The 109,856-nt window shown below is 57.5% G+C and overlaps 4 protein-coding genes and 1 non-coding gene across 8 annotated transcripts; 2 read left to right on the top strand and 3 right to left on the bottom strand.

Annotated features, from left to right (window-relative positions):
* Positions 1-15,412: 15,412 nt before the first annotated feature.
* Positions 15,413-27,506, top strand: ALAS1 (5'-aminolevulinate synthase 1). The gene is made up of 11 exons (XM_036333382.1): positions 15,413-15,569; positions 16,360-16,586; positions 19,272-19,478; positions 20,173-20,322; positions 20,683-20,902; positions 22,070-22,254; positions 23,272-23,451; positions 23,780-23,944; positions 25,571-25,839; positions 26,231-26,393; positions 27,210-27,506. Exons 2-11 carry the CDS (start codon positions 16,385-16,387, stop codon positions 27,368-27,370), a joined length of 1,902 nt encoding a protein of 633 aa, XP_036189275.1. The 5' UTR covers positions 15,413-15,569; positions 16,360-16,384; the 3' UTR covers positions 27,371-27,506.
* A 5,093-nt stretch (positions 27,507-32,599) lies between these two features.
* LOC118668723 lies at positions 32,600-32,706 on the top strand. Its single transcript, XR_004971730.1, has one exon. It is a non-coding gene; the product is annotated as a U6 spliceosomal RNA (small nuclear RNA).
* Positions 32,707-32,780: 74 nt separating this feature from the next.
* LOC118668416 (twinfilin-2) lies at positions 32,781-47,824 on the bottom strand. Of its 3 annotated transcripts, none has more exons than XM_036333381.1 (9): positions 47,602-47,824; positions 44,127-44,204; positions 42,364-42,542; positions 41,914-42,009; positions 41,636-41,740; positions 41,404-41,529; positions 40,588-40,738; positions 40,372-40,493; positions 32,781-36,050 (listed from the first exon to the last, which is right to left on the bottom strand). In XM_036333381.1, exons 1-9 carry the CDS (start codon positions 47,624-47,626, stop codon positions 32,958-32,960), a joined length of 3,975 nt encoding a protein of 1,324 aa, XP_036189274.1. In that variant the 5' UTR covers positions 47,627-47,824; the 3' UTR covers positions 32,781-32,957. The 3 variants fall into 3 exon arrangements, with proteins under 3 accessions (XP_036189274.1, XP_036189272.1, XP_036189273.1); XM_036333380.1 differs by lacking the exon at positions 32,781-36,050 and adding an exon at positions 39,417-39,989 and having other exon boundaries at positions 47,602-47,760; XM_036333379.1 differs by lacking the exons at positions 40,372-40,493; positions 40,588-40,738; positions 41,404-41,529; ... (3 more) ...; positions 44,127-44,204; positions 47,602-47,824 and adding an exon at positions 36,845-37,015.
* Positions 47,825-54,177: 6,353 nt separating this feature from the next.
* Positions 54,178-76,749, bottom strand: EDEM1 (ER degradation enhancing alpha-mannosidase like protein 1). The gene is made up of 12 exons (XM_036333378.1): positions 76,092-76,749; positions 70,997-71,069; positions 67,530-67,633; positions 66,141-66,312; positions 64,897-65,080; positions 63,887-64,061; positions 62,248-62,368; positions 61,680-61,850; positions 60,736-60,809; positions 59,872-59,968; positions 59,217-59,417; positions 54,178-57,490 (listed from the first exon to the last, which is right to left on the bottom strand). Exons 1-12 carry the CDS (start codon positions 76,601-76,603, stop codon positions 57,401-57,403), a joined length of 1,974 nt encoding a protein of 657 aa, XP_036189271.1. The 5' UTR covers positions 76,604-76,749; the 3' UTR covers positions 54,178-57,400.
* A 7,640-nt stretch (positions 76,750-84,389) lies between these two features.
* On the bottom strand, positions 84,390-109,051 carry ARL8B (ADP ribosylation factor like GTPase 8B). Of its 2 annotated transcripts, none has more exons than XM_036333375.1 (7): positions 108,797-109,051; positions 90,830-90,910; positions 89,128-89,201; positions 88,552-88,645; positions 86,677-86,744; positions 86,357-86,427; positions 84,390-85,242 (listed from the first exon to the last, which is right to left on the bottom strand). In XM_036333375.1, the coding sequence occupies exons 1-7, from the start codon at positions 108,917-108,919 to the stop codon at positions 85,172-85,174; spliced, it is 582 nt and encodes a 193-aa protein (XP_036189268.1). In that variant the 5' UTR covers positions 108,920-109,051; the 3' UTR covers positions 84,390-85,171. The 2 variants fall into 2 exon arrangements, with proteins under 2 accessions (XP_036189268.1, XP_036189270.1); XM_036333377.1 differs by having other exon boundaries at positions 84,390-85,221; positions 108,797-109,048.
* Between the last annotated feature and the right edge of the window lie 805 nt (positions 109,052-109,856).

Raw genomic sequence — 109,856 nt, 5'->3', positions numbered from 1 at the left:
CCTGGAACTGACCTGGACGGGATGTTCTGCAAGATTCAGGAAACCTCTACAGACGAAACAATGCCCCGCCTACAGAAAAGTTTTTTTTTTTTTTTAAATTTATTTTATTGATTTTTTACAGAGAGGAAGGGAGAGAGATAGAGAGCCAGAAACATCGATGAGAGAGAAACATCGATCAGCTGCCTCCTGCACATCTCCCACTGGGGATGTGCCCGCAACCCAGGTACATGCCCTCGACCGGAATCGAACCTGGGACCCTTCAGTCCGCAAGCCGACGCTCCATCCACTGAGCCAAACCGGTTTCGGCCTACAGAAAAGTTTTATGAGTTTATTTGAGCCACCAAGTTCCAGGACATGCCTGGAAGCACAATCTCAGCGGATGGAGGAAATGCTCGGAGAATGGCAGTACTGCGGCTGGATTAGCTTATACATCAGCGTCAAAGAAGACGTTACCTGAACTCCATTGGAGGTAGATGAAAGAAGCGGGAGAAAGCAAAGTGGGGAAATCTCTGGGATTGGGTAAAAAGGAAAATGCAGAAGCACACACTTCTTTGACGTTGGTGGGTACAGGACAGGTAATTCACTTTCCCAGTAAATGGGGACGGTGTGCAGGCCACGAGATGGCAGGGCGGGTGGGCCCGTGCTCCGGTACCTGCAGTTGTGCCTTCCAGAGATCTGGAAAAGAAAATTACTCTGAAGCCCTGGCCAGGTGGTTCAGTAGGTTGGAGCGGCATCCTGTGCACCAAAAGGTTGCTGGTGCCATTGCCCCAGGGCACATGTCCGGGTTGTGGGCTCAATCTCCTGTAGGGGGCGTGCAGGAGGCAGCTGATGGATGTTCCGCTCTCACGTGGATGCTTCTCTTCCCCTCTCTCTAAAATTCAATAAAAATATTTATATGTAAAAAAGAAGCAACCAATGAATGCATAAATAAGTCAACAACAAATTGGTGTTTCCCTTTCTCTCTAAAATCAATAAATAAAATTTTAAAAAAATAATTTCAAAGGTCTATTATTCTAGATGCATAAGAACAAGGGAAAGGCTCACTTAAGGCCAAGATTGACATTTGCTCAGGAAGCTATAGGCTTGGGACGTGACTACCTGCCCTGGCCTGCCCGGGTGGGAATTTATGATCAGACCATCCTGTGTGGTTCGTTCCGTCGCTGAAGTTGTCGGGACTTCCATGTTGCCGTTCCTCCCCCATAGCTTGTCAGGCTCATGACTTAGCCCCTTTGTTCACACTTCCATCACTTCCCCTGGGCAGGCCGGCGTGGCCAGATCCCAACACTGATGAGGACCTAGCCAGGCCCTGATAGTTTCTGACCACGTCCGAGGCCGAAGATGGTGTCTACTGGGCCTGCAAACCAGAGCCCAATGCAATACATTCAGAAACTGGCAGGTGCACGGAGCTGCACTGTGGGGGAATAGATCTCCTTTGGACCTGGAAGATCGAGGGCCAGACACAAGAAACAGAGCCACATGGGGTCCAGTCTTCACTGTGATGCGGCACGGAATTGGTGCCTGGATGCTGGAAATGTTCAGGCTCATTTTACTGAGATGCGATGGCATTCTTCTTAAAACAAGTTGCGTATCACTCACACCCTGAAGTTATTCACTGTTCAAAGGATGACGTCCACGCCCTGGAGCACCCTCATCTACAGGAACTTGTAACCTGCAAAGCTGAATTTCGGGGAACCCTTCTTGAAGATGCTTTCCAAACAGGCCTGCTCAGAGGAGAGGCACCGGGAGATTTTCCTCATCCTCCCTCGTCTTTCCGCATCCCACTACCTTCTGTCCTTGCTCATCAGGGTGGAGGAGCAGGGCCGCCCCACCCTCTCTTGCTCATTTATTCTCCAAAAAATGCAGAGGTTGACTCTGCCAACATCACACAGACAACGCAGGATCCACCACTGGCACAGCCTGCATTGGCCAGGATTGGTGCCTCTGCTTTTTTTTTATATATATAAAAGAATTAGCCATTTACATGCAATAAACATTAATATTTCAAGAAAAATGATTTTAAATATAATAATGTTAGATCCAATAAACATTAATATTTCAAGAAAAACTATTTTAAATATAGTAATATCACATGCAGTAAACATTAATATTTCAAGAAAAAAGATTTTAAATATTACCAAAACTATACTAACAGTATATCATCACAAAAGTTGTAGGAAATATTAAAAATCTGCAAATAACAGGATTATTTCTACTATATTCTAAAATATTTTTTCCCTCTGGCTCTATTTTTGTTCATCAATCTATGTTGTTCACTATATTCCACAAATGAGTGAGATCATGTGATATTTATCTTTCTCTGACTGGCTTATTTCACTTAGCATTATGCTTTCCAGGTCCATCCATGCTGTTGCAAATGGTAAGAATTCCTTCTTTTTTACAGCAGCATAGCATTCCATTGTGTAGATGTACCACAGTTTTCTAATCCACTCATCTGCTGATGGGCACTTAGGCTGTTTCCAGATCTTCGCTATGGTGAATTGTGCTGCTATGAACATAGGGGTGCACATATCCTTTCTGATTGGTGTTTCTGATTTCTTGGTCTATATTCCTAGAAGTGGCATTACTGGGTCAAATGGGAGTTCCATTTTTAGTTTTTTGAGGAGGTGCCTCCACTTTTTGACTGAGCACCACCCCATGCCTCCTCCATCAGACTGGACTCCATTTCTGACTAAGGCCTCCACGTTGGGGGGGGCTCCATGTTGGAGGAACCTCAATGTGGAGGGACCTCCATGGGGAGGGGGGCCTGGAAGACAGCTTCTTTTCAAGCGCCCTTGTGGCAGGGAGGTCTCTGACCTGGTACAAAACCCACAGTCAGTCTCCAGTAGGAGAGCCTCCTTCCCTGTCATTATTCCTAGAGCCCCTGCCCAAGGGCCAAGGCAACCAGGGGGTGGGGCCCAGAAAGCAGGAGGAAAGCCAGGGATGACACCGCCCACGTGGCCCAGCCCACCCCCGCCCCTCCCGTGTCTGTGCTCTCAGGCCTCACCACCTGCAGGGGGCAGGGCAGCGCAGGCCTGGGCCAGGCTCCGGCAGACCTAAGGGTGAGTCCAGGCCCTGCCTCCTCCAGGCTGGGTGATCTAGCAGGAGTCACCCCACCCTTCCCAGCCTCCAGCCCAGCGGTTCTCAACCTGTGGGTCGCGACCCCTTTGGCGGTCGAATGACCCTTTCACAGGGGTCGCCTAAGACCATCCTGCATAGCAGATATTTACGTGACGATTCATCACAGTAGCAACATTACAGTTAGGAAGTAGCCACGAAAATAATTTTATGGTTGGGTCACAACATGAGGAACTGTATTTAAAGGGCCAGAAGGTTGAGAACCACTGCTCCAGCTTCCGCGTCCTCAATTGTAAATCAGTCACAACAACCCTCCACAGCGGGGGAAGGAGGATCCCATTCGCTGCTACGTCAGCCAGAGCTGATGATCGGCGGCCCGGAATCCAGGTGACTCCTGACGGGCCCTCAGCCGCCTCACACACCTCCGCTCTGAAGACCTGGCCCACGCCCTCTGCCTCCGCCCCCCACCCCCACCCCGCGGTGTCCTCACCGTCCCCTGGACAGAAGGTGCCCGCACACTCCCATCTCAGGCCTCTTGCACTGGCCATTGTCCCAGCGTCCACTCAGCTCAACCCATCGCTTCCAGCGGGACTGTGTTCGAACATCACCTCCTCAGTGCAGCCTTCCCCGACCTCCTTCCTGAAAATGCCACCGCCTTCCCCTGTCCCTGCTTTATTTTGCACCAGCGACAGATCGCCACCGGACGCACTGGGCTGTCAGTTCGCTGACTTCTCCCCTGAATACGGCAGCTCTGGGGAACAGATGCGAGCACACGGTTGCGCCCAGGACAGGGCCTGGACAGAGCAGGGCGCAGGACATATTTGCCAAGTAAATGAATGAGTCATGACAGGATTGTCCATAGATTGCAGCGGGGCCTGTGATGGGCAGGACTCGCTCCCCGCTGGAGGGAAGGGGGAGAGGTGAAGGTCACAGAAAGCTTTTTTGAGGGAGCAGAGGTCTGACCTCAGCACACAAGGCGCATAGGTGTAGGTTGACGGAGAGAGGCAGCTCCCATGCAGGGAGCAGCCCAGGCAAAGGCCTGGCGACAGGACTAACGTATTGTGTCTGGGGAGCAGGGTCCAGGCAGGTGGGCTCAGGAGGAAGGCTGGATGGTAAGGCCCAAGGTAGACAACATGCATGCAGACCAGTCTCAAAGGGCAGGGGCCACCTGTCCCCTCCGAGGACGGAGGTGAGCCATGGAGACCCCTCCCAGATGGAGCGGTGGGACCACGTCTGCTGGTGTGGGGAGTGACCCACATCAACAAAATGAAGGTAAAAACCACATGATCCTATCAATGGATGCAGAAGAAGCATCGGACAAAATCCAACCTCTGTTTAGGATAAAAACTCTCAGCAAGGTGGAGATCCACACCTCAGCGTAAGAAAGGCCATATATGGCCCTGGCCGGTTTGCTCAGTGGATAGAGCGTCGGCCTGCAGACTGAAGGGCCCCTGATTTGATTCCAGTCGAGGGCATATGCCGGGGTTGTGGGCTCGATCTCCAGTAGGGGGTGTGCAGGAGGCAGCCAATCAATAATTCTCTCTCACCATTGATGTTTCTCTCCCCCTCTCCCTTCCTCTCTGGAATCAATAAAAATATATTTAAAAAAAGAAGAAGACGAAGAAGAAGGGCAGGTGGGGGTAGGTTGCGGAGCTCAGGGTGGCGGACTTTCCCTGCAGGTGCCCACATACACGTGCACACATGTGTAGATAGGAGTTCACAGGAAGTCAAACCCCACTCAAGGAGTTATACCTGGGGACCCTCTGAACTGACGCAAACACAGAGGTCATGGTGGTGCAGGGGGCCCAGGGGCCCAGGCTGCAGCCCCCCTGCCAGGCAGAGCTGTCAGTGCAGGGCCCAGGGCTCCCGGGCAGCGCCCCGGGCAGGAGGACCCCAACGTCAAAGCTGTGCGCGTCAGAAAATTCCTTGGGAATCCTGAACAAGGTCACCACTGACATCATGGCCATTCGCCGATAGGCCCCACCTCCAAGGCTGCTCAAACCCACGACCTTGGCCTGATGGCGGGGGGTGGGGGGGCGGAGTACAGCCATCACAGCCATGATGGGGGGAAGCAGGACCCAGAATCAGGCCTGGGGACCCCAGTACAGATTCTGGCCAGCCACCCCCACCTCTCAGAGGAGGACATCAGAGAGCGTCTGCCACTCTCTCACCCTCCCCAGAACTCCTGTGCCCCTGACAGTCAGACATGCCTGGGATAACCCTCCTTCCCCGGGTTGCCCAGTGGGGTCACCCCTAGGCCAGGCCCTGCCACGAGACACCCTCTGAGCTCATTGGGGTCACGCGGGCAGCTGGCTGAGCCAAGCTCACCTGCACCACCATGACCTCTGGGTTTGCGTCAGCAACACCGAGTGCTCCCAGGACAGGGTACAGGTTGGCACTGATAAGCCTCATGGAGCCAGGGCCAGAGCCCCGCTGCTCACGGGGCTCCGCCTGGGCACCTTCCCCCCTCCACACCCTCACCCAGGCACCAGACCTGGCATCGGGCCAGAGAGCCCCATTCTGTGCCCCCCTGTGAGGGTCCCCAGCTGCTCAGGCCTGGCTGGTTGGGAGGCCCAAGCTCCAGGCCCGCTGGAGGCCCCTGGGCGGCTCCAGGCTCCTTTCATTTAAGGGCACCCCTAAATCTCCCTCTCCCACCTTTGCCAAGCACTGCAAAAAAGATGGCATGGCCCTGGCCTCAGAGGTCTGGATGCAGGGCCTCCGGGAGGGCAGGGCTGGCAGGGCGGGTTGGGAAGAGAAGGGAGGGTGTAGGAGGGCGGGCTTGCCCACAGACCTGGGGCAGAAGCATCACAGGGTAGAGGGGACAGCAACCACAAGGACTGAGCTGGCGATCTGCTGGGTGGGTGTACGGAACAGAAGAAGCGAGTGTTGGGTGTCCTCTGGGTGGGTGGGCCTTGCAGACTCCCGTGGCTCCTACCCAGCGAGAGGGAGCAGCGGGAGGGCTTTGAGCAGAGGAACGCCAGGCAGGTTTTGCTTTAAAAGCTCGCTCTGGCCCAGCCCCAGCCAGCGTGGCTTAGTGATTGAGCATCGACCTACAGACCAGGTCAGTTTGATTCCCAGTCAGGGCACATGCCCAGGTTGCGGGCTCAATCCCTAGTGGGGGGCGTGTAGGAGGCAGTCGATCAATGTTTTTCTCTCATCATTGAGGTTTCTATCTCTCTCTCCCTCTCCCTTCCTCTCTGAAACAATAAATAAATAAATAGTGGACGAAAGGGGCCACATGCTGACCTGACAAGCTCAGGGGAGGCCTGCATGGCGGTCTTACAAACTCAGAGACCTAAAGTTGTTGTAACGTACCCCGCGAATCACAGAAGGACGCCTCAAGAAGTCGAATTAAAGAGTCACATTTATTGCAATCCGGGACTATGAGGGGTCATTCCCAAATCTCACAGTAACAAGATGGTTGAAAAACTAGGGTTATATAGGCAAAAATCACAAAGGTATTGATTACATCCCAGGGTTTGGAATGAGGAACCTGGTTCGCAAAAAAGCAGTTTACAGAAGCAGAATTAAGCATGTTAATTACAGTTTTGGGTCTCCGGATCACTGAGTTGATAGAAACACATTATCTGGGACCGCTGGGTTGACAGGAACACATTATCTAGAGCCATCGAGGCATTTAGAGTAACTGCGCTGTCCTGGTCTTGGGACCACTGAGTCAACTAGAACGCATTATCTGTGTCCACTAAGACAATTTAGGATAATTGTGCTGTCCTGTTTCCCAGGTACAGAAGAATGTGCTTTCTAAAACCAGTGAGATCACAATCAATGGGACAGTCATTCAATCGGATGGGATGATGTAAACAATTCAGAAAATCAAAATAACTTTTCTATTGTTAAGCCAAACAGCCGGGTTAGAGTCAAATTACAGTTTCTACCTGAGATGGTTGCTACCATACTTCAAAGTCACCACAAAGGATGGTCTGAAATTAAACTTTAACTAAAAGCAGTGATGGTGGGCAGTTACATCCTAGGCCGGTATCTGCACTGACAAGGTCAACCTTTACCGTAACTGAGCCTGTCTGTCTTTTTGCATCTATGATAACATCCCTGTGAAATGTCTGGGTAGCTTGTAACTTCCCTTTTTCTACACCCCTTGGGGCGCAACCTAATGTGCTGGGGGCCAGACAGCTACCACAGATTCTTTCACTATTATGTTAATTGTTCCTGCACCCACCTAAGTATGTGTCCATCATTTTACTTTTGAATGCAGGTTCTTGGGGCCCTGCTGAGTCTGGAACCTTGGGGTGGGGCTCAGAGCTGGGGGGAGGGGGTCGCTGGCACCACCTGGGGCAGGGAGGAGAGAGCTGGGTGGGGGGTGGGAAATGAGCTCATATCCTTGGCCCTCCCCTCCCCCTGCACCCCTAAGGCCCTGGTATCACAGGGCCTATGAAAGGCTCTGCCCGATTTGCCAACCAGACAGGTTCACCGCTGCTCGCCAGCTGATTATATAATCCGCTCCCCTTGCCCAACGCAGAGCATTTATTTTCAGAGATCACCTGTTAACACCCTGCACGACAAAGGCCACTCGGTCACACTTTGGCTGGTTTCCTCTTCCCCCATCCCGTCCCTCCCCCGTCCCAAACTCCCGCCTGGCAGGAAGCCACCATTCCACTGCCCTACGGGGAGTGCACGGAGCTCCAGTGCACTGACTGGACTGGGGTGATATGTAAACCCGTTGGCCTTTCCCGAGGTCTGGGGGACAGACTCGCTCCTGAACTGCCCTGGGACCCCAGGAGTCTGGGGGGATCAGGAACAAGAAGGGGAGAGGGGGGCCCCCTGAGCTGGCCTCCGGCAGTTACTGGCTGTTTCTCCAGAAGGCTCTTTTGGCTAATGTGTTGCTTGGAGGCATGGGTGGGTCCCTGGCGGCCAGTCCTGCGGGCCTGGTCTCCAAGCTGGACAGCCCCTCCTCTGACCCTGACGACAGCCAGGCATCAGGCCCGGCTCAGGGCCCCTGGAGGCCTCAAGCATCGCTGGGTTGGGCTTCGCTCCCAGGAAACCTTGCTGGGGGCCCAGTCAGCAGCAAGGGGCATCCAGCCAGAAGGCGGAGTAGAGACTCAGGGGCCAGATGGCCCTGCTCCCAGGAGCCCGGGGCCCAGGAAGTACCAGAGAGGCCACAGGAGTGTAGCTATCTGTCCCCATCCTAAGTGCCAGAAAAACACTTGGAGCCACAGGTCTGCACCCCCATTAGACAGGCGGGGAAACTGAGGCCCTGAGAGAAGAAGGGACTGTATAGTCACACAGCTCGACTGTAATGCCCAGGGAACTCTCTGGACTCACACTGGTCAGTGGGTAGTTCAGCGGGCACCTGGAGCAGGATGGCTGCAGACCAGGAGGCGAAGGGCGGGACCGTCAGGGCTCAGAACAGCCCCGACCTCGGCAGGGAGGCCCCATCCCAGGAAGCTAGTGAGCACTTGGTTGGGGGGTTGGCAGTAGGATGAGGGGTGACCCTGCACACGGGTGTGACACCGTGTATGACCGTCCTTGTGGCCCGCCTGCAGCCCTGTGACATTGCAGCTACAGGCGGCTGTGAGTGTGAGTGTTGCTGAGTTGCTGGGCATGGGCTGTGCACAAGGAGGTGTTAGTGACTCCGGCACCTGTGGGCCTGCGGCCAGGGGTGAATGAGGAGCATCCAGTGTGTGCACCCAGGACTGTGAGCAGAAACTTGGCCGAAGGAACTCCTAAACCTGGGAGTCACATCAGAGCTGTCAGCAGCTCTCTCTCTGTGAGGCAGGTGGGCAGGGGACAATGTTCCACATGTGTTACCCAGACAGAGCACATCCCTGTCATCTTCCCATGGCTGACCACTGGAGGCAGCGGAGGACGGGGGGTCTGGGGGGAGTTTGGGGGGGACGTGCCACATGCCCTGTGGTCTGTCCCGAAGCCCCCACCCCAGCGCAGCTGCACGGGCCTCCGTGGGGTGCTGACACACGCCCCCACTCCCCGTCCACAGACCAGGCCCGGGATCAGAGACGGCAGCCCCGGGGTGAGCACGGACGGAGGCGTGGAGGAGGCTGCGCAGACCCCGGGGCGGCCCACGAGAGCCTGGACACGGAGGAGGAGCGGTGGCGGGGTGCCCGGATGTGGGCGCTCCCCGACCTCCCTGGGGCAGGCTCCCACCGGTGCCCAAGCAGCCGGCGCCGGAAGTGACTTCGCTCGGATTCCTGCCCATCTGTGGGCTGTGTGCTGACCAGCCCTCTGCTTCCCGCTTTCCACACCTGCCTCTTTGCTGATAACCTGCCCACAGCCGGCTCATCTCATCGCTGGGCCTGAGACATCGCCCCCGCCCTCCCGCATATGCATTCACGGTGCAGGTAGCCTGTGTGCAGTCACCCCAGCGCACGTTCGTTCACGGGTGCCCGCACCTGTGCATCTGTCCACTCGCCCCTTCCTTCCTCAAACGCTCAGGGCACCTCCCGTGAGCCAGCAGCGCTGCTGACCCCCGCCAGCCCCCCAGGTCAGAGTGATGAAGGCAAAGTCCCAACGGACCCCGACATGGGTGGCTCAGAAAAGAGGAACCCGGTGCTGGCGGGGGCTGTCGGCCGTTAGCTGGAGGGAAGCTCTGAGCTGGTGTCACAACCAGGCCGCTGCAGGGAGCCAGAAGGTTGGGTAAATGTCGAGGCTGTGCTCCCCCGCCCCCACCCCAGGCCCCCATGGCTGGGCCTGGCAGTCACCCTGCCTGAAGCCTGGGGTCTGCCTCGGCTGGGGGGAGCCCCAAGGCTTCAGAGCTGTCCCCCAATCCCAAACCCGCAGAACAGGGTCCCTCTCTCGGCTGGCTCTCAGGGCTCCTCTGCTGGCCCAGCTGCCTGTGCTGCCCTTCACGGTCCCCCACCAGCTACACCAGCCTCTGCGGCTCCCATGGGGGTTTGCAGGGCTTCAGCTCCCCCCACCAAGGGAATGAGTGAGATCTTTCTGGAAGGGCCTGGAGAACTGCCGGCAGGGTTGTCTTGGGAAAGACCCAGATGAGGGGAACTTCTTTGTTTACCCTGCCATACATACGATTTGCGTTTTTATCATGTACAAATATTATCTATTCAAATATGCTTTCCTTATTAAAAAAAACAAACACAGTCAGAATGCAAAGTGCTCACATAAGAACCAGGATGCGAGGCTTGCCTTGAAAAGTGGGAAGAAGGCCTGGCCCCTGTGGCTGCCCCTCAGCCCAGGGGCCCCCAGGTCACCCACTGCCCGGGCCCAGTGCTGCAGGGATCGGCCTGCGGGTGTGCAGGGCGGGGTGGGGGCGGGTGGGGAAAGCTCCCCCAGGTGTGGGTGGCTATTTGGCCATCGGTCCGGCTGATTTCACTCACAAGGGTTCTCCAGACCGCAGCGGCGCGGAGGCTGGGAACGTTGGCGTGTCACAAGCCCGCGAGTCTTGCACAAGAAACTGTTAACTCAGTCCAGCGGGGCCCCAGCGCAGCTCTGGCCTCACCTCCCCCACCCCGGCTGCAGGGCTTTAGGCCCAGAGGGAACCCTGGAGAGAGGGAGCGCCAGGGGCCCCTTGGCTACCTGGACCCGAGGGTCTGGGCAAGGACAAGGGCAAGGGCAAGGGCAAGGGCAAGGGGGTGGGTGGCCAGGCAAGGAGACACTGAGAGAGAAGGGCGGGCGAGCAGCTCTAATGCCGACTCCAGCTCTGCCTCAATGTGGACGCGTCACTTCCAAGCCCCAGCTCCCGCATCCATCCTCCATCCACTGGTGCCACTGTTAGCACCACCTGCCTGCGCTTCCGGTGCTGGTCCCACCCAGCCCAGAGCCAGGTCTCAGGGTCCCCACCTCCCACCTCCAGCATAGAAAGTGCATCAGCCAGAGTTCTGCAGAGAAAGAGAACTGATTTTTTAAAAAATATATTTTTTTTATTGATTTCAGAGAGGAAGGGAGAGAGAGATAGAAACATCAATGATGAGAGAGAATCATGGATCGGCTGCCTCCTGCAAGTCCCCAACTGGGGATGGAGCCCACAACCCGGGCATGTGCCCTGCCTGGGAATCGAACTGTGACCTCCTGATTCATAGGTCGATGCTCAACCCCTGAGCCATGCCGGTCGGGCCAGAACCGATTTTAAGGGTTATTTTAGGAATGGGCTCACATGATTGTGGAGGCTGGAAGGGCCGGGAGGCTGGAGCCTTGGTCGGGTGAGTCCTTTCCTGGAGGCGGTTTGGCTTGAGGCCTTCAGCTGAATGCATGTCGCCCACCACATCCTCAAGGAAAATCTCCTTTGCTGGTTGTAGGTGTTAATCACGCATGGACACAAGCCTGCCTCCACTTGCAGAACCTCCGGAGCTACTCACAGGGCAGTGAGAGCTAGAGAAGATCCGCATTCAGGCCTGGCCGGTGTGGTTCAGTGGTGAGTGTCAACCAATGAACTAGGAGGTCATGGTTCAATTCCTGGTCAGGGCACATGCCCGGGTTTTGGGTTCGATCCCCAGTAGGGGGTGTGCAGGAGGCAGCCGATCCATGATTCTCTCTCATCATTAATGTTTCTACCTCTCTCTCCCTTCCTCTCTAAAATCAATAAAAATATATTAAAAAAAAGAAAAGAAATGAAGGCTTGGCCTTGGTTGATGATCACATTGTTGGTAGCAGGTGGGGCTCTGGGCTAGCCCGAGGCCAAAGCCATACGGAGCATCAGCAGCATGGGAGGGAGGTGTGTCCGGCTTGGAGACATCCCATGTCCACCCAGGCCTCCCTGAGGGGAAGGCTGCAGGGTGAGGCCCAGAGGAAAGCAGTGAGCTTGCCCAAGGCCCCCCGGCTGCTTGACCCTCACAGCGGGGCCTGCTAAAAATAACCCCTGGTCCCAGAGGGGGCGGAATGGAATCCGGGCTGGGGTTGACGTCTGCGGTCCTCCTTGACTGCTGGGGGGGTGCTGTGCGCAACAGCCCGGACGGACGGACGGTGCAGATGACGCAGACTGGAGGGGGCAGAGGGGGAGGCCAGGCCCAGTGTCATCCCCAGATGGGGCCTGGCCTTGCCTGGGTCCAGCAGCGTGGCCTTCCCTGCCCAGCGCAGGGTGATAAGATGAGTTTGCACTGCAGCTCTGAGGAGGCGGCGGCCAGTGAAGGGGAGGAAAGGGAGGGAGGGCTGGAGGGAAGGAAGGGAAAAGGGAGGAGGGAGAGGGTGGGAGAAGCCTGAATGAAGCCCGTAGAGCAGTGGTTCTCAACCTTCCTAATGCCACGACCCTTTAATACAGTTCCTCATGTTGTGGTGACCCCCAATTTCATTGTTACAAATTAAACATAATTAAAGCATAGTGATTAATCACAAAACAATACGTAATTATATCTGTGTTTTCCAATGGTCTTAGGCGACCCCTGTGAAAGGGTCGTTCGACCCCCAAAGGGGTCGCGACCCACAGGTTGAGAACCACTGCCGTAGAGGGATCACAACTCTGCCAGAATGGGGCCCACCCTGACTCAGGGCGTTTGTAAAAACCGAAGCTTAGGGCGCGGGGTGATTTGCCCGCAATCCCAGAGGCAGAAGGCGGCCTCGCCAGGACTAACTCACAACTGCCTCTCCTGCTCTCCAAGTGGACACCACTTTCCTAAATGTGACCCCAAGGTACCCGCCCCCCATTAGCAGGAGAGAAGCCTGCTTAAAGCGCAGCATCCGCCAGGCCGGCGGGGCTCAGGGGTTGAGCATCGACCTATGAATCAGGAGGTAACGGTTCTATTCACGGTCAGGGCACATGCCGAGGTTGTGGCCTCCATCCCTAGTGGGGGGCATGCAGGAGGCAGCCGATCAATGATTCTCTCTCATCATTGATGCTTCTATCTCTCTCTCCCTCTCCCTTCCTCTCTGAAAATAAAAAAATTATTTTTAAAAAACCACCCAAAACCAAAAACGCAGATTCCTGGGTCAGAACCGAAGGGGTGTGGCCCGTGAGTGTGCATGTCCACCCGTGCCCTGGGGAGGGGGGAAGCTCTGTGGCTCTGTCAGGACCTCCTAGTCTGACCTCCGGGCCCCAAGGCGCCTGCAGCCAGCTGTGGGGCTGAGTCACACCACCCCGGGACAGGGACGGGACGCCGGGGCCTTTCCCACTCCGGGCCTCACCCACCCGCTCCCCAACCCCATGCAGCCCCCCTTCCGGGCAGCACACCCCTCTGGAAACTTCCTGGCAGCCGGGATGCCCCTCCTTCAGAGTCACTGAAGAAATAGCCTCCTCCTCCACCTGGACTTGTTTCCAACATCCTAGTTCTTTGTTTCCCAACCTTTCTCTCCATCAAACAGGAAACTCCCAGAGGGCTGGAGACCTGTTGGTGTAAACAATAAGCCTGTGAAATCCATGACTTCACCTGACCCTCCTGCCAACCACAAGTGCCAGGGCTGGGAGAGCCTGACAAAGAGGAAGCCGAGCTGAGAGGGGTGGTGGCGGCCCGAGGCCGAGCCAGAGCCAGAGTCGGGTCCAGCCCCCCCTCCCCCCGCCCAGCTCTCTCTGCTCAGCGTTGCCTCCGATCTCTCAGAACAGGGATTATGATCCCACAGCCCAGATGAGGAAAGTGAGGCCCAGAGGTGGGCAAAGCATTCAGCACCATCTTTATCCTGCATTCACTTCTAGCTGTACTTGGATCTGAGTCCAAATGTGTGTGTGTTTTTTTAATTGTTTTTTTAAAAATATATTTTTATTGACCTCAGAGAGCAAGGGAGAGGGAGAAAGAGAAACATCAGTGATGCACACCCCATACTGGGAATCGAGTTTACAACTCTGTATGTGCCCTGACTGGGAATTGAACCCTGACTTCCTGTCCATAGGTTGACGCTCAACCACTGAGCCACACCGGCTGGGCCTGAGTCCAAATGCTGACCTTTTTCCTTGACTCGCTCCAGCGGATGGGCACTGCCCAGGGCCCCACAGCAGGATGGGTCAGAGCGGGGCCTTGAACTCCCAGGCCAAAGCCTTCATCCTGGGCCCCTGCATTGGTCCCAGTGTCACTCGGGACCCAGAGGCCTTCACTGCGACTCAGGGAGCGGGAATGAGTGCCTGGTCACAGCTTGGCCACTGTCACGCTGGGCTCTATCCCTCTCGTTAATGCCCCACTGAGCACTGAGTAAGCTGGAGAGTCCTTTTCCCGCGCGTGGAGGAGAGCCCCTCTGAGCCTGGCGCAGGCCCAGACCAACGCAGCCTCAGTGAAGCTGGGAAGGGTGTGGAGCAAGGTGGCTAGACTGGCATTCCTGAGAGAGGCTTGCCAAGCTCTACCCTGCAGGTGTGGCCTGCGGGACACTCCAAGGAGGCACAGCCAACTTTGGGCTGGAGTCTGAGCCACCCAGCCGGTGCCCAGGGTAGCCAGCAAGGGACTTTGGACAGCCCACAGTGAAAAATAAAAATCACTAATATGTGTCAAACCCTAATTATGTGTCAGGCACTGTGCTTCCACCCCGACCCCGCGCCCCCACCCCAGGTCTCAGGGCTGAGGAGTGTGCAGGTTCCATCCAGCTCTGTTCCTTCTGCGTATCAGGTTAAGTCCCTTCATCTCGGACTAGAAAGTGCCACAGTTGGGCCTCCTTCCGCTTCTGCTCCTCCCTCTGCGAGACCCCCCATCCGGTCCCCTGCACATCACCCCAAGGACCACTCCATCCTGGAGCAATCCAGCCCCGCCTCCTCCAGGAAGCCCTCCGTCAATCTTGAAAGCAAGCTGGGTGGGGTGGATGCTGCTCCAGACTCTGGCCCTGAACCCCACGTTTCCCCTCCCTCCTCTGTCCAAGTTGGCCGATTTACAACCCCAGTGACCCTTGTCCCCCCCTCCCCCCACTCTGCCCTTGCACGGACCCCGCTGGGGGATTCTGCAGCCCCGATTGGTCAGTGGGGAAGCAGCACCGGGTAGGCTGCAGTGGTTCTCAACCTTCCTAATGCCGCGACCCTTTAATACAGTTCCTCACGTTGTGGTGACCCCCAACCATAAAATTATTTTCGTTGCTACTTCATAACTGTAATTTTGCTACTGTTATGAATCGTCATGTAAATACCTGACATGCAGGATGTATTTTCATTGTTACAAATTGAACATAATGAAAGCATAATGATTAATCACAAAAACAATATGTAATTATATATGTGTTTGCCGATGGCCTTAGGCGACCCCTGTGAAAAGGTCGTTCGACCACCAAAGGGGTCGCGACCCACAGGTTGAGAACCGCTGGTGGGGTGGCGGTGTGTGCGCCGGATGAAGTCATCCTCCTCCCGCAGAGCCCTTCCTCCCCCGCCCCCCGCCCCCGATCCTGGAAGTCCGGCACCCCCGCCGGACCCACGGGTCCCACGTAGGCCGCGGGCTCCCGGGCGCGACGCAGTGCGCCTGCGCGGAGGAGCCGGCGCCACGGCGCATGCGCGGCGCCCCTTCCAGCCGTATATTAGGACGACGGCGGCCGCGGCCGGCGACTTCTCGGGGACAAGGGCACCACTTCCTTTGGCCTCATCCGCTCGGTTCTCGCCGCCGCCTCCTCCGCCCCCTCCTCCGCCTCCGCCTCCGCCTCCGCAGTTACCGGCGCAGGTGAGGGTTCGCGATCGGGGCCCGCGTGGCCGCCAGCCCGCGCCAGCCCCGCTCCCCCGCGCCGGGACCCCCTCCCCCACCGCCGCTCACCTGCCGCCCCGGGCCCGTGACCTCCCTCCGGACCTTCGGCTTCTGCGATCGCCTTCCGACCTTCCCGGTGGAGCTGGCCGCCTCGGAATCCCCTTCTCCTCCCCGCTGTTCCCGAGCCCCCGACCCCGGGTGACCTCTGGCCGCCGCCTGCCGGCCAGCACCGCGCGCCAGACCCCGCGCCCGCCGACGGCGCCTGCCCTCTGCCCGCCTCGCCCGCCGCGCGCCCTCCTGTCTGTCGGCTGCGCCCAGTTCCCGGGACATCCTGCTTCGGGGCCCCGCTGGGCGCCGCCTCGGGTTGGGGGACCGGGAGGAGCCCTTTCTGCCGGGTGGGTGACAGAGGCTTCTCCCCGGCCTCGCTCTTGCACCTGGGTGTGTGCTCTGCATCCTCCGGGAGCGCCGACCTCCCAAACCTGTTCCCCACTCGGCCCCGGGTCCCACTCCGTGTCCCACCCCTGGGCATGAGTCAGTGTTCGCTCCTCTCGGTGGACCTGGGACCTGGGCTGCTCTTGGGGACGTGGGTGGAGGTGGCCGCCCGTCCGCAGTGAGCTCCGAATCCCTGCTGTTCGTGGACATAGTCGAGTGGGACTTCTTAGCACCCCCGTCCCCTGGCGCGAAGTACAGGCGACACCGGAACCGGTGACCTCGCCGGGGTATGTGCCCGCTGATTATTAACAAGTGTCGGTGTCACTCAACCCCGCAGGATCAGTGCACCTCCCGGACGCGACATGGAGACCGTGGTCCGCCGCTGCCCCTTCCTGTCCCGGGTGCCGCAGGCCTTTCTGCAGAAGGCGGGCAAGTCTCTGCTGTTTTACGCCCAAAACTGCCCCAAGATGATGATGGAAGTGGGGGCCCGGCCAGCTCCCCGGGCTCTGTCGGCGTCTGCAGCGCACTGCCAGCAGGTCAAGGAAACCCCTCCGGCCCCCGAGAGTGAGTGTCCGTAGCCACCAGTGGGTTCAGGCCACAGTGGGGTGGGGGTCACGCCAGCGGAGGCGCTCAGTTCGCCGCAGGGGTGAGCTCACGTCAGTGTCGCCCTCGCCGCCCAGGTGGGCGCTTGGGGTTCTCCGTCTCTAAAGGGGGGCGGCGGCCAGCGGTCACTTTGGGTTCTGGTCGCAGGACTCGGGCCTTTCAGTGGCGGCAGTGCCTTGTCCGTGGAAGTGGAAAGTGGGCATGTTCTGTCCCAGCCGTCCCGTCATTAAATATTGGCCCTTTGGCTTCTTTTCTCTTCTCTTCTCTTCTCTTTTCTTTTCTTTTCTTTTCTTTTCTTTTCTTTTCTTTTCTCTTCTTTTCTTTTCTTTTCTTTTCTTTTTCTCTTCTCTTCTCTTTTTTCTTTCTTTCTTTCATTCATTCATTCATTCATTCTTTCTTTCTATAGACTACTTTTAGAGCTGTTTTAGGTTCAAAGCAAAATTGAGGGGAAGCTTTTTTTGGCTTTTAAAGTTATTTTTTTTCCTAATTTGCTTTTATATAATATTTTTTTTTTTATTGTGGTAAAATGTACATTACAAAATGTACCATCTCAATACTTTTTTAGGTTATTTTTTAAATAATGATTATTTTTAGGTTTTAAATTTTTTTATCATCAATCATTCTTAAATGTCCAGTTCCGTGGCATTGAGTACATTCCTGTTGTTGTGCAATCACCACCATCTCCAGAGCCCTTTCCATCTTGCAAAACTGAAACTCTGTCCCCATTAAACGCTAACTCCCCCTTCGCCTCCTCCTCCCCGCCCTCCCCCCTCCCAGTCCCTGGCCAGCGCTGGTCTCCTTTCTGCCTATGGTTTGCTCTAGGAACCACCTGCCAGGGGAATCACACAGAATTTGTTAAAGCAGGATTGTTTAACACATGTATCTTTCTTTTGTACACAACTTAAACATTTCTGTTTTTCGTAAAGAGATGAGAGGTGCTTCAGGTGTGGTCCGGCCGTGCCAGGAGCGGGTGAGCGTTTCAGATGCCCCTTAACCTTAGAGACTGGTTTCCTCCCAGGCTCTGTCGGGAGTTCTCGGGGTGGACGTGTGGGAGAGGCGTGTCTTTTCTTTAAGCAGAAAGGACTCCGTCCTTTGCAGGACTGCTCTTCCTCTTGACCTTTTCTCTGAGCAGTCAGAGCCCTCTCGTGCCATTGTGTCCCTAGCAGGGGGGAACGGTCGAGTGCTATGTGGCTAGTCCACTTGATAGGCTACCCTGAACCATCACAAATGACGCTCACAAACTACTAGCTTAGGCAGATCTTTGTAGTGAAAAGAGCAGAATAAACGAGCATCTACTGAAGGAGAAAAACATTTTTTAAACCTGTGCATAGGGGAAAAAAAGATTACACCCAAATGTCTACAATGGCTATGTCTTGCTTTTTTTTTATAATCAATTTCTTAAATTGGCTTCAGAGAGATGAAGGGAGGGAGGGAGGGAGGGAAAGAGAGAGAGGGAGAGAGAGAGATCGATTGGTTGCCTCCCGCACATGCCCCGACCAAGGATCAAACCTGCAACCTGGGTGTGTGCCCTGACTGGGAATCGAGCCGCCTACACCTTTTAGTGCACCTTTTAGTGACGCGCTCACCAGCTGAGCCACGCCAGCCAGGCTACAAAGGTTATGTTTTGAATGATAGAACTCTTTTCATTTTCCTAGACTTCCTGCATTGACTATGTGTAATGAATGAAGTGAATCTCAAAGCAGTTTTGTAAACTTCCCTTTACAGAAGATTTTAATAAAAAGTGTATTGTGACACATTACTCAGGTTGTAAGAGGCTGGCCTGTGACTCACAGGGATATTCCAGAATGATGAAGAAAGACTTTTCTAGAAGAAAGGTGAATGAATTTGCTCAAGGGGAGAGGGAAGTCGCTGTCACTCGGAGCCCCCTGTGTGACGTCGGTGAGCCGTGATGAGAAAGTAGCTGGGGTGTGTGCCTGTGGCATAGCAGTGACTTGAGCTCTAGCCGGCAGTAGCCTAAAGGCCTTGCTCTGTAATGACCTGACTTCCGTTGTTAAGAAGGAAACCAACAGTGCATCTGTCAAGAAACGGCAGGCTTCTTTGTCAGGAATCTGTTTAGAAAAAATTAGCAAAGCCCCGCCAGCGTGGCTCAGTGGTTGAGCCTCAATCTATGAACCAGACAGGAGGTCAGGGTTCAGTTCCTGGTCAGGGCATGTGTCTTGGTTGCGGGCTTGATCCCCAGTAGGGGGCACGCAGGAGGCAGCCAATCAATGATTCTCTCATCATTGATGTTCCTTTCTCTCCCTCCCTCTCCTTTCCTCTCTGAAATCAATAAATAAAAATACTTTTTTGAAGAAAATATTAGTAGAGCAGAAATTGTATGAGCACTTCCAGTGACCTTTGAGAGTGTGACCTCAAGAAACACACTGAATTATTTGGGGTGGATTTACAAAACAATCCAGCTCGAGAGCCCTGGCAGCCTGAGACCAGGACACACCGTGTGTGAGGAATTGTCTCCTGTGAGGCAGCGGAGCCGGCTGCTATAGATCCCGCTGACTATAGATTTGTGTGTGGATGGTGGTGGGAAGAGTAAGTACCAAGTTTGGGGCCGTAAGAGAAAGAAACAGGAGGTTTTCTGTGAGGTGTGCAACCAAGCCTGGGGCTTCAGTTTTTCCTTCCCCCCCACAGAGGACAAAACTGCCAAAGCTGAGGCGCTGCCGGCTGGAGATGGCACGCAGCTTCCCCCTGGACACCCGGCCCCCGCCCCGAGCCAGGGCGCTGCAAGCAAATGCCCCTTCCTGGCAGCCCAGATGAGCCAGCAGGGCAGCAGCGTGTTCTGCAAGGCCAGCCTGGAGCTGCAGGAGGACGTGCAGGAGATGCGCGCCGTGAGGACAGGTAACCCCGCGCGCCCCGCACGGCTCTCTCGGACTCGGGTTCATTTACAAGCTGCCGTTGGGAGAACTTGTGTAAACACCTTCCCCTGCAGAGCCCAGGAGGAAGCTATGGAAAGAGGGGTGCATTGCGCAACGGGGCTTTGTGTCGGGGTGGGATGTCCAGCTTTTACAGGAACTGCCTGGTTTCTGAGCACACCCTGCAGGCATAGCTGTTCCCACTCCCCTTTGTGTCTCCCCATCGTCCGATGGGATGAAAGGTAAAAACAGTGTCACTGCAGTACGTGATGGTCTTGGGACTCCCACGCTGTGTGTCTCACCGATGGTGAGTGAGTGGCAGCCTTCATCCCAGTGTGGCTTCCCCATGGAGCACCCACGGTCCCCGAAAAACGTCCCCAGCAGAAATGCTGCCCTTGGCTGGAATTGTTTTCTGCAGTGAAAACTGAGAGTAGGGTTGGGGTGTGGTGGCTGGGGAAGACCTGTCGGCCAGCTAGCGAGCCTTGGCTGAGGCCCAAACATTCGCTGAGGCTGGCTGGTGGCTCTGACTCTAGCCAATCAGTAGCCGACGGGGAGCGAAGCTTCACACCCCCCGTGCGGTCACCATGGGCTTTGCCAGCCGTGGGAGACAACGTGTCCGGAAGGAATTGTGACTCGGAATTCAATGGGGGTCCCCTTTGCCTCTGTTGCTTTCGTTACAGAGGTTGCCCAGGCCTCTGTGAACCCCAGTGTGATCAGCATGAAGACGCACGGAGGGGAGCCGAGTGGTTTGCTGAAGAACTTCCAGGACATGATGCGAAAGCAAAGGCCGGAAAGGGTGTCCCACCTGCTCCAGGATAACTTGCCGAAGTGTAAGTCTCACGCTCTTGCCTGACGCAAGGGAGTTTAGAACTTAAGCACGTATCACACTCAACCCCAAATCGCACGTGAGGTGGGGACTACAGCCGTGTCCCTGCTTGATGCCATAGTGAGTACAAGCCCTGCTGGCACCTGCCTTCTCTCAGCACCTGCATCCACACTGGCGCAGGGGCAAGCACTGGCCAGGCACAGTCTCCAGACGAGGACGTGCATCACTGGCCCATATGAACACATCACTCATTTGCCTAGCACCCCCCTTAGTGGCTGAGCCGGGATGGGAACCCAGGTCCTTCAGCCAAGCCCAGATGTGCTTCCTAACCACCAGGCTTTGCTGTCTCTCGTTGGGTCTTTAGCTGTTTCCACTTTCCAGTACGATCGTTTCTTTGAGAAGAAAATTGATGAGAAAAAAAACGACCACACCTATCGTGTGTTCAAAACCGTGAACCGGAGGGCACAGCTCTTCCCCATGGCGGACGACTACTCGGACTCCGTCAGCAAGAAGCAGGTGTCGGTCTGGTGCAGCAACGACTACCTGGGCATGAGCCGCCACCCCCGGGTGTGCGGGGCGGTCATGTGAGTAGCCCTGGGCGTCCGGTCCCGCGGGCGGCGTTCGGTAGGACGCTGATGATTTATGGGGACTGGCTCTCCTGTGGGGCCGCAGCTGAAAGTGAAGTCCACAGCGAAGGATTGTCCTTAACCTTTATTTATTTATTTTTAAAAATATATTTTATTGATTTTTTACAGAGAGGAAGGGAAAGGGAAAGAGAGTTAGAAACATCGATGAGAGAGAAACATCGACCAGCTACCTCCTGTACACCCCCTACTGGGGATGTGCCTGCAACCAAGGTACATGCCCTTGACCGGAATCGAACCCGGGACCCTGCAGTCCGCAGGCCGATGCTCTATCTACTGAGCCAAAACGGTTAGGGCTGTCCTTAGCCTTTAAACGGCTACAGGGGACTCTTAAACCGGATGTGCAGGCAGTTGTTGGGGTCCCTTGGTGTGCTAAGTTCAAGTTTATGGGTTCGGTGTCCACCTGTGTCCACTTCCTGCCACTTCAGTAAGACATTCAAAAGGCGTTGGCCCTGACCAGTTTGGCTCAGTGGCTAGAGCATCAGCCTGTGGACTCAAGGGTCCCGGGTTCGGTTCCGGTCAAGGGCATGTACCTTGATTGGGGGCACATCCCCAGTAGGGGGTGTGCGGGAGGCAGCTGATCGATGTTTCTCTCTCATCGATGTTTCTAACTCTCTATCCCTTTCCCTTCCTCTCTGTAAAAATCAATAAAATATATTAAAAACAAACAAACAAAAAACCAAAACAAAACAAAAAAGGCGTCGACTCGGTCCTTTGGGAGGGTTGCCGTGGCCAGTGGCCAGGGAGAGCTGCTCGCTGCAGGGAGCCCCTCTGAGGTTAGTGACGGTCCGTCCTGACGTCGCACGGCTGGTCTGCAGAGGCTGAGGGAGCCACGTCCAGGGCCCCTCTGCAGCCTGATGCCAAGGCACAGCCAAGAAACCAGCCGATGCCGCATGCTCAGGTGACAGACAAACGCTGTGACCCCTGGAGGCATCCTCACCTTTGGGACCTTCTCCCTCCGCATCTAGAGACGACGCTGGTAGAGAGTTCTGGGCCCAGGTTCATAGCGAGGGTTCCCAGAACAGGAGTGTGTCTCCGAGGCCCGGAGGGGACCGGTCGCGTCGTGCTCACAGGCAGGGCTCACATGCTGTCCGCCTGCTCTCGCAGGGACACCTTGAAGCAGCACGGCGCCGGTGCCGGGGGCACGAGGAACATCTCCGGAACCAGCAAGTTCCATGTGGACCTGGAGCAGGAACTGGCCGACCTCCACGGGAAGGACGCGGCCCTCCTGTTTTCCTCCTGCTTCGTGGCCAACGACTCGACCCTCTTCACCCTGGCGAAGATGATGCCCGGTAGGGGAGCCTGGTCCCCGCTTTCTGTGGTTTCCATTTCCTGTGGTCAGCTGCAGTCCAAAACTATTACATGGAAAGTTCCAGAAACAAGTGATTCACAGGTTTTCCCCTGGGTGTAACTCTGAGTTGTGTGATGCAATCTCCGGAGTCCTGCTCCGTCTCACCTGGGCCCTGACTCATCCCTCTGGCCAGGTCTCCCGCTGCACGCACTGCCCGCCGCTAGTCACTCAGCCGCGTCTCAGTCATCAGACTCGCTGCCATGACAGGTGGTGCTTGTGTTGAGGTCTCCCTCACCTACTAATAACGGCTCCCTTAAGTGACGAGGGGCAAGTTCTTAAGACTAAAAGTTGTATGGTGAGGTGGCTAAGGTCTGTAAGAAAGAATTCTGCCCCTGAGATTGCACAGTGTGTGAATTGAACTTGAGCGGAGGTGTGTACGTCTAGGAGAAGCAGTACTGTGTGGCTCAGTGCTGCCGGTGGTTCCGGCTCCCCCTGGGGGTCTTGGACCGTGGCCCCTTTGGGCGGCCAGCTTAGTGTGAGGAATGTTGACAACAAAGAGGCTTAGCACCAGTTACGAGGAGTGGCGCATCTGGGGCATTTGTTCTTGATTTGGGCGTGAGTGTTGGCGCGCATTCTGAGTTCCAGCCGAACGTGACCCCAGCGAAGGGTCGGATTGCAAAGGCTTGTCTGTAAGCTCATTGCTCCAGATGCACTGTATGTTATACGAAAATTCCGTGGGAAATTCTCATTGTTTGTAGCTCTCTTTTGACGGAGTTTGGAGCGAGGCAGCCAGATTTAAAAGCAGGTTAATCGCCTGCTGCAGGGCGACCTGCACCTGTGGGCCTTCTCGAAGGAGAAGCCCTAGTCAGGAATTTTGCAGGAAGAAACAGGCTCGAGGTGGCTTTCTCTTACAGGGCGGAAGCAGCGTTTTCTGTGCAGTTGGTTGTCCCTGACTGTCTAGGAAATAACTTGTCTTCGGTGCAGATGGCAATAAATAAACATTTTTTGTCTGTGTCAGGCTGTGAGATTTACTCTGATTCTGGGAACCACGCCTCCATGATCCAAGGGATTCGGAACAGCCGGGTGCCAAAATACGTCTTCCGCCACAACGACGTCGGCCACCTCAGGGAGCTGCTGCAGAGGTCCGACCCCCAGGTCCCCAAGATCGTGGCGTTCGAAACCGTCCACTCCATGGACGGTGAGTCTGCGCACGGCCAGTCTGCAGCCTGAACCGAAGAACTGGCTTGAACTTGTTTTCTTTTTTTGAACTCTTTAAAAGTGTCTTTATTTTGGCTTTGCAATTTCTTTCCTTTGACCTGTCTGCTAGGGCTTGTGATTGGTGGGCACTGGATGGATTCGGGTAAAGGTAGAGTTCCTACTCTGGCTTTTACTCGGCTCTAAGACCCAAGTCCAGCTGGAGACAGGGAAGTGTTAATGATAATCCCTGGGACGTGTCGTTTAGTCCCGGCTGAGTCCCCAGGCAGAAGGCTGAGGCGCGAGCCCTCAGCGTGTCTGTGTCCCCCCAGGCGCAGTGTGCCCGCTGGAAGAGCTGTGTGACGTGGCCCACGAGTTCGGGGCGATCACCTTCGTGGACGAGGTCCACGCGGTGGGGCTGTACGGGGCCCAAGGCGGAGGGATCGGCGACCGGGACGGAGTGATGCCGAAGATGGACATCATTTCTGGAACACTCGGTATGTGCTCTGCTCGCCCTGCAATCTGCACTGAGCACCACCGTCCCAGCGGGCCCTCGGCTGGCTGGCCTGACGGGGCCAGGCGGGGAGCGTAGGAAGCCTGGGCCACTTTTGGGGTGAGGTTTTGTTTTCTCAGTGAGGGGCTGGCGCAGCCTAGCAGAACCCCTCCGAGCTGGAGGCCTGGCTTCCAGGATCAAAGTAAATCTCACGGCCAGAACGACAGAAGTGTCCGAGCCCATCCAGACAGCCATGGCTCTCGCCACCCCGTCCGCAACCTGCACTGTGCGCCTCCGACTGTCCCTGGGTCGGAGAACTAGAATTCCAGTGCTGGTGTCCGAGCGGCTGTAGGACCAGAGGTTCGGTGTCCTGGTGCTCAGCTCTGAGCCACATGCCTGCCACGTGGGGACCAGCCACCTCACAGCTCCCCCTCCTCGAGAGGCAGGGTCTCCTGGGGCCGGACTCGGTGTGTGACCCCGGGTGCAGTTAGCCGTCCGCGCCTCAGCGTCCGCAGTGGGACAGTGAGAGCCCCTCCCTCTGGTTCTGTGGAGAAGGTAAAGCAACCGTGTGGAAGCAGTTATGTGGACATTCTCTTTGCCGATGAGGCGCTGAAGAGATGGAAATGTAACTCATAAATTTGAGGATTTCAAGTTAGTAAGGCACTTGGAGGCCCAAGTAGCAGTCGTGGAGGAGCAAGGACCCCAGGCGACCCAGGCAGACCCTGGGCAGGTCGACCGGCGAGCAGGCCCCCCTCCCAGAGAAAGCCCTGGTTCACGTCCTAACCCGCAGCTCTTCCTTCAGCGGGAAGATGGGAAGGCGAGAGAAGGAATTTCCCAGAAGAGCTTAAGCCGCCAGCCCTGCAGGGGGTCCCAGCAAGAATGTTAATTACAGAGCAGAGTGAATGGTGAGGGCTGGGAGGAGCTGGGGATCCTGAAACCTGAGAACAGGTTACATAAAGGGACTTAGGGGATGAAAGATGAGGCTGGCCCCAGATCACCCCCACCCCCCCCACGGGTTCTGAGTTTTCATGTTTATCTGGTAAATAAATGCTGATTGTCAGTCTTGTGTTTACTTAAGTAGGAAATAATCCAGGTCCCACCAAAACAATGACGCCTTCGCTGGGTGACATCCCCACCTCCAGGGTGATGCTCACAGGGAGAGGTCGTCCCGTCCCCGTCCCCGAGCGAGCGCACGCGCAGGGGAGGGCAGGGAGCTGGCGAGCCAGGCTGCCGTGTGTTGTGCGGGCCCTGGGACCCGGTGCCACTGTGGGGTTCAGGCCCTGGGACCCGGCGCCACTGTGGGGTTCAGGCCCTGGGACCCGGCGCCACTGTGGGGTTCAGGCCCTGGGACCCGGCGCCACTGTGGGGTTCAGGCCCTGGGACCCGGCGCCACTGTGGGGTTCAGGCCCTGGGACCCGGCGCCACTGTGGGGTTCAGGCCCTGGGACCCGGCGCCAGGGTGGCCCGGACTGTGCGCAGGACCTTTCCCGGTTTCCTCCGTTCCTCCCTTTGGGAGGTGGGTGGACGTCCTCTCCTTCAGTCTGAGGTCCAATGAAGGAGGTGGAAGCAGGCGCCGCGGCCCCAGCGCCGCTCCTAATGGACTGACAGCCTGTGTCTCCATCTCTTCGCAGGCAAGGCCTTCGGCTGCGTGGGCGGGTACATCGCCAGCACCAGCGCCTTGATCGACACCGTGCGCTCCTACGCGGCCGGCTTCATCTTCACCACCTCCCTGCCGCCCATGCTGCTGGCCGGGGCCCTGGAGTCCGTGCGCGTCCTCAAGAGCGCCGAGGGGCGGGCGCTGCGCCGCCAGCACCAGCGCAACGTCAAGCTGCTGCGGCAGATGCTCATGGACGCCGGGCTGCCCGTGGTGCACTGCCCCAGCCACATCATCCCCGTCCGGGTAATGGCGGCGGCTGGGCCGGGACAGGCAGTGGGCCCTTCTCCGAGCACTGGCCCTGACCCCGGGAGCCAGAGCTCGCGAGCTTTGACAGGCGGCTTCCTGTTCAGTGACGCTGCTGGTGTCACAGCGAGTAGTGTAGTGAACACAGGGGCGTGCCCCGCACTGCCTCCACCCCAGGTGTGCACATCTGCTGTGGGCCAGCTGGCGACACCCGTGGTAGACGCTGCCCCACCCACCTGGGGAGACCACTGAGAGCACCCCTCATGGTGCCACAGCACTGCCTCCCCGCTGGCCGTGCTGCTCGAACCTGTGCCCCACGGTGCAGGCTCATTAGACGCTCCACTAAGAGGGAGTCCATCTGCTCTGACCTCACCTCCTGTCATCAACGCAGGTGGCAGATGCTGCTAAAAACACCAAGGTCTGTGACGAGCTCATGAGCAGACACAACATCTACGTGCAAGCCATCAACTACCCCACGGTGCCCCGGGGGGAGGAGCTGCTGCGGATCGCACCCACCCCGCACCACACCCCCCAGATGATGGACTACTTCCTGGGTGAGTGCGGACAGCCCCCCGCGGAGCTCACCGAGTCCCAGCGCGCTCAGGTAGCCCAAAACGGAGCGGCACTGGGTGTCTGAGTCACTCAGAGGCTGCAGTCGTTTCGGAAGCTCTGAGGGAGCCTGCTGGTCCCCCAGGGGGTCCACTGCCCCCTTGGCGGTGGTGTCCCGGGAGGGGAGAGGCCTCAAAGGCGGGGCCTGTCCTGGCTCCTGAGTCCGGCTTCGCTCGCTCTCCTCCCCGAGGGTGTGTGGTCCCAGAGCCAGCTGCACACCTGGCCACCCCACACCCACCCCCTCTGATAAGAGTGGGGATTGCAGCACGCTACTCAGAGGGTGTGCAGCTTAAAACGTATGAATTGCTTATTTCTGGGATTTCCCGTGTGATATTCTCAGGCCACGGTTGACCACAGGTAACAATCTGGAAAGTGAAACTGAGGGTCAGGGAGGGTACTGTGCGCCGTCACCGCTGTCTGATTCCAGAACGTTCACCACCCCAGAGAGAAACCCACAGCCACTAGCGGCCACTCCCCCCTTCTCTGTGACCCCGTCCGCTGCCTGTGTCTGGACTCCCTGTGCTGGAGTCACTGGGCCATGGCCTGGCTTCCTCAGTGTTTGCAGGCCCTTCCAGGTGCAGCGGAGCCGTCTCCCTTGCGCGATGGACACATTAGCCTGTCAGTTGATGGGCATTTAGGTCCCACTCTCTGACTCCTAAGAAAAGAAGGCTGCTGTGGACGTCCGTGTCCGGGTTTTGGATGGAGCTCTTTCCCTTTCCCTGGGGTATAGATTCCTCCTAATCCTCACTGTCTGCCCACAGAGTGTCTGCTGGCCACGTGGAAGCGCGTGGGGCTGGACCTGAAGCCACATTCCTCGGCCGAGTGCAACTTCTGCAGGCGGCCGCTGCACTTCGAGGTGATGAGCGAGCGCGAGCGGTCCTACTTCTCCGGCCTGAGCAAGCTGGTCTCCGCGCAGGCCTGAGCGTCCCGAGCCCGGCCCGCGGCCGCCGTCCCTCCCACAGAGCCTCCCGTGTCTGTCTGCGTGGACTAAATTATTAAATTTTAATCTATAGTGAAGGCACAGTCCTGAAAATAAATCCTTGTTTACGTGCTGGGTCCTCCTGTGTTTGGCTGCAGATTCAAAAAGTCATTTTCTTTTCCTTGAAGTTTGGTGTGTGTGGCTGAGATTTATAAAATGTATGAAAACACGTTCTCTGGTAACGGCTTCAAACCTGCGCCAACAGCAGGGCCTCCCGTCGGCTCGAGCCCAGCTGCCTCTGAAAGCCACTGCGTGGTGACTCATGCCCCGCAGCCCACGGCTGACAGTCGCCGCAGTGACTTTCACTTGCAGTTTCTCATCTCCAATCTTAACCGGGGGCAGCGCCCCCCCGCAGCCGCCTGCTTCCCCTTTCCCTTCCAGCCGCTGCCTCCACTCACTTCCCTGGGAAAGGGGGGCTGGAGGCCACGCTGTGCTCCGCACCCTGACCCCTTCCCTCCTGTCCTGGGCCCACTGCTGCTTGCACATTCCTGGGACCAGCTCTGTCTTCTCCATGAATTGCTCCCCATCCTGCTCAGCCCCGTCGCGTGCATCAGACTTGGTCACTGCCTTTGAGCAACCAAACTCCTGACCGGAGGAGTGAGTGGGTGAAGGTGGACATACGGACAGCGGGCTATTACGCAGCCATAAAACATAAAACACGGCACTGCCGCGTGCTACTCCCCGCGTCATGAGAGTTTCATGCTAATCAAGTCGGACGGAAAGGACGAGAACCACATGGTTCCACTTACCTGAGGGACGTAAAGCAACGAGGAGAAATGCAGCAGCCCAGTGGTTACCAGGGTGGGGGCAGAACGAGGGAGGTTGGATCCAGGTGACGAGGAGCCGGGACTGGGGGTGGTGAATGTGCACCAGGCTTCACAGAGGCACAGTGCGCACCCGAAAGTTAATGCCAACCAACGTCACCCTGACAATTAAGATGGGTCCCTTCCAGCTGCGGCCCTGCCCTTTACTGCTGTCCCCCCTTGGTCTTTGGTCCCTGTCCCCATGGCGCCGCTCCCTGTGGCCGGTCCGTTGGCCTGCCGTGGGCTCTCCCAGTGGTACTGGAGGTGGCTGTCCTCAGCCTTTCTCTCCCCTGGGCTTCCAGGCCACTGATTCCTATTCTCCTCCTCTACCTGCACTTAACCCTGCCCGCCCCCCAACATGGTCTCCCCCAGCCGTCCAACACCTGCGGCCACCAGGTCAGAGGGCACCTGCGTCTGCCGCTCCTCCCCCCTCTGTCATCTGCCCATCACTCTGACCTTGTGTGAAGTGGGCCCCTCATGTGAGGCCCTTAGCCAGTTCCACCTCCCATATACGTCTGGGGCCAGGCCACTTCCCGTCACCCCCACGGCTACCACGGCTCACGCCGCCATCATCCTGACCCCACAGAGCTGCCTGAGAGCTTCTCTGGTGGTGGTGGTGGTTTTCTTGTTAATCCTCACCCAAGGGTATTTTCCCATTGATTTTTAGAGAGAGTGGACGAGAACGGGGAAAGACAGAGCGAAACGTTGGTGTGAGAGAAACACATTGATTGGTTGCCTCCTTACACGAGCCCTGACCAGGACCTGGCCTGGGAGGAGCCTGCAACTGAGGGACGTGCCCTTGACCGGAATCGAACCCAGGACCTTTGGGTCTGTAGGCCGACGCTCTATCCACTGAGCCAAACCAGCTGGGGCCCGAGAGCTTTGCGTGTGAATCACGTTACATCCCTCCCTGCAGAGCACCGTCCTGGGTCCCGGCTGCCCTTACTGACACGCTTCCTCACGCAGCTGACGGTAATCTGGGGTCCCAGCCGCATCGCCCCCCCACCTCATTTCTTCCTCTGCATCACCGGTGGGTGGGCACCCTGAGCCTCAAAAACCCCAGGAGGGTCTCTGGCGCCCGGACTGGGGGTAGCCACTGTTTCTCTGCCCGGGTTTCCTACCCCGGGTCATGGTGGGGCTGCCTCTTCACACACGACAAGGGGCCTGAGGACACTGGCCCGGCCCCCGTCCTCAGCTGGGACCCCCGAAGCCTCGTGGGTTCTGCCATCACCTGGCCTCCAGCCACCCACGCGCCCTTCCAGGCACAGTCACCACCTAGGAACCCTCCCCGTGGCCGGCACGGCACTGCACGGAGGAGGCACTGAGCCAGCGTGTGCGAGTGAATGGAGGGGGCGGCCTCGGCCCACGTGCTGCGACAGAACACAGACCCAACACAGACACGGATTCCTCACCGTTCTGGAGGCTGGGGGTCCCAGGCCCAGGGGCGGCCCACTCGGCTCCTGGTGAGCTCCCCTGGCTTGTCCGCGGCCGCCTTCTCGCTGCGGATTGAATTCACGCGGCCTCTCCTCCGCACGTGGGCGGCGGGGAGAGCTCTGCCTCTTCTCGCGAGGCCACTGGTCCCTCGTGAGGGTCCCGCTCCATGCCCTCGTCTAACTCTCCCTCCAAAGGCCTCACCGCAAACGCCATCACACTGGGGGTAGGGCTTCGACATACGAATTTGGGGGGACCGGCTAGGACCCGAGAGCTTTGAGTCTGAGTCCCTCCCTGCAGAGCACGGCCCTGGGGCCCCAGCTGCCCTCAGTTACACGCTTCCTCACGCAGCTGACTCCATAGCCACCTGAGGAAGGGGCCAGGTGATGCCAAAGGGCCTCTCGGCTGGGCTCCGCTCTTGGCTCCAGAAAGGGGCGCTGTGCTGGCGCGCCCCCCGAGGGCTGGGCGGGGACACACGCACCTCACAGCCCCGCTCTGGTCCCTCAGATGGAGCCGCACCCCCGGCCGGCCACCCGCATAGCGACTCCCCAGGCATTTCTCTCTGCTCGGGAAGCCACCCCACGGAGCTCTGTGTTCCCAGGGTCTCGCGTCCCACGCCCGCCACTCCGTCGGGCCAGTTCCTTCCCGTAGGACTCGTCCTCTGGCGTGGCCCCAGGTCTCCGAAGGCTTAGCAAGACCCGCCGTCCTCCTCACAAGACTCAGAGCCCGCGGGGCCCTCGGCCGCCAGCTGGACTCTGCTCCTCGCTGCTGCTGGGGCTACAGAGGCTGAGGGAACGGCCCAGCCAGGGGTGGGATTTGTGACCCGCGTGACAACGAGAAGCTCGGCTCCTGAGAACTCCTGTGGCCCTCACCGGAGGCTCAGTAGTTAGAGCTCGGGCTCTCGGACTGAGGGTCCCAGATTCAATTCCCAGGCAACCAATGGATGTGTCTCTCTCACATGGATGTTTCGCTCTCTCCGTCTCTCCCCCTCCCTTCCACTCTCTCTAAAAATCAACGGGAAAATATCCGCAGGTGAGGATTAAGCAATGAAAAAAGAGCTCATGTGAACACGAATGACATCATGGAAGTTTTCCAAGAACCTTTAGAAGCCTTCGGCATTTCCCCTGAAGGGGAAGGGTGGGGTGCAGTTTCAAATCTTAGCAGGTGGCATTTCCTCTCAGGGTTCCTGTCTCCTGCCCACACCTCTGCAAGTCTAGTGCTCCCTGCTCCCCAGTTGCAAAACCTAGGAGGCCACGCCTGTGTCTGCAGGTGCCCGGCCCTGCTCCCGGCTCCCCTTGCCTCTGAGTCAACCGTCTGTCTCTGATCCCTGTTCAGTGCTGGGGGGGGGGGGGTGGGGTGGGGTGGTCCCTGGCTCGGGAGACTCAATCTCTGGGTGGAGTGAGGAAATAGCAAAGCCACTGAGCCCCTTACCTAGTAATGACGACCCAGGAGGGCCTGCTAGGTTTATCAGACCTTCACACACGTCACCACGAATCCTGATCACGCTGTGGCCAGCCCCATTTACAGATGAGCAAACTGAGGCTCCACATGGGAGTTCAGACCCGCCCAAGATCACCCACCTGGCAGAGCTGGTCACTGGGAGCCTGGGTGGGGGGAGGTTCCACCTGGGATGGCCCAGGGCAGACTCAGCTGTTCGGAGAGGCAGGCAAATTGTGCTTCCCGCAGGCAGGGCCTGCTTCCTGCCCAGATCCCGGAGCCGCTCAGCAGGGGCCTCCCCAGCTGCCCGCCCGCCCTGGGGCAGGACAGTTCTTGTTTCCTCTTCCCCGCGCCGGCCCAGACCAGAGCCCAGGGAGTGCGGCCGCTGGCCTTCACCTGCTCCTCCCTGCTCCTCCGGGAGCTGAGGTGTCAGCCGCCGGACAGGGCAGGGCCCACGTGGGGCTCCTGGGGGTGGGTCAGGGCCTCCTTTCTCCGTCAGCAAGTGGAGAACAGGCACCCGCCCAGGCGGCAGCCCCTGCGCCCAGGTCAGAGAGAGGAGGGTGGCCTCCACCCCTCCCAGCTGTGAGGGCAGAGCCGCCCGCCCACCCCAGGGCTGCCCACAGTCAGTCAGGCTGTCCACAGTCAGGCTGCAAGGTTAGCCAAGGCTGCGGCCAGCTCAGCCTTCCCGTGGGGCCCTAAGCAGCTGTGCAGACCCACGCTGGCCGGGGCCAGTCAAGCTGGTTCCACTCTGCCGCCCGGGCCCGGCTCCCAGCTGGGCAGCCTGCGTCTCTGCGCCCGAAGCGCAGGTTTGGTTGTGGGGACGGGGAGGCAGCTGGCCCAGGACGAAGCGCCCAATGGCTCCAGGCCTGACCTGACCCATGGCTCTTGCATGCATGCAGTAGGGACCCTGGCTGTCGGGGCTCCCTGTGGTGTCCCAAAATTCACACACACACGCACATGCATGCACACACGCACACGCACGCACACGCACACAGACATGCACGCACATGCACATACGTGCGCACGCGCTGCACGCTCCATTCTGACCCCATGTGGCTGTGTCTCGGTCTCCGCTGTGAGGCAGGGTCCGGGGAGGGCCCAGCTTTGGCGACAGGAGGAGGCTGAAACTCGCTGTCCCCTTGGTGCCAGAACAGAGGCCCAGACGTGCTCCCGGGGAAGCAGAAAGGGATGGGCGGGGAGCTCTCTCTGGAACCCTCTGTGGCTCCCTGCTCCTGGGGCTGCTGCTGCGGGATATCCCGCCGGCCTTCCTCTCCCAACCTGGGCAGCCACGCCGGGCGCAGCACAGCCATGGCCAGCAGAGGGCGCAGACGCCACTCTGAACTCACCACCCATGCCCTGGGACCGGGACTGCTGGGGGCAAGAAATGAAGCGGGCGAGGGAGACAGACCCTGAGGCCAATATACCACCGAGGCGGCTGGCACTGCTGGGACGCAGAGGAGGGGGCCCAGCCTGCTCCTGGGAAGACCAAGACCACATTCCAGTACCCACTTCGGCAGCACACGTACTGAAATCTGAAGGATACAGAGCAGATTAGCATGGCCCCTGTGCAAGGATGACACGCAAATTCGTGAAGTGTTCCCTTTTTTTTTTTTTTAAAAAAAAGACCACATTTCGTGAGCTTCTACAGAAACAACCCTCCCCACCCCCCCGCAACACAACCCCTCGGCAGCTTCCCTCCCAGTAGCCGTGGGCCTGCCAGGAGCATTTATTGAGTGCCTGCTGTATGCCAGGGGCCTCGGCCCCTCTGCAGAGCGAGACAGGCTGGGGCATCCCAGGCAGAGGGCACGGCGGAGGCGGGGCTGGGTGTGCCGGCTGCCCCCCCACTGCCCCCCCCCCCCTTACTCGGCCGTGGTGGGGCCCCGGCAGAAGTTTCGGTTGTAGAAGTGGTGGTTGTCCCTGGTCAGGGCCACGCCCAGCTGGGCCCAGAAGCTGCTCTGGCCGCTGGGCTGTTGGGGCCAGAGGAGGACGCTCCGGCGGCAGAGGCGCTGGCGGAGCCGCACGTAGCGGGAGCGGTGGGCGTCGGGGCTCAGGATGGCCAGCACCACCACGTCCTTGCGGTCCTCCAGCAGGCGCTGCTGGGCCAGCAGGAAGCTGGCGCGCAGGAGGCCGCTGACGCGGTCCGTGTGGGCCAGCACGAACAGCGTCTTGCGGCTGCTGTAGACCGAGGCCCACAGGTTCTCGAAGAGCGTCTTGCCGGGCAGCCAGTCCCGCTCCTCCAGGCACAGGCGCAGCGCCCGGCGCCCGCGGCGCTCCTCCAGCCGCACCCGCAGCTCGTTGTACACCCAGTCGGCCACGGCGGCGTGCGTCTTGTCGAAGACCACGAAGGCGTCGTAGGACAGGGCATCCGCGCCCCGCCGGTGCCCGCGCCGGGGCAGCCAGGCCAAGCCCAGGTGGAAGCAGTACCAGAGGTCCCAGCCGCACAGGTGCTGCAGCAGCGGCACGGCCACGCCCAGCGCCACCGCCAGCAGCGAGAGGCCGAAGCAGTCCCAGGACAGGGCCTCGTCCAGGCAGAGGCGCAGGTCCTGGGCGAAGATGCTGCGGCCCTGCAGCTGGCCCGGGCTGCCGCACTTGACCTGGCTGGCCAGCCCGGGCACGGCCGCCTGCACCTGCAGCAGGAATTCCACAAAGGCCGCCCCGCAGGCGCAGTGCAGGGGGTTGGCGCTCACATCCAGGACCGTCAGGGCGGCCGCCACCCGGGCGCCGAACCACGAGGGGTCCAGCGTCCGGAGGGCGTTGTGGCTGAGGTTGAGCTCTTGCAGCTGCGTGGCCGGAGCGAAGAAGCCGAGGGCCACGAAGTTGATGCGGTTGCGGCTGACGTCCAGCCTCCGGAGCCTGCTGTCCGCGGGGAGGCTGCCGTTGGTCAGGGCCTTCAGCTGGTTCCCCGCCAGGTCCAGGCTCTCCAGCTGGGGCAGGAGGGTCAGGCTGCTCCAGTTGAAGAAGGCCAAGTAGTTGTCCTGGAGCCGCAGCCGCTGCAGGCTCCGGGGGAGGTAGCCCAGGTTGTGAGGCAGGACGGCGTGCAGGTGGTTCCGGGACAGGTCCAGGCTGGCCAGCTGGCTCAGGCCCTGGAAGAAGCGGAGGTAGAGGTCTCCCTCGTTCCACATGCGGTTCAGGGCGTTGCCGCTGAAGTCCAGGGCCCTGAGCGAGGCGCTGCGCAGCTCCGGGGACACCCGGCTGTGGATGGCGTTGTGCGCCAGGCTGAGGTAGCGCAGGCCGGGCAGCTGGGCCACGAAGCTGAAGTTGTGGCCCATGCCCTGCATGCTGAAGGCCTGGCTGTTGTAGCTGAGGTCCAGGGCCCGCAGGCAGGGCAGCTCCGTGAACGAGCGGCCGTGGTACAGGTCCAGCTTGTTGTAGGACAGGTCCAGCACCTGCAGGCTGGTCAGCAGCACGAACTGGGAGCCGTTGACCTGCGAGATGCTGTTGTAGCTCAGACGTAGGCACTGGAGGCGCGACAGCCCGGCGAACATCTCCGGCTCGATCGTCACCAGGTTGTTCCGCGACAGGTCCAAGGTGAAGCTGAGGTTCTTGCAGTTCGGCATGAAGTTCTCCGAGCTGGGGGTGTCCCTGGGATCCGGCGCGAGGTGCCCCGAGGGCCGCCGGTTCGCCGCCCCAGCATCCGCCTCCCACGTGGGGGCGTTCAGCCCCAGAGGCCCGCTGATGCGGTTGTTGGACAGATCCACCTGGCACAGGCTGGGGTAGGCCTGGAAGATGCTGAGCTGGGCCCGGTTGATGAAGTTCATCTGGAGCTTGAGGGTCTGCAGCACGGGCAGGCGGGCCAGCGGCCAGAGCGTGCGCTCGCTGAGCTCGCGGAAGAAGATGCCGGTCATGTCCAGCACCTCCAGGGCGCGCAGCCGCCCGAAGGAGGGCGCCAGGGTCATGTGGGCGTAGGACACCCCCTTGTGGTAGTTGAAGGACAGGTTGAGTTTGCGCAGCTTCCTTAGGCCCTGGAAGGCCGTGGTGTTCTGGATGCAGTCGTACAGGAAGTTCTCGCTCAGGTCCAGCACGGAGAGGTTGCCCAGGCCCCGGAACCAGCGGGTGTCCAGGCTGGAGAGAGAGCTGTCGCTCAGCACCAGGCCTTCCAGGTGGCTCAGGTTGCTGAAGGTGTCGGGGTGCAGCTTGGGGAAGCCCGGGGGGCACTCCACGCAGGGGTTGCGGGCGTGGTCGCACCGGCGGCAGTTTCCGCCCACGTCCAGCACGCGCAGGGCGGTGAAGTTGGCCAGGTCCGCAGGCCCCAGGGAGACGATGCGGTTGTAGGACAGCAGCAGGGTGTGCAGGCCGGGGGGCAGGCCGCGGGGCACTGCCGTGAGGTTGTTGTACTTGAGCGACAGGTGGGTGAGGTTGTGCAGGCCGAGGAGGGCGCCGGGGGCCACCCGCACGGCCCGGCCGCAGGGGTTCTGGTAGTAGCAGTTGCCGTCCATGTACAGGTGTGTCAGGGCGTGCAGGCCCCTGAAGCTGGCGGCGTCAATGGCCAGGATGTTGGTGCGGCTCAGGGACAGGGTCCGGAGGGCGGGGGGCAGGGCGGGCACGGTGGTGATGTTGTTGTAGCTCAGGTTCAGCTCCTCCAGGGTGGGCACGGCCAGGAAGGTGTGGGGCTCGATGGTCATGTGGCAGGCCCAGTGCATGATGCTGAGGCTGCTGGGCGGGCAGTTCCACTTGAGGTTGAGCCTCCGCAGGCCGGGCAGGTGGGCGAAGTCGGAGTTGTGGAGGTGGCGGATGCGGTTGCAGCTCAGGGAGAGCTTCGTGACGTTCCCACGGGGCGAGGACGCCGTGAAGTGGGGCACGGACGTCAGGAAGAGCCACTCGCAGTTGATGTAGTCAGGGGCCTGAAACTCACAGGGCAGGAAGGCGGGCAGGGCGCCCTGGGCCAGGGCCAGGGCCAGCACCTGGGCCTGAACCAGGAGAGACAAGGGCAGCGGGGCGCCATGGCAGGGGCCCTGTGGGGGGGAGGGAGGGGCAGGCGGCGTGAGTACCAGCCCAGCTTCACCTCCCCACCCAGGTCACCGAGTCCCCCCCCAGGCCTCCCCAGGGAGGCTCCTGCCTCTCTGCCCACCCCCCTCCCACCTCCAAGGCTCATGGGGAACCTGGACTTGGGTCGGGGACTCAGCCGTTGACGCAGAACTGCTTCTGAGACCCGGAACCCAGGCTCATGGTCTAGACTTTCACTCATAACCAAACCCCAGCTGCACCAGAGCCAGGCAGGTGCCTGCAGGCCCCAGGCTCCCCCTACTCTCCCTCCGTCCTCAGCCCATTTTTCTTCTCTCCTGAGCCCCCTCCACCCTCCGCCTGCTGCTCCCCAACCCCTCCCTCTCCCTTTGGCCAAGACCCAGGCAGGAATGAGGGTCTCTCACTGGGGTCCAGGCCGGGGACCGTCCAGGGCCTGGGCTCTGGTGGGCACTGCCCAGCCCTTTCCCCAGTGCCCAGGAGCCCTGGACCTTCTGCAGGTCAGAGCCAGGCCTGGGCGCCCAGCTTGGCCTTAGTCCCTGGGCCACAGCGAGCGAGCCCTCGGCCTCAGCCTCCTCCTCCATGCAATGGGTTGGGGCCTCCTGCTCAGAGACGGGCTCTGCTCTGATGTCCTCAGGGCCCAGGGAGTGCTCCGGGGCCATGTGGGTGACAGCGCGTCCCCTACTGTCTGTAGCTGCCAAGCCCACCTCTCTCCCCACCCGGCCCCCCGGCCCTGGTCCCCGCTATCCCCTCCCCGGGGGTCGGGGGGAGAGGGCGGCGGTCCTACCATGACAAGGAGAGGGGGCTTGTCCAGAGGGTCTCTCTTAGCCAGTCCCTTCCCGCTGACTGCTGCCAGCAGAGGAAGTGAGAATTTCACAACCTCGTAGCCCCCTCCCTGCCATGGCTGGGGGGCCGTGCAATGAGTCAGGCCATTTGCATAGTCAGATGGCAGACAGGAGGCCCGCTCCTTCCTCTTTCACTCCCCTCCTCGCCCCCCACCCCCTGCCCCGTCCCGACAAGGCCACCCGTCCGTCCTGGGCCTCACACCTGTCTCCTGGGGGTCCTGGGAGACACAGGGCCCAAGCCCAGGCGATGCTCACCGAGGAACGGGCATTGGGGGCAGTGCCAGACCCCGCGGGCATGCCGACACCATGCCAGGCCTCCCCTCTCACCCTCGCGCCCCACAGGCGGCACGCAGGCAGCGTCTCCTCCCTGCACCTGCCCTTCCTGGCCCGGTGGCCCCGCCCCAGAGCTCTTCGGGGCCTGGGGATGGGGAGCTGAGCCTCCCCCGGGCTGCAGCTGCACCCCCAGCCTGCTACTCCCTCTAGGAGCAGGGCCTCCCCGTCTGCATCCCCCACATCCTGGTGCCGTTGAGCACAGCCCCGTGGCTGGGCCTGCCAGACAGCCTGGCTCGGCCTCCCACGTCGGGCCCCAAGCCTCAGGGGGCCCCAGCCCCCCAGCCAGGGCCTTGGGCTCCACTTCAGGTCCGCCAGCACCTGCCCGTCGCCCGCCATCTCTTGCCTAGACCGCCATCAGCCCCTCCTCACGGTGGCCGGCTTCTGTGCTCACACCCACGCCTGTTCCCATGGCCCCAGGTCACAGGAGGCCCCTCCTCGGCTCAGGCCCCTCCAGGACCCGTTCTGGAGCCAAGGCCCACATCATGGCCAAGGCCCCGTCGGACCTGCCTCCCTGACCAGTCCCCACCACCCCGGCCTCCCTGTGCCGGCCTGGCCACACCTGTGACGCTCCCGCCTGTGAACGGCCCGTTCCCTCTGCCCGGACTCTTCTCTCAGACCCTCCGTCGCCTCCATGGGGGGTGGGGGGCCCTCACGTCTCCACTCACAGGTCGGCCTCTCAGCGGGGCCTCCCCTGCCCTTTGGGTAAACCTTCATTCTGGGCCAAGCCCCTTTTCTGGCTGCTTTTCTCTTTTGTAAGTTTTTACCGATTAACGTGCCATTTCCTTGCTTTTGCATCGTCTGTGATATAGTCTGACTGCCCTGCTGGCACGTCGGCTTCTGCCTGCGTCCCAGGGCCCACCCAGTGCCCAGCACACAGTAGGTGCTCTGCTTGTTGAGCCTGTGGCTGCCCAGCCCTCAGCTGGACAGAGGTCCTGAGTGACGATGAGTGAACCCAGAGGGCTTCTGTTGGGGGAGGCAGGGCGGGCCCCTTCTGCAGGATGGACAGCCCTGAGCCCTCGCCTGGACTGTGCCCACAGGAGAAAGGACAGTGCCAGGTCAGTGGCTGAACCCGCCGTCGACCCGGGTCCTCACCCCTGCATCCCCCGCTGAGTCCTCAGCCCCAGGGAACCTCTCCCGGGGCCCCTGGGACCAAAGACCCAGGCCCTCTCCCCTCCCAGCAGCCACCGTCTGCCTTGGGGGCAGAAACCAGGTCCCCGAGGTGGCCGGGGGCTGCCAGGGAAGCCTGTGCGTGCATGCACACACACGACTGGACACAGCAAGATTTCAGACGCCCACACACACCCGCCATAGCCCAGCCCCACCGAGGCTGGGAAGACCAGTGGGCAGAGCTCCCCATGGGGCAGGCCGCGAATGCCCCCAGGGAGCCCCTCGTCCCACTGCCCCACCTGTGAATTTATTCCTCCATAAAGGGGCTGGCAGGCAGAGTTAAGGGTTTGAGAGGCGCGTCCCCTGCGCCACCAGGAAAGGGAAGTGGCTATAATTAGAGCTGTCCTTCCCAAGGCAGAGGAAGCCGGATCATCGGCAGCAGATGCTCCGCCTCTGGCTCTGAAGGGGAGGAAGGGGCCGCTGGAGCAGGTGTGGGAGCGGATTCCCCCCGAGGCCTCCAGGGGAGCCAGCCCTGCCCGCGCCTGGCCTGAGCCCTGGATTCATTCCCCGAGTGAAAGTCCTGTAAGAGTGCATGTGTGTCGTTTAAAGCCAGTAAGCTTGGCCTGCCGGCGTGGCTCAGTGGTTGAGCATCGACCTATGAACCAGGAGGTCAGGGTTCGATTCCTGGTCGGGGCTCATGCCCGAGTTGCAGGCTCAATCCCCAGTAGGGGGCATGCAGGAGGCAGCCGATCCATGATTCTCTCTCATCATGGATGTTTCAATCTCTCTCTCTCTCCCTCTTCCTTCCTCTCTGAAATCAACAAAAATATTTAAAGCCAGTGAGTTTGGGGAACTTAGAGCAGCCATAGGAAACCCGCACACCCGGCCCCATGTCGCAGGGAGGTGCCGTCTCCCACGCTGAGCCCCCGGCCACCGGTGGACCCATCTGAGGCGGTGCCCTCGCACCCACGGACAGCCTCTCCTGACACCTTTCACGTTGGGGAGGGGCCGTTACATGCACAGGGCCCCCCAGTGCCCAGGGCCGGAGGTGCTTCCTTGGGCCAGACTCGGGTGTTGCTTTAAAAATACTTTATTCTTTAAAAAATACAGCATTCAACCATCTCATCCGCCGTGACCCCCTGCCCGACCGCGACGGACCCCACCCCTTGGGGCCAAAGGGTTCCGGGCCGTGCCGGGACCCTGGTCTCAGTTCCCTTGGGGACCAAGTCCATGCCAGGCCCTGGAGACAGCCAAGCAGGGTCCCCGACACTCTGGGCACACAGAGGAGGGGCAGGGAGAGCAAGGGGAAGGGTCACAACACCAGCCCAGTGGCCCTCGGAAGCGGCAAGAGGGGTCAGTCTCCAGCCCTCCTGCCCCAGAGCGACCCTGCCCCGGAGCCCGGATGGGAGGGAGGGCGGCGGTGAGGAGCGGGCGGCGGGCGGCCCCACAGTCCACCGGCCAGCGTGGCTCGGCCCGCCTCTAGCTGTCGTCCCCGTTCTCGCCGGGGCCGCGGATGAGGCGCTTGTGGCCACGCTTGCCGCCCGGGCCCTTGGGCTTGGCGAAGGCCTGCTTGAAGGCGTGCTGCTTGGGGTGCACCTCGTCGTACAGGAAGTCGGCCGTCAGCTCGGCCCCGTCGCCGATCTCAATCTGGGGGGGGCACACAGTGTCACCCCACCGGTGCGGGGCCCAGACTCCCCACCCCCGCTCCTGGGGCACTCCCTTGATCTCTCACACTCCAGCCTGGGGTCTCCTCCCAGACCCCCACCTGGACGGCCACCTCCAGGAACATGGACCCCGGGGCCCACTGCTCTGCACACCCTGGTCACCCCGCCTTCCGGGCCCGGGACAGGAGACACGGAGCCAGGGCTTGGGCCTGTCCCGGCCATCAGTCAGCGGGGCAGCCCTGGACAGGGCCTCAGTCTCCCCAGCCACCCAACAGGCAGCAGTGGCCCTGTCCCTCCACCGTCCCGTCCCTCCCAGGCCCCGGCGGAGGCGGGAGACGGCCTCGGGGTGACACGCAGGCGCCCACCTTCTTGGCTATCTCCAGCCGGAAGTCCTGCTCCACGGAGTCCAGGAGGCGGCTCTTGCAGCTGGAGTAGAGCATGCGCTCCCGGATGCTGCACTTGTAGCCCGGCATCGAGTAGATGAACACTGGGGGCCCGGGGCGAGAGGGGTGAACGGGTGGGCCCCCCGCTGCAGCCCCGCCCCGCCCCTGCCCCGCCCGGGGGCCCCCTGTGCCACTCACCCACAGACTCGAGGGGGTCGCCCTCATGGGTGTGCCTGTAGAGGAAGAAGTGGTAGCGGGCGGCCTCTCGGGGCACCCGCGAGGGCAGCTGGGCCACATCTGTGGGCTCCGTGTGCACCAGCTCGATTGTCTCCCGCTCCAAGTCCAGCTTCTGCCGAGGGCAGGGGGATGCGAGGGCACTGGGTGAGGCGGGGCCCAGGCCCACCTGCCCGGCGAGCTCCCAAGGTGGGAGGGTGGCAGGCAGGCGCTCCCTCTGCCGGGACGTCCCTCCCCGCGGCCCCCGCCATGGAGGTCCCGGCCCTAACTCCCCCGGGAAAGCTCTGCTGGAAGAGGGCCCCCCCCAGGACCATGGACAGGACCAGCCCATCCTCAGATGCCAGCCGCTGGGGTGCCGTGTCTTGAAAAGGAGGAGCCGTTTGGCTCTAGAGGGGGCGGCCTGGACCACAGGGGCCGACGGGCTGCCTGGGGGATGGGGGTGAGGCGGAGTCTGGGACAGGAAGGGGCTGAGAGCCAGGAGTCAGTGGAGCCCCATGTGTACCGTGTGCGGGCGGAGAGAGGGAGGGACTGTCCCAGGCCCCCTGCCCATGAGCAGGGACAGGCAGGGAACAGTGCATCCATGACACACGGCAGCTGCACCCAAATGGGAACAGGTAGGGGCGGCGGTGGGGTGGGCAGGTGTTCCCGCCGGCACACGGGTGAGCTGCGTGGACAGGCTGGGGACCTGGGTGTGCACGCTTGCACATGTGAGCGGGCAGGCGGGGGTCAGGGGTGGGGTGGGGGCTGAGCGTCGCGGGTCCGGGCAGGGAGCGCACCCACCAGCTGGATGTAGTTGATCGTCTTCTGCCGGAGCTGCTGCAGCGCCCGCTGGGCCTCCGGCTGCAGGGGGAAGGCGAGGCCCTGCAGGGTCTGGTGCTTGCTCTCCACGCTGATCTCTGTCTTCACCTGGGGGCAGCGATCAGTGAGCGAGGCCTCACCTGCCGAACCTGACTGCGGCCAGCCGAGCACAGGCCTGGCGTGGCCTGGAGCCCCCCGACCCCAGAGCACCCACCTCGTTGATGCGGATCTGCTGCAGCTCCCTCTCGGCCGAGGTCAGCGGGGCGGGCGCCGCACAGGACGACAGGTGCTTCTGGTACCCGGCCAAGGAGAGGTCGTCCTGCCGCGGACGCAGAGGCGGAAGTGGGCGCCTCGGGCGGGCCGCCAGGAGCCCTTGAGCACCCAGCCCTCCCACTCATGCCCCAGCCTGGTGCCCACTCGCTCTGTGACCTTGATCCGTCCCGTCCTCTGAGGCCTGTGACCCTGGCTTGGAGGGTCCAGCGGGGGCATTACCTTCGCCGTCCCGAAGAGCTCGTCCTTGACGTGGCCGCCCCCGAACTCCTTCTTCACCGTGGCCCGCGTGGCCGCGTAGAGCATCTTCAGCCGCACCTGAGCGGCAGGGGACAAGCGTGAGACCCCTGCAGGCGGGGCTGTCTCTCCAGCAGGCAGGTCACCCCCTGGTGCCCACACACCCGGCAGAGGGCGCAGCGGGGCGGCTCAGAGGCAGTGGGGCGGCTCGGGCAGCAGGGGGAGCCCTTGCCCAGCTCAACCTCTGACTCCCAGAGCCGCGGATATGGCCAGGAGGCTGCAGGCGACCCCAGGGCTGTGTCCCTTCAGCCGCTCTAGAGCAGATCCCGATGTGCACGCCCCCCCCCGCCCCCCACCAGGGATCGGCCTTGTCTCGCTCAGACCCCGTGTCCCCTCCCCCCGATCTCGGGACTGGGCAGGGGCCCCCGGACTCACCGGGGAGTTGTCAGGCGACCAGGCGAGGAAGAGCCACTCGAAGCCCTGGGCGTTCTTGGAGTCCAGGCGGTAGAGCAGGTAGCAGGGCTGCTGGGCGTCCAGGAGCGGCAGCACGGCCCGGTCGTAGTCCTGCTCCCAGCTGCCCACCGGCTCCCGCGACGCACCCAGCGTGAGCTGCTCTGGGGGCAGAGGCCGGGTGAGCCCAGTCCCACCCCCACCCCACCCCGCCTGGACCTCCAGCCTCTGGCCTCCCTCCCCACCTTCCCTGGAGCCCCCAGTCCCTGAAGGGCGAGGCTGTGACGGAAGCACGAGTGAGTGAGCGACCAAGCTGCCCACTAGGGTCTGCTCCCTCCGCACACGCATGGAGACGGCCGAGGTGAAGCCCGCACAGGTCTGGGCACAATCACAGGAAGACACACAGACGCGTGCCCACCGCCACCAACAGTGCAGCCCTCACGGCCACCGGCCACCAGCTCGCTGCTCCATCCGCGCCCCGGCCCCGCACAGCCTCTCAGAACAGATGTGCTCAGGAGGCGGGCTCACAGCTGCAGCCCACGGGGCAAGGGGATAATCACGCCCTGGCCAGGGGTCCTGGCACCTGCTACCAGGCCCCTGATGGGGGCAAGGGCCCCAAATGCCAGGCCCAGCAGCCCAGCCTGCCCTCCCGCAACTCAGAGGGGGCCCGGGTCGGAAGCCAGGGTCGCAGGCTGAGTCGGCCGACAGCACTGCCAGCGCCCTTCACTATGCTGCCCCCATCTCTACGCCGGGGAGTTTCACGTAAGAAGGGGAGTTCCTGTTTCTCTAGAAAACTCAGGAGTGGGCCACACTCAGGTGGAGACGGCAGGGGCTGCCCGTCAGGGGGCCTGGACAGCTGCGCGTGCCCCACCACTGCAGGCGGGACTGGGACGGTACGCGCCCCCCCCCCCCCCCCCCAGTCCTCCAGCTCAGCGTCTGTGGGGACGTCCAGCCTGGGCAGACCCTGCTTTGAGCCAATTCAATGCATGAAAAGCCATCTGGGCACCAAGCCTGTTCAGGGGGGCACCCCTGAAGGGCCCGCTAACGCAGGGCTGGGAGGCCCTGCAGGGTGGGGGGCAGCACACTCCCAGTCCCAGAGTCTTACTCTCATCTCCGGGGACAGCCCCTCAGCACAGACGAGCGGGGAGAGGAGAGGAGCCCTCTGTTCTGGCACCACAAGTGTCATCTACTCCTCTGCCTCCTCAAACCCCGCCCCCTCCGGCCCAGCTCAAACTCTCCCCCGCCCTCCGCATAAGCTCACGTCCCCAGGTCCAGGCCAAGGCCCAGCCAAGCCCAGAACCCACCCACTGGACCTCAGAGTCCTTCTCCCCTCTGCGGGGCATTTTTTGAGGCTTCTCCGTAGGACTCCCCCTGGCCAGCAGCCACGCCGGTCTCGGCCTGCCAGCCACCGATGGACGTGAGTGGCACTGGCCACATGGGGCAGGGCCTGGCCTGGCTTGTTCCCTGCCCCCTGCCCAGCCCATTTCTCCCGGCACAGCCTGTGGGGGGGGGGGGGGGGGGGCGCGGGGCAGGACCCCGGGCCAGGCCTGCCCTGCTACCCCTCAGCTTCAGTTTCCTGCTGTTTAACGGGGTAACGACCACGCCGCCTCCAGCGCTTTCTACAGGTCCCTCACGTTCCCAGCTGGGGAAACTGAGGCCCTGGGCGGGCTGGAAGTCAGTGTCCCCACCTCCCAGGGAAGCAGCGAGTCCAGCGCTCGGCCTCCGTCCCCCTCCCAGGGGGCACTCACCATCCTCAATGACGACTTTGATGAGCCGGACGGAGCCGGCCCGCGCCTTGGCGAAGAATTCCCTCAGCTGCTCGGTGGCTACAAGCACAAGAAACATGGTGGGGATGAGCGGCGGTGGGCAGGGTGGGCAGCGATGGGCAGGGTGGGCGGCGGTGGGCAGGGTGGCAGGGACACGGGCAGGGACACGGGCAGGGACACGGGCAGGGCCTGCTCCGTTCTGCGGGGTCTGGTGGCTGAGCGGGGAGCGGGTTAAATACAGCCCTCCATGTGACCGGGAACCCGAGCTGGCTGGACATAAGCTCCCAAATTTAGCCAGCAGAGGTGGCGGGTGAGTGGCCGCCTGGCTGGAGGCGCTCTGGTGACAGGGCAGCGGGGACGGGACAGCCCATCGGGGAGGGGGCGGGCTCTGGGGCAGGCCAGGCCAGTGGGAGGAAGGCCAGCGCCGAGCTGGACAGGGAGACACTCAGTACTGTCCTAACCACAGACAGAAACACGTGGACAGTTCCCCGGTGACCACTATGCCCACTGACACACACGTGTGTACATGCACACACACGCACATGTTGCATGTAGCAACAAACAGGTACATCCTCAGCCCAGCATGTGAATGTAACACGTCAACACGTGCAGGTGGCAGAGGAGTGTGAATGCTAACACCCCCGTCCACGAGCACACACTCAGCTGGTCTAACACAAATAAACACACGCATTTTAGCCTCACACACACACCCAGCCACCATGCCCGGGGCTCTAACACACACACACACACACACACACACACACACAAATGGCAGACGCAGAGCTTGGCGAAGACACGTTTGCAGGCAAAGGATGTATAAAGGCTACACAGACCCACACAGGCATGCACAGACACAGGGAGGCAACCAGCTCCCACCCACAGGCAGTCTGGAAGGCTTCATGGAGGAGGAGTGACTCTCAGGAACTCCTCAAAGCAGACTCTGTCTTGGTCCTTGGACCAGAGCTGGGAGGTGACAGCCAATGACTGGGACCCGAGTGCAGAGGTGAGGGTCGTGGTTGGAGCTAGGAACCATGGGACATCACAGACCCACTGTGGTTCAGGGAGAAACCCAGGTCCGAGTGGGGAAGGGCCGACGTGGTCTCTGGGTGCACAGGGCCAGCCAGCATGACCTTGAGGCTCTGCAGAGGTCAGGGGAATTCTGCAGGAACACAGCTGGAGGGCTGAGGTCAGAGAGTATTTATAGGGCCCGCAGCTCGGGGGCAAGGGGGGGCCTTTAGGAAACACACTCTGGTCACGTCCTCAGGTGCCCCTCATGCAGGGCGACCTGAGCCTGAGACCGGGCTGGGCACCACCCTCAAGGCCACTGGGTGGACAGGTCCCAGCTGAGCCCGCGGGTCCTTGGTGCTCAGGGCAGCACGACACGAAGACAGCCCCACAGGACCAGGCAGAGCGACCCACCTGCAGAGCCCGAGCAGGTCCCTGATGAAGACCTGGCCTCTGGGGTGCCACCTTTCCCGTCGCTGTATGTGACCCCTGACCTCACTGCACCTCAAACTCTTCCATAATGTGGGGCTCAGCCTCCCCCACGCGGAGCCCGTGGTGAGGAGTAAGCGGGAGAAAGTGCTCCGTGAGGGGCCCCCACTAGTAACACACCCACTGTCTAACTAATGGCCGCCGGGCGCCGTGCGGTGCGAGGGAAGGCCACCACGCAGCTCTCCCAAAGGGGGCGGACACGTCCCTTCCAGTGTTACCAGGGCAGTGACACCCCAGAAGGGGAAGAGACAACCCCCCAGCCTCTTCAGCCACCATCAATAATCCAGAGGCCGGGCCTGGGACACCTGAGCCTCTCATCAAAGATTCATGCCCCCGGCCCTACCCCTGCCTTGCCCACCCCCCACCTGGGAGCCTCCGGTTACAGGTCCCTCCCCTGCCCTGCTCTGAGGTCAGCAGATTCACACCTATGGCCAGGGCAGGGCCAACTTTCTTCCCACCTCCCCGGGCAGGGCCGGCAATGAGGGGTGGGCTGCTCACAGGCAGGAGGAAATGAGAGAGTGAGGTGGGGCCCCGACCACAGGACTGTCAGCCTGGAGCTCAGAGGAGGAACCCTCGCTTCCGATTCCCGCCCCCCCTCCCTCCGTTGGGGCAGCAGCAATGACCAGGCAAAGGGGAAGGAAGGGACAGCGGGCAACTGTTCTCTCCTGTGGGGCTGAGTCACCAGCAGGCTGGACAACGCCTCCCCAGGAGAGGCTGGCCCACCTGGGGGGTGGCTGGCCCTGACCCCGGCCCGGGCCTGCTGTCCTGTGGGACGGGGCCAGGGAAACCCTCAGGGCTGTCTGGCCAGCAAGTGGCCACAACCACAAGCCGAGATCCAGGCAGGCGGTCAGGCTGGTCGATGGTGGCCCTGGGGAGGGTGGGGGGGGGAATCCTAGTGCAGTGGGAAGAGTGGCTGATGGCCAAACCACAGGCTCTCTGGGCAGGCAGTCTGCACCTTCTGCACAGGCCAGGCAGCTGCCTGGGCCAGTGGAGGGGGACACTGAGGCCCAGGTAGGGTCAGGACACCTGGCTCCTGGCCACGGCCTCTCTCTCAGCCTGTCCAAGGAGGAACGGGGGTCCTTGGAGGAAGGGAGTGATGCTGGTCTGGAGGAGCTTGGGCTTGGGGGGAGCTGGCCTGGAGTCTCCAGGGCCAAGACCTCCCCCCCCCAAACCCCATACTTGGACCCTCTTCTATGTTCCCAACCTGGAACTGGAACCATCCAAGCCTGGCCCCGGCAGACTCAGATCAGAGTGGAAAATGGAGGGGACCTGAGGTCAAGGTCAGACCGGCCACTCTCCCATCCCACTCTGAGGGCCCTGTCCCGGGGTCCCCAGCCTAGCTCGCAGGAGTGTGGGAGGAGCCAGAGGTCAGGACCCCCTCCTCAGACAGACACAAACCCATACAAGCCATACACAGATACACCCGGTACATGCATCCATGGTAACAAATGCACACCGAGATGCACCCAGATTGTGCATACAGACACCCACAGACGTGTGCACAGTCATGAAACACTGATGTCTACAGATGGTCCCATGTTACTGTGTCCATTCAACTAGCCACTAGTGTATGTGCACCCCGGTGGGCGCACACGGGGCTGCACACACAAGGCAAGTGAACATGCGTGCACCCTCCCCCAGATGTGCGCATCCGGGTGCACCCACCCCCAGAGAGGCACACAGACCCATAGATGGGCACACACAGGCACATCCACGCCCCGTGGGCACACACAACACGGAAACTTCCGCCCCAGCTGGGTACCTATATGCACACCCACTCCCAATTCTGCACAGTGAGTCCCCCTCCCCCAGATGTGCCACCCCAGGCGATGCGCGGCTGCAAAAGAGAACAGGAAGCTTCCCCGCGCTGGTGCCCGGGAGGAGACGGGAGCCGGACCCGGGGAGGGGGCGCAGCGGCGGGTGGAGACCCTCTGCCCCCGGCCCGCCCGCCATCCGCCCTCACCGTGGATGCCCGTCTGGTGCGCCATGGCTGCGTGCCCTGCTCCGCCCGCGCCCTCGGAGCCCTCGGATCGGCCCTGGCTCCGCTCCGCTGGCTCGGACCCGGAGGAGGAGGAGGAGGAGGATGTGGCGGGGGCCGCCCAGCTCGCGCTGCTTCCCGGGCGGTGTCGCAGGACCCGCCCCCAGCAAGCCCCGCCCCCAGGGCGCGGCCGAGAGGGGGCGGGGACTAGAGCCGCGCGTGCGCGCAGGCCACTCCTTGTTCCGGGTGGGCGTCGGGCGCGGAGCCGGCGGGCGTGTCCGCGCGCATGCGTGATCCAGCCTCCGTGGGCGGCGGGGAAGGGTCCTGCTCCGTGCGTGTGTGCGCGTGCGCGAGCTTATCCCCCCCCCCCCCCCCCCCCCCCCCCCCCGCCTCCGGAACAGCTGGGTTTGCAAGCGGGGCGGCGTCCGCAGTTGTGGCCGGGAAAGGGGTCCGCATGTGGATGGGCGTGCGTGTGTTTGCGCGGCATCCCTGGCCCGGAGACCTTGCCTGAGCGCCTCCTGCGGGGACTGGGCACCAACAGGCAGCCAGCATGTGAGGGGCCGCTAGGAAGAAGCGACACCTGGAGGTCCCCCTGTCAGAGCGGGCTGTTCTCCTCCGGGGGACCTGCAGGTGCAAAGGCCCAGGGGTTGGGGGAGGATAGAGCTTGGTGAGCCTGAGACACTGCCAGCTCCTAACGAACTGGTCAGCGTCCGTCCAGCAGCCTGGCCTTGTCTGACACCAGCCCCTGGGATGAGTCTAGGACTACATCATGGGTCCAGTCAGAGCCCATGGTAGGTGCTCAGTGAGGGTGGCTGGGCTGCAGCGAGGAACCAGCTTTTTGCTTTTGCTTAACTGTGACCATATTTTGTGTTTCGGGCACGTGTGGCCGAGTCCCCAATACAGGGGGATGTCGGCTCTTCTTATCTCCGTTCTGACAGTCCAGATGGTACAGTGTCTCCCTCCCTCCCCCTCCTGCAAAGAAGCACAGTGTCCAGCAGACATTTTTCCTTTTTCTCAATAAAATACAATCCTAATAAAAATATAAACAAATTGCCCAGCTGGCGTGGCTCCGTGGTTGAGCATGGACCTATGAACCAGGAGGTCACGGTTTTATTCCCAGTCAGGGCACATGCCCGGATTGCAGGCTCGATCGCCAGGCTGGGGTGTGCAGGAGGCAGCCGATCCATGATTCTCTCTCACCATTGATGTTTCTATCTCTCTCTCCCTCTCCCTTCCTCTCTGAAATCAATAAAAATTTATTAAAATACAAATTGTGGCATATATGCACCATGGGATTGACACAAAGATTCTTTCCTCTTGCTGAATCCTCTCAACCAGGAGAGGCGATGCCCCACCTGAACGGGGCAGAGCCCGGAGCTGGACCCATGTTCTCTGCACTTAATATCACAGCCCTTGAGCTTCCAGGGATGACATGAGTTCCAGGCGCAAAAGGAAAGTATTCGCTCACCACACTAACAAGTCCGGGAGTCAATGCGTCAGGCGTGGCCGCATCTGGCTGTCCACGGTGACTGCTCCTCCCTCGGCTCCCTCCCCGGGGTGGGCTTGGCTCTCAGGAAAGCCCCTCCCCCGGGGCAGCCCCTGGAAACCCCACACCAGGAACATCAGCAGTGACCAAAGCAGTTTTCCTTTCTTTCTCTCTCCAGTCGTTTTTTTTAGAAAAAGGCCCAGGACTGAGTCTCCTTTGGCAGCGCAGGGCCCATCGCTAGAGACCACTGTTTTGGGAGGAGATGAGGGCTCTGCCCCATCATGTGCCCCCCCGGCCCCCAACCTGGGGAGGGAGAGTGGACCTGGGTGGCGTGAGGTGAAGATTAAGGCCCTCTTCCCAGAACAAGGGTGACAGAGTGAAAGATAGACACCCAGACATGTCCTCTGTATCATCCAAGAAAAAACAAATAGCACTCCCCCCACCGCCCACGATGCTTGCTGTCATAGCTCCTACCACATCTGCGGTCAACATTTATCTCTGGGAAGGCAGCCTCGTCCCTGTGACCCCAGTGCCCAGCAGGGCGCCTGGCAGTGGCTGAACACCAAGCCTGCAGCGAGGAATCAGCATGTGGTTTAGGCATGTTAGCGGGGAGAGTAAGCGACCTGATGATGCTCAGTACCTGCCCGCTCAGGAGGGGGTCGAGGAGCCCCCCTCTCACCCCTCACAGCCGCCCGGACGCAGGACCCTGACCCACCCGTGGGAGGAAGGCCCCCTGGCTGCCCAACTGCAGAACCGGGAGTGGAGTTCCCTTTCACTGAGTCCCGGAGGCCCACCCAGTGGCATCTGGAACAAGTTCCCAGGGGCTGCTGCTGCTCTGCAACCACCTGCATTTTTTTCTTTTTTATTCATTGATTTGAGAGAGAGAGGGAGAGAGAGAGGGAGCAATTGTCGTCCCACTACCTTATGCGTTCATCGGTTGATTCTTGTATGTGCCTTGGCCGGGGATCAAACCCACAACCTTGGTGTACAGGATGCTGCTCAGCCAGGGTGGGAGCCACATTTTGAGGAGCTTTCCTGCCTTCGAGGATGGTTTTCCGAGAGTATCCAAAGTTGGCGGGCAGCTGCTGAGCACCAGGGGGTACGAGGGGGAAAGGGGGTCAGGGGGGTCCTAGGACTGGCTTAGACCAGCCTGATGTGCGAATTTGCTGAAAGCACCCTTGGAAGTCAGCCTCAAGACGCAGTAACCTCCCGGGAACGTGGCTCTCAAACTTGGGTCCTCCGGCCACCACCTCCCAACCCCGGGTGGCGAGACTGACTCGGGCCATCCGGAAACTGCTCAGCAACACGCAGGGGGTTGTTTTTAAAAAAGAGATGCAGGAGGGTTGTGACAGGGGATTGGCCGCACCTGATTGCAGGGCTGAGACGTCCCCATGAGACGGGCCAGGGAGCCAAGACAGGCAGAACAGGGAAACAGACAGCCGGCGGGACAGACTGGCCGAGCATTTGACAGCAGGTACAGGTCACCTCCCTAGTGATCACATCAAGGCCTCAGCTGTATTTCAGCTCCAGGCCCAGAAAAGCAGCAAAACCCAGTGGGCGAAGCCAAGACCAGCTGCAATGACGAACAGCCCTGCCCTGGCGCTGACCAATCAGTGAGGACCTCGACCCTGAAAGGGCACAGCAGGAAGCGGACGAGTATTCTGCTGAGACCTCCCCTACGATCCAATCCGCCTGCAGGAGAGACGGAGCTCTCGGAGCTCGACACAAAGGACCAGGCGGGCACTTCCTCTGGAACAGCCCCGCCACTCCCTCTCCCCCCTTGCTCTCCCGCAGGCCAGGCGAGCATCTCCTGAACCCTAACGGACCTTGCGACCTGGGGACCACTGGGCAGCGGCAGCTCGTCCCAGGCTCACTCCCTGACCCCGTCTGGCAGAGAGCTAGGGCGGCCCCGCCTGGCTCTCCGGCTGCTTCTCCATGCTAGGCCCTTCCTGTTCACGGTCCCTTGTCGTCACCTGGACTCGCGTTGTGACATCTTTCCTGCAGGAAGTCAAGAACCCACACACCACCTGCTGGCCTGAGGCAGACCCGCCAGGGGCCAGGTCCCCTTTCCGGTCACACCTCGACCAGCTGCCCGTTAGCAGGAAGCTCAGGGAAGTGCTGAGGTGGTTCCAGTCCAAGGCCAGAGGCCGAGAACCGTGCCCCAGGGTAGGAGCAGAGCTGCCCTCCCCTGCGTCCCTGTTCCACCCAGGCCCTCAGCGACGGGTGGTGCCTGCACCGGTGAGGGCCTCTTATTGACTCAGCCCGGTGGCAGGGAGGACCTGGGGGCCAACCATGCTTCCTGAGGGGGAGCCCACAGGGACTGCGCTTGGCCAGCATCTCGGATGGGACGGGAGATTTGTTTTTTTGGGGGGAAAAATAGCTTTTTATTGATTTCAGAGAGGAAGGGAGAGGGAGAGAGAGACACATCAATGATGAGAGAGCATCATTGATCGACTCCCTCCTGCAGGCCCCCTATTGGGGATCGAACAGTAACCCAGGCATGTGCCCTGACCAGGAATTGAACCCGTGACCTCCAGGTTCATAGGTCGATGCTCAACCACGGAGCCAGGCCGGCCGGGCAGGACAGGAGATTCTTACGCAATTTTGAGAACCACTGGCCCAAGGACCACGGGTTGTACCACAGGCAATGAGGTCGGTACCACGTGTTCTGTGAGCTCTCTCAGAACCCAGCCTCCGCCACAGAGGCAGCTGATCTGCGGGGGAGGGAGGGAGAAGGGGAGGGGGCTGCTGAGAGACCCACCCCCGGCACACCAGGCCTTGCTCCCGTCCCAGGAACCCCTCTGAGGTGGTATAATTAGCCCCGTCTGACAGGTGAGGAGACTGAGACGCAGAGGTTTACTAACTCGCCCAGCTCAGAAGGAGCAGCGTCCAGATCCAGACCCACAGCGTGGACTCCAAGTACTGTTGCCTGCCTCGGCCCGCCAGCTCGGCTCACGGGAACTGCAGGCGGGGACCCGGGGCTGCCAGGGGCTGGAGGAAGGAGAGCCGAAGCTGAGCAGTGCCCCCGGGCGCCCAGAGACCCCTCCAGGCTTTACCCACCATGCGGCATCGCCCCCAGCACTGCAGGCGGACAGAAGCGTCCCGGGGGGAAGTTCCACCACCCACGTCAAGCATGTGAAACTCCTGGCCGCCGGCTGTGACTTGGACATGCTTGACCCACGTGAACACTGCGCAAGGCCCTGGACTCACTCTCTGGAGAACGGGAAACCCAAGACAGGCACCGTGAGTCCTAACCGAGGTGACTATGGAAGAGCGTGGCTCCGTGGGTGAGCACTGACCTACGAGCCAGGAGGTCCGAGTTCCATTTCCCATCAGGGCCCAGGCCCGGGTCGTGGGCTTGATCCTCAGTAGAGGGCGTGCAGGAGGCAGCTGCTCAGTGATTCGCTCTCGTCATTGATGTTTTTCTCTCTCCCTCCCTCTCCCTTCCTCCCTGAAATCAATAAAAATATATTTTGAAAAAAGATTTAAAAATGTGAGAGCGTGATCGTTGGGGAAGACCCGACAGACACCCAGTGCCATCCCTGTCATCGTCTGCTGGCGCACGAGATCCCACAGGGCCACGCCGTCACGTCTGCACGCCGCGTGGAAACACGCGGCCCTGCTCTTTCTGGGCCACTGTTGTTAGAATTTGTCTTTTTTTTTAAAAAAGGCACCGTAAGAGAAAGTGAGGCGACAGTGGCCTCTGGTGGACGTGAGCGGTATGTACAGCAGCTACGGAACCTGCTTGCAGGGCCCAAGGGCACGAGGAAAAGTATGCGTTTGTGCTCTTACCTAAAATGACCCCTGACCTGTGACCTGCCATTTCCCCCCCACACCCCCTGTCCCTTTATCAGAGGGCAGGCCTCTCACCAACCCAGAATCCCTCTAATCGGGCACGCGAGCACCCGCGAGGCACCCAAGGGTGGATGTGAAACATTTTCCACGGGACAAGCTGCAAACGATGCCCTCAGCCCCAGGGAGGCGGACCCCATGGGGACACCGCGGGGCGCCTCTTCCGCTCCCACAGCACAAAGCTCCTGGAGGGACAGCTGGGCTGCAGCGGGGGTCCCCCTGCTGAGCCCTAGTGCTCCCCTGGGGTCCGCACAGGCTGCGCCAGGGCACTCGCTGCCATGGTCGGGGCTCGGCCCCTTGGAGAGGGAAGGCAGGCAGGGCCGGTTGGGACAGATGGCTCTTCAGGGGCCCTGGGCAGCGTACTGGGCCTGCTCAGCCTCATCAGAGGTTACAGACCTGCCCTCGCCAATTGAGCTTAGCGTCGGCCCGAGGACTAAAGGGTCCTGGGTTCGATTCCGGTCAAGGGCAGGTACCTCAGTGGCAGGCTTGATTCCCAGACTGGTTGGGGTCCATGAAGGAGGCAACCAATCGATGCATCTCTCTCACATCAATGTTTCTCCCTCTGTCTCTCTCCCCTTCCCTTCCACTCTCTCTAAAAATCAATGGAAAAGTATCCTCGGGTGAGGATGAACAACAACAAAGAGGCCACGGAGCCACGGGACCTCGCAGCCAGGCCACCTGCTTCCGTGGCCTGTGCCTTGGTATCAGCCGCGTTTCACCAACCTCAGGGCTCTCTCCTTTGCCCCATTGGAATTGTTTTTCAAAAGGCTCATCAGAACCGCCTGTGACACAAAGCTGGGCACCAAGACGCCCCGGGGGCAGGATCATCCATCTTCAAGATCCTATCCCGTCCCGAGATGCCCTCGCCTGCTTCCCTGAGCAGTGCCCCCCACATCCAGGGCACGTGTACCCCCTCTTCCCGTGAGAGGGTAGGGGGAGTGACCGCCACGCTGACCACAGACGACTGGCTCCGGAACCTGGACAGACCCACACAAACGACAACAGGAACCGAGAGTGACTGAGAGTGAGGCTGGGGGGGAGGAGGGGCCTCACCCAGGCGCAGGGCAGGCAGTGCAGGTGGCAGATGCCGGGGGGGGGGCAGTGCGCAGGCTTAGCTGTGGAAAGCTCTGACTCGCCTAATTTTATCGTGTCCTTTGAAGACTCCCCCTGGTGTGTTCCGCAGGCAACGTGTCTGCGCGCGTGGAAAGGAGAAACGAAACAACTCCAAAAAAGCGAATCTTTTAATAAAAACGGCTCATAAAAATCCTAATAAATTTCAAAGAGCAAGATAAGTCTCAGTACATTTATAAAAGAACATTTGGTCCTTTTACAAAAAGCTCCCTTTTCACGTAAATACATCTCTTATTTACAGTTCAGACGGACACGCCGCCAGCGCGAAGCCCATTGCACGTCACAGAGAAACGCTCGTGTGTCCAGAGGTTCCCACTCCCCAACGCTAGATTCTTTTTAAAAACCAGATTTACGTTTCTGGGGCACAATAAATAAAAATGCAGCTTGGGTTTTGCTACTTAAAACGACAACAAATACCTTTAAAACGATTTCTCTGCCTGAGGAAGGGCGGGGGGTCGGGAGGGTCCACAGGAACCGAACCAGCCTCGCAGCCACGTTCAGGGGAAGGGAGCCCTGAGCCCTCCGGCCCGCACCGCCCGCCGCCCCTTTCACAGAAGCCCTGCCTGCCTGCGGGGAGAGGCCAGCTGGGTGCGGGACGGGAGAGGGAAGACGAAGGTTTCCCACGGGCGCCATCAGCCACTCGGGGACCGCACCTGCCAGGCAGCCGGCGTCAGAGAGAAAGGAAGGAAGGTCGGTGCGAGCCTGCGATCCATCAGTAACGAGCTGGGGCAAGTGCCGGGGCCGAGGGGCATCAGGCTCAGGCCCCCGACTGCGCACCTGCACCTGCCCCGCCAGGCCCGGACTGTCCCGTCACCTGCCGACCCGGCCGTGCGCACACAGAGGCGCCGGCGGCTGCAGGGACGCGCTGGGCGACCTGCAGGAAGAGGTGACAAGCGGCCTCTGAGGCGGCACAGCTGGGCTGGCAGCACTTCCTGTCACCTCGTTCCAGGAAGTGGGGCTCCCGTCACATCCTCTACAGCAGCGAGGCCGCCCTGAGCCAGGCTGAACCAAACCCTGCCCCTCACGTCCACAGAGCAGACCAGACACCAGCGCCACGCGGACCGCGAGCGTGGCAGGTGCGCAGCTGTTCCCGGGGTGACGGGCCCAGCCTGGGCGCTGGGGGCAAAGCCAGCGAGGCCATCTCTGGCACTGCCCACTGAGCCTCCCTGCCCAAACCGCCCCTCAGAACAGCCGCGGACCTGCGGGTGTGCCCTAGGCTCCAAGGGCAGCCGCCGCCGACTGGCCTGGCCCCTGCGGGCACCAGCCCGACGGACCACCCGGCGCGCAAGCTGGGACTGCTGTGCCGCCACCGCTCACCCAGGACGAGCCAGGGCCGGAAACAGGGTGCGAGGCGCAATACAGGACACGTCTCGGGTCCCCTGGAGGCCCCGGGGGCCTCTGTGGCACTCGGGTGGGGCCCCTTCCCCGTGTGAGAGGGAGGAAGGCCCCAGCAGCTGCAGGGCTGTCCCTGAGCTAGGGGTGGCGGGGGGGAGGGGGTGGCGGGGAGCCAGGGCAGCAACGAGAAGGGAAAACACACGGCCACTCGGGGACCCGCGTTCTTGCCTAATGTGACCCACTGTCCAAAATGGGTGCTGAAGAGTCGCCGGACTCACCCCGGGAGAAGGCACGGGGGGAGGTGCGGGGGGAGGGGGGAGGCGCCGGGGGAAGGACGCGCTCGGCCTGCCTGTGCATCTAACATGGGACGTTGGGGTTCACCGAGTCCATGAGAACATTTAAAATCTATACGACCCTCCAAGGTAACTTCCTATTCAGTAGCTGAGACAATGTCGATGCACAGAATGCTTCAGAAATGAAGAGGAAAAGGTAGAACAGAAGCATTTGGTTCTTTTACTTTAAAACAATTTGCATAGTAAACGTTTAAAAGATGGAGGTGACACATCTATTACTGAAAAACCCCCTTTTTAAAAGCCTCAAAGAGCGGGATTGCACGTCGTTTAAGACACAGTGACACGCGTTTTCTAGAAGGAATAACATGTCCCTTTGGGTGGAGGGAGCAGCCAGTGGCCTGTGCTGTGCTGGCTTCTCGTTTTAAGACAGAAATGAACAATCGGAAGTGCGTGCAGGGCCAGGTGGGCCACGTGATGGGGGGGGTGAAAGCGACGAGACTCCCCCCCTTCCTACAGGCTCAGCTCCACCCGAGGTCACACGGAAGCAGGTGAGGTTTGCACCCTCTGCGCGTCACTCAGCAGGTTCAGAGGGGCTCTCGTTCTGGCCGAGAACGAGGAAACAGGAGAAAAAGGAAAGAGAGAGAAGGCGTTTCCGCACAGGCTCCCCCTCAGGAGGCTGAGGAGACCAGGCGGAAAGGCAAGGACAGGCCAGGACACTTGCAGAATCTCCCTAACGCCGCCCCCCCCCCCCCCACGTGGCTACACAAAACACGCCTGTTCAAGCCACAGCGGCAGCGGTGACACGCCGCACGGCCCAAACCGGAACCACGTAAGGCACTGACCCACGGCCGCGGCGGGAGCGTGGCCCTCCCTGACTCAGTTGCTTGGCACGAGACACAGGAAACAGAAACGAGACACAGTCAGAGCTGAGCATCCTCGCTAGTGACCAGGAGGCGGACGGAAGCACAGTCTTAGGGACGTTTCTCTCCCCTAAAGGCACCTGGTTCTGGAACCACGCAGCTCCTCAGGTCAGGTCCGAGGAAAAGAACAGTAAAACACATCCGGAAGATCTCCCTGCTAAGCGCACAGCGTGACTGGCCGCCAGGGGACCGCTCCCCGTAAGCTCAGAACCGGTAACACTGCGAAGGTTCCCGGGGGTGCAAACAGGGAGCTGGATGGCTTCTCCCCACGCGACCCAAAATCACGGGCGGCACCTGGGAGAGCCCAGTTACCCAACGAGAGAAAAAGGATGACAAAAGGCAATAAATAGGCAGGCCCCGGGGACCGCAGGCCCTTTGCACGGGATTCCATCCACAGTCGCTGATGGAGGCGGCAACACTGTCTGGCGCGCGCCGGCGAGGGGAGGAGACGCTGGGTCCCACCGTCCTGAGCCACGAAGGTCTGTCCACGGTGCTGAGCGGCATCAGCAGGTCCTACGAGGCCAACTCCTATGCACCTTCTCACTTCAAATTACATCCGTGAGAAAACGGCATTTTATTGAACAGAAGAGAAACACTAAAGGAAGCAGGACTCTATGGATGCGGGCGAGGAGCCGGACAGAACTGCTGTGGCACTTGGTCGGCCAGGTCCCGGCCTCCACCTCACGCGGGGCCGGGCGTGGCCAGGCGTGGCCCGGACGCGGTGTTCTGGTCCGGGCTCCGCGGGGCCCACAGAGCAGCAGCGCCGGTCAGATCAGGCCGACCATCTGGTCAATCTGGCGCATGTAGACGCTCTTCAGGGGCAGGGAGTACCTCCGCTCGTCGGGCACGCGGTTGCACTAGAGAAATGGGACCGTGGGAATTTCAAGTTAAAAATCCATGTGTTGCTCTAGCCGGTTTGGCTCAGTGGATGGAGCATCAGCCTGCGGTCTGAAGGGTCCCGGGTTCGATTCCAGTCAAGGGCATGTACCTTGGTTGCGGGCACATCCCCAATAGGGGGTGTGCAGGAGGCAGCTGATCGATGTTGCTCTCTCATCGATGTTTCTAACTCTCTATCCCTCTCCCTTCTTCTCTGTAAAAAAAATCAGTAAAATATATATATATATATATAAAAAAAATCCATGTGTTGCTCTAGCTGGTTTGGCTCAGTGGACAGAGCATCAGCCTGCAGTCTGAAGGGTCCCGGGTTCGATTCCAATCAAGGGCACATGCCTGGGTTGCAGGCTCGATCTCCAGTGGGGGGCATGCAGGAGGCAGCCTATCAATGATTCTCTCTCATCATTGATGTTTCTATCTCTCTCTCCCTCTCACTTCCTCTCTGAAATCAATTAAAACATATATAAAAAAAAAATAAAAAAAATCCATGTGTTGACTCGGCCAGTGTGGCTCAGTGGTTGAGTGTTGACCTATGAACCAGGAGGTCACAGTTCAATTCCAGGTCAGGGCACATGCCTGGGTTGGGGGCTCGATCCCCAGTAAGGGGGGACAGGCAACCAATGATTCTCTCCCATCATTGATGTTTCTGTCCCTCCCTCCCTCTCCCATCCTCTCTAATATCAATGAAAAAACAAAACAAAACAAAACTCCATGTGCTGAGCCCCAGGAAATGGGGTGGATGAACCGACCTGGCCTCTTGGCCAGGCACTGCCGACAGGTCGAGCGTCCCGTGTGACACAGGAGCTGGCAGCATCCCTGGCCTCTGCCACGAGATGACCCGGCCCCACCCCCAGACATGGCCACTGTCCCTGGAGGAGCGGGCACCCCGGCTGGGAGCACTGGGGTGGTGGAGCGCCTCGCCTCCCAGGGGCACAGGCGGGGGCCCCGGAGGCTGAGGTCCACGCAGTGCACAGTGGCCGGGACTCCGAACGGCCTCCCAGGTCCCACTCCGCCCAGAACTGCGGAAAACGCCCTCTTTGGGAATCCTGTGGCTCCTCTGTGTTCATAGCTCCTCTCTCCACAGCCGGAACCTAAACGCGCACGAGTGCTTCTCTGCGTGTAATTGGAGGCCTCCTCCCTCCTCTCGAAGGTTCGGGAACCAAACATGTTGTCTAGAAGCAGTTCCCACACGCACCATCACAGGCTCTTCCCCAAGGAACACGTCCCCACTGGGACTCACTGGTCCCCACAGCCCCGCCTCCTTCTGCCTGAGCATCCTCCCTGTAAGGCCTCCTCCCCCTCCAGGACCTACTGAAAAGCCAGCTCCTCCGGGAAGCCCTCCGGGCTTTCTCTGGCAGGTGGCTCCCCTCTCCTCTGTGTTTTGACAGCTCTGTGGCTGCCCCCTCCTCAAGTGCCTGGGGAGGAGCCGGTCTCCCCACCAGCCATGACCTATCTGAAACCGGGGCCCCTCGATCGGCCCCCATCCAGCGCTGCGTGACGAATGAGGTCTATTACATGAGCGTCCGCCCATCGATCCCTCAGGGGGGAGTGACTGGCCACTGCTCCGCGGCTCCCATGCCTGACGGCACCTGCAAACCGCCTCTGTGAATCTCAGGCAACCGGTCTGCTAGTTAATTAGGGTGTTTTCTCTCCGTCCACATGCAGAGTGACCCCCGAAAAGCAACTCACGTTGGAGCTGGAGTTGATGACTTTCAGGTCGGGAGCCGCCGGCCTGCGCAGAGAGGACCTGGCTGCGCGCCCGCGCTCGTCGGGGAAGAACTCCTTCCACGGCGCCTCCCGCAGGTGCCTGTCCACCGACACCACGTGCCCCTCGGTGGTGAACATGTACCTGGTGCCGGACTTGTGCACCGGGTTCTCCTCATCAAACAGCTGGAGGGAGAGGAGACACGATTGGTAACGGGCAGGTTGGACCTCAGGGCGCCCAGCCCCCGGGCGGGGGGTGCGGGGGGGAGCTGCCTGCCGCCTTTCCAGGGACAGGCGGCTGGGGAGGCGTCCGGGGTCCCAGCCCGGCTGCGAGTCTGAGTCACCACTTCTGCTTGACCTTCCAGACTCTGCAGGACGTGCCCCCCGACCCCGGCGAGAGAGTCACAAGGCCTAGGACAAAGGCCCGAACCTGGGCCGTGCGCGGAACCCTTGGATGAACCCACGTGCTCCCCATTCTCGGGCTGGAGCCCCAGAACTGTCTGCACCTCTCACATGGCAGACGCGGGGGGCGGTGCTCCCATCTGCCTCTGCACATGAGCATGCGCCTGTGGCCACGGTCACACCGTCAGAGGCCAGTCCACAGGCTTCGCTCTCTCCTGGGGGAGCCCCAAGCACGTACCAGGTACAGGTACTTGCAGGTCTCGCTGAGGAAGAAGCTCTCCATCCGGTCCTCCTTGGACTTGTCGATGACGTGGTGCAGCGTGGCGTACCCACACCTGCAAAACAGCCGTCAGCCCTGCCTGCTCCCTCGGGGGCGCGCTCACCAAGCAGCGGGAGTCTAGCCACGGAACCACCAGCCCCGCAGCACATGCCCACGGCAAACAGGTTCCGTTCGGTTCCAGGGCTGCCCGCCTTAGCTGAGCCCGTCTGCACATTCATTTGAAAATGGATTTGGCGGCCGAATCGCCAGGTTAGTGGGGGCGGCGGGGACGGGTGCTGGCAGGTGTGCCGAGAGCATATGTGACATGAGAAGTGGCTGGGACGACTGCAGGGCTGATTAGCATTTTTCATCCTGATATTTATAGAACCGACGTATCATTTGGAAAGTCTAAGACGGGAATTTATAAAAAATACTCAGGACCCACTGCTAGGTAAAAAAGCAGGTCGCAAAATGGAAATAGCTTTTTCTATATAATACACACATACACACACGTTACATATGAATACAGAGACGATGAGCACACAGGCTTAACGACTGTGCTCCGCTCCGCACGTGGGCGCCGGGGAGAGCAACCGCACGCTTTACGTGTGAAACGGGACAGAGCTACTTAGAAGAATACCGTCTGCCAGCACCTCACGGACAAGAACAGGGAGGAAATGAAAAGCCACCCCCTAGAACGGACAGGTGCTGACAGAAAGGAAACAACTTCCCCACAAAACCAAGAGCAGTACCCGCCCGCCACGTGAACATGCGAGAACCTGTTCCCGGCACAGCTTCCAGGGACCCCGATTCCGACAGGAGGGGGGGAGCTGGAAAACTCACTTGACTTTCGTGTACTTTTCCAGACTCTGCAGGATGTCCATGCCCACGTGGAGGTAGAAGGGGTTCTTGGTCGCCTGGAGGGGAGAGGGAGCGTGAGCCAGCCGGCCCAGGACGTGGGCGGCCACAGCGCGCATCACGGCCCGCAGCAAGTGTCTCGGCTGCCGGTGTCTGGGTGATGAGTCAGGGCCAGAGGAGGGCGCAGGGCCTGGCCCCTGAGGGTCACAGCGTCCAGGGCTGTCAGCTCATGTCGGCTCCACGGCCTGGCCAAGGGGGAGACAGCCGCTCCGGGCAGGGCCGCTCCCCGCCCGCCTTCCTGAGCCACATGCCCGGCCTCGCTCCAGCGCCATCTCTGAGAGCAAGCCAGTGTCCACCTGCCTCAGAACTCTCCAGAGGCCGGTGCCTCGGGCACAGGGAGCAGGAGCTCGCCCCGGTCCCCACAGCCTCGTGAGGTCCCCCACGGAGGCTGCGCCCGGCCCTCCGACTGCCTCAGCTCAGCCTGAGAAGGCCCCCAGGGAAGGGTTCGCTGGGAAGGGGAGACTTCCCCTCGAGTGGTTCCGCAGTTGGGGGTCATCTTTTTTTATCCTCATCTGGGAATAGTTTTCTTTTTGTTTTTTTAATTTTAGTTTTAGAGAGAGTGAAGGGAGGGAGGGGAAGAGAGAGAGAGAGAGCGAGAGAGCGAGAGACAAGCACCGACGTGAGAGACACGTGGACTTGTTGTCTCCCTCCCACCCCTGCCCTGACCAGGCCGGGGATTGAATCTGCAAGCCGTCCCCGCCCTGTGGAACCATGAGTGACCCTGACAGGAGACACCTGGACAGGTCACTGTCAGAACGACAGGAAACAAGAGAGCCCACACCAACCAGCAGGGGTTCCCCGAGAACCAGGCCCCCAGGCGCCCCGGCTGCCCCGGCGCTGAAACCCGGCCGGCGGGACCCGCCCCGCACCTGGTAGAGGAGGTAGGTGGACTCCACCAGCTCCGGCCGCAGCGGGTAGAAGAAGACGTCGGGGGCCTGCAGCTGCCAGTTGTACCGCTCGGGGAGCGCCCCGTAGCGCTTCCAGATGGCGTAGTAGAAGGCGTGCAGGCAGATGGCATCTTCCACGTCTCCTATCAGGACCTGCGGAGGCACCGGCCGCCGGGCTAGGACACTGGCCCACGGCTCTGGCTTTCCCTCCCCCACCCATACCCACCCTGGGCTGGAGACAACCCCAAAGTAGCACCCAGAGCAGGAGAGGCCTCCCTCGGGGCATCAGTGCCAGGAGGACGGGCACGGCACCGGCCAGGGCTTCGCTGTGATCACAGACAAGACAGCCGAGGGCCCACCAAACACGACACTGGGCCACTTTCCGGGCACGGCTTCCTGCTTATCCGTGGCTCCGTCCAACACTGTGGAGCCAACAGAACCACCGAGACACGCCCTGCCACTGCCCTCCTGAATCCGAAGGAGCCGGGGAGCCCACGGCCGCAGGAGGGAGGGCCAGCGCCCCACGTGCGTGCCAGGGAGGCGGCGGTACCTGCAGCCCCGGGAAGAAGGCCTGCAGCGAGTCCATCCACGTGTTCATCAGCCGCCCGCTGAACATGTCCACGTTGACGTACAGCGGGGGGTCCCCTTCGCCCTCGTTGCAGGCTTCCCGGCTGCGGCGAGCAGAGGGCAGGGTGAGAGGACGGTGACAGGCGGCTCGTCCCCCCGCGGCCCGAGTTCCACTTCAATGGCGTCGGCATGAACCTTCCTCCTGCCCCCCCCCCCCCCTTTCTTAGAATTTTATTTATCTCACCTTTTCCTGGCCAACTCAATGGCTTTGGTCATTTGTACAAAAATTCTAAAAACTGGCTTTCAGCCCTAGCCGGTTTGGCCCAGTGGGTAGAGTGTCGGCCTGTGGACTGAAAGGTCCCAATTCTGGTCAAGGGCACATGCCCTGGTTGCGGGGGTTTGATCCCCAGTAGGGGGCAGGCAGGAGGCAGCCAATCAATGATTCTCTCTCATCACTGATGTTTCTCTTTCTCTCTCCTTCTCCCTTCCTCTCTGAAATCAATAAAAATATATTTTAAAAAAAGTCATCAAACACATCCTACCCCTCCTTTAAGGCTCTGCCTCTCCCGCGATACTAGCGCCTCACAGGTAACCCCTGAATGAGCATGAGGTCAGAGCTCGGCCGCGGAGCAGCCAGCCCACGTCCTCTGCAGGAAGCACTGGGACATGCAGCGTAAGGACAGGCCACGCGGGGCGCGGGGCGCACAGTAGGTCTGCAGGCACACACCGAGCCAGCTGCCTGAGGGCCGGCTCCTCAGTTCCGTTTGGGGCTTTAAAAAGTAAAAACGGTGCCCGGCCGGTGCGGCTCAGTGGGTTGGAGCATCGTTCCATGTACCGGAAGGTTGAGGGTTCGATTCCCAGTTGGGGCACAAGCAAGAGGCAACGGATGGATGTACCTCTCTCACATCAATGTTTCTCTCCCTCCCTCCCTCTCTAAAAATCAATAAAAACTGCCTCCTCCCCCAAAAAGTGAAAGTGGCTGAGCTCCAGCCAAACAGCCTGTTGGCGGGACAGCACTCGCGGTGGCTCCCACGGCAGCCACTGTGGGGACGGGTCCAGGCGGGCGCCCCGAGCGAGAGACATCAGTGACGTCAGGGGAGAGGCCAGGCAGCCGCCACCTGGATGCACTGCTGAGAGGCAGCAGACGAGGCAGGCTCAACCCGGCAGAGGGAGAGCCGCGGCCACGCCCTGGCTCTCGGCAGGGGCAAGGCCAACCCTCGCAACTCTCTGGCAAGTAAAGGGTCCAGTGACTCGGCGACCGCCCTGCAGGACAGCCGTCTCCTGAGAGGCGTGAGGCGCAGGCTGTGGCGTGGCAGCCGGGCTGCGACGGTCCGGCCCTGCCTCCCTGAGCCGCCCTGGGTGGCCCCGCCCCCTGCCCGGCGGCTGTGCGATCAGACGCAGGCAGGGCCGGTCTGTCACTCTGAGGTTAGGTCACGAAAGCACATGGTCTCTCTCTCCGAGGGAAGCTGCCAGGAGCCGCTTACAAGAGGCCCGAGTTGCCGAGACCTCCAGCCGACAGCCAGCGGCTCTGGCCTCCGTGTGCACCTGGAAGGGACTGTCCGGCTCGACCGGCCTCGACGAGGCGCAGAGGCCAACGGGGCCTGGGCGCGGCGCGGACGTACCCCCTGCGCAGGTAGCTCTGGATGCTGTGGTAGGCGGCGTTGAACATGTCCAGGTCCTCCTTCTCCCCGAAGAGGATGTAGGACTTGAGGAGGTACTCGTAGAAGGAGTCCAGCCCCGCGCCCAGGCCGCTCTGCTTCCCCACCCAGTGGCCCGTCTGAATGTTGACGACGTTGCCTGTGGAAACGAACGGAGTGGGTCAGGCTCCCGCTGTTGGGGGCAGCCCCTCCGGGGCCCCTGCACCGAGCACCCCCGGCAGGAGAAGGACGGGGAGCTGGGCCCTCAAACTGTCCTCAGTCCCAAGGTAGCTCGGCAGCAGGAGCCTGACCGCCGACGCCAACACGGCGGAAACGGTGTTATTTGCTTTTCCCATGGACCCTCACAACCGTCCTCTAAGCAAAGTCCCAGGAGGACACTGGGCGGGGCAGACACAGAGGGCCTATTGCTGAGTGGTCACTTTTCAGATTCAATGGTACAAGCGGAGGAGGGGAGGGAGCCCCAGAGAAGAGGGAGGGACGGGGCCCAGGTGCGTAGTCCTATGGCCGGAGAAGGGGAGGGACGGGGCCCAGGTGCACAGCCCCATGGCTGGAGAAGGGGAAGAAATGGAGGCCCAGGTGCGCAGTCCCATGGCTGAGAAGGGGAAGGGATGGGGGCCCAGGTGCACAGCCCCATGGCTGGAGAAGGGGAAGAAATGGAGGCCCAGGTGCACAGCCCCATGGCTGAGAAGGGGAAGGGATGGGGCCCAGGTGCGCAGTCCCATGGCTGAGAAGGGGAGGGATGGGACCCAGGTGTACAGCCCCATGGCTGAGAAGGGGAAGGGATGGGGCCCAGGTGCATAGCCCCATGGCTGAGAAGGGGAGGGATGGGACCCAGGTGCACAGCCCCATGGCTGGAGAAGGGGAGGGATGGAGGCCCAGGTGCGCAGTCCCATGGCTGAGAAGGGGAGGGATGGGACCCAGGTGCACAGCCCCATGGCTGAGAAGGGGAAGGGATGGGGCCCAGGTGCACACACCTAGCAGCCCCGTGCCGCTGCTCCGGAGGCTCCACAGGGCCTTCACCGCGCGCCGGGCCACCCACTCGAACGTGGAGTCCCCCAGCAGCCGGCTCAGCATCCCGAACTCCACCAGCAGGGACCCGGCGCCGGCCGTGCAGGTCTCGTTATTGCTGTCCGGGGGGACGCCCGTCTTCAGGTTCACCTGCGGGTGGGAAGAGACAGAGGTTCATGGTGCCCAGGCGACGTTGCTCAGTGGCTGAGCGTCGACCTATGAATCAAGAGGTCACAGTTCGATTTCTGGTCGGGGCACATGCCCGGGGGGCGGGCGCAATTCCTGGTGTGGGGCGAGCAGGGGGCAGCCGGCCGGTGATTCTCTCTCATCATTGATGTTTCTGTCTCTCTCTCCCTCTCCCTTCCTCTCTGAAATCAACAAAAGTCTTTAAAAAAAGGGGGGGGGGGTTGTGGCAAAACTCAAGGAACCTGCAGGGCCAGCAGGCGAGGCCCCGCCCCTAGACTGAATTGCGGTGAGTCAGCTCGCCGCCTCCGCCTCCTGCCTGGCCGGGATCAGCAAAGACACAAAGGAGAGGCTGGCGCGGGAGGCCAGGCCGCTGTGCAGTCACTTACTGGTCTGCGGGAGCTCTCGGAGCTCACTCCTGCTCAGACTGGGGAAAGGAGGCAGTGAGGCGGGACACTGCTCCCTCATCACCGTGGCGCCGGGGCCTGGCCACTCCCTGCCGGGGCCCAAGCGGCTGACTCAAGTCCCAGGGGAGTCGTGGGCTCGGGGAATCAGACCCGCAGGGGTGGACTCTCATTCCAGGTCTTGCATTTAAACCAGCAGCAAATGTGCTATCTGTGCAGGCTTCACGGGGAAGCAACCGTGGGGAGCGGTCACATGACAGCAGCCACGGGAGGGTCTCGGGGAGATGTACCCCAGGGGAAATGAAGACACCCACACGGCTTGGAGCCGGGGGTACAAACCCCACCCGTGGAGGGACAGCTGAGCCAGGAACAGAGCTCCGCCCTGAGGGGGAGGGTTACGGCAGATGGGCGCTGTATGCCCGGCACATAGTAGGTGCTCAGTTAATGCCAGAAGAATGGAAAACATCCACATCGTATTGAGGGCCGATTCTCTCAAAGACACAGCTGTCCCTTGTGTATCAGCCCCTTTCCTCCCCCCAAATACGTTGCTCAACAGAGAGTTTCATTCGGGGAGACGGCGGGAGCAGCCTGCGCACCCGGGGATAGGGAATCAGCCTGCGTACCCGGGGATAGGGAATCCCCGTCTTGGTGTTTTCAAAGGCCGGTAGCAGCCGCACGGCCAGGTCGTGGGCCATGTGCAGCAGCTCGTTGTCGTAGTCCTTGATGGTCATGTCGCCGAAGGGCTGCTTGGAGTCCGTGATTATCCGGTGGGCGGACAGGAGGCTGCCCAGGACCCTGGTGACAGGAGGGACACAGAAACGGCAGCATCGTGTTGGCTGTGAATGGCACCACCCCGTTCGCAGGACAGAGCCCGCAACCTGCCTGGGCTCGGGCCTCCCGAGGTGCTCCCCAGCCGATAACCGCCTGCTCCTCGCTCACCACTTTTACTGAGAGGGCTAACGGGGCCTCCATCTGGGGTCCCAGGGATGAGGCCACGGAAGTAACCCCGAGGTCTGTCATCCCACCGGCTCAGCTGGGGGCGGGGCGCGATCGAATGGCTCTCAGGCCAAAACGGCCTTTATGCTGAGACATCACACTGGCTCCCCTCACTTGGGGGAGCACGTGGCTCCTAAGAAACAGAACCAGCAACACAACACAGGCGAGATCTTTTGCTCTGGCAGCCGAGCAACGATGAATTGTTCTCTGGCCTGTCCAAGGAGGCGAGGAAGGAGACCTGCTCGCAGGGGAGGCCCCAGGTGAGCGCTGTGTCCCCTGCAGGGATCTGAGGTAGACTGTGCCTTTTCTCCAGAATGAACGCTTTCACAGTTTTAATGTGACCTCTGGAATATGATGCAGTAATACCATTTCAAAAAGTTTAAATGAGCCTGGCTGGCGTGGCTCAATGGTTGAGCATGGACCTAGGAACCAGGAGGTCACAGGTGGATTCCCGGTCAGGGCACATGCCTGGGTTGTGGGCTCCATCCCCAGCAGGGGGTGTGCAGGAGGCAGCCGATCAGTGATTCTCTCTCATCATTGTTGTTTCCAACTCTCTCTCCCTCTCCCTTCCTCTCTGAAATCAATAAAAATATATTTTAAAAAAAGTTTAAACAACATAGAAAAACAGTTATAATATATCGAGCTAAGCAGGCAAGATACAAAACTGGGTACAGAACACGCGCCACCGTGTGAGTGACACAAACGCAAGGAGGAGCCACACCCAGATGGTCAGCAGGGCTCCCCGCTCCGTGGTGGCAGCGGAGATGGGGCGCTCATTTCCTTCAGAAATTCCCAGAGGTTTCCCCAGGACACCGCCAGGGAAGGAAGCGAGCCCAGACCCGCATGAGAGGGACCCCCCTCACACCTCCGTCAAAGCGCGTGTCTTTCTGGTCAGTCCAAAACGCAGTTACACGCGGCCTCCGTGGCCTCTGCCCCGATGTCGCGGCCGGAGGACCTCGCGGGAGTGATTCTCTCCCACACAGAGGCAGCCGCCGGCACTGCACGTGCTGTCTTACCTGATGGTGGCCTCGAAGACTTGCACGGTGGAATCTTTGTCAAATGACACGGTGTTGATCACCAACTTGACCGCCTTCTGGAACTCAGATGAATTTCCCATGATCTGTAACAGAGGGGGCGGGGCTGAAGGACCCAGGGGAGGGGCCACACCCTCCCCCACTGCACCTGGTGAAACCCAGTGAGCTCTGGGGGCATCTCCGAGGGCACCTGGCCAGCCCTGGCCTCCAACTCAGCAATCACGTCTGCAAACGGTAACACTGAGCATCGTTCCTCGATGCCATCAGCCCTTCCCTTCCCCTTCCCCTCACTCAGGTATCAGAGTTCCCGAATTCTGGGAACGAGGAAACACCCACCCCCAAAAGGAAGAAACGAAACTGCGACCTTCCCTCTTGCTCCTCAAACACACGGACAGCTCGGAGCTGGGAGCCCAGCACCCAAACACCCGGAAACAGCGGTGGCTTGTGACATGGTTGTTTACGTGCGCGGAGAAATAGAAGTGTTATCTTTTGGAGCAAAGCACAAGTCCAGTGACATTCAAAACAAACAAAACACAAGAGACAGTCAGCTCGGTCTCTTTAAAAACATACCCTAGCCCGGCCGGCATGGCTCAGTGGTTGAGCTCCATCCATGAACCAAGAGGTCGCTTTTGATTCCTGGTCAGGGCACATGCCCAAGTGGGGGCACGATCCCCAGTAGGGGGCGTGCGGGAGGCAGCCAGTCGATGTTTCTCTCCCATTGATGTTTCTATCTCTCTCTCTCCCTCTCCCTTCCCCTTTCTCTATAATCAATAAAAACATTTTTAAAAAGGGCCTAGAACCCCGATGCCTATTGGATGCGTGGGCATGACGTCACACCAAGCTGCTCTCTCCAGGCGAAGTGCAAACTGGGCACAAAACTTTTTTTTTTTAAATTTAAATATATATTTTATTGATTTTTTTACAGAAAGGAAGGGAGAGGGATAGAGAGAAACATCGATGAGAGAGAAACATTGATCAGCTGCCTCCTGCACACCTCCTACTGGGGATGTGCCCGCAATCAAGGTACATGCCCTTAACCGGAATCGAACCTGGGACCTTTCAGTCTGCAGGCCGACGCTCTATCCACTGAGTCAAACCGGTTAGGGCTCACTTGATTTTTAGATTCACTTATTGATAGATATTGGGCACAAAACTTTTTAGATTAATCAGAAATGAAATGCCTTCATGCTGTTCAAAAGCTTATGACAGCCCTAGCTGGTTTGGCTCAGTGGATAGAGCAGACTGAAGGGTCCCCCCTGGGGTTTGATTCTAGTCAAGGGGACATGCCCAGGTTTCAGGCTTGATCCCCAGTAGGGGGCGTGCAGGAGGCAGCTGATCAATGATTCTCTCATCATTGATGTCTCTCTCTCTCTCTCCCTTTCTCTCTGAAATCAATAAAAATATATTTAAAAAATGTTTATGACAATCCTGGAACTGTGATGACATCGTAAGGACATACACATGAAAAACAAGGAAACACAAACCGTCTCTGAGACACATTTTTCAGGTGCCTGATTCCCGAGCATTCCCCGTCTGCAGGCCTCTGCCCCTCGCTGTCCCCTCCCTGCCATAGGCAGAGCGCGTACAGGCGGCTCGGCTCTGGCCTGCACGCTCTTTCTTTGTAAAAGATGGCGCCGTTGCCGGCCAGACCAGGAGATCCTGTCTCCCAAGGCCCAGCTGCACATCTGTGGGAGCCTCTCTGACACGTTAGCAGAGGAGAGGAAACCTCAACAGAAGCAAAAGCCCAGCGAAGGCCGGATGTTATACAATGGAAACCACAGAGGCCTGCTTCCTTCCAGATGTTGGGCAGCACCTCTGTCTGTTGGCAGCTGCAGCTGCCGGTCTGATCTCAGGTCAAGGGGAAGGTGAAGAAGGAAGTGGGGACGGTCACTGGCCACTGCAGTCAGCTCAGCCAGCAGGCCCGAGGCCCTCTCTCCGGCTGGTCTGGACGGGGGAGGAAGACGGGTCCGTACTGCGGGACTTGTCAGAGCCTCTAAGATGCCGGCGTGCGCGACGGCTCCCAGCCCTGGGACAGACGTGCAGACTTTCACAAGCTCACTGGGGACAGACTTCTACGTTCAAAGAGGACGCCCCTGGAGGCTGTGCTGGGAAGGCTGGCGCAGCACAAAGTCCCTTTTGCACACACCCTTGCTCTAGACGTGGACAGTGCGGTGAGTGACAAGGGGAAGGCCCTGAACGGCGGGGGATGGAGGCACGCAGGGCGCGGGCGGGGCTTCCACAGCTGCGCAGGCGTCCTGGGACTTTGTTAAGCAACACTTGTGGCTGAGTCAGCCTGTTATCTTCGACAGGTCAGTCCTCGTGGGCTGAACGGACTGGTCTGGGCGATGGCAGACGAGGGGGTGGAGTCATGGATGCAGGAGGAGATCCTGGGAGACAAGTGCTTGGCAGCCCCAGCCAGGCAGCTCCACCCCGGCTCCCCCATTAGACGCGGTGGAATGCAAATGAGCTCTCCAGCTCCGCCCGCGCCGTCACCTCTCCTTCGAGCCCCACGCTGGCTGGCGCTGATGCAAACCTCGCCAGCATTGCACAACTCACTCCCCACGCTTCACCCGCGCACACGCTCAGACCACAGGAGGAGGTGCTCAGGGCGCAGGCTTGCTGGACACGCAGGAGAGATCGGAGCTGTCCCCTGGGACTGCACCAGGTGCAGAGGCTGGGAGGCCTGGCAATGGGCACCTGCCACGGAGCTCACGCCCCACCTGCCCTGCAGCCGGTCCAAGGCCTCCTGTTCCCCGGTCAATGGGGGACACAGGCAGCACTGAGGGGAGCCCGTGGGTCTGTCCAGAGCACGGGCAGCGAGGACAGGCCATGGCAGAGGCCTCCTGGGCTCAGGACCGCACAGGGTCAGGGACTGACCAACCCTCAGCTGGCGTCTTTTCCTCCTGAAACCTTCTTTTTCCTGCTGCGAAGGTTACAGTCACTATGGGCACTAACGAAATGCTCTTTTGATTCTTTGAGGCAATAAAATAGTGAGAAACTGGGAGAAAAATAGGTTTCCCCCAAATCATCACATTTTCCCTCATTTCACCTGCAATACTTTTCTTGCTCTGGGCGTCAAGGCCATGAAAAGAAAAAGCAGTTAAGGCCCGGCTGGCGTGGCTCCGTGGCCGAGCACCGACCTATGAACCAGGAGGTCACGATTCAATCCCGGTCAGGGCACATGCTCTGGTTGCACGCCCAGTAGGGGTCACGCAGGAGGCAGCCGATCCATGATTCTCTCTCATCATTGATGTTTCTATCTCTCTCTCTCCTTCCCTCTCTGAAACCAATACAAATATATTAAAAACAGAAACAACAATTATGAACGAGTATGAAAGCTGGGAATATACGGTGAGTACCAGGTTTCCTGGAACCCCATCCTGGCGGGGAGCAGGGGTGACACCCCGAAACCTCTCGATGAATTAAAAGCACAGCGAGGCCGTACTTACTGCCAGTGTGTCCAGCGCGTCCACGAGCGTCAGCGAGTAATTGCCCAGGACGTCGTTGATGTTCAGGTTGGAGCTGAGAGAGAAACAAAGGCGCTTGTGTTACAGGAGAGAGAGGGCAGTAAACAACACCCGCCAGCCGCGAGACCTGCTGGCCACGCTCGGGGACCGGGACTATTCCGGGCGGGTCAGCGGAGGCCTTGCTCCCTCACAGGCCGTCCCAGAGCAGCCGCGCCGCGGACCCCACGGAGGAGGGAGTCCCCAGCGGGAGGCAGGGACGGCGCCCAGGCACCTGCCGTCTCGGGTGCCGTCTCACGGCCCTAAGCGCTCTCTCCGTTCAGCTTCAAGGAGCTCTGGCTTGAGACCCTTAGGAGCAGAGAGGGGAGCCCTGCCCGATGACCGGCCCCCAGCCTCTAGCTGGGAAGTCCGCCCCCCCAGCCGGCCACTCCCAGAGAGGAGCGACCCCCCAGCGCAGTCTCGGCATCTCAGCGTCCTGGGTTCGGGGAGCACACGAACTTCATGCCGTGTTTCACCCACACTCACCCCAAAGCCCATCGCCTCCGTGGAGGCTGAGAATGGCTGTGGCACGACCAGGACAGGAGCTGCGTCACTTGTGCAACACACCTCTGCCCCCATCAACACCGCTTCCCTTTCTGTTTTTTTTTTTTAATAATATATTTTTATTGACTTCAGAGAGGAAGGGAGAGGGAGAGAGAGAAACATCAATGATGAGAGAGAGAGTCACTGATCAGCTGCCTCCTGCACGCCCCCTACTGGGGATCCAGCCTGCAACCTGGGCATGTGCCCTTGACTGGAATAGAACCTGGGACCCTTCAGTCTGCAGGCCGACGCTCTATCCACTGGGCCACACCAGCCAGGGCCGGACCCAGTTTCAAAATACTTTTGGACCCATGTCCAGGCTGTCACTACAATGAACAATAACACGTTGTCACAGTGCAAACACGTGCTCGCAATGACCGGGTGGCCCCGTCTCTCCACCCAGTCCACTCAGATCTAAGGCGTTCGTTCAAACTTTTAACTCTTTTCTACCAAATTGCTGTCCACGCTTTCAAAATGTGCCAGAATAGAAAAAAGAGCACTGGGGACACTGGGGCAGCGGGGATGAAGGAAGCAGCGGGCTCCACACCCCTCGGGCCGCTCAGTGGTTAGAGCCACGGCCTGAGCACAGAAGGGTCTTGGGTTCGATTTTCAGTCAAGGGGATGCAAGTTCAATCCCCGACCCTGGTCGGGGTGCGTGTAGCAGGTAACCAATCGGTGTGTCTCTCTCCCATTGATGTTTTCCTCTCTCTCTCTCCTTCCCTCTTTCCCTTCCACTCTGGAAAAAAAAGAAAATCAATGAGAAAATAGCCTTGGGTGAGGACTCACCAAAAACCCTCTTGGCCTAAACCACCAATTATGGTGAGTCCGTTTGTGCCAAACCGCGGTGTCGGTAAGCCCCGGATTTGTTCTCTGTAGATGCTCCTGTCCCGGGGCCAGCCTGACTCGATTCCGCTAAGTGCCTCAAGCCCAGAGCTCAACCCGCAGCGCCAGGCTGGCTGGCGGCACACACCTTCCCACCGAACCAGCTGCCAAACGCCGCGACGCAGAATCCAACTCTCCCCTTCCTGCCGCTCACCCACTGTGAATGTTTAAGGTTCTTGTCACCCCAAAAGAGAGAAGATGGAAAGACTCACACACGTGTAAGACAAACTGCCCACATACTCCAGGAATCTGCCTGGTGTGTGTGGCACAGAGGGCACAGGTGTCTAAGGGCTTGGTCACGCGGGGCGACAGGCAAAGGGAGAGGAAGGCGAACTAGTCAATCAGGAAAATCACCTGCGAACAGGTCAGCGGCAGCAGAGGACTTGGCCCTGACCCCAGGGAGGACAGGATCTGAGAGAGAACGAGGAATGAAGACGAGGCCATGCTAAGCCAGGGGCGCCTAGGAATGAGTCGGTTTGGGGGTTTGTACATTTGAGATTTGCTCTTTCTGTTTGGATAGCAATATGGTTGTGAGAAAGCAGAGAAGGGTCATGTGCCCAAGACCAGGACTATCACTGTTCACAGGAAGCAAGGAAACAATATCCAAAGGACTGGAAGGAACTCTGCGTTTGGCCCTAGCCAGTTTGGCTCAGTGGATAGAGCATTGGCCTGTGGACCAAAGGGTCCTGGGTTCAATTCCAGTCAAGGGCACGTACCTCGGTGGCAGGTCCTCCCTGCACCTGACCCTGCTGGGGCACGTGCAGGAGGCAACCCATCGATGCGTTTCTCTCACATCGGTATTTCTCTCTGTCTTTCCCTCTCTCTTCCACTCTCCCTAAAAATCGATGGAAAAATATCCTCAGGTGAGGATTAAAAAGAAGAAGAGCCCTAGCCAGTTTGGCTCAGTTGGATAGAGCGTCGGCCTGTGGACTGAAGGGTCCCAGGTTCGATTCCAGCCAAAGGCATATGCCTGGGTTGCGGGCTCGATCCCCAGTTGGGGGCGTGCAGGAGGCAGCCAATCAATGATTCTCTCATCGTTGATGTTTCTCCCTCTCCCTTCCTCTCTGAAATCAATAAAGATATATTAAAAAAAAAAAAGAAGAAGAAGAAGAAGAAGAAGAAGAAGAAGAAGAAGAAGAAGAAGAAGGAGAAGAAGAAGAAGAAGGAGAAGAAGAAGAAGAAGAAGAAAGAAACTCTGAGTTTGGAAGCTCTAACCCACATGGGGGACATGAGAGGAACCGGCTTTGCATAGCACTCTGCGGCCGGACAGAGACCTGCTATTTTTAGAGTTCAGGTTCTACCGACTCCAGTTAACTGCGCGCCCTACCACGAGTCAAACAAGATGGCCAGATAAGCCTCGTGAAAATGGGACTGAAAAATGAAGGAAACACAGGTTTGGCGCCGAGGTTTTGTTTCTGGACTTTTTACGTCTGATTCTGATCGCGGTGCCACGCGGCAGCTTTAACATGAACCCAAGATACACCTGCCAACAGTCGCCGGAAGACGTGTGACTTTGAACGTTCCCGAAGGGTTTGCATTACAGGTTACTTATCTGGGGTGTGGAGGTGCCCTGCTATTTTGGAGCCAGAAGGACAAAGCTCAGGGTCTAAACTTTTCCTGAAAATACTGCAGCTTGGGAGGGCGGAGTGAAGGAGAGGAAGGGAGGAAGCAGGGGGCTCTGTGCCCTCTTTGGAGGGCCCAGCGTGAGGGTCTACTCCAGGCCACAGGACCCACGCTCTCACCTCCTGACACCATCTTCCAACAGCATACGTGTCCCAAAGCAACCTGACCTCCAGGTCCCCACACTGTCACCGCACACTCAAACCGAAACCCTGGCCAGCTGATTTCGCCCCGAACCATGGCCTGCGCCACCCACAGCCACCGCGGGGCCAGCAGGCCGATCCCTGGCCGCCTCCCCTCACTGGAGAGGGGTCCAGGTCTCCAGGGGGTCCCTAAGGTTCATGAAGACCCACAAAACTCGCATCAGCTCGCTCCCGGCACCAGAGTCCCAGCTGATGGCGTGACCCACCCAGGTCCTCATTGCACTGTTCCCGCAGGCCCACCCCACACAGGGAAACCCGAGAAAACAACTGAGAGAGAGAGAGAGAGAGAGAGAGAGAGAGAGAGAGAGAGAGAGAGCGCGCGCGCAGGGCACTTCCTGCACGGTTCTCCCCCTCCCTGCGATCCCACGCGCCCTGGTGAGGAAGTACACGCTCCCCACACTCTGACTTCTGCTCCGTAAAAGTGTGTGGGCAGGAGCCGCGTGAACGAGCAATGAAAAATACCTGGTGAGCTGTTAGGCTTTCTGTTTTCAAATTGTAACGTTTCTCGAAAAGTTAGGACCAGAAGAAAACACATGGGCATAAAGCCCAGGACAGTCAAGCAAGGCAACTCATGAATTCCCACCAGCGGGGAAGACCCAACAATTCCTTTCCAAAGTTTAATAAAACTTTTTCTAAAAAAAAAGAAAGGAGAGAGAGAGAGAGGTAGAAAACACGTTCATATGTGTTAAGACTGGTAGGAAGGCGAGGAAAACAGCTCCTCGGTGTCCTCCAGTTTGAGGAAGGCCCCGTCTTTTGAAGTTCACCTGGGATGTGACCTGTGTCACTGAAATCATGCTCTCCAACTGCAAGTTCAGGACGGGAACGTGTAGATAAACAAACCATTAAAAACGTTGAGTCTGGGCTTCCCTTCTAGGCCCTCAGGCTGCCTCTCTCCAGGTGGAGAAACAAGGGCCCCACTCCAGAGGCCCCCCAGGGCGTGGTCCCAGGGACAGCAGCCCAGCACCCGACTCCCGCCTTCAGGGAGCGACCCAGAGCGAGGCAGGCACCCATCTGGCCTGACAGGGTCAGCGAGAGGCACGCCCCTCCCTCCGGCCCAGAGGTCCTTCCTGGGTGAGCTGGACTCTTGGACTCTGAGGTCAGCGGCAGTGACCCCTGGGGCTCAGACTGCACAAACAAGGCTGGCGGGAGGGGAGGGCTGGCCCACCTCCCCCCACGGCCCTGCCACCCATGGGGGGATTCATGGGACAGTGAACTCAGCCGCCAAGGCATCTCACCCGAGAACCAGGACCCAAACCTGGGCCAGACTCGCCCTCTCCCTCCCGCCTACAGCCTCACCTGGGAAGCAGCCCGTCATGAAGGAGAAAGGCCGTGGCCTGGCTCTGCCTCAGCGCACTGGGGGCTCCAGAGAAGTCCTTCTCCCCCCTCCCCACCCCGCAACCGGCCAGCTCCTGGTCTTTACATTTTTAGACAGAAAAGCCAGGGCTGAGAGGCACAGGCTTGTTCTGAAACTGCGTTTACAGGGGATTTCATGTTCCTCTGCGCTCATCTGGAGGGGGAGGCGGAGATGGGCGTCTGGGGTCCCTAGCCACCGCCTGGCACTGCACTGACCCCCGGGCCCTACGCCTCGGTCTCCCCATCTGTAAGAGAGACTGCGCTGGACAGCTGTCCCGGAGTTGTTGACTTCCGGAGAGTCCAGGAGGACAGCCCCCAGCCCATCCCGCACCCCACGTCCAGGAGGCCTCCAGGAGGTCGGCCGACGAGGCGGGGGCGCCGGCCTAGGATCCCGAGCGCCCGGGCATCCCCGGGGCGCCCGAGGGCGGAGGGGTACTCACGGGTCCCCGCGGTCAGGCCCCCGGCCCCCGCAGTCGATGGGGTTGAGCTCGTCCTGCGGAAAGGCGTGCGCCATGTAGTTGTCGTAGCCGAAGACGAACATGCCCCGCGCCAGGTCGCGCATCTGGGCGCGCAGCTGCGGGGGGAAGGCGCCGCTGTAGCGCCGCTCGTACTCGTCCGGGCCGCGGCCCCGGCCGCCCAGCACGTCGCCCCAGTGCGCCGGGCCGCACACGCCCGGCCGGGGCCGCCGCGGAGCCCGCCGCCGCCCCGCCGCCGCCGCCCCGGGTCCCGGCGGCTGCAGCCACGACGGCCCCGCCGGCCCCCCGGGCGGGTCAGCGGGTCCCGGGGCGGTCGGCGAGGGGCCGTCGGGGCCCATCAGGCGCTGGAAGCCGAAACTGAGCGGGAAGCGCTGGTAGAAGCCCATGCTGGGCCCCAGCCCGAAGACGAGCCAGAGCGCGCCGTGGAGGCCGAGCCGCAGGAGCAGCAGCCCCAGGACGAGCGCTCGCCATTGCATGGTCGCGCGGGCGCCGCGGGCATCCTCCCAGCGCGCGGGGCCCTCCGCCGCCGCCGCCGCCGCCGCCGCCGCACCCGTGCTGCCCGCCGCCCCGCTCGCTTCCCCTTTAAGGAACTCCGGGGTGACGCACCAGGAACCGGCCCATTGTCTCCCGCCCCCGGCCCTCCGGCCCGGCCCGCCCGGCCCGCCCGGCCTCGGGTTCGCCCGCCGGGTGGCCCGGGATTGGCCTGGTCCGGCCCGGCCCCGAGGGGCGCGGCGCACTGCCTCCCGCGCCATAGGCCGCCCCGAGTCCGCGCGCCCCGCCCGCCGCGGCCCCGCCCCGCCCCTGACCACGCCCCCGAGTCTGGCCCCGCCCAGCGCGCGAGGCCACGCCCCTGGGCGGGCCGGAGTCCCGACGGGCTGGCGTGGCGAGTGGAGGCCGCTCGGCTCTGGGCGACGGAACTTCCAGCCAATGGGAGGGCCGCACGGGAGCGCCCGGCGGACGCAGGACTGAGACGTGGCCCGGACCCGCCCGGCGAGCGGACTGCGAAAGCCGCTCCCGCTGTGGGTTAAGGACGGTGACGGTTAGGCGCTGTCGGAGGATCTGCTCTGCATGGCAGGGGCAGGTGTGTGCGTGTTTAATTTCTCGATTACAGTTGACTTTCAATATTATTTCTTTTAATATATATTTTATTGATCTTTTACAGAGAGGAAGGGAGAGGAATAGAGCGTTAGAAACATCGATCAGCTGCCTCCTGCACGCCCCCCACTGGGGATGTGCCCGCAACCAAGGTACATGCCCTTGACCGGAATCGAATCTGGGACCCTTCAGTCCGCAGGCCGACGCTCTATCCACTGAGCTAAACCGGTTAGGGCTCAATATTATTTTAATTACTTGAAGGCGTACAGCATCGGAATAGTGGTTAGACACTCACATAATTTAGAGTCCCCCGATATACCCAGTACCCCACCTGGACACCATACGTGGTTGTTTCAATATTATTGATTACATTCTCTATGTTGTACTTTACATCCCCATATTTTGTAACTAACTCCCAGTTCGAACTTCTTAATTCCTTCACCTTTTCCCCCAGCAGGCAGGGTTTTTAACTGGTCTGTTGATGGTGAGGGTAGGATATTACCTTTTAGCTCAAGACTGCACAAAATTCTGCCCTTTTTGTTGTTAATCCTCACCGGAGAGTATGTTTTTCTCCCATTTAATTTTTTTTTTTTTTTTTTTAGAGAGAGACTGGAAGGGAGGGGGAGAAACATCAATGAGAGAGAGATGCATTGATTGGTTACCTCCTCCTGGCCAGGCAGAGCCTGCAACTGAGGTACTGCCCTTGACCAGAATTGAAACTGAGACCCTTCAGTCTGCAGGCCTACACTCTAGCCACCGAGCCAAAGCGGCTAGGGCAATTCTGCTCTTTTTGTTAGAACACCCTAATTTGCAAGAACCGCTCACATATTGTAAAACACCTACCGGACTCCACCAGAGGCTCCCAGGAATGTGTGCTAACAGGTGCTGCTGGGAGATTCTTAGCATCAGGCAATTTCAGGAAATACTGAGTTAGGGTGTATTGCCTTTATCTCAGACATTCCATCTTTAAAAAAGAGCAGGGTGGGGCAAGGGGGTGGAAGTGGGGGAGGTGGCTGGGGGAAGGGGTACTGGCTGGGTGAGTACTCAGTTGGTTAGAACATCTTCCAAGGTTTTGGGTTCAATCTCAGTCAGGGCACATACAAGAATCCACCAATGAATGCATAAATAAATGGAACAACAAATCTCAGTCTCTCTCTCAGCAATTAAAGGCAAGAGAGGAAAGGCCCGGCTGGTGTGGCTCAGTGGTTGGGTGTGGACTTATGAACCAGGAGATCACAGTTCGATTCCCCGGCAGGGCACATACTTGGGATGCGGGCTTGATCCCTGGTGTGGGGTGTGCAGGAGGCAGCTGATCCATGTTTCTATCTCCCTCTCCCTCTCCCTTCCTCTCTGAAATCAATAAAAATATATTTAAAAAGAAAAGAAAAAAGAGCACAGGTGGTGGTGGTGGTGTGGGCTAGATTCCTGATCAGATCGCTTTATTCCCCTGTATGTACTTCCTCTACGGAAGCAGTTGCACACGTCCGCTCTGCATGGCCGTGACTCTCAGGAACGATCCAGCAGGGGTTTCTGCGTGCTTCTGTTGGCTGCCTTTGGAAGCGTTTGCTAAGGTTTGCCCTCCATACGGTTAGAGTGTGTGCCAGTTCCGCCGAGGTTCCTGAAAAGCCTGGAAGCAAGGCCTGCTGGGAGGCCCACGTGGGAGACTGGCTGAGTGACCAGGGGAGTGAGTCAGAGGGTGATAGTCGTCCCGTGGCACACGCATCATGTTCTCGGGGCCCGGGACCCTTCTGCAATAGAGGCGGCCCAAGAAACACTTGCTGACAGCCCAAGGGGCTCGCACACAGTAGGCCCTCTGTGGCCGAGCCCATCCCTCGCCTAGATCTCGCCAGCATTCCAAAGACGACAGCCCGAGCCGGGGCCCTCCGCCTGCACAGATCTGCCTTTCCTCCGCCTGCCCACCTGCCGCAAGGCCAACCCCGGTGCTCGCCCCTGAACTTCCGGGTCTGCCTTCCTGTTGTATGTTTCCTTCCTAAGCTATTTTATTGCAAATTTCAACTTAAAAGTTTTCCATTTGGTCTTCTGCCACGGTCAGCTATAAACCACACCGATGACAGCTCCCGTCCTCACATCAGAAACAAGCGCATGACAGCAAATCTCTTTACGGTCAGAGAACACCGCCAAACTCTCAAAGATGCTCTTCATGGGGAAGTGATGATAGCTGCCCGGCCACGTGGCTCAGCGGTGGAGCGTCCACCCATGAACCAGGAGGTTATGGTTCCATTCCCGGTCGTCAGGGCACGTGCCCGGGTTTCAGGCTCGATCCCCAGTGGGGGGCATGCAGGAGGCAGCCGATCCATGATTCTCTCGTTGATGTTTCTCTCTCCCCCTCTCCCTTCCTCTCTGAAATCATTAAAAATATATTTAAAAAAACACACAAGAGTGATGAGAACAGTATGGCATATGCCAGTTGTGAGAAGGAAATGATTTAAGGTAGACAGTGTCCCACAATGGGACTACATACATAGCCCAATCATGGCTACCCTTTAGCTCTGTGACCCAAGACCAGGTCTCGTCCCCGCCTGGTACATCTGCAGCTGAGGTCTGGGTGAATGAAACCCAGCCCTTCTTATTCCTAAGGCACCATTTTAGGGGGGAGTGTGTCTAAGGAAACAAGGTCTGAATAGGACAAGGGCTAGAATGCTGAAAGTCTGACTCCAGTTCTGTTGGACTCAACCTGTTCCTGCTTCTACACCTGACTGTCTGAAATCTCCGTGGTGTGGGGTCACACCCATGGGGTGACCCAAATGCAATCGCCCTCTTGCATGGACTGTTGGAAGTGCCCTGGTCAACAAGGATTTGGTGCCTTTAGAGACACGTCCATTGTGAGCCAATGGGGACGGTCCAGTGTTCGGAACCCTCCTGGTGAGTCTGGGTGCACGAACCAATGCAGGTGCCTAACACTGCAAGGCCTGGAGGAGGCCTCGCCCGACAGCGGGTCCCGGAGCCTCCCGGGCCAACACAGGGTTAAACTCGTCTACCCCAGGGGGGCTCTAACTAGGAAGCTGGAAATGCTTCTTATCCAAAGCAATGGTGTGAAACACCCAAGTGATGTAATAGTGGCTTTTAAAACTGATTACTGCTTCTTTTGGGAGCCATCTATACTTTTCGTATAAAAGGGGCGAGGGGGGCGGATGAGCTTAAGGGGAAAAAAGAAGGGGATGAACAGTACTTGTTCTGTTACCCCACTATTAATTTGGTGAAGAGCCAACTTTAGAATTAAGGTTGTATTTTTCCTCAGCTCGGTAAGAGAGCTAAACTGCACATTTGGTTTCAAATTGAATAGTGTATTATCGTTCCCACCTACTGGATGGGCAGAAACCCAGAAGTTTGCCAACACACTGTTGGTAAGACACGGGGGACAGAGATGGTAGAAAAAGTGGTCCGCCCCGCGAAGGCACAGGGCAACCCCGGCTTACGGCTTACGTACAGAGGCACTTACCCCTGCCCCCCCGGCCTTCCCTGAGCTGTGGCACACCCCACCATGACTCGCTGCAGTGCTGTTTGTTTTTTGTTACATTTTTATTGATTCAGAGAGGGAGAGGGAGACAGATACATCAATGATGAGAATCATGGACCGGCTGCCTCCTGCACGCCCCCTGCTGGGGATTGAGCCCCCAACCCAAGCATGTGCCCTGACCAGGAGGGAATCAAACCGTGACCTCCTGGTTCATAGGCCGACGCTCAACCAGGGAGCCACCTGGGGAGGGACATTAACATTTCCCAAGGACAGTGCTTTTCCCACCACACCCCTCCTCTTACACCTGCCCCAGCGAAAATGAGCGGAGGTGCCTTTGCTGGCTCCCACTCCCGCGCCACTGTCCCGGAGCCGCAGTGCGCTGGGACGAGAGCCTGCTGCCGGGTCACAGCTCCCCGGGCTCCCCACCGGCCTGTTCCCGCGCTCTGCTCGCCTGGGCGGCCTGGCAGGAGGACCAGCTGTGATGAGGAGCTGACCTGGATGGAGGAGGTTTACTGACGAAAGGCAGCCCTGCGGGGCCACGCCCCCCCCCCCCCCCCCCCAGCTGCTCGGCGAGGACCGTGGCCAGGCCGGCGTTTGCTTCGCCATCTTCCTTTCAATGGCCCTGTTGAGGGCCCCACCTTTCAAGTTTGCAACCACGTGAAAGTGTTTCAAATTCTAAACATGGCGGTTTCCCCACAACAGCAAATTTCAAGTAAATCACCTGGCCAACTGGCTGTTACAGCTAAGGTGCTGGCTACAGTCAATTTATTTTATTTTTATTTTGTTAATTTTTGTGAATCCTCACCCGAGGATATTTTTCCATTGATTTTAAGGGAGAGTGGGAGGGAAGGGGAAAGACGGAGAGAAACATCAATGCGAGAGACGCATCGATTGGTTGCCTCCTGCACACACCCCGACTGGGGCCAGGGATTGAACCTGCAACTGAGGTACGTGCCCTCGACTGGGAGCCCGACACCTTTCAGTCTGAGGGCCGGCGCTCTAACCACTGAGCAACAGGCTAGGGCTGCAATTTAACCTTCACTCCAGTCTCCACCCCTGAGACCCAGCGGGGTTGGAATGACCAAGCCAATGGGGTTTAGTGGAATGAAATCCTCTGTGGATAGAACACACAAGGCAATTAGTTCCTCAATCAAAACAAGGAGCACTGAAGTGGCCCCAGGCCAATAAACTGACTTGACAGAAGCGAAGGGACTAGTTTTAGAAACCTCAAGTTTTTTAACACAGACATAAACTTAGAATCAAAGTAAAGAAAGCTAACTTTATCCCCATGCCCCCACCCCACACACACTCTCTCTCCTTCCAAAATCGCTTGGATAGAAGGGTGGTGAGAAGAGGACCAAACTGATTCCTTGACTGGCTCCACTGATTCAATAAAAGACCTTTAGCCGGACATCCCAGGGCTTCTGTCTAGGGGAGCTCACACACACCGTTGGCCAACAAGGTGTGGCTGCACAGACCGACAGTACAGATCCAAGGACAAGCCAAGCTGAACTTCTGAGTGAAATACGTAACATCACTTCTCTTTTTAAAAAATGTTTTTATTGACTTTTAGAGAGAGGGAGAGGGAAAGATAGAAATATCGATGAGGGAGAATCATGGATCAGCTGCCTCCTGCACGCCTCCTACTGGGGCCTGAGCCTGCAACCTGGGCGTATGCCCTGACCGGGAATCGAACCTGTGACTTCTTGGTTCATGGGCCGATGCTCAACCACTGAGCCACAGCGGCGTGGCCATCATATTCCTTCTCAAATAGCTTTGATGAGATGAACGTTCACTCTGACAGTGCAAAAGATAACATACTAGCAAACAGGCCAAAAGCTTTACCTTAAAAACGTGCCTCTGTGGGAAACCACCGTTTCAGAGTTCAATCGTTTCATCCGGGAACTGACGTAGGCGTGTCTTGCGACTTCAGTTTACTAGTAGAGTTTTGTTATGATTTTTACGACTGGATTGTAAAATGCATAACTGGCTCTTTCAAAGTCCCAACTGTGGTGTATCACGACGGTTTACAAGTTCGAGCCCCTCGGGCACCCACCTCAGGAAACAGTCTCACTCACATGGACACTGAACAGCTTCTGTCTTTGGGAGCTGAGCGCTCCTTCCTGCACGCGGCCCGTGGGCCCCGCTCCTGGGAACACCTTGTCATCCCTCCCCCGGGAGTGAGCACCTCCATCAGGACGCACAGTCTACGGGAAAACTCAACACAGCCCTCCAAACGCGAGCTTATTGAGGAGCAGTAACAGACGAAGAACGCAACCACCTAAAGAAAAACCTGTTTACAGGGCTCAGTAGCTGGCAAGGGTCCGCACGCAGAGGTGAGCGCACAGGAGCGTGTCAGTGGGTGTCTGACATCCTGAAATGCTGAGAGCGACGGCCAGACACACAGACACACGAGGTTTAGCTACAGTCCACCCGCGGACTCGGCGGTCCCGTCTCACCTCCCAGTTCCGAGTCCTCCTCTTAGGCACGAGCAGGTCGCCATTCTTGCAGGGCCGTTCCTGGCGCTGAGCCACAGAGCAGGTGAACTGCCCTCCGCACAGAACCATCCCCTGCCAGGGAGTGTGAGCGCCTCAGAGGGCAGGACGGAAGGCGAGCTGCTGCTCGTGACGTGGCGGAGACGAGCAGGCTCTGCGGCCCGCGCAGCGCTCGCTGCAGAACAGAGGTGAGGCCGGGCAGGTGTGAACCAGACTGCTGCTCGTTAGGACTTACTGCTGCCCGCACTGAGCGCTCAACACGCGTGGAGATGCGCCGTCCACACGAGTGCTCCACACACGTGCAGATGCGCCGGCCACATTAAGTGAACACACGTGGAGATGCGCCGTCCACACGAGTGCTCCACACACGTGCAGATGCGCCATCCACATTAGTGAACACACGTGGAGATGCACCATCCGCATTAGTGAACACACGTGGAGATGCGCCGTCCGCATTAGTGAACACGCGTGGAGATGCGCTGTCCACATTAGTGAACACACGTGGAGATGCACCGCCCACATTAGTGAACACACGTGGAGACGTGCCGCCCACATTAGTGAACACACATGGAGATGCGCCGTCCACATTAGTGAACACACATGGAGATGCGCTGTCCACATTAGTGAACACGTGGAGATGTGCCGCCCACATTAGTGAACACACATGGAGACGCGCCGTCCACATTAGTGAACACACATGGAGACGCACCGCCCACATTAGTGAACACACGTGGAGATGCGCCGTCCACCTGAGCGCTGCTGCACCACAGAAAGCAATCACACACGAGGTCACGGAAGTGGGCGGGCGCAGCCCTGCCACGGAGGGGCCGGTGAGCCAGCAGCAGCATGTCCCTGCATGATGTGCAGGTCACCAACCTACAAAACTGGTTCATTTTACGTTTCTGCATCTCCGTCCGTCTCCCAGAGCGGGGAACAGCCTCCGGTCCTCAGTGCCGGGTGTGATGGGTCACCCCACAGCCCGCAAGCGCTCGCATGGTTCTTTAGAGGTTAGAGAAAGCGGGCAGGTCTGGAGCTGTCACCAACACCGAGATGTCTAACGGCACCGGCGATGGTGCCAAGCCCCCAGGACAAGAACTAGTACCTCCTTGTGTGCGAGTGTCTGCTGAACACTGACTCCATGGCCGGATATGTCAGGCTGCTGCACTGATATGACTGAGATAAAAGAACAAAGTCTGAGATCTCAACACGTTTTATTATATTGGCCGGAATGCTCTAAATTCATGAAAGCTTTTGAGAAAATCTTCAGTTCCCAACCCCTTAAAAAAGTGTGTTGAACCAGCAAAAAAGGAAAAAGGGAAGTAATGATCTGGACAGATACAAACAGCCTCTGCCCCCAGGCCCCGCCCCCGATGAGGCCAGAGGGCAGAGGTGGAAGCCCACACGTCAGGTCTCACAGCGAACAGAACCCAGAACCGAGGGCGTGGGTCGGTGCCTCGCTCATCCCCGCAGGCCATTTCAACTCCTAGGTGCGGCTACACATTTCACATGCATCGTGGGACGGGGAGACGTTATGTTTACCCCCCGCATGGGTCAGGCTACAGGTTTTCTAAGTACTGTGTGTGGCACTAGAAACTTCATGCTGTATCAAGTCAGTATCAGGTTAAGCTACTAGACTAGAATATAATAGATAGACGTTTACCGAAAACCAATATAAAATCTGGCCCAGAAAGACCAGAACAGAAATATGCCATTTTCTTGATTTAAGATGGTCAAAAGTATGTTTTTAAAAAGCCCCGCACACGGTGTGTGTGCAGGAAGCTTTCTGGTGCTGACGGCACGTGACCTCTGGCTGACGCTCTAGGAAGGTTGGGACACAGCTCCGCAGCGCACATGGAAATGGACTCTGACAGGCAGTTTCTTGGGTTTAGGAAGGACCGGATTCCAGGAAGAACTTCAGGGGGACGGACAGCAAGGCTAGGCCAGAGCCAGGAGGACGGAAGGCTTCGGGGCGCTTCTCAGCTTCTCCTGGACTTCGAATGTTGGATAAGCCACTGAAGTGTGATATCTACAGACGGAGGGAGAGGCGCTAAGACACGGAAGTGAAGAAAGGAAACACCAGAGAGGTCGCAAACGGAGCTAACTCAGCACACACCGGGCCGCCTGGCACAAGAAACAGCGGCTCTCTGAGTGGATTGTAAGTGACAGGAAGTGGCTGAGGCAGAGGGGCGGGGTGGGGGGTGGCCCCCTCACTGCTAAAGCTAGTTCTCTCCCTCCCCCTTTTGCATCTGGGCTGGGTCCTCCCCCTCCCCCTTTGCCGGGAGGAGGGGAGAAGATTCTGCCCGGCTCCGTGGAGTATTTTGCAACATCCATGACCTTTACCACTAAATGCATTACCCCCACCCCCTCGGCTGTGACAACCAATCGTATCACCAAGCACTGCCACATGTGCCCCGGGGAGCCAAACGGGCCTCAGCTGAGAACCACAGGGCTAAAGGGAGCCAGGCGGCCTTGAATGCCATTCTAAGGCACCAAGAAATGTGGATTTACTCCCAAGGCTATAGCGAGGTATTGGGGATCAAAGCAGGGAAACGGCAGCAGTTTATTCAGTCAGATCAATAGTGGCAGGCCGCCGCCGCGAAGGGCTGCCAGCACAGAGCTGTCCATGGGGACAGGACAGCCACGGAGCTGCAGCAAGGCCAGGCTGTGGGAGTGGACAGGAGGCAAATGAGAAGCATGAGAACCACTGATGGGCTGCCTCCCGAGCGCCCCCTACTGGGTTTCGGGCATCCAGCCTCCTGAATTGAAAGAACAAGCTTGTTCCCAGCCACCCAGGGCATGGGGCTTGGCTGTGGCAGGCCTAGGAAAGCAGGACAGACTTGAAGTAGGAAAGGGTATTGGGGGTCATCCCTCCAGCAGAGGGAACAGGGCAGTACTGGGCTGGCCCGTCAATGGAAACAGGTTTAGCACCCATTCCTGTGAAGTCTTATTTCCAGGAGCCATTTTGCTACAGGGCACAGCTGGGTGTGGGTTCTGCGAAAGTTACCACTAGTGGGCCCCCACGGGGATGGCGCCCACTTTCTTCCTGAGCCACAGCCCTGTGTAAAGAGGCCACTTATACAGAAGGGGACAGTCAACAGAAATACCGTTAGATGCCCCTTCCGGGGTAACCCTTTCTTCCAGAAATACCCGCCCCTTCTTACCTATATTATCCTTTTCTTTGCAAGAAATTGAATAGCAGCAAATTTCTCTATCCTGAATAGCAGACAGGTTCCTGTAAGAAGCAGAATGAAGAGCCTGCACTTAAACAGCTGTCACACTTACCGCCCCGCTCCGTTCTACTTGTCTTTGTCTGTCACTGAGCGGAAGGGTCACTGCAGGGACTCCCTCTCCGTGGCCAGTGCCTCTCCCTGGCCACGGAGAGGCCACACTGAGTGCTGCAGCAAAGCCACACAGTGGGGGGCGAACGGACGGAACAACTTACAACAGTTACCACCCGCCCCCACTCATGCGCAAAACATACATTTTCTCAATGAGCTGTTTCTCGTCCAAGGCGTTGGGAAGGTCTCTCTTGTTTCCGAGGACCAGCACCTTTAAAAGAAAGGAGATTCCGGGTGAACGGGACAGGAAGTGCCATCTGTGTGGGGGCAATGAGAACGCGACCACCCGCCGGAGAGGAACGCCTTCTGTGTAGTGTAACCGGCGGCCCGCTCACTCAGCTCATCACTCAAATCGCGTTAATTTCACTCCCACCACGTAGAGGCCTTTACAGCACGTGGCTGCCAACTTCTACTTAAACGGTGCCGCCTGTACGTGTGCCGCCTGCTGCTGCTGAACAAATCTTTGCCAAAACGTGATCTCAACCACCAAGGGCGGAGGAACAATTTCTAACCATTTTTTATCTGTAAGCTACTAATTATGTGAACGTGTAAGTGAGCTTTTAAAATTCAGGGCCCAGCCTATAGAGTGTCTCGTGTGGATATGCTGAGACGATGGGTAAATCTGGGGGCGGGATGAACACGCTGAGGCCGCTCCGGAGTAAACTGCTCTGAAAAGAGGGAAAGGGCAGAGACAGGCTTCCCACCCTCCCTCCCTCCCCCCTCCCTGCCCCCTTCCCTCCCAGGCCTGCCCTTCCTGCCTCACAGAAGCAAAGGGCAGGGGCACATATGACATACTTGGTGCCGTCCACACGCTAAGTCAGCGTTTCCTAAGAGCGTGAAGCTCTGGCACGTGCTAACAAAGGGCACCCCATGTCTACCTGGTCACACCCACTCCTTTCCTTAATATTCCCCCCCCCACCCCCCCCGTGTGGACACTCACGGAGTCCTTTGTAGGTCCTAGAGTCTTATTCACACAAAGGCCGAGGCAGAAAGCAGGGCGCTGGGAGCTCTCAAGAGGATGTGACACCACAGGGGTCGGGAGCCCAGCTGAACCTCAGTGCACTTGGTCAGCTGCCTTCCATTCCCGGCTCTCACCCTCCTCACCCCCGCTGAAGTCCTCCAGGCTCTCACGCTGGACCTGCCTGTCTCTCTAATGCTGCGTCACGGGCATCTGTGACCAGCTGTTGGTTCTGGGGTTGCCTGGTCTTCACCCCCTTCCTACATTTAGGAGCTCTCCCACCTTTTGAACCCCCCCCCCCCCCCCCATTAAAGCTGCTGCTTCTGTAGATTTCCTTCCCAGCATTCCTCTCTGCTGGAGCAGGGACCCACGGCCAAGGGCAGCCGCCTCCTGCTCGGGTAACTGGGAGCCTCCCGGGGCCGAGGGAGGACGACTTGACTCAGGCGTGTACACCTGGCTTCTGCTGTGGGAGGAAAAGAGCAGCTTCAAAGGCCGACAGACACGATTCAAAACCTGGCCGTGCGACATGCCAGCGGCCAGGCCACCCGAGCGCTAACCCGCGCGTTTAGGGCGGGTCACACCACGCGCAGTGGCTGTGAGGGCAACTCAGGTGCTACACCCCGAGTCTGACACCCACGGACCTGCGTGAGGCTGCAGCTGGTCCTCTGCCAACACCTCCACCAACGGCCTCGGCCAGGAAGCAGGGAGGCCTCACACCTTCCCTCCTAGCCCACGGCCACCTCCCTCTCCGCACAGCCATTTGCCAGGGCAACCTCCACCGCTTCCCACCGCTGCTCCTATGGCCCCTCCTGCCACCTCAACCTGTTCTTAAACTGAAGCCAGAAGGACCTAAACCATCTGATCATTCAGGGCTGAGGTGGCTCCGGCTGCACAGGGTTTCAATGAACGGCCAGGGAGGAGAAGAAACGGCACCGCGCCCGGGACACGGCAGGCGCTCAGGCAACGTAAGCTCCGGCTTTAACAGACGGCACGGCGCTGCCCTCGCCCGTAGAACGTTAGCGTACAGTAGCGAAGGGATGACAGCAAGCGTCATACTCACTGGAATCCCCTGCAGCTGTGGTTTATCTAGAAGATTATGGAGTTCGTTGCGGGAGGCTTCTATCTTTTCTCGATCTGCAGCATCTATCATGTAACTTAAAACACACAGCGATCTCAATATGCCATATTCTCTGATGGTCACAATTTACACACAGATTTTTACTGTTAACATTTATACTATTGAAACTGTTCATCAAAATAAAGCCCTGAGGGGGGGATGGGGAGAGATGGGAAAGGGTATAGGGGGATACGTGGTGATGGGGAAAAAAAATAAAACCCTAGATAAAAAGCTCAGCACCCCAAAATATTTTTAAATAGACCGTCTTAGGAGTTAATACATGATAGTAACAGAATTATATTCCTTAGCGCAGGGATGCATAAACAAAAACATAAGACTCTCATTCTATGATTGGGTATTTTAAAGTCTCATGTTAATGAATTACCCTAAGAACGACTATTACTACTGAAAATAAAAACACACTTTTGCTTGAAACCTAAATTGACTTGTTCCATTTTCCCACCCATTGGCCCCTCACCCCGCCCCCGCCCCCAAAATGGGCTTTTAGAAGCGGCTTACACGATGGCATTGACCCCTCTGCAGTACCGCTCCCACATGCTCCGGAACCGCGGCTGCCCGCCTATGTCCCAAATCTGCAAGCAAGACAGACACTCTCAACACGGACACTTCAGATCACGTGTGCGCGCAGGAGGGAAAGACCAGGCAGACACGCTCATTTCCACAATGAGCCACATCCCTCCGAAAACCTGAGCTCCAGCAAGCTCTGAATCTCAAGTTCCTGGGGCCCCTTGTAAACTTGAAGTTCACATTTAAAATGTCACACTAAACACCTAACAAGTTCTGCTGAGCAAAGATTTAGTTTTCTATGCAATGACTGTTTTGCCTGTTTACCAATAAAGTTCCAATATTGAAAATACAGTAGTCCTCCCATATCTGCAGGGACTATGTTCTGAGACCCCCAGTGGATGCCTGAAACCACGGATAGTATCGAACTCTTTGTTTTTCCTATATGTACATGCCTATGCTGACTGTAATTTGTAATTCAGGCACAGTCAGATGAGCAACAATAACTGATAATAAAACAGAACAATTGTAACAATTATAAGTGACTGAAGGGGAGTAGCGTATATAGTGTGGATATGCCAGACAAAGGGACAATTCGTGACCCGCGTGGGACAGAGTGGGTGGCACAAATTGAAGCTTATGAATTGTTTATTTCTGGAATTTCCCATTAATATTGTCAGTGATTGACAGTGGGTAGCTGAAGCAGCAGATAAGATACATACATATACTGTATATCCCTTTGACACAACACTTTTAGAATCTCTAGAATCACGCATCATCCAGATTTGAATGCCAAGACAGAAACGGTTCATGCAGAATCTATGAATGTTTAACTGACTGGGTATATACATGAATGCCTAATTGTTCTTAATAATCCCGTAAATAACATAGGCAACCTTCCTACCTAGGTGTTTTTCTTACATACGTTAATTTACCATATGAAAGCCCACCCCCAATAATGCCATTGTTAGGCCTACTATTCCAGATGATGGGCGACATAGGGGCCCCCGTTATGGTATTTATCCTCAAAAGGCTTCCAGCTCAGCTGCAGGCCCTGGGAACACCATGAGGAGCATCTGCATGAGCAGCGAGGAGCTGCCTCAGATGAGCTACACGAGGAGCGGGGCGACCAGCGTCCGTGAGCCCCCGAACTGGGGAAAGGCCACAAGGGCCAGGCCATAGGAGCCAACTCCCATGAGCCACTGAACCAGCCAAACCAAACCCCCAACTAAAACGCGGCCCACAGTTCAGGCTCAAGCTGATTCTGAAAACAAAATTATGTTCAATTAGTAAACTTTCCATTTTTATAGTTTCAATTTTAAGTCTTAGAAGTAAAGAAAGGGAAAACTGGTTACCATATTTGCTGCCCCAAATATACTAACTTACCAATATTATAAGAGAGGACCATTTCCTACAGACAACTGTTCAGCAAAGAACTGATACCACGTTCCACATCCTCTGAAGAGGAGTGTTTGTTCCCAGGACCACCCACACCCAAGAGCGGCGCTGCCAGCGCTGCTGGTGCTCTGCGGGCACTCGCCCTGCAGCTCTGAGAACGAGAGAAAGGACATTCTTACACCCTGGGCACAGGCCACTCGTCAGCTCAGAACTGCAAACACTCACGTAAACAGTCAACCTAGAGGAAATCCCTGCTGCACCTGCTGCCGACCTGAACGGAGGGGCAGGGGTGACGTACCTTTATGGTGACGTTGCCTTTGGTCACCTTCCTCATGTTGAAGCCCACGGTGGGGATCATGTCCTCGCTGAACTGCCCTGACTGCGGAAGAGAAGACCCGCGTTAGAACAGCACTCCCGCCTCAGCCAGCGCCGCTCTGTGCCACCCCAGTGAGGAGCTCGCTTCAGGGTGGGAACCGGCCTCACGGCCCCAAGTCTTCCTTTCTTTCTTTATAAACATATTTTATTGACTTCAGAGAGGAAGAGAGAGGGAGATAGAAACATCCATGATGAGAGAGAATCATGGATCGGCTGCCTCCTGCATGCCCCCCTACTGGGGATCGAGCCTGCACCCTGGGAATGTGCCCTGACCAGAATCGAACCCAGGACTCTTGAGTCCGCAGGCTGATGCTCTATTCACTGAGCCAAATCAGCTAGGGGCCTAAATCTTTCTCTATAAATATACTAGTGGCCCGGTGCATGAAATTCTTACACATGAAAAGGGAATTAATTAGAGGAAATATTTTAATATTGCTATTTGCCCTTTCTCTATAATAGAAGTGTCGGAGATGAAAGAAAATTAGTAAAATGTATATAAAAATCTCCCTCCTGTCAGAGTCTGGGGTGGGCTGTGGGACCCAGAGTCAAGTCCCCACTCACCCCTGCGCACCTCGAAATCGCGTGAGACCCAGACCTGGCCGGCCCCACCCCCGTCAAGCCCTGCAGGGCGGGAGGGCGCAGCCTCAGATCCCCCAGCTCCAACACGGGGGGCGTGGCCTCAGGTCCCCCGGCCCTGGCGCGAGGACCATGTGCATATTAGCTCTTTTTATATAGGATTTTCGTTTATTTCAGAGAGGAAGGGAGAGGGATAGAGAGTAGAAACATCAATAAGAGAGAAACATGGATCGGCTACCTCCTGCACGCCCCCACTGGGATTCAAGCCCACAATCTGGGCATGTGTCCTGATTGGGAATTTAACCATGACCTCCTGGTTCACAGGTTGATGCGCAACCACTGAGCCACACTGGCTGGCCTTCCAGTACTCATTTTCCTAGTTGTTAGCATGATGATGCCTTATAGTCTCTAATATGTGGACTTTCTGGTAATAATATTGCTCTTGTATACTGGGGATCGAGGGTAGGGCAAAAGTAGGTTTAGAGTTGTTTGTATGGAAAATACAATCCTATATAATAAAGAGGTAATATGCAAATTGACCAGCATACCCTCACAAAGATGGCTGCCTACAACCAGGCTGGCAGGGCGGCTAGTGAGGGACAACCAAATGACTGAACAAGCAGGCTGCATGGAGATTCATTATACTGTACCACTTAGACAGCAGCCCTGGCTGTTGAGTGTTGTCCCAGGCACCTAAAGGTCACTGGTTTGATTCCAGGTCAGGACACATGTCTGGTTTCAGGCTCGATCCCCAGTAGGGGACATGCAGGAGGCAGGTGATGGATGTTTCTCACATCAATATTTCTCTCTCCCTCTAAATGCAATAAAAAATACTAAAAGAAAACATTAAGAGCCATAAATATTAATAATACTGAAAGAAAATCCATAGAAGAAAATCATAGAACCAAAAGCTGATTCTCTAAACCACCATGCGTGGCCCCCAAAGAGGAGCACACAGGCTGACCGCACTCTGCACAGAGAGCAGGTGCCAAGATGCCACGGCCACCGGCACCTCCAAGCGAGAATGACCGGGGAGCCGGCTCGCTCTGCACCTCACGCCCTAACCCCGAGAGACAGGACGCCCGCGGGAAGTGAGCGGACTCACTCGGATGCCTCGCTGTCACCCCTTAACCACTTCTGCTTCCCGATCAGCTCCACTTCTCTGCGGGAAGTCAGACAGAGCGGCTTTCTGGGCTGGGAAGAGCCTAACTGGTGATGAACATCTCACACGATCCCCGCGTCTGCCTCATCCTACTTCCCGGGAAACAGCATCACTGCTCCCGGACGCTGCACGCCCACTGGTGGCCACTCAGGCCTGCAATGAAAACGCCAGAGACACCACTGAGAAGCTACCCAGAACCTGCCTCGTAGTTTAGACTGGAACCCACGACTCCTACTGCTGCTCAGAACCTTCAAGTGTCAGGAGTGAAAGATCCTCCACATGTCACCCAGGATCCAGTGCGTCATGCCAGGTGACAGCACGCACGGCTGGTCCCTGCTCTCCTCTCTACCTGGAGGATGAAGGAAGCTGCCAGCACCCCCCCTCCCCACGTGAACCAAACAGGCAGTCCTCCTGCCTCACCTTAGAGACTAGGCTAGGAATGCGCCACAGCAGTAGTGGAAGCAGGAGAATGTCTGTGAACACAGCTGGGGTCAGCCCTGGAGGAAGCGAGCTGCTCCCCATCAGGATCCACTGAACCTGGGGTCGTTTATTAGACTGTGCTGCCTGCTTGGAGCATTCTTCAGCCTCATGGGTTTGCAACCTCATCCACAGTGAAGTGAATGGTGTTATGCTGCTACCATCACTGTTATTATTAACTAGAGGCCAGGATTTGCAACCTCATCCCCACCGCTAACAACATCATGTGGATTGCTTTGTGCTTACTAGCACTGTTTACTTTTTAAAATATTAAAGTTACTAATTCCCTAACCTCAATTAAGATGGGACTTTATGCCACCTTTAGCTCTGTTCACACAGCTGTAACACCTGCTTCCACGCCGGCCAGCTCCTCTGGCAGCAGGGGCGTGGACAGAAAATGCCACCGCGGACCACGTTCTGTGTCACGGCCGAGTCCCACCTCCGGCTTCCCTGGGTGTCTCTGAAGAAACACTCAGCATCCATTAGCCCATCAGCGTGACCAGCACTGCTTCACACTGAAGCTCAGCTCTTCAATGATGGGCAGTCCTGAAATACTGAGTCACTGTACACTGCTCAGGTTCCAAACGGCAGAGCCTTCTCGATGCTAACATCATCATTTATTCAGTAGCTGCCTATACCCCCACTTGTTACCACCTAGCGGGGAGCTTGGCAGGCATTTGGAGCCCAGGAAGAGCAGGAGCAACAAGGATGTTTTCCAGTTAAATGCGACCACTGCAGCAAGACGACGTCACTGTTATTAGCTAGGATACGTGTCGCTGACGTAGACTATCCTATCCTATATAATAAAACCCTAATATGCAAATTGACCAAACGGGGGAATGAACGGTCGCTATGTTGTGCACTGACCACCAGGGGGTAGACTCTCAACGCAGGAGCTGCCCCCTGGTGGTCAGTACGCTCCCACAGGGGGAGAGCCGCTCAGCCACAAGCTGGGCTCATGGCTGGAGAGCGCAGCGGCGGTGGTGGGAACCTCTCCTGCCTCTGCGGAAGTGGTAAGGAGCGGCGGCAAGGAGCAGCAAGCCAAGTGGAAAGGAGCAGTGAGCAGGTGGACGGTAAGGAGTGAGGGGTCCCTGACTGCGAGAGGGAGCAGGCCAGGCTGAGGAATCCCTCCCCCCCCCCCGCCGCACGGATTTCATGCACCGGGCCTCTAGTTAATAATAGTGATGATAGCAGCACAACATTGTTCACTTTACTGACCTCATTTTATAGAAAAGGAAGCTTGAGGTCAAGGTCCCAAGGTCACGCACAGCTAAATAATGGCCTAACTGGGATTTGAACCCAGGTGTCAACTTCAAAGCCCCAATGCCACTTTCTACGCAGTGGAATACTCCAGGCGCTTAGGGTGTTGGTGATAGGAAGCAAGGGTCACTATTTGTGCAGAAGCTTGAAGTGAACGTTAGCTTGTTCAACAGCAACAACAAAATACAACTTGATGGTCAACTGAGAGGTCGCAAATAAATGCGAGGCTCGTAGTCTACAGCGGCGGTCGCCAACCTTTCGGGCCTCACGGGCCACCAGTGGTCCTTGGATGACTGGTTGGTGACCACTGGTCTACAGCATGTGCAGTAAAATGCCAACTCAGAGCAACCAGTCTCTTCTAGCCAAGCCCAAACTAGCAACTACAAGCAAATTTACCTCCAGGAAGACACACCAAACAAACAGCAACCTTTGCAGTAGGCTGCCCCAGACATCCCAGCACACCTGTAGTGGATACGGCCAAGGGCTGTCTGTGATTTTAGTTCCTTTCTCCCTGTGGCAGAAGCCCTTATCCAGAATCAGAGTTTGGTCCCGAATGCCGGGTCCCTGTCCTGGGACTCAGGAACCTGCCATTCCCTGGGAGCGGAACTCCCACTCGCTGCTCACTTGAGTGCGGGGGGCCGGGGGAGGGGCATCTCACCCCCATCTAACTGGAGCACAGGCTCCCAGCCCTAATCCCCAAACGTCACATCACCCACAGCGGTAACTTGGATTGAAACCCAAGTCCTAGGACCTTTGAGATGCAAAACACCTGTCAAAAACTCTGGTCTAGACCAGTGGTCGGCAAACTGCGGCTCGCGAGCCACATGGGGCTCTTTGGCCCCTTGAGTGTGACTCTTCCACAAAATATTGACTTCTGCGCATGGGCCATGAAGTTTCTGAAGTATGGTAGCAACCATCTCAGGTAGAAATTATAGTTTAACTTTAAAACCCTGTTTGGCTTATGTACCTATTAGCTTTGTTTAACAATGGACAGGTTATTTTGATTTTCTGAATTATATAAATCATCCCATTCGACTAAATGCCTTATTGATTGTAATGTGAGTATCCCATGGGTTGTGGTCATACTGGTCTTAGAAAGCACATTTTCCTTCACCTGGGAAGGACAGCAGTTATCCCAAGGTCCGAGGGCTCTAGACCCAAAACAGTAATTTAGAGAACATGCCCAAGTTTATCGCAGGTTACCCAAGGGCTCTAGACCCAAAACTGTAATTTAGATAACATGCTGCTTCTGCTTCTGTAAACTGCTTTTTGCAAACTAGGTTCCTCATTCCAGGCCGAGGGCTCTAGCTAATGTGTTTGACCCCGAGACCCAAAACTATAATTAACATGCTTAATTCTGCTTCTGTAAACTGCTTTTTTGCGAACCAGGTTCCTCATTCCAAACCCTGGGATGTAATCAATACCTTTGTGATTTTTGCCTATATAACCTTGGAGCTGTGACCATCTTGTTACTATGAGATTTGGGGAATGGCCCCTCATAGTCCCGGATTGCAATAAATGTGACTCTTTAATTCAACCTCTTGAGGTGTCCTTCTGTGATTCGCAGGGTACATTACAACATTTCAATCGCACTGTACATGGGAAGAGCCACACTCAAGGGGCCAAAGAGCCGCATGTGGCTTGCGAGCCAGTTTGCCGACCACGGGTCTAGACCATCTTATAAAATGCAAGTTTCTGGGAGGAAATCCTTATTGAAAGGAAAAAACAAAACAAACCTTAGCCACCTTAGCAAACAAATTTACTAATTTCAACTGTTAAGTCACTGACTGCTAGACAAGTCTTAGGGTCACCTGCTTTTGGCGTTTAATTGCATAAAGTCTGTAAAATGAATTTGGGACTGTTGATGTAATGTCTTGTGCTTTGCTGAAGGTGTGTTTCTTAAAATAGAATATTTAAAATCTATAATAATAAAAGCATAATATGCTAATTAGACCGGACATCATTCCGGACGAAGCCAGTGCCGGAGGGAAGCCAGTGCCGGCAGCCAGGGGAAGGAAGGCGTACTCTTGCATGAATTTCATGCATCGGGCCTCTAGTATGTTCATAAAAATCAATCTAAGGAATGCTGGTTGTTTGCCTTTTTTTGTTATTGGAAATTGAGGTTTCTAGGAGTTTAGAATTCTAGTTAAATTGGAAAGGAATTGTATGGTTTTGGTAATAGGATGTATAAGGTGTGGAAATATATTTTGAAGGGAAAAAAGTGAATTGTTCTGAAACTGGTTGTTTCTGCCCTAGCTGGTTTGGCTCAGTGGATAGAGCATTGGCTTGTGGACTCAAGGGTCCCAGGTTCGATTCCAGTCAAGGGCACATGCTCAGGTTTCGGGCTCGATCCCTAGTGTGGGGTGTGCACGAGGCAGCCAATCAATGATTCTCTCTCATCATGGATGTTTCTATCTCCCCCTCTCCCTTCCTCTCTGAAATCAATAAAAATAATTTAAAAAAAAATAAAACTGGTTGTTTCTGAATGGGTAAAAAGGTGGGTGAAAGTTGTAGGAAGGTAAATGAAAGCTATAGGTTGGTAAAGAGAAATCTTGAAAGAAGTTATATAAGTGTGCAGGCTAGTAAGCCAGGACAAGCAGAATAGGGAAACTGAGTTCAACAGCAGCCTGCAGCCTAAATCCCATCTTCCCTAAACCAAGGACACTTCATAGTAAATGACTTGCACTATTATTCCTCAGGAGCAAGGGTAAGTAGCTTAACCCGCCAGGCGCCTAGCAATGGACAATCAGTCGTAGGTGGGACTCGCCCCCGGTGACCTCTCCCCCTCGCATATGGCTGGTCATGTGGTTTGGACCCCCGACCTCTCCTCCCTGGAGATAAGGTCTAGGCCTCAGTTGGATTCCAGCTCCAGGCCCAGAAAAGCAGCAAACCAGCCCCTGCAACGTCAGGGCCAGCGGCACTGAATAATGTCCTCCTGGCCCCAGTGCCGGCCAATCACCAGTGGGGACCACAACCTGAACGTACACACCTGGAGGGCTGTGAAGATTCTATAAGAGCTTTCCCTGGGCCCCCGCTAACACCTCCGCCCTCAACACCCTTAGGAAGGCCCTAGCTCAGTGGTTCTCAACCTTCTGGCCCTTTAAATACAGTTCCTCATGTTGTGACCCAACCATAACATTATTTTTGTTGCTACTTCATAACTGTAATGTTGCTACTGTGATGAATCGTCATGTAAATATCTGAGATGCAGGATGGTCTTAGGCGACCCCTGTGAAAGGGTCGTTCCACCGCCAAAGGGGTTGCAACCCACAGGTTGAGAACCGCTGCCCTAGCTGGTTTGGCTCAGTGGACAGAGCATTCGCCCGAGGCCTGAAGGGTCCAGGGTTGGCTCCCAGGTCAAGGGCATGCATCTCAATTGCAGGCTGATTGTTAGGCCCTGGTTGGGGTGCGTGCAGGAGGCAACCAATCGATGTGTTTCTCTCACATCAATGTTTCTCTCTCTGTCTCTCCCCCTCCCTCCCATGCTCTCTAAAAGTCAATGGAAAAATATCCTTGGGTGAGGATTTAAAAAAATACAAACAAACAAACAAACAAACAAACAAAAAGGCAACCCTGAGGATGGAGGACCCAGTGCTCTCTCCCTGCCCCCCCTCCCTGCCCCAGGCAGGGTACCATCAGCTTCCTCACTCCCAGCGCCAAGGGCCCTCCTAAGCCCATTTCTTCTGGGAATTACTTTTTATACCTGTGACTTACCCAATAAATGTCCTCTGACAAAATACAGTAGCTGTCAGAAGCGACCTTTGTGGGCACTACCTTAAGAACGCCACATGCGGGAGGGCCCGCCGCTTCCTGTCCGTGTCGCGGTGCTGCCTGAGCACTCACACTCACACTCACACTCACAGCGGACCGCGCCGCGTGGGTCTGAGAGCAGACACCCAACCGCCCACCCGGAATATGAAGACTGAGCCCCACACTTTGTCTTTCAGCCGCACGGTGCAGTGATCAGCAACGTAGCCTGACAAGAAAGGAAAAGGACACTGAACCCAGCTCTCACACGTTCCCCCCGCACCTCAGAAAGTCCCAGAGCAGCTGTCCCGGTGCCAGGCGCTGTCTTGGGCTCACACTTCCCTCTCAGCAGAAAGACACGACACGAAGCCAGAAACAGGCCTCTTCAACCAGAGCAAAAGCTCCAGGGTTGCGGGTGAGTGAGCCCGGGACTCTGCCTCAGTCAGGCCGCCTGGAGGCCTGGTTAGGACCACAGAGGGCAGCCTGCGCCCTGGGCACAATGAGCACCCGCACCACAGGGAAACCAAGCAGCTCGGGCAGGCGAGGAGCAGAGAGCAGCCACTGAGTCCTGCGCACAAAACGCCGCCGAGCAGCCAGCAGCAGGGAGGCAGGCTGAGCCCAGCAAGCTGGGAAGAGAACACCCCACAACCCGTTCTTTCCGGGAGAAACCAGGCTGGTTTTCAACGACTTGTCTCACTACATCTACTGCGGCTCCTGCTCCGCCTGAGGGTAAAGACATGCATTGATGGCATTTTAATGCACAGTTTGGGTCACTCTGTATTCAAATTCAGCATCAATGCCCTCCCCAGCAGCATCCCGTCAGCATTCACTGCAGAGTACGTGCTGCCCCACAAGCCCTTTCTCTTCTAAACCCATCCCCCGGCTCCACCCCATATCCGCTACTTGTTGACCAAAAAATCATATTCCCTGCCACTCACTCAAATCCTTAAAAAGGTCTTAGACTACAAATTCCTTTTGCCCTGCACCTGATCCAACTGCTAACTTGTACCCATTCTACTTCTATAACAACACTCGTCTTCCCGGCAGTCCTTACCCTCCCTCTGTCTCTCAGCCAGACAGACCTTTGTAATAACCTTGTAATCGATTCCCTTCCCCACAGGCTCTGCACTGCAACTAAACCCACCCTTTGAAAGCACAGGTCTCCCTTCAGCCCCTGCATGAAGACCTGCAGTGGCTCCCCATGCCTGCAGACCCCGGCTAGCCATGGCCTTGCGGGGACGGATTCCATCGACTTCTCCAGCCTTTCGTTTTCTCCTTCATCCAACACAATTTCTTGCCCTCAACTATGTCTTTTTATTTTTTTAAAGGTAGCCCCTGACTCCTTTCGCCCTTTTTTTGGGGGGGGTGGGGGTAGGGGGAGGTAAGAGAGATAGAAACATCATCAATCAGATGCCTCCTGCATGCCACCTACTGGGGATGGAGCCCGAAACCCGGGCATTGAGCCCACAACTAGGGCATGGGCCCTGACTTGGAATCAAACCTGTGACCTGTCAGTACATGGGATGACACTCAAACAACTGAGCCACACCTGCTAGGGCATGAATCAATTTTTATAATTGTAAACGATACTCAAGTCATACAATTTAAAAAATTCATATACTATAGCTTCAAAAATGGTCTACTTGGCAGACTTTCTTAGACTCTGATTTCATAAAGAATATTTTTTTAACTCCCTACACCATGCCAAAACAGCAGATCACATGGAAATATGTCAGAATTCTGGAAGATAAACTCCTAACGCAATCCACCAGTAAGTTTAAAACTAATCAGACTGTGATAGCTAAAGGAAATGAGGTTTATTTATATGGCTTGATTGCAAAGTTTACTTCTTAAAACATTAAATGCAGAATCAGAGCAATCCTATCTAATAAAAGAGTGATATGCAAATTGACCATCACTCCAACACACAAGATGGCCGCCCCCATGTGGACACAAGATGGTCAGCAGGGGAGGGCAGTTGGGGGTGACCAGGCCTGCAGGGGAGGGCAGTTGGGGGGGGGGGATCAGGCCTGCAGGGGAGGGCAGTTAGGGGTGACCAGGCTGGCAAGGGAGGGAAGTTAAGGGTGACTGGGCCAGCAGGGGAGGGCAGCTGGGGGCGATCGGGCTGGCAGGGGAGCAGTTAGGCGTCAATCAGGCTGGCAGGAGAGTGGTTAGGGGCAATCAGGCAGGCAGGCAGGCAAGCGGTTGGGAGCCAGCAGTCCTGGATTGTGAGAGGGTGCAAGCTGGGCTGAGGAACACCCCCCCCCCTGCACAAATTACGTGCACCGGGCCTCTAGTTTATATATATAAAAGCCTAAGCGATCAGTTGATCAACCTGTTACTATGACGTGTACTGACCACCAGGGGGCAGATGCTCAACGCAGGAGCTGCCCCTGGTGGTCAGTGCGCTCACACAGGGGAAGCGCTGCTCAGCGAGCTTACCAAGAAGCAGCAATGGCTCCTCCCTGGCCGCCTGCTGCTTTGCACACTACTACATCCCTTGGGGGGTGTCGGACTGCCGATCCCTGCATCTCCTGAGGGGTCCCGGATTGCAAGAGGGCACAGGCCAGGCTGAGGGACCCCACTGGTGCACGTGCACCGGGCCTCTAGTTATCTAATAAGATACTTTTAAATACTGCTGCTGTATTTCACTTTATCAACAAACTAAATATGTTTTGCCCTAAAAATACCAAAGGACAAAGTTCTTAACTAAAGTCCAACTTTATATATAAATCTGTTCAGAAGACCTTCTTAGCGGGAATGCGTTTTCTGCAAAGTGGCCATCTGATATGAAATAGACTCACATCCTTTGACCCCAGCCATGCCAACTCTGGCACCCATCCTCAGGAAATGCAGATTGAATTGATGTACAACCACAAAACCACGGATACCGATGTCCAATAATGAGGAAATGATCAAATATATTGTGATATATCCACAAGAGGTGCCGTAACAAATTATGAAGGCATTCAAAACAGCTTTACTCTCTTCTAAAATTTATAGGGACCCACAAAAGACCCAACTTGTCAAAGAAGTTCTGAGAAAAAAGAACAAAGCAGGAGACATCACATTTCCTGATTTCAAGCTATACTATAAAGCTATAGTCATCAAAACAGTAATCTGGCATAAAAATAGGCAAACAGACCAATGGAACAGACTCGAGAGCCCAGAAATAAACCCAAGTATGTGCGGTCAACTAATACTTGACAAGGGAGCCAAGAACACGGTCTCTTCAATAAGTGATGCTGTGATAAGTGTATATTCATCATATGTGTACTCACATGTAAAAGAATGAAGCCCATGTTTCACACCGCTCACAAAAATGAACTTAAAATGGATTAAAGCTTTAAATGTAAGCTTGAAATCATAAAAGTCTGTAAGAAAACAGAAATGAAGCTCCTTGACATGAGTCTGGGTGACAGTTTTTGGATATGATACCCAAAGCACCAGCAACAGAATAACAAATTACCCAGGGGGACTACCTCCAGCTAAAAGCTCTGCACAGCACAGGAAACCGTCCACAGAGTGAAGAGACAACTTACGGAATGGTGAAAAGTATTTGCAAACCACGTATCTCATGAGGGATTAATACCCCAAATATTAAAAGAACTCATACAACTCAACAGCAAAACAAAACAAAACAACCCAACAGCTAATAAGGCAATTAAAAACAGGCAAGCCTGGCTGGTGTGGCTCAGTGGTTGAGCATGGGCTTATGAACCAGGGGATCACAGTTTGATTCCTGGTCAGGGCACATGTCCGGGTTTCGGGCTCGATCCCCAGTGGGGGGCGTGCAGGAGGCAGCCAATCCATGATTCTATCTCATCATTGATGTTTCTCTCTCTCCCCCTTCCTCTCCGAAACCAATAAAAATATACTTAAAACAAAACAAAACAGGCAAAAGACCTGAATAGACAGTTCTCCAAAGACATATGAAAGGCCAACAGATACATGAAAAGCTGCTTAACATCACTAGTCATTAAGGAAATGCAAGTTAAAACCACAATGAGATATTGATACTCAACCTGTTAGAATGGCCATCATCAAAAAGACAAGAAATAACTAATGCTGGCTTGGATGTGGAGAAAAGGGAACCTCTGTGCTCTGTTGGTGGGATTGTAAACCAGTACAGCCACTATGGGAAACAGTATGGAGGATCCTCAAAAAATTCCAAATAAAAGTACCATATGATCTAGATATTCCACTTCTGGGAAAAGACCCAAAGGAATGCAAACTAAGTTATAATAAAGACACCGCACCCCCACGCTCTTAGCAGCATTAGTTATGGTAGCCAAGACATGGAAACCACCTAAGTGTTCTACTGATGGGTGAGTGCACAGAGAAGTGTGGTACATACAGAATGACCGTTACTCAGCCATAAACAATGAAGACAGCCTACCATTTGTGACAACATGGATGGACCTTGAGCGCATTACGCCGAATGAAATGTTAGACAGAGAAAGACAAATACTGGAAGATCTCACTAAATCTGAAAAACAAAACAAAACAAACAAAACCCCCCAAAACACATAGAAAAAAAGATGAGACTTGTGGTTACCAGACGCAGAGGGTGGGAGGAGGGAGAATTGGAGGAAGGTGGTCAAAGGCACCAACCTGCATCTACAGGGTAAGTCGTGGGTATGTGATTCACATACAACATAATGACACCAGCCAACACTGCTCTCGCTGAGGGGAAGCCTGAGAGCTCTCATCATAAGGAGAACTTTTTTCCTTTTCTTTCTTCCTTTTATTGTTCTACTAGAGGCCCGGTGCACACATTCGTGCACCGATGGGGTCCCTCGGCCTGGCCTGCACCCTCTCGCAATCTGGGACCCCTCAGGGAATGTTGGACTGCTGGTTTTGGTCTGATCCCTGCAGGTCAGGCCGAGGGACTGCACTGGTGCACGAATTCGTGCACTGGGCCTTTAATGTGCATATAAGATCTTTGGTTAATCTCTTCCCGCCTCCCCACTTCCCTCTGAGATTCATCAGTCTGTTCCATGTTTCCATGCCTGTGCGTCAAGTGTCTGCCCCCTGGTGGTCAGTGCGCATCATAGCTATGGGTCGAATGGTTGGATGGTTGCTTAGGCTTTTATAGATAGATAGGAGAACATGTTAACTGAACCCAAAGTGGTAACCATTTCACAATGCATGTAAATGAAACTATCATGCTGTACGCCTTAAACTTATACAGCGATGCATGTCAATTATTTCTCAATAAGACTGGAAAAAAATAAACAGTGCCTAAGAAATGGAAAAAGTGGTTTTAGATGTAGAAAAATGCACACACTGTAACTAAAAGAAAACAAGTCAGGATACACACATGAAAGATGGTATCATCTCAAAACGTAAAAAGGGCGTTTCGATGCACACATTTACAAAAGACAAAAGAAACTACTCTGAAATGTTGACAGTAGTCAGCCTTGGATGGTGGGGGTAGGCGGTGTCTTTTACTTTACATGATTCTTTTTAAATGTCTACTAATGGCATTTTGTATCCATGGTCAGTGACCATCCACTTTATCTTGGAGAAACTTGGAAAGTGCTTTATGGTGTGAAATGTCCCAGGTCAGTATTTAAATACACTCTTGTACTCGAACCGCTTCCCAGTGAGAACATGGGCTTTGGAGGTGTGGGGTCTGCTGGGAAAATATGACGGGACAGGGAGGGGTAAGGGACCCTGGAGAGAGGCTCCCTGGCAGTACCTCAGGCTCCGCAGCTCGAGCTGTTAAAGACCCCCCCATGGAAAGGCTGGTGTCCCAGCAAAGGTTCAGACTTGTTCAACTTTAGAATGAGCCACAGCAAATTTTCATTAAGAACTATTGTGGCCCGGCCGGCGTGGCTCAGTGGATAGAGCGTCGGCCTGCAGACTGAAGGGTCCCAGGTTCGATTCCGGTCAAGGGCATGCACCTTGGTTGCAGGCACATCCCCAGTGGGGGGTGTGCAGGAGGCAGCTGATCAATGTTTCTCTCTCATTGATGTTTCTAACTCTCGATCCCTCTCCCTGCCTCTCTATAAAAAATCAATAAAATATATTAAAAAAACACACCAAAAAACAACTATTATGGCCATTCTTACCCCAAACAATGAAATAATGCTCTCCAGACTCGTAAGAGGAGCATATTTACATATAAAGAGATTTTTAAGGATTGAGATCTATAATTCACAGCTCTGTGATTCTAACCTCAACTGGATCTGCAGAGGCAGACGGGAGAAGCAGAAAGTGCACTGGCCCTGGGTTCCAATGTTCTCTCTACTCATTAGCTTTGTGTGAGGAATACTGGGTCTCCTAGCTACATCTATAGAATGAGGGAAAATTAGACCACTTAATTGAGGTTTCTACAAATTCTTAAAAAAATAATTCCATGCCCTGGCCAGTTTCTCCCAGTAAATAGAGCATCAGCCCTCGGACTGTAGGGTCCTGGGTTCGATTCCCAGTCAAGGGCAATGTACCTAGGTTGTAGGTTCCTCATCTCCAGTTGGGGTACCTGTAGGAGGCAGCTGATTGGTGTGTCTCTCTCACGTCAATGTTTCTCTCTTTCCCCCTTCCACTCTCTCTAGAAATCAAAGGAGGGAAAAATATCCTCGGGTGAGGAATAAAAACAAACAAGCAAACAAACAAATGATTCCAGGTTAATATTTCTATAATCTTCCCAAATATCTCCTTTCCCTAATTCTCAGCAGTAATAAACTTTTCATTGGATTAACCTTTGTGGTATAACACTTCACAAAATTGTAAACAAAATTTTATACTATTCATTTAAACAATACACAATGTCTACAAAACTTAACCTATAACATTTTGGTAGATCCTGTTAAACATTTCTTAGCAACTATCCTATGACCCATCTCAAACCTCAGTTAAAAATAATGATTGCTCAACATACATTACACATATAGGGCACATGACGTATTACGCAATAACTGCCAGCACATTTAGCAACGGGCAGTCTCGTCCCCAGCACCATTCAGAGCGTTACAGACCAGAGGTGTCTCTTTTCCAATGTCTGAGACAAGGGAACACCGTGTGCATCAAGCGCCTCTACACGAACAGTAGGTAAAATGACGGCATTTCAGTTTTAAAACCACAGGAATACGCATTCTAGGAGTGAAACTCTCTGTAGGTAAACATTTCAGAATGAACCAACTCCTATATATAAGTATGTCAGCTTCACAAGCCATTTGAGTAAGTTAAATAACACCTATTATATTTTATAAACTTTTAAGACAGAAATACAGCCAAATTTTAATTTGATGTTTACAAAAGATTGATTTTTACCCAAAGAAATTTGCCTTCACCTGAAGCTTTTCATATTTGAGAAGGTACTTGTTGAATCTGAGTAAAAGTGACACAGTGCTCAACACATATGTATTTTTGAGGCTATAAAACAAACATTTATACAAAATACATAAAGTTTATTTTTTCAAAAAAGATAATGCAAAATTTACTATTTTGGATGCACTTTCTATCTAAAATTCTGTAAAATCACTGTTAATTACTAACCTTTTCCTCCCCCTCAATATAGTCTATGTCCGTGGTCGGCAAACTGCGGCTCATGAGCCACATGTGGCTCTTTGGCCCCTTGAGTGTGGCTCTTCCTAAGCCTTAGGAGTACCCTAATTAAGTTAATAACAATGTACCTACCTATATAGTTTAAGTTTAAAAAATTTGGCTCTCAAAAGAAATTTCAATCATTGTACTGTTGATATTTGGCTCTGTTGACTAATGAGTTTGCCGACCACTGGTCTATGTGAATCACAGATTAGGTTCGAGTCTGAGGTTTAAAAAGAAAAAGCATGTCATTTACGGAGGTTTCATTTTTCTCCCAGCATCTTACCCAACAGTCAATAGTCTAATCTATAATAATAAAAGCGTAATATGCAGATTGACCAAACGTTCAAACAGCAGAATGACCGTCCAGACGACCACACTATGACACCCACTGGTGCCAGGCCAGCCAAGGCAGGTGTGATGCGATTGGTTGGGGGCCTGGCCATCGCCCCATGACCTCCCTGCACACGGAGGCCCAGGCCACCAGCTGGTGGGCGATTAATCCGGGGGCTCCATGATGGTCCCAAAGAGGGAGGCCCAGGCCACCCATCCACAGGCTGTGGTGGGTGGGCGGGGCCTCCCTCTGAGGTTGGGGGGGATTGATGGGGAGCCCCTGCCAGGTGGGTGGGGCCTACCTCTTTGGGGCAATCCATGGCAGGGCTCCCAGACTGTGAGAGGGCTCAGGCCGGGCAGAGGGACAACCCGCCCCCCACCCCCGCCCCGCCCCTGCAGTGCACGAATTTAGTGCAACCGGGCCTCAAGTGTTAAAATAACAGTGGAACCACTGGTGCATTCTGAGTTCAACAGCTTTCCAGAAGTTTTGCTGTTGTTAAAAATAATATAATTTTTTAAATGGGGGTGGGAGGGATGTGATGTAATGGGATTACCTGCCTCATTCCATAAATCCACTACTGCAGCCCACAGCTGGACACACAGATTCAGAGAAGGAAATGACCCCAGGTAATTCCCTTCTCAATGTTTCTGCATTAAAGGGCTGCACCCACGACAAGTAATACCCACAATCACCATCGACCTAGCGCCTTCCGTGGGCAGCATGATGCTAGTCACGTCACGCACGTCATTTCATTACCCCTCAGAGCAACTCTGTAAGAAACATATTATTATTATTATTTTAAATATATATTTTATTGATTTTTTTACAGGGAGGAAGGGAGAGGGATAGAGAGCCAGAAACATCCATGAGAGAAACATCGATTGGCTGCCTCTCACACTCCCCCCCCCCCCCCCCCACTGGGGATGTGCCCACAACCAAGACACATGCCCTCCACCGGAACCGAACCCGGGACCCTTCAGTCCACAGGCCAACACTCCATCCACTGAGCCAAACCAGTTCGGGCAAGAAACATATTATTATCTCCACTTAGCAGGTGAGAAAGCAACGACCGAGAGGATACCAGGCTGCAGAGAGGCAGAGCCAGGTGCAAACCCAGGGCTGCCTGACTTCACAGGCACGCTTTCTTTTAAGCTGCGCTGTTGAGTTCCTCGAAGATTGGCTCAAGTTTTGTTGAGATTTCCCAAACATAACTACTGCCCTGCAACAAACACACTGCTTGTAGCCATACACCTATCTACACTATAAATTAATTCAGTCTTGTCAAAAGGATAGGCTGTACAAGGAGACTCCAAGTCTTAAATACAGGACCATCACAGAATGTCCCGTTAACTGAGCTCATAGGCACCCAGGCTGACCTTTCCCGCAGCACATTAAAGTATATAAAGTCCTGCCCTAGCTGGTTTGGCTCAGTGGGTAGAGCGTCAGCCTGCGGACTGAAGGGTCCTGGGTTCGATTCCAGTCAAGGGCACATGCCCTGGTTGTGGGCTTGATCCCCAGTGGGGAGTGTGCAGGAGGCAGCTTATCAATGATTCTCTCTCACCATTGATGTTTCTCTGTCTCTTCCTTCCTCTCTGAAATCAATAAAAATATGTTTAAAGAAATGAAGTATATCAAGGTCCTAACAGGGAGAGTTGGTCCGAAGTTGTCCTCATGAATTTTAGTGGTATTAGAGATGCATTCCACCCTGCTGCACCTGTTGAAACATAGTCATCTCAAGGGGGAAAAATGATAGTACAGCAAGAGGCCGATAGGTGAGCTTGTTTATACCGATATGCAACATTCTTCAAAGGAAACTTGGACTTGTGCTCATGCCTTCCCTCCAGTCTTACTCATCCTCGCTCCATTAGTGCGAGGACTCACAGCCACATGTCGCCTGTTTTCTGCAATGAGGGAGCCGCGTTTGCATCACTCCTGCAGCCAAACCAGTTGGACAGCCAGCCTCCCAGTAAGCGAGGGCTCCGGCTGTCATCCCAGAGGTGGAAGGCGCGCGGCCATCTCTCTGGAGTCATTCCCGACTCGGCCCGCGGGGGACAAGCCCGTGCGGGCGGGCGCGGCGAAGACTGAGTCACGGCAGCTCGTGGCCTCTAAATAAAGACCGACGAGGCCCCTCCTCTCTTATTTCTTCCCGCAACCGGCCAAACCCCGGAATCGGAGAATCGCCCTGGCACGCAGTCGCCCCCGAGTCCACGCCGCGCTGAACAGGGGTTCCCGGGGCGACTCCCCTCCAGACACCCAGCCCCGGGCCTGGCATCAGCTGGGTCCCCGCCCAGTGCCTTCCCTCCTCGGGGAAGCGACGCCCCCACACCCTGTGGGTCCAGGTAGCTAACTTTCTGCAGGTCCGTCGCGCCTCCCCCCCGCCCCCCGCTTGAGGACAGGAACCCTGAAAAGCAGAGCCGAAGGAGGGGGCACAGGGGCCGAGCTGCGCGCAGAGCCACGGGGAGCGCGCACCGGGCGCTCGGTCCCGAGCGGCGCCCGGACGGAGCCTGTCGATTCTCCTGCTTCTCACGGGCCGGCGGGCTCGCCAAGTCCCACCCTCCGGGACAGTGGCAGGCCGGGGCGAACCCCTGGGCCGCTCCCCCCGCAAGACAGCTCCCGGGGAACCCCGACCCCCCCAGGTGCTGTCACGACCCGACGAGCCCAAGTCCGCCCTCCCCGCGCCCCGACCGCAGCGCCCGGCACGCGGGACGCCCCCGACCGCCCCCCGCGCGGCCGCCGGCGGCCCGACCCGGCCCCGGGCGGAGGGCGGCCCGGGCGGCGCTCACCGCGATGACATTGACGAAGGTGGTCTTGCCCGAGTACTGCAGCCCCACGAGCGTCAGCTCCATCTCCTCCTTCCAGAAGAGCGAGCGGAACCAGTCCAGCAGGCGGGAGATGAGCGCCAGCATGGCGGCGGCGGGCGCGGGGCGGGCGGCGGCGGCTTCCACGCGAGCGGGCCTCGGCCCCGACCCCCCAACGGCTGCGGGCCCCGGGCGACGCGGGCGGACGGACGCGGGCGGCGGCGGCCGAGCCAGGAAGCCGAGCGGGTCATATGACGCGCCTCCCCCACGCCGCCCGGCGCCGGCGCGCGGCAAGAGCGGCGAGGACCCGCGCGGGGAGCGGCCGCCGCCTGCAGCGCCCCCTGCCGAGGCCTCCGCGCATCCCGGGCCGCCCGGCGCTCCTTTCCACCCCGCCCTCCTTCGTGTTGTTTACCAGCAATTCATTGTTGTTGTTGTTTTTAAAAATATATTCTATTGACTTTTTACAGAGAGGAAGGGAGAGGGATAGAGAGTTAGAAACATCGATGAGAGAGAAACATCGATCAGCCGCCTCCTGCACACCTCCCACTGGGGATGTGCCCGCAACCAAGGTGCATGCCCTTGACCGGAATCGAACCTGGGACCCTTCAGTCTGCAGGCCGACACTCTATCCATGGAGCCAAACCAGCTAGGGCATAATTCATTGTTTTTAAAAAATGTGCTTTGATTGATTTTTAGAGAGAGAGGAAGGGGGGGGGGATAGAGAGATAGGAACATCGATGAGAGAAGAACACCTCCTGCAGGGCCCCTGACCGGGAATCGAACCAGCAAACTCTTGGTTCCCGGGACGATGCGCATCGGCTGAGCCACACTGGCCGCCCTCTCTATGCTAGACGCTCCCGCGGCGGCGCCAGGAGCACTGGCTGCAGGAGGCTACGTGGCTGGAAGGACGGGTTCTGACCCCAGCTCCTCTGCCATCAGCTGTGTGACCCGCGCAAGGCGCTCAGCCTCTCTGTGCCTCGTGACCCGGAGGGGAAAGGGGGTCGTCCGCCCAGGATGGCGGCGGGGAGTGAGTGGGGCTCCGCAC

Source organism: Myotis myotis, unplaced genomic scaffold, assembly GCF_014108235.1.
Source record: "Myotis myotis isolate mMyoMyo1 unplaced genomic scaffold, mMyoMyo1.p scaffold_m19_p_13, whole genome shotgun sequence".
In the NCBI taxonomy this organism is placed as follows: Eukaryota; Metazoa; Chordata; class Mammalia; order Chiroptera; family Vespertilionidae; genus Myotis; species Myotis myotis.
The sequence above is the reverse complement of the archived record's forward strand: the minus strand, read 5'-3'. Positions and strand labels throughout refer to the sequence as shown.

Excerpts from the sequence above, each read along its gene's own strand:
- ALAS1 (XM_036333382.1), top strand. The coding sequence starts at position 16,385 with ATGGAGACCGTGGTCCGCCGCTGCCCCTTCCTGTCCCGGGTGCCGCAG. Across the intron at positions 20,323-20,682 it reads CCAGGATAACTTGCCGAAGT|CTGTTTCCACTTTCCAGTAC; the intron begins GTAAGTCTCACG and ends TTGGGTCTTTAG. Across the intron at positions 25,840-26,230 it reads GCCACATCATCCCCGTCCGG|GTGGCAGATGCTGCTAAAAA; the intron begins GTAATGGCGGCG and ends TCATCAACGCAG.
- LOC118668416 (XM_036333381.1), bottom strand. The coding sequence starts at position 47,626 with ATGGCGCACCAGACGGGCATCCACG. Across the intron at positions 44,205-47,601 it reads GCACCAGACGGGCATCCACG|CCACCGAGCAGCTGAGGGAA; the intron begins GTGAGGGCGGAT and ends TTGTGCTTGTAG. Across the intron at positions 41,741-41,913 it reads AGCTCTTCGGGACGGCGAAG|GACGACCTCTCCTTGGCCGG; the intron begins GTAATGCCCCCG and ends CGTCCGCGGCAG.
- EDEM1 (XM_036333378.1), bottom strand. The coding sequence starts at position 76,603 with ATGCAATGGCGAGCGCTCGTCCTGGGGCTGCTGCTCCTGCGGCTCGGC. Across the intron at positions 71,070-76,091 it reads GGGCCTGACCGCGGGGACCC|CTCCAACCTGAACATCAACG; the intron begins GTGAGTACCCCT and ends TTTCTCTCTCAG. Across the intron at positions 59,418-59,871 it reads CCTGCAAGTACCTGTACCTG|CTGTTTGATGAGGAGAACCC; the intron begins GTACGTGCTTGG and ends CTCTCCCTCCAG.
- ARL8B (XM_036333375.1), bottom strand. The coding sequence starts at position 108,919 with ATGCTGGCGCTCATCTCCCGCCTGCTGGACTGGTTCCGCTCGCTCTTC. Across the intron at positions 90,911-108,796 it reads CCTTCGTCAATGTCATCGCG|TCAGGGCAGTTCAGCGAGGA; the intron begins GTGAGCGCCGCC and ends TCTCTTCCGCAG. Across the intron at positions 86,745-88,551 it reads CACAGCTGCAGGGGATTCCA|GTGCTGGTCCTCGGAAACAA; the intron begins GTGAGTATGACG and ends TTTCTTTTAAAG.